Source organism: Euprymna scolopes, chromosome 2, assembly GCF_053919585.1.
Source record: "Euprymna scolopes isolate OS-2025 chromosome 2, ASM5391958v1, whole genome shotgun sequence".
Classification (NCBI taxonomy): Eukaryota; Metazoa; Mollusca; class Cephalopoda; order Sepiida; family Sepiolidae; genus Euprymna; species Euprymna scolopes.
The window spans coordinates 142,876,975-143,003,053 of record NC_136483.1 but is presented as its reverse complement, the minus strand read 5'-3'; the positions used below and the strand labels follow the sequence as shown (position 1 = coordinate 143,003,053).

The window sequence follows — 126,079 nt, the reverse complement described above, 5'->3', positions numbered from 1 at the left end:
AATGAATTTTCAAAATAATGAAGAGTTAATCTTTTATATAAAAAATATATGCTCGCATGAGATGCACTATGCAGTGCAGTGCAGTCAGTGCACTGCACAGTGCAGTCAGTGCACATACAACAATGACCACCACCAATTATAACATAAAGAATTATATTGCTTAATAGCCGGAAAACTACTTATTTACGAAAAATTTAAATGCGATATTCGTCATCAGCATACCCAAAAACCTTCATGAGTTGTCAATTTAAAGGAAAATGTTAAGGTGGAAAGCAAATAAATTTTTTACAAATATGGACAAATATGGCCGCCGCGGCGCCGCGCTATATTACTACACGAAACCTGCGGAAAGTATTTTTTCAGTATCGTGAAAACTAGTTGCCAACCGCAATTTTAAATGCGATATTCACTTTCAACATACTCGAAAACACATAGAAAACAAGTTTTTTTAAATTAGGTTTTGTGTTGGTTTACCAGGCCACAATTACCTAATTTTCTATTCAATAAATTTTCGTAAGTTTTGGATATATTACTATTTTCGACATGACAATTAAGTACGTAATATTGTTTTTTGCTTAAAACTACGTATTTAAAAAAAAAAAAATCGATCTGTTGACTATACCATTAACAAGCATCAATAAAAATAAATGAAAAATATTCGGGTTTATTTTACGATCTCCAGAGGTACAAAAAAATTCAAATATATAACAAATAAATGTTATCAAAGGCAAAGATAAGTTACTCTTCTACCTATGTGGAAATTTTTTTTATTTACTCACTTTAAAACGTTTAATCAGCTTGAAATACATATAGTGTCGAGCGATAGGTATGAACAAAAAAAATTGTCGCGAAACTGATATCTAAATATGTAAACGTTTGATAATGACTTTAAAAATAAAAAAAAAATATACAAAATACTGTTAGAAACCCACACAATAAACAAAAAATTGCTCTTCAGAATAAGGACGAAAATCGAAATATTGAATCTCAATTAAAGCCAATAGTATCTATTTAATTGTCATGTCGAAATTATTAAAACATCCAAAAATTATGAAAAAAAATGAAGTAGAAAATTGATTATTAATGAAAATAGTTTAAAAGAAATTTCACAATTTGCTTACATAAGAAACAAACGAGTTAATATCCTTGCAAGGGAAATAACTGCAGTCTGTCTTGTTATATTTCAATGGCAGATGAATGAATCGTGGAACTGAGAGTAAATGTTTTATGTAATAATGTAGAAATATGTTACTAATTGCGACATGACATTTATTATTAGTTGGCACAAAAATTAAGTAAATAACATTGTTTTTATTTAATAGAAATTCAATCTTGTAGCTGTCGATTTTTATTCTTATACGGAAGAAGTGCTAAATTATCAAGTAAAAGTTTAAAATAATAAAAAAAAAAGCTATTGTAACATCAGCCAATATTCAGGAGGGAGCGTAAAAAATAAGCACTAAATTTTATTTTTATTTTTTCAAATAGTTGAGATTGATTGGTTATGTGAGACAAATAGTTGATTGTTAGTGAACTTGCAAGTTTGACTTATTGTGAAGTTATTTGCCCTTGTTTCTTCAAGATGGTGACGACAGACAGTTCTTTTTGCTTACTCATAAAATTTGATTTTCTTAGTTAAAAAGAAAACTACTTGATTACTTGACATGATTTTTTGAATATGATATCTTTGTTCTGTCACGAGTAGATACATTGTAAAGATTTTACTGTATTTGTATGTGCATTTTAATGGTGGAAATTAATAGAGCCCATGGTTTTTTGAAAGTCGGTTTATCATAATTTTTTTGTAATTTTCCGATTACTTTTGATTGCATTTGAAAGATTAAACCCTAAAGTTAATCTCTAAAAGGAAAAAATATATTGTTATATGTGAAAAAAAAAAAAAAGTTATGATGAAAAATGTTTTCACTGCGGCTTCAAAAACACAAAAATCCAACTAAATTTGAAAGTTAAAATCCCTGGAAAGATAAATATTAATTTTCTGGGACTATTTCAAAGATAATTAGTAAAGTCAAGTCTTAAGATATTGAATTAAAAAAAAACACCTGGTTTTTACAACAAAAATTACTTAATTAGCCCCCAAAAGAGAGAGTTTAATAACAGATCCGACTTTGCACAATCAAAATAGACAAAGCATTGCGTATAAGTTTTATGGAAGCCCAAAATGTCAGAAGGTCAATTTTATTTTCAAATTTAAAGAGGTGTTGCAGGGGGCCAAAAGGTGTGAAGGTGCCAATTGACCGTACGACTAATAAAGTAGACACAAGGCAAAGGAGTAATGGTAATAGCAAAAAAGGATGGCAAACACAGATGATCGGTTAAAGATGATGTATATTGTGTTTTATTGTTTACTAGGAAAAATCCTCCCATTTGATTCTCATAGACAGAAAACAAGGTACATCTTGTTCAGACAAATATGGGTTTTGTTTTACAATCCACAGAGATTTGAAAAAGTGGTAAAAAATCTAAATACATAACAAATAAATGTTATCAAAGGCAAAATAAGTTACTCTTCTACCTATCTGGAAAATCTTTTAGTGGTTTTGCTCACTTTAAAACGTTTATACAGTTTGAAAACCATAGTATTGTGCATTAGCTAAGAACAAAAAAAAAAATTGATATATAAATATTAGGTTGGTTTCTGACAGTATTTTGTATAATTTTTTAGTTATAAGTCGTTTTCAAAGCTTTCAATTTTAAGAGCCAAATTGCAGCCATTTTTTTATTCTCACATAACGCTAGACACTATATGTTTTTCGAACCAAACAAACGGTTTAAAGTGAGCAAAACCACTAAAAAAAAAATTTCCAGATAGGTAGAAGTAACTTTTGCTTTTGATAACATTTATCTGTTATGTATTTGAATTTTTGACCACTTTTTCGAATCTCTATGGATTGTAAAACAAACCCCAAATATGAAACTGGAACTGATTTTGACATCTTTGAGAATTAAATTAGGCATCTACATGCGATGTGTAAAGAAACTTCCACCAAGAAGCTCAACTCCCATCAAACATTGCAATATTCCGGAAGTGCTTCCAATTATGCTAATTTCAACAATATTCTGGCCAAGAATTTAGTACCAATCAAATACGCCTGCACTTCCTCTCATTACCATTATTTTTTTTTATTACATTTTTACCCCAAACAAGGCACATTGCCACTTTGGTGTAGGGGGCTACTATCAGGGGCAGCAACTACTGGAGTACTATGTTGGGATTTGGGCAGTAAGATGTCGGTTCACGTTACACTTGAACTTCTGCATGTCAGTACAGTTGGGGAAGCAGGGACCTGGAATGGAATTCCAAAGTCTAGCGGTTCTGGGGAAGAAACTACTGGAGTAGAAAGATCTTTTGCATCTAGGGATCTCTACTGTGTGGGGGTGGGATTTAGCTGCCTGTCGGGTTTGTCGAGGGTGTCTACGTCGTTGGGGCACAAGTGTCTGCAGTTCGCCAGAGCATTCACCATCAAAATACTTGTAGAACAGGCAGATGGATGCTACATTTCATCGATGGGACAGAGGCTGAAGCTTAGATGCCAGTTCAGGGCCTATCAGATTGGTGACTCTCTTTTGAACCTTGTCTAAGAGCGAGAGACTAGTAACAGATGCACCAGCCCAAATGTGACAGCAATACTCCATACATGGGCGAATGGTGGCCTTATGGAGGTACAGGATACTTTCAGGTGTTTTCTAGCACAGTAAAGAGAGCCTACCTTCTTCGCAACGGTCCTGGCAACGCTTTCAATGTAATTTTTCCAACTCATGTTTCCTGTGAACGTTAGGCCAAGCAGTTTGAAAGATGTACTCTCAGATAAAGAGTTACTGGCCATTGCTATTTGTAGCAGAGAAGGTTTCTTGTAATTATTAAAGGAAACCAGTTTAGTCTTGGCAGCATTGAATGTGACCATCCATTTTTGTCCCCATTCCACTACAGATTGGAGGTCATTCTCTAGTGTTTTTGCCATTTCTTTAGATATATGTTCATTTGTTTTCCTGTCATGCCTGTTATAGAGTGTGGTGTCATCAGCATATATACCCATCTCAGAGGCAATTTTGTCGGGGAGGTCATTAATAAATATTAGGAACAGTAGAGGTCCAAGGATAGACCCCTGAGGCCCAAGGATAGACCCCTGAGACACTCCCGCATTTATATCATATTGTTTAGATGTACGACCGTCGAGGACAACCTGGATTTTTCTTTTATCTAAGAAGGATTTAATTATGTTAAGTATTCTACCAGTGATATCGTATGATCTAATTTTCCTGAGGAGACCCTCATGCCATGCCCTGTGAAAAGCCTTAGATATATCTAGAGCTACCGCTCTGCCCTCCTCCGCTTTGTCCAGTGAATGGTATATACGTTCAGAGATTACAGTGAGGATGTCTGCTGTGGAACGGGCTTGTCTAAATCCATATTGTTTGTCAGTCAGAAGTTTAGCATCTGTAAGACTAGAGCATTGTTAATTATGGTCTCAAATATTTTGGCAAAAAGTGGGAGGAAGCTAATGGGGCGATAATTTGATGGGTCAGTTCTTTCGCCAGAATTCTTGAATACTGGTACCACAGAAGCAGTTTTCCAACAGCCCGGAAAGCAGGATTCATTCAGGCATTTGTTGTAGAGTTTGGAGAGAACTGGAGTTACTTCAGCTGAGCACTTTTTTAATAGCACAGTAGGGATGAGATCGGATCCACATGCTTTTGCAGTGTCAAGGTTTTTTATGATAGCATGCACCTGAGCAGGGGTGATTTGTAGATCGTCTAGCGTGGCGTCTGTCCGCAAAGGAAAGTCAGGCAGGGGGGGGGGTTGGAAGGGTCCAGTGTGGAGTTTGAGGCAAACCGATTGGCAAGCATATTAGCCTTGTCGGTTGCTGAGCAAACAACCTCGTGATTGTTGGTTAGTGGGGGAATTGTTGATTGCCCATTATTTACTACACTGTTGTAGATTTTCCAGAAGTCACGTGTTCCTAATTTTTGTGCTTCGATGTGTTTTTTAGTGGTTTCCGTAAATTCTCTCTTAGCTGTCGCTATTTCTTTCTTAACGTTACTTCTAGCTTCTATATACTTCTGTCTGTTGTTTGAACTGGACTTATGTCGGTTAAATCTGTGGTATGCATGCTGCCTTTGAGCAATGGCAGTTGCGCAAGTTGAAGTAAACCATTGGAGAGAGTGGGGCTTGCTATAAAATTTCCGCATGGGAACATGTGCTTCAATTGCCGTTTTGAACCATTCAGTGGTCTCATTTGTGCACTGTTCAGCAGGAAGAGAAAAAAATATTTCCTCATGGGGCATCTCTGATAAGATCTCTGATGGCTTCCCAGTCAGCCTTTTTATAATATCTCGTTGTTTTGAGCACTGGCTCTTCAGTTTTGGGTCTAGAGTTTAGGGCGATTTCGACCATTATCACTACATGATCAGCATTCCCGAGTGGGCTGTCAGCATTTGTTATACAATCCTCGGGAACTGTGGTCAGAAATAGATCTAGAAGTGATGTGTGTTGTTCTTGCTGGTCAGGGAAACGGGTTGGAAACGTAACCATTTGTGATAGGGAGTGAGATATAGCGAAGCTATGTGTTGTACTACCCGCTGCATCTGTGTAAGTATAGAATCCAAGCCAGTTTTTGTGGTGAACATTAAAGTCACCAAATACATGTACTTGTGTGCTAGTGTCGAGGGAGAGAGCTGTGTCTATGCTATCAGAAACTGTTAATTATGGTGCAGTCCTGGGACGAGGGAGAGCGGTAGAGAAAATAAAAGTAGCTAATGTTATGTTGTATGTTTAGTCTAAGGCACATAAAGGCTTGATCGTCTGATTCTAGGTTTGTTTCATTAGTCAAGGGGAGGGTGTTACGAATGTAGACTCCAAGTCCATGCATATGTCTGTCAGAATCCTTATGGCAGAGTGGGAGATAGCTAGGCATGTTAAAGTAGTTAGAGGGGATGGAGGAGTGTAGGTTAGTCTCACTTAGTGCTAAGATATCCGGGGTGTTTGTTAGGAGAAATGCTTCGACATCATTTAAATTAGTTCTAAGCCCATGGATGTTCGTAAATGCACACCTCCAGGGAGAAGGCAGGTTGGTTTTGTTTGAGTTTGGGCCCGGTTTTAGCGTAATTTTTTATTGTACTGTCATCATTTTTTTTTTTTTTTTTTAGAGTTTCAGTTTAGGTAAGGAATGCTGAACAAGTGGTTATGCCAGACATGTGACACAAGCAGACCATCAGTTGTACTGTCATCTACTAGGATTGTGGCCTCGGGATAGCCCACCAGGGATGAGTGCAGGGTCCCTTTCCATGCGTGACATGGCACTACAAACAACCTGATATTATACAACTGTTGATGGAGCAGCCGCTCTAAGTGCTACCAAAGAGTTAGGGTTCATGTACTACCAGTAGGGAACAGCAGCCAGGAACTGTCTATTCGGTACCCTCAACCCATCAGACGATGGTCAACCCAATCTACTTGTACTGGCATTATGGCATTTAAGCACTCCCAAGTGCCCAGTTTAGGGATGGGATGTGTCAGGAATGGGGAAAACGGCGTTCATTGCCCTAGTCAGGAAACAAGATCGACCACTGAAGGTCTGTCGACTTCCTGTGATTTGACCTACGCCTAGCTAATAGGCAAAGAAGGAGTATAGAAGCCGGGCAATAGACAGTGCCTATCTACTCCTTAAGCAGTTTAGGTTTGCAGACCGGTAATTTGTTTGAGGCACTAGCTCTAGGAAGGTTGTCATCCAAGACTGGACAGGCCTTCCTCCTCTTAGGTTTAGCTTCAGAGTTTCCCTTCTCCTAGATGGATGACTTGGGAAGATCTACTGGGTCCATCAGCACCAAGAGGGTTTTCCCCGCACCTGGGTCCTAATCTAGGTATTTCTGCCCCTCCGCATTGGTGGTTAATGTTAACGGGTTAGTTTAAAAGGGTTATATACTCCTCAAAGTGATTACAGGGCATTGCTCTTTCATTGTTTTTTATTGGAGGAGGGGCTGAGTAAGAGTTCATGCAGTGGAAGCAGCTATATTTGCAAACAGGTCTGTTGGAAGGAGTTAACATGGTTTGTTTTTTCCTTGAAGTTAAAAAAAAAAGTTTCCTTTTATTTTTATGTTGGCTTAGGAATAGGATAATGCGTTGCAGAATGGTATGGTATTACAAATTAACTAGAAAAAATTGTACAAGATTTTAGATAGCAGGAGGGTTAAGTTGTATATTCAATAGATACAAGTAATGACATTTGATATGAAATACATTACAATACAGGTATAATTAGGAATAAATTATATGCTATGCCGTATACAGTATGTATAGTACAATAAATAGATATATGGGCATATTTCCAGTAGATGCGAAAATATTGAGATTGTAGGTATTAAGTAGGTTACCATTTCTAATGAAGATGTAGAATAGTTTTTTTTTTTTTTTTAAGTTGTCTACAACTTAAAAACTGCATTTAAAAAAAGAAAGTAACACAATCCGATTTATACTGAAACTGAATTTTATTCAATATTTATTAAAAAAGAAAATTAATTAAAAATGCATAGTTAGTTGCTGCATATAAATATAATGTTGTTTCATGAATTTAGAAAATAAAATTCATTTATTTCGATTATGGATAATTTTAAAAATTATTTATTGAAGTTATGAATATAAAGTGAAACAATGAAGATTATAATTTTGAAAAGTTAAAATATCAACGTATTTGTTGTATAGTAAGCTAGCAGGGTGACCTGATGTTGTCCTGGATTGAATGATGATCAATGAATGTTTCACACTCCCATAGTTTTATTGTCATTGAAATCGGTGAAATCGCCCATTTTTCAATCAAATCAATTGATTGCCTGCTCTAGTTGGGGATCCATTGTGGTGCACCAGCAAGAAGCTCCCATGCCTCTCTCAGTGACAGTTAAAAATACGTTGTAGTCTACATTGCACTGTAGAGAACCTACTGTTTATTTTATAAAATTATTTTTTTATATATAATGGCTTGAATTAAAGTTTAAAATGCAAAACCCTGGTATGATCCGAGACTAGACAATGTTACATTTGTGCTCTCGCAATTGGAGATCGTATTTAACTTGTAATGCACGATGACTATGGACAACTGTCCATGGGAGCGATAGGGTTATAAAATAGCTTCCAAAATTTTATCAACTAGCTTTGTTCGATTTGCCAAACAGTGATGGGACAAATTAATCCACCGTTTTAATTTTTATTTTTGTAGATTTCTTTTCTTTTTTTTTTTTTTAATTTTTATTTGGCAAATATTAATTAAATAATGGAATCAAACTTTTTATCAAAAATGTTACCAATCTTTAATAACGAAAAGAAAAAATCTGTAAAACTCAGATAGCATATTTATAAAGTGCATCAATTACTGCCACTGCTTGGTAAATCAAAAAATAATAAAAGAAATAACTGATAAAATTTGGCAACTGTTTCAATATAAACTTTTTAAACTAACTTATTGTTTGTTTAACTCTATTTCTGCAATAATTTATTATGTTTTAAATTTGTTTATCAGGAATAATAGTGGTCTGAGGATCGACCCATGAGGCACTCCCACATTAATGTTATGCTGCTTAGATGAACGTCCATCAATGGATGGTCCTATTGTCTAAGAAGGATCTAATTATATTTAGTATTCGTCCAGTTATACCATATAATTTGATTTTCATTAGCATCTCTTTATGCCAGACTTTGTCAAAGGCCTTGAATATATCGAGGGCTACAGTCCTGGCTTCACCTGCCTTATCCAGTGCATGGTATATGAGTTTAGAGATGACTCTTAAAATATCTGTAGTAGAACGACATTTCCTAAATCTATACTGCTTGTCAGAAAGAAGATTAGCTTTTGCAAGTGCTTGATTGATTAACACCTCGAAAATTTTAGTGAAGAGGAGGGAGGAGACTTATAGCGCGATAATTGAGAGAGTCAGTCCTTACGCCAGAATTCTTGTAAACTGGTACTACATCTTCCAGCTATTAGGGAAGCAGGATTCAGCAAGGTATTTGGTGTAGAGTTTGAGCATTTCTTAATCAGTATAGCAAAGATGAGATCAAGCCCACACACCTTAGAGGTGTCTAAGTTTTTTATGACATCATGGACATGTGAAGTGCGATTTTCAGATCATCAATTGTGGCTTCTGTCTGCATAGGGAAATTTGGGAGGGAGTTGTTTGTTGGCACTAGGATAGAGTTGGAAGTGAATCGCTCTGCAAGCAGTTCCACCTTTTCGGTTACCGTGCATGCAACCTTCTGGTTGTTGGATAGTGGGGGAATTACTGATTGACCTTTATTCACTAAACTATTATAAATTTCCCAGGAATTTTGAGCATGTTTTCTTTTGGTTGTGATTATTACGCTCTTAGCATCTATAAATTTTTGCCTATTTACATTTGACTTATGATGTATGAGCCGGTGGAGCGCATATATACTAGTAATGGAATGATTCCAATACAATTACTGATTCTGTTCTAAATTCCTGATTCCAATAAACGTACTGATTCCGATTCTTTAAAAATTTATAAAATTTTAATTAGAGATTAATGCTTTTTAAAATGTTTAATTGATAGTACCCCCCCCCCATGTAATGTCTGCATTTATTTTGCAAAACGTAAAAAATATACTTGGAGGAGGCAGGGCATATATTACAAGAATAGACCTTTTAAAATATTCTTCTTATATGTTTTCCTTATAATTGATTTTCATAAACAAAGTCTACAAATTAAGAAAATGATGTAGGAACAGAGTAATTAACAAAATATGTTCTCATGTCAAGAATTAGTTTCTACATAATAATGTTACTATTTAGAAAACCATTCTTAACACGGGGATGAGGCGGGGATTCTGTTAACTATTCTCTGCCTTTTCTCTATGAAAGAAGGTTTATATTTTTATTCCAATTATAAAGATTTGGTTGGTTATTAGATTGACTTACTTTACTGTAAAAATAAAAACAAAATACAAAATAATAATAATAATAATAATAATAACAAGAACAAAAACAAAAAATTTTGTAGATTAACACTTTTAGGCAAATCACTCCTCCAAAATAAGATTTTACCTATTTTTGAATGATAAAAAGGGGGAGGGACCCCCCCCCAAAAAAAAAACAATAATTCAAGAATTTTGCATTGGAAATCAGTTTTGTATATAAATCTAACATAAAATGATCATCATTTTCATCCCATTCTAAGTTTTTAGGGATATTCATGAAGTTTTTTTTTTTTTTTTTTTTTTTTTTTACCACTAGTCTTATCTAATCCCTCAAAAATCGAAAATTAAACAAATTAATCGTAAAAAATGATATTTTTGCACAATTATTGACATTTCTTTTTATATATGTTTACCAGCATTGTTATCACGGATCATTGTGCAGGACTTACAAGCAGCCATTTTTTGTTCTAACTGAACAGAATGGACACTTCGTTTTGAAAAAAACAAACAAACTTTTAAACACAAATAAACTTATCCAGATAGGTAGAAGAGTAACTTATCTTGGATGTAGTAACATATATTTGCTGCATATTTGTTTTTTCATCTCATTTGTTACATTAACAAATATTTAAATCTCATTCTTTTTTTGGGAAAAGGGTATGTTGAAAAGTGTATAATTTCATTTTTTTAATTCGACAAACTTCTAAAAGAATATTTGGAAAACTCAATTGTAAAAGTGATATTCTTCTGAAGATTGAAGGTTCAATCCTCAGTGTTGGCGACCAAAAAACACAATTGCGAATTACTTAGGACCTCTATCCAGTTATGGCTGACGGAATGAGAGCACACTACCCCCATGAAGTAAATAAAGGATTCCATTAAAAATTCTGTCTAAATTCTTGAGTTTGACAAGATACATCTGAAGAAGGTTGTAGGTTTTATCGACCGAAACGTTGTGAAAATCACACTCAAGATGAGATCAGTAGTTCAATGAATACAAATAATACAAATAACCAATCCTCATCTCAAATAACAAAAACGAAAGCTGATTATCACAAAAACAGGGGATGCCTCTAGTTCATTTCAGTAAATGATATGAGGGCGGGAGTGGAGGTGGAGGAGGATTAAACATAGCCATGTTCCTCAACCAAATGGGAAATACTAAATGTCAAAAACGGGAAATCGTGACAGCGTACAAAAAAAAAATTTTTTTTTCCAATAAACTAGCAAGACATAGAAATTTCACAGTTGCATCTTGTGTCCATTGCATGCTGCTGCCGTGTTTATCTTTTTTTTTTTTTTATGGAAATCACTCAAGACAAGGCATGAATCCACTTTATGTAAGGAGCTAACAAGAACAAAAGATGATTATTGCAAAGACAAAAGATGCCTATTGAGCTTAGTCTTAAAAAGACCAAGGCTGTGGGTAGAAGGAAAACTGTGAGCCAGAAGAGAGTTCCACAACCTTGCAGTGCTTGGAAAAAAGCTATTGGAATAGAAAGCTGGATTACAATGAAGTATAAAAACAGTAAATTGATGGCGACCACTAGATCAAGGAGTACAAGCGAGCTGGAACAAAGGAAGCAAGGAATAAATCAGTCAATTGTAAAGAAGACATGCCTTAATAGTATTTATAGAAAAGACTGAGACTAGCAACATCACGTTTGTGAGAGAGATGATGATGCAGAGAAGAAGAAAGGTGGGGGCTGCAATCAAATTACAGATATATTTCTGCACCTTTTCAAGAACCCTCAAATGGGACGGAGATTCGCCAGCTTAAATATGATAATATGGTCTGATAGTAGATCTGTAGAGAAAGAAAATAGTCTTAAGTCTGAGAAAGTGTTTGAAGCAATAGAGAGAATCGACTTTATGCATATATATTCGGTCTGTGCAAAAGGTTTTACTGATTTTAAATTTCATCTTGAAAATATTTATAGTAATAACGACCTTTGCTTTCTATAACTTGATTCCATCTGTCAAGGAGTTTAGAAATGCCTCGCTTGCAAAATTCTTTAGGTTTCGACGTGAAATATAAATCCAACTCCTGTCCAATCTCCTTGTACTGTTAATGTAAGGCCAACTAAATGGTTTTGTAATCCTCGAAAAATGATAACTCGAGGAAGGCAGGCCAGGAGAATATGCAGAATAAGGCAAGATTTCTCAAGTAAATTTCCCTAAGAGATCGTTGGTCAGTAGTGCTGTGTAAAGACAAGCATTATCATGATGGAAGATGATTCCTTTTGTTGATATATGCATGAAATAAACACATAAATTTATTATTAATGCCATATACATCAGCACTGCTGCTGTTGTAACTGTTTCCTATACACATGCAGAACATCAATGCATGTATATTGAATGTATATATGTAGAATTCAACACTGTATCGAAAGAAGATTATGTCAGGTAATATTTTTGGTGGGTCACCCTTTATTTCATCTCTTATTCTAAAAGCAATATTATTTATCGAATTTGGGTCAAAGTGCATAAGAATAAGATAAGATAACGATATCTAAGATGCGATTTTCTCCTTTAATCCTGTAAGAGTGTCAAAAAAGAGGACACCTGCTTGAAAAATTTTGTTAGTGCTTTTTTCCGATTAAAAAGAAAAATGAAGAAAGCACCTTACTTTAAAAAATTAAATGCTTATTACATTCTTTGATTTAAAATGGGTTATCTCCCTTGTTGATTTTTATTTTCAGGTAATTTAAAAATGCTCCATATTAGTAGTTTCGGTGGAACGAACTGGAGCTGAACTTGGAACACCCAGGTTGTCAGTCTGTGTCATTAACCATTAAACCACTGTCACATTCGGTCACCACAGTAAGAAACCCCATCCAGAAGAACAATACAGGAAATGATGAAACCAGAAACAAAAAAAACAGGAAAGAAAAGTGGTAAGAGAAAGAGCTGCATGGACGATTCATAAAAATGACAAGAGAAGAGAATCATGGAAACACCTAGGTGTGGCTAAGAAAAGGACACATGAACAGAGAAACAACTCTACTGATAGCTGCATAAAACAATGCGATTAGAACTAACCACATTAAAGCTAAAATAGATAAAACACAAGAAAACAGTAAATGTAGACTCTGTGGACAAAGAGACAAAATGATGAACCACATAAGTGAATGCAGTAAACTAGCCCAAAAGAAATATAAGGACAGACACTGTTGCGTGAGGAAAGCAGTATACTGGAAACTCTGCATCTCAAACATGCTGACAAATGGTTACAAACACAAACTGGAGATAGTAGAGGAAAATAAAAACCACAAAATCTTTTTGAACATGAAGGTACAAATAGATAAACCCAAGAAAACCGTAAATAGAAAAAAAGTTTGTTTTTTTTAATCCTTAAAAGTTTTGTAAATATTTAATATTAAAGAAAATGTTTTGTAAATATATATTTTTTCTTTTAAATCTTTAAAAGTTTTGTAAATATATTTTTAAAAAATCTTCCTTGTGAACCTTCGCCCATGTTTACTATTTGACGTGTTTACAAACAACCAACGGCAATGTCAAGGTCGAACAACCAGTGTCACTTGAAATGTTCACCAATCTTTGTCTTCTGCTACAGGGTATCTAATCTTTACTTGATCCATTATATGTATATGAAAAGCATTCGGAAAAAAAGAAGTTAGTTTTTTATATGCATTCATAAAATATTAACTATTTGCACTTGAAGAATATATATGTGTGTTAATTTAGTTTCTTGTAAATTTGCAGGAGAACACTTCACTGAAGAATTTGCCAAAGTAAACCGATTCCAGAAGGTGCCAGCTATTGATGACAATGGATTTGTTCTACGAGAAAGGTAATAAGTTTAAATTTTTGTAATTAACCATGTATATATATATATATATATATATATACATATATATATATATATATATATATATATATATATAGTGTGTATGTGTGTGTGTGTGTTGTTATATAATTTTCTCCATTTATAAAAAGTTATTGGATACATATTTGCATACATGTTTCAGCTGTGACTTTTGAAATCCAGCATCATCATGCCACTAGTCTCAACTCTGATGTTTGTAGAAAAAAAAGAAAATTATATAATAATACAGCTCTACTTGTTATTAGGTACTATTGTATTATACAAAGACTAGCGTTGCATTGGATTAACATCTAGGAAGCTACAACAATACAATCATTATCTATCTATCTATCTATCTATCTATATATATATATACACACACACACACACTGCATGTTAAATTATTAACAAGATAACATTATTTTACCAGTTTCAGAAACTTACTGGTATCCGTAAATGAATGGTAACTTTTAATGCTAATAACACTAAACTTCTTTCCTTTAAAAGCAACAAAAAACTTCTTGACCACCAATTGCCCTGACAAATAAGACCCTGCTTGAGAGCCCATCCTTCAAACTCCTTAATATTCACAGGCAACATGAATTGGAACAAATACATTGAGAGCATTGTCAAGGCTGCTGCAAAGAAGGTGGGCTCCCTCTACTGTGCTAGAAAACTACTTGCATCAGAGAGTATCCTATATCTTTACAAAGTCAGCATTTAGCCATACATGGAGTATTGTTGCAACATCTTGGCTAGTGCATCTATCACTAATCTCTCACTCTTAAACAAGTTCAAAAAAAGAGTCTCAAATATAATAGATAATACTTTAATGGAATGTGCTCTCATGAACTCGTAGCACTTGTGCCTTCTTGACGTACGTACTCCAGACTAACCCGACAAGCATCAAAATCCCACCTCTTTTACTGCTGAGGTCCCTAGATGAAGGAAAGCCTTCTACTCTAATAGTTTTACTGCAGGACATTGTAATTCTCTTCCTTTTTCTTGCTTCCCTGACTGTATTAACCTTAACAACTGTCGTTTACTGGCTGTAACTGTAGCTCAAAGATTGACATGACCAATATGGTGTTTTCTTCCAAAGCTAGAATCAAAACCAAAACATTTAGTGCTTCAGCTGTGTTTCCTACCATTTGAGCTATCAACAGATAGATAAGTCAGATTATCTATCCACAGATAGATAAGTCAGATTATCTATCCACAGATAGATAAGTCAGATTATCTATCCACAGATAGATAAGTCAGATTTAAAATTAAACCACTTCAAGCTATGAATGAATTTGCACATGTGCAAAACTAATAGAAATATGTCAGCAAGTTGAAATGAACATTTTGCATTTCAACTTGTCAACATATTCCTGTACACCTTATTCATTCACCCAAACAAAGATTTTACTCATTATAAATCATCTTTAGTGTATGATTACTAGGGCTGTGACAACTGCATATTCTTTTCATTCTTTTGGCTCAGTTAGACACACTTAATCAACCGAGAACCACATCAGTCTATATAAAAACATATAAGATATTAATGGATATATACTCAAGAGTAAAAACAATGAAAAGAATATGCTGTTGTCACAGCCTTAGCGATTACTATTTCTTAATTTCAGTGTTATGTGACCAGTAGTTTAAGAGTTTATTAGTTAAATATTTTCACACGCATACATACATCTACTGTTTTATTTATGTAGAAGAACAACCATTGAATCGTTATTTATTTTTCATGCTTGAAAGTGACCTTTGCCTCTCAGTGGAAAAATTCTGATGACCCACGTCGGATGATTGCACTCTTGATCTTAAACAATGTGGGGTGAATGGTAATTTGATGGGATGGTATCTTCTGATGTCTGTGGTCGTCATCAGAGCATCCGCCTTTTTGCAAGCACGCATGTACATCTACTGTTTTATTTATGCATCAAGTGACCAACTTGAACTCAGGAGCTTCAAAATTTGAAGATGTCATGAAGAGGAGTTAGACGTATACTTGTAGAACAAACACACAAATGCAACACGGGTTGGAGTTTGACGGACCATGTGGGACCTATTAAGTTAAATTATTTTTTTGCACTATATCTTAGAGGAAGCAGAAAGATGTGTTATATCATGTGATTATTTTTTTTTGAAGGTTTTCCGTAAATCGTCCCTTGTGACACAATTGTATCCAATATGGCAATATTGGCTAGAAAATAGTGGAATTCCTGTTTATTATATTCAGTTTTATTTCTTTCTGTTTTTCAGTGTGGCAATTCTCAAATATTTGACGGTCAAGTATAAACTTGCTGACCACTGGTATCCGAGTGATTTCGAACGACAGATCAGAGTTGATGAATACCTTCACTGGCAGCACTTCAACACCAGACTTAATGCTGCTATGATATTCCGTAGTATTGTAAGTATGTTTCAAAAATGTGAAAAAATTTAAAATATTGTAAGTACGTTTCAAAAATGTAAAACAAATAAAAATATTGTTAGTACGTTTCAAAATTGTAAAAAAAATAAAAAAGATAAATAAATAAATAAAATGCTCTGTTAAATCCGCAAATTTAGTTATCTTTCTTTTAAGAAGGTTTGATTAACTATGAGTTTTTTCTCTTTTTTTTTTTTTTTTTTTTTTCTGATTATTTTGTCGACGTGGAAAACAATTTTCTTGGTCCTGCTTACTAGATTGTATGTTGTGGTTTAAAGTGTTCTTGTTTCGATTATTTTGATCGTAATCAGGAATGTTTTGTTTTTTTTATTAAAAAAATTTTTTTTTACAAAGGAGTCCCCACTTATCAAGGCTCAGAGGCCACTCGAGGATAAGGATTAATTTTATATTCTTTTTTCAAGTTGTCTGACAGGGGAAGAAGAATAAGGAAAGAACGAGGTTCAGTCTATTATTTATTTATATATTAGTTTTATTTAGTTGTTACTAGCCCGGATGCCCGGCATTGCCCGGGTGGTTGTAGGTGTGTTTTGAGGAAAAAAAAAAAGTTGTAGGAGGCGGGCAGGCAGGGTAGAACCCATTACGCAAAGGCGGAAAAGAAAGTGGAGGTGTGTGTAAGGGTGTTGGTTGAGCAAAAAAAAAAAAGAAGGAAAATTGCAAGCGCAAAAAAAAAAGTGGTAGTAGGCACTCATACTGTGGAGGAGGAAAAGAAAGTGAAAAAAAAGGTGATGCGTTAGCTGTTGCGCCCATCACCCAACCAGAAGTGATGTAGGTTAAAATTAAGGCTAGACAATCAAAAAGAGGCGATGACTTTCGAAAATATCGGCGAAAAAAGCGACCCCTCCCTGTAGAAAAGTGCCCAGTTAAGAGTGAAGGAATTAATGTTTTTGGCGAATTTTTTTATATTTGTCATTTGAAGGGTCGAGCTTCAAAATGATACTGATCTTGTAAAAATCCGTCGCCTCTGTGAAAAGTTTTAAGCAGATATACAAACATACATACATACATTTAAACATACAGATGATATTTATATTATAGATTTATTTATATTATTTATTTATGCAAATTTTTTTTGTATATTTAATTTATTGGTTTTGATTGTTAAATACATTTAATATTTAATATATTATTAAATACTATTTTGTTAATATTGGGTCATGTATTTTTAATAAGTTTTGCTTCAAGTAACTTTAGTTTATGTATGCTGTTATTTGTATACATAATTTTAGTATAAGTTGTTAGTATCTGTATCTGACTGCAGTGTTTTGCTGTGTGAGATGATGTGGTGTTGAATGGTACTGGTTTTGGATAGATGATATGTGAAATGTCTGGAGAGAGTTGTTGTGTGGCCAATTTATGTACCATATGAATTCTCAGATTGGTTATGAGGAAGACATTCTTCAAATGGGCAAGTGAATTTATATCTTTCTTTGTGTGTTTTTGAAGCACGTGGTTATGTTTGTTATGCAAATTTAACACAAAATGATTCCACCTCAAAATTTGGATAGCCTGTTTGATTATCATCAGGAATAGTATGTTAGAAAATAGGATTATTTTGGCTAAAACTTGAGGAAGCAGACCATTTTACTGTAAACTTACATAGAAAACCTAAAAGAATTAAATAATTTCCATTATAACATTTTCTTTCTTTTACTGAATTTGTACATTTTTTTTTGTTGGGTAGATGGGGGGGGGGGTGTTTACTTTGCTATATAAGTTTACTATATGTTAATATTCCCCAAGGAGTTTGTTGTGATCTTGAAGGCCAATAGTAATCAAGACAAACACAGTGGTATAGTTAAAAAAAAAAAAAAGTGTATTAGTAAAAGTAGGTTACAGAAGTACACGCTGTCATTCTGGGGCCATAACTGCCAAAAATCGTCCCCCACCAACAGGTTAGATGTAACTATATTTATAGCTTCCGGATAAATCTATTATTCTTGAAATAGGTATATCAGCTTATCCCATAACAAGTATATTTACAAAGGTGTATTCACAGAAGTACAGAAATAGTATGTTACAGAAAGTCTGCATCTGATACTGTGGTTATGGCTGTCATCAATGACGACCACTTAGTCATACTTACTCGTCGTAACTCTATTCTTAGTCATAACTCTATTCATAATTTCTGGAAGAGAAAATTAGGTAGATCACACTGGAACAGATTTCTTCCTTACCCTTATGGCCCTGTCGGTGGGGCATTAGAATATGCCGACTGCCCCCCTGCAGAGGGTAAAAGTCCCTCAATGGGGTCCTGGATATGACCTTAAACTATATCCAGTGGTGAGGCCCCAGCTTGCAGGCTTTGGGAAGTGTGGAGCCACCCTTTAATTACAATTGCTCCCAGGTCCACTCTGGGTTCCAACTATGGGTTAAATAGAAACCGACTTGAAAACAACAAATATATTCTATTAAAAATTTTTTCTTCAAAATTTTTGGATTCGGCATTAAATAACCCGAAAAGGGTTGATATGCCGTAAAACAAAAACAACCAACCAACCAACCAATCCTTACCCTTATGACACTGGATATATCCTCGACAATCAGTCCGTCAGAGGGTAGGATGTTGTGGCAGCTTCTGGCCATGCTCTGTCAGATTGTCTGATTTTGTGCAGTTTTAGGTGGTCTACCCTCCCAGGCTTTACCTGCTCATGCTTTGAGAAGGGGTTAGTTTATTGCTGATCACCTAAGGCACCTTTACTAGGGAATGTCAGTGTGGTTGGCCAGCCATTATTTTTTGTAGACCAGAGTGCTCAACCTTTTGTATACTGGCTTTTCAATCCCCACTTTCCAACTTTGTGTCGCATTTTCTTGCTTGCTATCGGAGGAAGATAAATAAAACTTAATTCTTAAAATCTGAAAAAAACTTATCTGTTCATTTTTTTTTTTTAGAGGAGGAAACAATTTGTTATGCAAGTTAAACGCAATATAATCTCCGTCTTGAAATTTTGAAAGCATGTTTGAAAACAGAATTATTTTTGTTAAAATTCAAGTAAGAATTTTACTTACAGTACTTATGCAGAATAAGAACAATGATATAATCAGAATTTTCCGGGTAGTTTATGCAAACCACCAAAAAGTATTGAAATGCTGAGTCAATGAAATTGCATTAGCCAACATCATTTAAGAAAATATTTATTTGCTAACATTAGTTTATATTATAAAAAAAAAACTAAATATGATCTTGATTTGAACAAAATGAAGTTATAAAAAATGAAGAATACAAAAATTTTATTTGCTATAAGTTGTTTGTTATTAAAAAAAATAAATATTTATCCATGAAACTTATCTTACAATGAATGTTTTTATTTTATTTGAATTTAAATTCTCTTTAAAGTTTTGTAAAAATTGTTCAACAATTATTCATTGTATTTTCTTTGTAACGACAAATAGAATATTAATTTTGATTTTGCCAATTAAATATGCCTGAAATATTTCAACGATAGCATAGTCTATAATCTTGATAAGTACCAAACTTACATAAAAAAATTGAAAAAAAAAAATTTGGTACTTGTACAGTTTAATCAAGACATTAAAAAATGAAAATATCGAAAAAAAAAAAGTTATCTTGTACGTATCCATTATGGAATGAAGTTCTCAAAAAAAAAAAAAAATTCACTTAATTTGATCAAGTAGTTTTTTTTGTTTTTTTTTTTTACAGCGAAAAAACAATTTGTTAAGATACCATGCAAAAGGTAGTCATGCTTTGATTTTTCGGAAGAAAAGCTAGTATTAAAAATGGGAAGGGAGTGTCGGCGCTTTAAACTAAGTTATCTCCCTGTGACATGTTCAAAAAATTCAAAGATGGCTACCTTCATTGCGCTCTCATAAAAATGGGGTTTCCGCTGTAAAAAAAAAAACTACTCGATCAAATTAAGTGAAATTTTTTTGGATGATCTTCAGTCCAAAAATGGATACGTACTATATAACCGATATAACCGTTTTTTTTTTGTTTTTTTTTGATATTTTCATTTTTTAATGACTTGATTAAACTGTAGAAGTACCAAAAATTTTTTCATTAAAAAAAATGTTTTATTTATTTTTGTGTAGGTCCTTGATCCCCAGACGACAGGCAAACCAATCAACTGGAAACGCATAGAATACTTTAAAGGAGAATTGTCCAAAACAGTGGAACATTTGGAAAAGGCTTTCCTCCAAGAAGGTCCATATCTCTGCAACCAGCCAGAAATTTCTATCTGTGATATTCTCGGAGCTTGTGAGCTTATGCAACTCAATGCAGTACATGGTGAGCAACTGTACGAGTCTAATGAAGCCGTTCGTAAGTGGTTGGAACGTGTCAAAAAGGACTTGTCACCGCATTTTGATGAGGGCCACAAAATCGTTTACAGGGCACGAGAAGTTTTTGACCGAATGAAAGGGAAACTTTGAAAAAAAAAAATTAATTCTATTTTTCTGCAAGTTTTTTTTTTTTTTTTTTTCATATGACAGTACTAGGAACTTTCTTCAAATCAAAATAGGGCCCTCATTAAGGAACTCTTTTCTTTTTTTGTATACAACCCTATGTCTTATTTTTTTTAATCACCAAGAATCATAAAATTATTCAATTTGGATGGAATTTTCAATGAATTATAACTTTTTTTGAGATAAGGATTGGCAATTTGTATTATTTGGACTAACATTCTCTTTTTGGTTTTTATTTTCACAACGTTTCCACTGATGTAACCTCCAATCATTTTTCCAGGCAGGAATCTGTATGGAGTTTCAAATCAAACCCTTTTATTTGATTCATGGTGACACATTGTTTATCGTTCCGTCAGTTATGAGGTTGATGGTTCAATCCTTACTATAGGCGGTAATGATTAGAAATAACATCATAATCAATTAACATTTCTAACTGGAATGAAAAAAAATCTACCTCTGTGGATTAAAAAAAACAATGGTTTGGTTTGAAATTCTGTATAGGTTTTGGAGTTTAACATAAAGATTCTTGAGTATCGAAGCTTACAGCTGAAACATTATGAAAATGACTACCAAGATCAGAATAGTAGTTGGAATAATATGTTACATGACCATTACTTTTTAACTGCGTTGTTACACTTCAAACCTCTCGGACCCTCACGCTGTCTGGTACTGTCGCAAAGGAACAAACAACAAACAAATAAAAAAGAAAAGAAATAAAAATCTGACTCAGCATTTATTTTAAGTGCAAATGAAATGCATTTATTTGTGATTCCTCCAAAACAATGCATCTCATTATATTTCCAAAGTCTTTTCACACTCACATGTGCTTCTTAAAAATCTCTGACACTGCCACCTCACCCTGGCGTTAACCAGTGCTTTCTTGCCCTCGTATTTACATGTTTATCTTCCCTGGTACGCAACTTGTTGTTTCTCTCCTCGACCATATTGTGTACTTTGTTCTCCTTTTCTTGTGACGCAAGCTCACGCACACTTGCTAATTTGCATATGTGCCTTAATAGCTGCTGCTACTGCTAATATTTTCACTAGCCAGCTATGTCACAGCTGTTGCTGATTTTTTTATACATGCTTTGTTACAGCACTACAAATTATATGTTTTCAAATGTAATGACAATTTTTTCGTAAAAAAAGAAACAAAAAAAAGCACAGAAGTTTGATAGAATTTAAATTTGGGCCAAATTACAACCTGTGTGCAGCCATGTTTTCTTAAAAATATTCTATCATTGTCAAGTAATTTTGTTTAATAATTTTTTAAGCACAATTTATGTAAATAGAAAACAATAAAATCACGGGGCTACAAAAATCAGTGCTTATTTAGAATTCAACCTAATTAAAAAAAAAAAACAACTAAAATACAGAAAAACCTTTATGATGTATGTACTTGTCACTGAACAAAGATGTTATATTCCAAAAATCACGTAAATTGATCAAGTATTTTTTTTTTTAACAAAGAATATCAAATTCTATGACGAAGCAAGACAGGGTCTGGGAGCCGCAGTTTTGTTTTAAAATTCAAGGGTGACAATTCAATTCAGCTACTGAAATTTGGGTTATATTCTAAATAATTAAAACTAAATTTAAATTTTGATTTTTTTTTTTTAGTTAAAAAAAAAAATACTTGTGTAATTTACATAAATTTTGGAGTATGACATCTTTGTTCTATGACGAGTGCGTACATCATAAATATTTTTTCTGTATTTTTTTTTTTTTTTAAATAATTATAATTCTAAATAGACACCAAAAATCCTGCTGAGACCAAGGGAGGAAAATGGCGTTGACTCTGCAACATGAAACCGCATTCTGGAACAGATTCATCAAATCCTTTACTTTAATAGATTTTAGAAATGTGTTAAAATAGAAAAAAAAAAAATTGTAAAAATGAAACATTTTTTGATATCGTTTCTTCCTCTGTTTTTCAACATGGTATATATGAAGTATTTTTAAATACTTGACAGTCGAGTATAAACTTTTTGTTTATACAATGTAAAATTTTTGGGTTGGGAGCAGGCCATAGTTTTATTTCTTTTTTTCATACACTGGTTGTTATAATTAGTGTAGACAAAAAAACATTATTATTATTTTTTATTTATTTATTTTTTTTTTGTAGAATCTTTTCCATAAGAATGTTTGAATTCAGAATTCCCACTATATTAAAAAAAATACAGAAAAATCTTTATAATGTACATACCTATGATGCAACAAAAAAAATCAAATTGACCAAGTAGCTTTATTTTTAAAAGAGAATCATTTTTAAATGATTCTAAGCGATTGTTAAGAAATAGTAGGCATTACAAGACTAGTCTCCCTAGTTTGAATTATTGTGGAGTTATCTGCCCTTTTGTATTTAAGATGGTGATGCAAGATAACACCTTTCTAATTACTCATAAAATTTGATTTTCTAAGCTAAAAATAAAACTATTTTATCAATTTACTTGATTTTTAGAATACAACATTTTTGTTCCCTTACATGTATGTACATCATACATATTTTTTTTGTTTTAATGTAGGGAGAATTTTGGACAAGAACCAAATGTTACGACTTAAGAATAATCATCAATACGATGAGTGGCTATGAGAGAGAATAGTACAATGTCAGAATCCATTCAACAAAGCAATCTATATAATGCCCGCTAGAAAAGCAAGGAGATTTGTCGAACGGTAATTTATTTTTACAAATTGGGAAATTCAGATTTTTTTTCGGACGTGTTCCTTTTTGGCAAGTAGCAATTTCTTTAGGACCTTCTCATTTCACAGTTGCAATAATATTATCAAACTGATGCTTTGTAATCATTAAAAAAAAAAATTTGGTAACGCAGGTAGATATTTTGTCAGTCCTCTGGTCAGATTTGCACTTTTGAAAAGAATAATCATTTACCTTTGAAAGTCTAAAATTTGTTTTCTGCTGCCTCTGTCAACAATGTAGATATAAAAAATTGAAGATATGAATAAGCCAAATTCAATAAAATTTAAATAATAAAATTTACAACCTCAAATTTCCCACTTTTCTAGTGATCACACTGTATTATTAATGGAGATTTGGTGTCTGAAGTATATTGTTTTGAGACACCCTCTCTCTCTCTCTAATGTTTTTTTTTTATATCTTTTCTCACACTGGAAATTTATTGAAAAAATATTGAAAAATCTACCAAAACAATTATATATATATTTTTACTAATAGAGTAATATATTTTTGAAAAAAAATACTTCATTAATAAAGAATTTCTACTCTGAAATTTTTGGTTCACTATTTTTCTTTAACACGAGTGTACATCTTCCATCAAAAGTGACGAAAAAAATTCCTTCATACTAATATTCATATAAAGTAGCATCTGATGTTAAAAATGAAATAAATAAAGAAAACGTCTCAAACTGGAAAGTTTAAAGGAAAAATAAACAAATAAATTGGTGTCGGGGGTGGGTTGGTTTGTTTGGCTTTCTGGTGCTTGTTCCAACACATTTCATGTGAAACCATTATTACATACTTAGGTGTCATGATGAAATTAGTATAAATTAAAAAAAAAATCACAAAAAAAAAATGATCCAGAAGATGACATGCCAGAAGTGTTTGGAATAAAAAAAATCAATCACAATTATGTTCCAAGGTAATTTGTTTTAAGATAGTGGACCATAATTTAATCAAGGATTATATCACTCTCAAACTGTGTCCCTAAATCTCCTGTTAGCATGCTTTTGTAGCAGCTAATCTGATTTGTCACACAGGTGGTTCTGTGGTCTATCGCCACTCTTCTGTCCATTTATCACCATCAAAATAGGCCAAAATTCCTCATGCTCAATCAGACATAGCCTAGGTTTTGACGGTTGGATGGTATTGTTCCTGGTTGCACTTCTTGTCATTTTTGATGCACTCTGATTGCCAAACTTCGCCTGGCCTTTAGCAATGGTAGCTCCTCCCAATCGGTCAATCACGTCCAGACCAAGTACCACGTCAATTCCTGCAATAAGCCTATTCAGTACAATCACTTTTAGTCACAGCAGCATATTCCTCACCACGATCTCAGCAACGACTTCTCCACAACATTTCAGTTCTCTACCATCTACTGCTCTAATGTTGCTGGTTTCATTCCAAGTGTTGACGACATTAGTAGTAACAAGCATTGTTGAACATCTGGTATCGACAAGAACTCTAGCCCTCTTCCCATTAATAGTGACCACTGTCTGTGGCAACAAACTTTCATACGCCTTTCCAGTAGAAGAGTGATGACTACTGATGCAATACTTTACTCGGTTCCCAGAAGTAAAGAGCAGTTCCTGCTAATGTGTCCCGCTTGGCCACACCAAAAACAGATAATGTCTGGTCACTGTTCTTTACAGTCTCTCAATTATTTGTCATACTGAATTGGTTGCACAACACTTTCACATTAAAATGTACAATAAAACTCAACAATTTGATAAATTCTATTTTTACTTGTAATTATTTTTCTACGGGATCATTTTTTTCAAATTTTGGAATTCATACTAATTTTGCCATGACACCTAAGTATGTAATAATGTTTTCACCTGAAATGCGTTGGTTTAAAAAATCACTGATATAGACAAGCACCGACTTTCTTTTTGCTTTCTCAATTCCCAATTTGAAATAGATTTATCTAACAGTTTTTTTGTTTTTTTTTTATATCTAACCTTTGTGGTGACTAGACATGCATATACACATACGATGATGAGTGGTCTCAGCAATGACAACAAGTGCAGATTCATTCAGAAATAGTTTGAGAAGGTTCTGATGGGAGTCGGCTACTATACAATGTGACACAATGAAGTGTGTGGGTATCTCCACTGGACGAATATCGAATGCAGCCGCAAGTCCTGGGAACATATATCAGAAAGAACAGTTGGAAATAAATTAGGCACTATCACTACATAATTCCTACAGATACATACCTAGAAAACAGAACTATTAAACCTGACATAGTGATGTGGTACAAGAATAAGAAAGAGGTAACCTTAGTAGAAGTTAGTGTCTCCAATGATGCCGCGTTAAACAGAACTGAGAGCAAAAAGATAATGAAACAACAAGGTTTTATGTACAATATGAAACTGGAATCTTAGGAAGATCTCTATCATTCCAGTAATCATAGGAGCAACTGGACTTCTGAAAAAGAAGGTAAAAAAAAAACTACCTGGCAGATATAACTGGTGAACCAAGTGCAAGAAAGATTCGAACAATTGCACTTAAAGGAACAGTTAGAATGTTAAATAGATCTGTTGGTTGGAATGTATGAGATAGCGGGTGAATGTCTGGCATCTGGTAGGATGCCTCACCTCCAGTAAGAACAAAAAAAAAAAAGAAAAAGAGAGAGAGATATAGGCATAAATACACATTGCTCATTATTATAGAGTGAAGGATACCAGACTTTGAAATTGAAAGTAAAATGCCATAAGACCACAAATGGACATTGGAAAACCTCAAGTTTGATATGCCTGTTCTAATACTTGTAATATGTTTCATGTCATGCAAGATGAACCTACGTCCCCATTTATTATATATGAGAGGCATTCAATAAGAGATATCTCTAATGCACTCCCAGTTGTCTGATCCAGCTGAAATTTTAAATGTGCAATGATTTATATCTCTATGATATATGTGGCAAGTTACAGCTCTGAACTAATTGAAGTTTCTGATTTACAGGTTTTTGAACTGAGTCAAGTTTGAAATGGAGCATATTGAGTGTTGTGCAGTTATCCAATTTTTTTATTTATTTCAAAGGACGCACATCACAGGAGACTTTTGATAAAATGAAAGAAACGTATGGTAATGATGCCCCATCATATAACCTTGTAAAATGATGGCATCGTGAATTCAAACATGGTTGGAAATCTGAAACAGTTTTTAGACCCAGTTGTCCCCTTTTGTCATTGATGAGGTATCTGTCAGTCAAGTTAAAGCTGCCATTTTGGAAAGTTGACATGTGACTATTTGCCAAATAGTCCAAGAGATCAAGGTTCTTTGGAAAATATCGTTCATGTCTACCAGATAGATTTCCCGGTTGCTGGCCCCTTTCTGCAAGTGAGAATGTGTCAAGTACTCCAGCATGAATTTGGAGATGTGCCAAGAAGATGAGTCAAAGTTTTTCAAAAGACTGATTACACAGGATGAAACTTGAGTCAATCACTTTGATCCAGGGACCAAAGCATTATCAGTACAGGGGAAGCACTTGAACTCACTTCCTCCAGAAAAGGTAAGGGTGCAACCCTACACTGGCAAGGACATGCTCATAGTTTTCTGGGACCAGGACAGAGTAGTGATGGCAAATTTCCTAGCAAAGGATAACATAATTACAGAAGGCTATTATGCTTCATATTTGAAGAAATTAAAAGAAGTTTTTCAAAATCAAGAGGTTAAGCAAAATCAGCAAATGTATCTCTTGCAAAACAATGCTCCAATTTACAACACACATATCACCAGATCAGAAGCATGGGCGTGTGGCTATGGAATCTTACTCTTCTGACCTTATACCCTCTGACATTCATCTCTTTCAGCTATGAAGTTGTTTTTAAAAAGAAAGCATTTCCCATGTGATGCAACCTTGATTTCTGAAGTCACATTGTGGTTGGAGGAGTAACCTGGGATGTTTTACAAAAACGGTCCCCAGATCTGTGTTGAACAATGGGAGAAATGCATAATTCTGAGGGATTTCTGTGTAGAGAAAGACCAATAACTGTGCCAAGTTTAGTTGCTCTACTGCTATGAGAAGTAGGTCAAGGGTATTACTTATTGAATGCTGATTGTAAGTTAGTCTTCACCTCACTTATTTTCGTTTTGCTAGATCTTGCACGCCATTCGTTCCTGGTGAGACAAATTGTCTTTGAAAGTATTTTGTTATATTTCGGTACAATTCAAATGGACCCACATGTGAACAAGCTCGATCATGACACAGATCAAAGTGTCAAAGTGCTAATTATGTGGTCTTTGTTACCGTGGGGAACAAAAGGATTCTTCTTCCAAACAAACTACACCTGTAGTTTAAAACAATGTTTTATTTTGAAAGACATTACTCTGATATTTGTTTCCTTCTACTGAACAACAGGCCTGCAAAAAAACATAAATAAATAAATAAATAAAAATAATTAAAAAAAAATATCTTCCAACTGAACACAATTCATTGGCTTTGGGCAAAGAACCAAAGAAACATAATTGCCCCTCTGCTGGAATATATTGGGTTGGACAAAAACTTTTTTTTTTTTTTTTTTTAATGTCATATTTTTGACCTAACTAAAGATCATTTAATGTTCCTATCCTTTAAATTCTGTATTTGGTATAATGAGTATATTGACGTCAGTGTGTAATAAGTAGGGCTATGACAACAGCACATTCTTTTTATTGTTTTGACTCGGGTGGCGTTTTGGTCTTGATAAGTGGTAACATGTTCATAAAAAAAACAGACCAGTTTAATAGTTTAGATGCGAGTAATCACAATAAGATTAGATTTGTAAATATCTACATAAAGTTGAAATCAGCTAGAGTAGAATTTTCCAATTAGAAGTTGAGGAAGAGCTACGTGTCTTTTGGCATATGACATGTCGAATAGATGTGAAATATTTTTTTTTATTTGCACTGAATCAGTGAAGAGTGCAGTTGAATAGTTGCTCTAAACTCTCATGGGAGTGTGTAGATGTTTTTATTTGTGTACAGTGTTTACTCTAAAGAAAAAATAAATAAAACAACCAAAATAATTTTAAAACTACCATGGCTACCAGGAAAATAGCTAATTACTAGGGCTATGACAACAGAATATTCTTTTCATTGTTTTGACTCTCGAGTATATATCCGACACAGTTAGACACAGTTAATCTACTGAGAACCACATCACTCTATATAAAAGCATATAAGATATCAACGGATACACACTTGAGAGTCAAAACAATGAAAAGAATATGCTGTTGTCCCAGCCCTGGTAATAAGCCTCTAAACAAAAAAAGTTCTTATATTTTGTTTTCTACCAAAGTTTTTTTACTACAGAAAAGGGGAAAAGCTACAGAAACCTACATAACGGATGATGTTACAGAATGGATGTGTCAGAAATGATTTGCTCGAAAAGGAGCTGGAGATGCTTTCCACTCTGTTCATCAAAGACGATCGATAGTGAAAGATATAGTTAAACAAGATTGTCGTTTGGCAGTCAGACAAATCGCAGACATTTTTAAGATTTCCAAATCAAGCATAGAAAATGAATTGCATAAACTCTGTCATATTTCTAAGCTTGATGTTTGGGTTTCTTCTTTCCCCCCAAAAAATAAAAACAAAGAAACAAAACAAACTTTTGGCCAACCCAATATACAGAAACCACTAAAGATTATCAACTATTAATCTATGGACATAGAAGAATTGACTGGCCATGAGATCCATCATCTGGTGTGAACATTACTTTTGAAAAATCTCAAGTAGGTCATAATCACAGCATGGAACCTTGTATTCATCTAGACTTTCTACTGACAGACCACTCTTCCTTCATCTAGCTGCTGAGGGAAGCACTAACCAACATGTGCGTTTAATACATATGAAAAATTTTCCTCTCAACTTATGTCCATGCCTCCCTCTCCTCTCTAGTCATATTGAATTCCTCTTCCCTTTCCCCACTTCTGGCTTTATTTCTATACTACTGAACTATTTTCCTCAACGACGTTATCCTCCCCTTTTGCTATTTAAAAATTTTATTTTACTTATTTTTCTAATAAATACGAATAACGGTTGTAAGTTTCCGCATTGTATGAGTCAAATGCTAAACTGACTGGCCCATCTCATTTGAAAAGGCCCATTTTTGGGTTCAAATAAATTTATAATGAGATTGGGTTAAGTTTGTGTTGCATTTCTTCTTTTAACCATTATGTATGCTCTGCTTTTTGCATTGTGCTCTCACACTAAGGATTTTCTACAGAAACTGCCTTATCCTTTTGGATTAACACACACACACACACACACACACACGCACACACACTCTCTCTCTCTCTCTCTCTCTCTCTCTCTCTCTCACACTCTCTGCATATATATATGATGCGAGAGTTCTATATGATATAATCTCATGATTTGTTTTTAAGTGGAGATGGTGAGACAAGTTTTCTCATTTTCAATGAAAAGTCTCTCGGAACGTAACCCTGTGTGAGTTGTTGAAGTGAGATTATGTCGATTGTGTCAGAGCAAAAGTCCACCATGTTTTCTTCGTGAATGTCCCCGCTGACCTCAACCAAAATCTGGGGGAACCGATTCTTCAGAATTTCTGCATATTTCTTGGATATCTGAAAAACCAAAAAAATATAAAGAAAAGTGTATGCAAAATATTGGATCATTCCATGCTTTGTAAAAATTATCTGTTTATTAAATAACTAAACGTACCTTTTGATTTCATTTGAATTTTCAAAATCTGCAAATGTGACATGTCTGTTAAGACATTCCTTTTGAGTATTATTATTATTAGTAGTATTATTATTAGCTCACAAGGAGCTTTCACACAGGTCATAAAGTATCTCTCCTTGAAAATAGCTTGTGGTGTTCTCTGGAAGCTGAGTAACAACAAGTCTCCCCAGTTTTCCGGTACTCTCCACCTCTTTTGATAACATTTGCAAATGAATTTGGATTATCGCAACAGCCGTCGATCGATATCTCAGTAGCAGCCATTGGTCTCCACTGGGATTTGAGTGACAATAAGCCTCCCCAAGGTCTCAGTTCTCTTTGCACTTGTCCAGCGGAGGTCTGGTCAGTGCTCTCTCCTCGGTCTTTCCATCATCCTTGACCTTTCTCGGCTATTTGGCATCATTTTTTGGGGGGAGGGCGTTGATTAGGTACAGGGAGTGAATAGGGAGGGATAGAGAACTTATAGATATGTATCTTCTATGTTCTTGGTTTCTTGTGACGCTTCTTCATGTTTTGTCTCGACAGCAGTTCGTCTGGTCCGCATGTGTGGCTCACATGTATTAGTCCCCGCATTCAAGGGTTTTCCTTAATATTTCAGCTGTTTTCATTATTGTTATTTGTTGTATCTTTCCAATCATTTCTCTGATTCCAATTTCTCCCATTCTTTTTTTCAAACTTTTTCGGGTTGTTCCTAGTGCTCCTACTATTATAGGTAATATCTTGATTTTATTATTATTATTATTATTATTATTATTATTAATAATTAATAAGTATATTTCTTCTTTAATCTTGAGTTAGTTTCCTTGTGTGTGGGTGGTGATAGAAGTTATCAGTCCAAATAGAGAAAGCTTGGCTGATATTATCTGTTGAGAGAAAGTGAACCTGCGCATTTGCTTTTTTTTTTTTTTTTTTTTTTTTTTTTTAAAAGCAGATCAGGATGCACCCTGGTGTTACAGTAAAAGATGATAAATTGAGTTTGGCGCCACCTAGTGGTATGCATGTGTAATTATGTTTTGGCATGGGAGTTAATGCTACAAAGTATACAGGAAAAAAAAACTTAGGGAAACAAATGTTGATAACTTACGTTTCTATTTATCATATATATTTATATATTTGTATGCACAGGATTTACCTCTAAACACATTAACCGATCATTATGAATCTGTGTCACGTATCGTCCATAAAGTCTCCTATACTGACCAATCCACTTTCCCCTTCTTTCCATTTCATGTTCTTATTATTTGTACTCATTAGGAGTTCTCACACAGGTCATCATCAGATATTACTCACTAACAACAACCAGTTGTGTTCCCAGGAGCCTGGGTGACGACAAATCTCTCAGTACTCTCCGCATCTTTCAATAACCTTTGTGAATGAATTTGTATTATCGCAACAGCCTCTTGCCATTGACTTCTTGCTGACAATGACCATTGATCTTCACTAGAATTTAGACGGCAATAAGCCTTCCCAAGGTTCCAATCCTCTTGACACTCATCCGGTGGTGGTCTGGTTAGTGCTTTCTCTCCTTGGTCTTTCCATCTTCATTGACTCTTATCAACTATTTGGTGTGGTGCCAGTTGATGTCGACACTGCATTTTTTTTTGGGGGGGGGCGGGGTTAATTTACAATTTTATAGTTTCAGTTTTCTTAGTTCTATGCGGTATTCCTCTGTTTTTATGTTCTTGAATTTTTGAGATGAGGATTAATTATTCATATTATTTGGATTCTTTGAACTACTGTTCTCATCCTGATTGTTATTTTGATAATGGTTTGGTCGATATAACCTCTGACATTCTTCAAGCGTATTTTATTGAACTCAAGAATCTTTCTGCCGAATTTGGGCATCTGCACAGAATTTCAAACGGAACCCACAACTGGATAGAAATGCTAAATAATTTGCAATTGTATTTTGAGTGTCGCTCCTGTACTAAGGGTTGAACCTTAAACCTATGGAAGAGTGTAACTTACATACAAGTATTTTAACCACTACACCATGGGTACTTCCGAGTTCAACAAAATACACCTGGAAAAGGTCGATGGTTGCATCGACCGAAACGTTGTGAAAATAACATTCAAGATGAGAATGCTACCTGTATCTTTTTTGTTTTACTCTTGTTGCAGTTTCTATGTGACCGGTTTGTATTTGTAACACGTGGATTATTATTATTATTATTATTATTATTATTATTATTATTATTATATGTTGTAGTAGTAGTAGTAGTAGTAGTAATACTACTACTATTATTATTATTATTATTATTATTATTGGCTCACAAAGCGCTTTCACACAGTTCATAAAGGATCTCTCCTTGAGAACAACCTGTGGTGCTCCCTGGAAGCTGAGTGATAACAAGTCTCTCCAGATTTCCAGTACTCTCCACCTCTTTCGATAACATTTGCAAATGAATTTGCGTTATTGCAACAGCCGCTTACCATTGATTTCTCGCTAGCGGCGGCCATTGGTCTCCACTGAAATTTGAGTGGCAATAAATCTCACAAAGGTCCTAGTTCTCTTGGCACTTGTCCACCGGAGGTCTGGTCAGCGCTCTTTCCTCGATTTTTCCATCCTCCACTACCCTTCTTGGCTATTATTATTATTATTATTATTATTATTATTATTAGTAGTAGTAGTAGTAGTAATAATAATGGTAGTAGAAAGGAAATTAAAAAAGCGAAAACAAAAGTAATATGATCTAAATTGTCGATCACCTGCTGGTGGGCTTGTTATAAATTGTACTGGAGAATAATAGCCATTTAAAACCGTAATTGTTGCAGGAATTTAGAACCTCGTTGTCTGTTTTGTATGATGAAAAAAAAATCTCAAAGAAAAAAACTCGAGCAATCAAAATAAGCCAAGGAATAATAATAAAAAAGAAAAGGCAATCACTTACTTCTCTTGTGCATGTGTCTGACCTTAGAAATTTTAGAGGACAAATATTTTGCACTAAATATTTCACAGTATGCATACGATTAAATCTTATACAACTTTTTCTTCAGTTTTAACTTCAAACGTCCTTCAAATCCAATGTAAACAAGTTCTTGTTAAGCCCTCCATAAATAATCAAATTCTATCCAATTTACACCATTAGTGATTACTAGGGCTATGATAACAGCATATTCTTTTCATTGTTTTGACTCTCGAGTATATATCCGACACAGACACAATTAATCAACTGAGGATCACATCACTCAACATAAAAACACATAAGATATCAATGAATATATATACCTGAGAATCAAAATGAGGAAAAGAATATGCTGTTGTCATAGCCCTAGTGATTACTATACTACAACCTTACATTCATTAACCTTTATACTTGAGTGGCCTTCAGGCCTTGATAAGTGGTGACTCCCAAGTAAAAAAAGAAGATTTATAAACAATGTAAAGGAACCGTTTATCTAATTATAACTTAATAGAGGGTTGATTAAATGATTAATGACATGAAATGAAAAACTTGGATTTTCCAAATTTGAATCAAATTCGTTCCCTAGAAACACTTTTATCAAATCAACACTTGACCTTGTGTCTAACCTCTTGGAAAGAAGGCAAACAAAGTAAAGGAGAGTGAAAACTAGACTGTGGCTTTACTTTCAGCAGCCTAATAACTCTCGCTGTCTTTATTTTGTCCTTTAGTCCTAACGTTCCATGACCGATGTTTCTGACAAAGGGAGAAGTATTGCTGTTTTTTCTAGGTCAAACCTATTTATAGACATTTGAGTACTAGAAATCTGGAGAAACTTGTTATCACTCAGCTTCCAGGGAGCACCACAGGTTGTTCTCAAGGAGAGATCCTTTATGACCTGTGTGAAAGCTCCTTGTGAGCCAATAATAATAATAGCTTATTGTTAGCTACTTTATGACCTTGAAGTAATATTTTATTATTATTTTTAGCTCCTTACATCGAATAGCTTCATAACTTGTCTGGAGCGGTCATGGATATGACCTAAAACTATATCTGATGGTGAGGCCGCACCTTGCGGGCCTTAGGGAGTGTGGAGCCACCCTTTAATTGCCATTGCTCCCAGGTCCACTCTGACCCGGAGTGGTAGTACCTGTTAGGGTCCCAACTATGGGTTAAATAGAATCTGACTTTAAAAAAAATATATATATATATATACTCCATTAAAAATCGTTCCTCAAAATAACTAGATTCGGCATTAAATAACCTGAAAAAGGTTGATATGCCATAAAACAAAAACAACCAACCACTTGTCTGGAGCGATTTCTATTAAAAAAAAGCAACTTAATGGAAATAACATGATACAATATTCCTTTAAAGTTTTTTTTTTAATTTAAAATTTTGTTAGGCTGTTTGAAAACCGGAAGTAACCGGAAGTAATATGCAGAAAGGGACATGTTTATATTTTCCACTCTGTCCTCATTGTGTAGTCTGAAACAGAAAGTGATCTGATTTGATTAGTTTAGAACACAACTGAAATTTTGGAAAGAAAACCAAAATATCTGAAGAGGGGAATCGGGTGGTTTCGTTTATGCTTACCTCTGCGGTTAGGTTGTCAAAAAGAACAACATCACAACCAGCGTTGGAACTTTCAATAGCTTCTTCCAGGTTTCGACATTCCACTTCGATTTTCATCGAATGGCCACCAACGATTCTAGCATCTTTCACAGCCTACAAAACATAAAAATAAAAACATTTAACCAATAACAACTTTAGCTCTTCAACGTTACTTTGGCTTAGGAAAATGATTTGATTAACTTCCATCAAGCATCCAAACAAGGAGATGCAGTAATACTTACGCCAGAAAAAGGCAAAGGTGTTATATATTAGGGACCCTACGTCAATAGCAATTGAGTTAGCTACTGTGGATCTTGACGAGGGTCATACTGAGTGCATGTCATGATAACACAAATCTGCAAAAACAGAAGCATTCCCAGAATCAAGTACAGCTGACAAGTAAGATCAAAGCTAAACGACGGAGACAAAACATTGGTATGAGGTGAGATAATGAATGACGCCATGTTTTTCAAGCTGAGAGAAAACAAAAGTTTTCAAATCAATCTATCTATGAAAGTGCGTACAATACATGTTACCGGTAATGCTGTAGGACACTTTCATAATCGCAAAATGCAAAATGTTATCTTTTTTTTTTTTTTTTTTTCCCCAAGGGAGTCACTACTTATCAAGGTCTGAAAACAATTCGAGGATAAAAGTTAATGAATGTAAGGTGGTAGTGCAGTAATTGTTAATGGTGTAGATTAGGTAGAATTTGGATTATTTAAGGGGACGGCTCAATAAGAACTTGTTTACACTGGACTTGAAGGCTAACATATTGTAATCGGCCAGGAAGCAGGCCAGTGGATTAGTGTTCTACAGGCGGACAGTTCTAGGAAAAAAAGCTTTGTTCATGAAATCTGCATTTAGATTTAGGCACTGATAGAGAGGGAAAGAAATTGTTGATAGGAGTTGTAGCCAGTCGAATGTTTTTTATGAAAGTTTGGCAAGGGACGGACCATAGATTAGAGCTCAAATGCGCACTTGCCATGAAAATAACGATAGCACAGAGACAGGCTCGCAACATCTATTATATAAAAGCGAAAACGTGTGCATTTTTTTTTTTTGTATGTCTGCCAAAAGGCTTTTTGGGGGGGGGGCGCTCGATAGGGTCACTGTTTCTTAGAACTTTTTATATACTCCTTAGATTATAATATCTCCGATTTACGAAACAAGGTTGCGTCTATCTTTTATTTGAGCTGACTTTTACACGCTAAAATTTGCGCTGTGATTTCATTTCTCTATGTTTGATGTTTGACCTAAAAAAACACACGTTGACGGTCGTTTAAGCACCTGCGTTTTTAAACGTTTAATTTCAACCCTTCTCACTTCTCTGCCTTCGTAGCGTCATGGTAAGTTATCAGGCTTTCTTTTCTGACTTCACCTCAAGGCTCTGGATTCGAGCCTACCTCCCTACCAAATCATTTCTTTTTCTCTTTTACACCTACAAACACCCGAGCAATGCTGGGCACCCCTGCTAGTCTATATATATAAAAACGAAAATGTGTGTATGTATGTTTGTTTGTATGTTTGTTTGTATGTATGTATGTATGTGTGTTTGTATGTCTCGCAAAAACTTTCGACATGGGTCACAGATTTTTGCCAGATCGGTATCATTTTAAAGTTCCAAGCTTTGCTGGACAAATATCGAAAAATTGGCCAAAAACGTTAATTCCTTCACCCTGAAATCAGCAGTTTTCTACAGATGGAGGGGGGGTCAGCAAAAACCATCCTCTCATGACGAGTTCGGTTCTACGCATGCGTCATATGACGTCGGAACATGATTTATTTTAAATATTTGAAAAAGCGACACAATTTCGTCAACGTCGTCTTAGTTCAGTTGCTTAGAGTGTGGCCTCATTATCTAAAGGTTTTGGGTTCGAATCGTGGTGTGAGAAGTCTTCTTTTTTTTTTTCGATTTTTTAAATTTTAATATTGAAACAGAGTTATTTAAGCCATTTTTCACATGTTTTTTTGTGGGGGGGGGCTATTTTTCAGATTTTTTAAAGAAGTTTTAACGTTCGTTTTTCTGTTTTCTTTTTTTGTTTTTCCGATTTTTAAAAAATCCCTTGTTCCCCGTGTTTGTTTGTCTTTTTTGTATAAAAGCAAAACTGATCAAAGCAAATAGCAGTGCCTGGCCTTCCCTGCCGGGACATCTTTCTAGTATAAATAAAGCGAAACTGATTGAAGCAAATCAAACTGCCTGGCCTTCCAGCCAGGACGTCCAGAAAGGCAATCAGCTTTGATCAATGTGGAGGAAACCCTTCATATCAGACAATTGCTATTCATTTGGACACTGCCAGAGTTCCCCCTTTTGGGGGGTAGCTGGTTTTCCTCAACATCGTTGGGAAACAAATAAATAAAACGGGTAGAAAGCGAGAAACTTAACTGGCCTTCAGCCAGCTATAAAACAACGCTCATTTCTGTGCCTGTGTGATTCTTAACTTAAAACTTATTCACTTAACTTTTTGATTGATATCACTAAATTTGAATGCTTTTCACTTCCTGTCGCGTCATGGAGTAACGGTAAGATGTCAGGTTTTCTTTCACTTTGTAACAAAGTAAGGGTGTGGGTAGGTTGATGCCCCCCCCCCGTTAGGAAGAAAGGCAAAACCACTTGGTATCAAGTTGTTTATTTAAGAAACCTGAGAACTCTGTGTGTTAAAGGTTAACAAAAACTGTATTTACTAACTATTTATTTGAGTTCGATCAGATCTTTGAAGCGAGCCATTGTGTTATTTTTGTAAATGATAATTTAGATTATGGACTGAGAATTGAATTTCTAAACAAAAAAGAAATAATATCCGCATGATGTTCAGAGGGCGATATAATTGTTTATATATATATCAACAAGTCAGATGGACAAAAGAGAGAATGCGCAGAGCAGAGCGGGCTCTTGACTGGGAAATGCGCAGACGACAGACTCTTAGATGGAAAGATAGAGAGAACACAGAAAGTCAGAGCAGAGTGGGCTTTTGACTTAAAACACATTTCTGAAAGAGAATGCGCAGGCATTTCTTGGAGAAGAGATGCGCAGAGAGGAACACAGTCAAAGCAGAGTTGGTTCTTGACTTGACACATTTCTTCAGATACCCAGAGACCGACACTCCACAAGGTTACAAGCTGATGCCTTCGACCATATTCTTAGCATAATAACACATCGCTTCCTTCAGGACTCTGAAAGAATTATAAGAACTGTACTGTTTTTTTTTGTTAATATACATTTGGTGCAGAATTGTTTATCCTGTTTTTTTTCTTTTACTACACAAAAAAATCCACGGCTCTCTTTCGACGACGTTCGTCGTTAAGAGGGTACACAACGAATTGGTCCAGGATATATACCAGACGATCAACCGATAATTCGGTCACTTCACCATACCAGTAACTTTAGACGGCCAAGAATTATCACCGGCAGTGGAAGGATTCCGAGGTCGACGATCGTCCTCAATCGACTGGTGAAAGAGTGGGGGGTGACAACTTTCTTTTCTGCCTTCGCATCATGGGTTCGAGCCTGCCTACTTACTACCACTTTTTTTTTGTTTTTGTGCTCAACACATACCTCCAAACATCCGGATAACGCCAGGCATCCAGACTAGTCTCTTCTATGACAAAGAGATTGCAGGGAAGAGAAACTACTAGGTTTCAAAGCCGGTTTTCAACTTTATCAAAGCAAGATGCCCTGATATCTGTTCGTATATCACCATTTCAGTTATGTCAAGAAGTTTATCAAACAACTAAAAAAGAACGTTAGACACTTCTCTCCAAAATAAAACCTTTAAAAAATACCCTTAGCGAACATCTCCTTGTGTCTTTCCTTCGTGAAAAGAAACTTCATTTGTTTAGCAATCCCTAGACGAAACTGTGGCGATGAAAAGAAGTGAAAGTCGCATATAAAAGGGAACGACTATTAAAGAAGTGAGAGAAAAAAAGAGACCAAGTACAAAGAACTTTAATTACTGAAACTATAACAAATGAATCACCACAGTGATTCATTTTCCTTTTCTGATATAAAATGACCTTCGCTGATCACACACAAAGAAAACTTGTATCAGATACTTTTTACTTTTAGATGGTTCCTTCTGACACACAGAGTTTTTTTTTACAGACTTCAAGTATTTGTTGACATTGAACTTGAAGACAGCCATGTTGTAGTCAACAAAAAAACCCAGTTCCATTGTATTGTGTTTCATGCAGTACTATGAGAACTACGTAGTACAACAACGTAGGATAAGCAATTAGATATATTTTAGCGTTCGTCGAAATTGCTTCTTAATCTTACCACGGCTTTTTTCAGTCAAAGTCCGTCCAAAAGATGCATTTTTAATTTTGAGAATGCATCAATTATTGACCCAGATATCATGTTTTTTTTTTTTTTTTTTTTTTTTTTTTTTTTTTTTTTTTTTTTTTAAATATTTTGCTTTCTTTCGGAAATGTTTCAGAATTTTCTCGAACACATTGGGGAAATACGTTTCCAAATTAAAAGGAAAATAAAGACGTTGTATAAACACGTTTAAAAATAGCTTGCAAATAGGTTTTGAAATTTTTGAGACAAGGTTTGATTATTCATATTATTTGGATTCTTCGTTCTTCTTTGCCTTGTGGCGTAGTAGATAAAATACTTGGAAAAATTCGGTTCTGGAGGTTGAAGGTTCAATCCTCAGTACAGGCAACACTCAAAATACAATCGCAAATTCTTTAAGACTTCTACCCAGTCATGACTGATGAAAGGAGAGCATGCTACCCCGTGGATTAAATAATTGGTTCCGTTAGAAATTTCGTGCAAATTCCCGAGTTCAAGAGAAAGATTCCTGAGTTTGATCAAAAAAAAAAAAAAAAAATTTCCCAAGTTTGACAAGATACACTTGAAGAAGGTCGGAGGTTATATCGATCAAAACATTGTGAAAGTAACACTCAAAATGAGAACAGTAGTCTGAAGAATCCAAATGGTACGAATAGCTTGTATCTATTTCCAACTTTCTTTATTTTATTAATTAACGGCGATGACAGATCGTCAGAGAAGGTTTCTTAATTAGTCTGTACGTTGATAAAACATCCTTTATTAATTTGCTGTCACGAAAAAAGTAATCAAGTCGAAACAACAATATTTATGGTTATTGCTCAAACACTGTTGTTGAGCACAAGTGGAAGTCTAATCTTTCATTCAGTGTCATTATGTTATGCATTAATATTTGTGTATATACGTCACGTTAGAGGCCAGCATGTCACATAATTAATGTACGCACGGCGAAGAGGTGTAGTATGGAGGGCGTGGGGTCAACAAGTGCTGTTATAACTGCTAATCTTAGCAGAGAGTGTTAAGACCAACTCCTTCCTATAATATCATTTGTGAGTAATGAAAACATCTGCATGAAAGGAAGAAAAGGTTAACGATGTAAAGTGTCCCATGGAAAGGATACATTCGTTTAAAGTAGCTGAGTGGGCTTTGCTACAGTTTTGAGTAATAATCTGGTTAGTCGCTTTATCGGACAAGTATTCCTGAGTGTGAGGCTTGCGGCGTACCATTCGGCGTCTCTCCGAGGCAGTTCCACCAGTATTTATAGCTTAACCAGCCAATCATATTCTTGTAAGGAAGAAGAACCCGGATGTACTCATATTCATGACATGAAGATGCGGGATGCACCTCTATGTATCAAGAATAAACGAAAACATGACACGAAAGGAAAAACAAAACTTCTTTTAACATAAGAACGAAAAAGTTTATTTCAGTAAACTGTGTCTAAGTGAGAAAAATGAAGATCTGAAAGTTGTTTAGGCTGTCAAAAGTCGGCCAGCAGTTATATTCAGGCGAAGATCGTCGATGTTTGAGCACAAGGTAAAAATACCAGATTGAGAAAGTTGCGCGGTCTATCCTTCTCTCAAGGGTAAATGGGTTTCTCTTAAGTTGTGGTAAGCAACCCATCTAGTGATGACGTCACGATAAAAAAATACCCTTGATAGCCCTGGCAAAGCATCATGTATTCAGTCAGCTACGGACAAGATTTGAATTATCCTATAAACTAGTGAGTTCAATTTCAGCTGTAACCGCATGTTACGTTTAGTTTGGTTGGTTGTTTTTGTTTTACAGCATATCAACCCTTTTTGAGTTATTTAATGCCGAATCCAAAGATTTTGAAGAAAAATATTTTAATAGAATATATTTGTTGTTGTTTTCAAGTCGGTTTCTATTCAACCCATAGTTGGGACCCTAACAGGTACTACCACTCCGGGTCAGAGTGGACCTGGGAGCAATGGTAATTAAATAGTGGCTCCACACTCCCCAAAGCCCGCAAGCTGGGGTCTCACCATCGGATATAGTTTTAGGTCATATCCAGGACCAGTGTTACGTTCGAGTATCCAGGTGACAGATACAGAAAGAAAAGAGAGATAGATAGATAGAGAGAGAGGGGGGAGAAGGGGTGTTTTTCTTCGATATTTTCTGGTTCTCTCTGCTGATCGAACATGATTTCTAAAGAGGCTAGTGAAGTTCCTCAGGAGGACACGTGGAATCCATACGCCCTGCAAACTCAGTGTGTGACCAAATCACGTAGCATAAATATTGATTCGCAAGAGAAAATAAGTCTTCGTTTAATTTATGATTGTTACAAACAAAACTTTTTTTTTTATAAAAACGAAAATGTTTATTCAAGTTATCTACACCGTTAGGTGTAGGCTGGCGATGTTAGGATAGTATCCAAGTGAAAAAAAATAAAGAATTAGAAAATTCATTTTTCTACAAGCATTAGTTCCTCCAAATGGAGAATAGCTGGTGCTCAGAAAGGCAAGAGAGAGAGAAAGAAAGGAGTACGTCTTTCTAGGTTGCTTTTGGGAAGGAAAGATGTAGTGTAGTTTGTGGTCTGTTTTCATGAGACTATCTTCACAGGCATTATTTCCTCTTTTGGGAGGGTAGTGTAGTATCTGTTCTGTTGTTGTAAGACCATTTTCCCAAACATTATCTTCTTCTTTTGGAGCAGATAGTGTAGTATATGTTTGTCACAATACCATTCAACCAAGTATCATCCCAAAGGGGCTGAAATAGTCCTTCATGGGTCTGATGAAATAAATGTGCCCTGCAAGCTGATTGGTCTGTGTGTAATCAAATAACCTAGCAGGGACAGTTCCCCAAGAGAGAAAATAAGTCATTATTTATGACTGCTATACTGTTGCCTCTAGTGCAAAATTTCTTAAAGGCTCCAAATTTGAAGTTGCAAAATTTTTTGAAGTCAAAAGTTTTTTTGTTTTTACTTTTTTTCCTAAACATATTTCTATGCTTTAAAGCTATGTAATTCTTAACATACTAGTGATGTCGAAATCTGTTACTAATTTTCAATCGTATGTAGTATGAAAGTTTCCAAAAAAATCTTGTATCTATAAGAGTCTTGAGGGTCTCAAGAGAGATTAATCTGACATAGAAACCAGTTTCTCCTCAAGCAATAGCATTCAATGTATTTTGTTGCATTGGATTGTTTGGAAAATAATGACCGATTTCAGAACCATACATTTATTCAATAAGTTTATGTAGTATCTATTTATAAGCTTTGCAAAGTTGCTTTAGACCTCAGCGAAAATAACCTTCTCAGTGACATGCAATATGGTTTCCGTTCTGTTAGATCCATAGCAGATGTGCTGACTGTTATATCCCATAGGATTAGCAAATCCCTTAATGGAGGCTTTGTTTCCAGGGTAATTACTCTTGATATATCAAAGGCCTTTGATAGGGTATGGCATAAAGATCTACTCCACAAGATCTCCAGCGATGGTATAGCTGGAAATGTCTTCTCAATTATTAAATCATTTCTCTCTGATAGGCTTAGTGGTTGATGGGCAGAAATCAGAAGCTCACAATATTTATGTTAGAGTCCTTCAGAGGTTCATTCTGGGCCCAACTCTCTATCTGATTTACACCAATGATCTCCCAAATTACATCCTAAGAGCATTCGTAGACATTTTTGCTGACGAAACTACCATCTATGGCAACACTTCAAAGGCTGTAAATGACCAAGATCTCTCTGATTCTCTCTCCTCTGATCCTGAGCACGTGGTACAATGGGAAAGAGGTGGCTGATTAATTTTAATGCATCTAAAATCAATCTTCTATCCTTGCATTATCAACGCTTTGACCCCTGTCTGGCATCAATTGAAATGAATAGCTCTCATCTTGTGGAGGCTCTATGTGAACTTTACTCCTGATTTGAAATGGAACACATACATCAAATCCATTGTCAAGCTCACTGGAAAAATGGTGGGATCATTTACTGCTCCAGTAAATATCTCACTACTGACGCAATTCTCTACCTGTATAAGAGCCAAGTACATCCAAGGATCGAGCACTGTTGCCACATCTGGGCAGGAGCTGCTAGAAATACCATATCCTGCCTTGACGGAGTTCAAAATAGACTTCGTAGCCTAGTAGGGAATACCCTTTATTCTTCCCTGCAACCTCTTTCCCACAGAAGAGGCGTTGTGAGCCTGTCTCTTCTCTATCATTATTTTCATGTTAAGTGTTCGTCTGAACTCCAATCTATGATCCCCCCTTGCCAAACTTTCATGAAAAACACTCGTCTAGCTGAAACCACTATCAATAATTTCTCCCCCTATTTACCTGTGCCTAAACCTAAATGTAAATTCCATGAACAAAGTTCCTTTCTTTGAACAGCCCAGCTGTGGAACTCTCTTCACTTGCCTGCTTTCCTACAATATGGTCGTCTTCAAGCCCAACATAAACAAGTTCTTGATGAGTCGTCCGCTTAAGTAATCCTATCTACCAAATTTCCATGACTAACGATTACTACGATATTTTCCCAATGACTACTGTTCATTCATTAACCTTTATTCTCAAGTGCCCCCCCCCTCTCCTCGCTTTGATAATTGGTGACTCCTTTGTAAAAAAAAATGGTTGAAGATCGTTGAGATACTAACATTACGTGGCTTAAATATTTTAATGTTTTTCAATAATGCATGCCCGTCTTCTGTCTTCTGCATCTTCAAGGCTCTCATTACCATTAAGGACTTTCTGAAAATAAATCTATATTGTGTGAATACTTTTCAACCCTTTTTCTCCATGCTCTCTTGATATTGGTGATGGTGTGGGAAGCATTATGATTGAATCTTTGAGATGAGAATTAATTATTCATACTATTTGGATTCTTAAAACTACTGTTCTCATCTTGAGTGTTATTTTCACAACGTTTTGACTAATGTAACAACGGCTCCTGTGGCATAGTGGATAAAATACTTGGCAAAATTCAATTGTAAGTTACACACTTCTGGAAGTTGAAGGTTCAATCCTCAGTGTGTGTGACATTACAAAAATAAAAGTGTGAATTACTTAGGACTTCTACTCAGTCATGGTTGATGGAATGAGAGTATGCTACCCCTATTGATTAAATAAAGGGTTCCGTTTAAAATTTCATGCAGAAAAAAAAGGGGCAAAAACTAACCAACAATAAGATGGGTAGATTCTGAGCTAGAAAACAGCAATTCTTCTCCTTTTGTCAGAAACATTGCTAATGGAATGTGATGCCTAAGGTAGAAAATAAGGGAAGCGAGAGTTACAAGACTGTTGAAAGTAAATCCCAAGTCCATTTTCTACTCTCCTTATTAAAGCTCTGTATGTTCTCTATGGCAAACAAAGCACTGTGGCATACTTTAACGCCCAGCTCCAATGGCATATAAAGCTTTGATGAATAGACCCTGCTTTTGAGAAAGCCCTAGAAGAAAAGTCAGGAGGGGGTAACTCTGATAAATGAAACGCCATTGACCAGCCGGTCTTATACAGGTGCTGTATAATGGGATAATGCCCCATTTTACTGAAAGCACAGACTCTCTATACTAACAATAAAAACTGCTGTTGTAGTGTAGCCCAATAACTTTGTGCAATCACTATATAGTTACTTATGGCAGACACTGCATATAAATTAAGATGTAACATGAAATAAATAGTTTATTCGATTTTAATATGAATCAATCAAAATTAAATGAGAAAATGCAAGAACTAACAACCATGTTTGCTGGTTGCTTTTTCTAATAGTTGTGCAATCATATAACCTTAATTTATATTTTTATTTATAATAAGTGTGTCTGGTTGTGACCTCAAGTTCTTGGCACCCACTACCTGTGGGAATTTAAGTGGCTAGTTCTTATGCATTCATAACTTGAATGTTTCATCTTTTTGTTACAGATATTGACTCTAAAGAAGCAACCTCTGTGATGGACATGCGTCAGAAGCAGAGATGAGTCATTAAATTCCTGATAAAAGTGTATTGAGAATGGTGGTGACTATGTAGAAAAATAAATTCAGGAGCACAAAATGTCTCTTGTTTTAACGGTACCACTTTAACGGTACCGCTGGTAATCGTGACACTCTGCACTGATGATTCCTTAAAGTATGAAATACTAGTGTCTGTAGGTATTTAATAATTATTATAGTAAATAAGTATATATATATATATATATATATATAATTTTCAGAATGTGAGAGATTATATAATTATTTCCACAATTAATGTCGTAGCTGACAAGAGCCATGGCAGTTAACAAACTGGAAATCCAAGACTATAGTTCGGATGTGTTAAACTGATGAGCTGATAATGGAGATAACTCGAGCCTTGTACTTTCGGTTTATTGGCAGTCATAGCTCTTGTGAGCTGCGACGTTACTTCATTGTGGAAATAATAATAATAATAATAATAATAATAATAATATATATATATATATATATATATATATATATAAATTATGGACAGGGTGAAACGATAAAATTGTCACCCCAGGAAAGACGACATGATTCCATTTCCGTTTGATGAAAACCAGTTTTCTTTTTTTGTTGCAGACTATCTACTAGTTGACCAGTCGTGTACAAATCCTAAGAGTGATAGAAGCTTTCTAACATGTTTGAAAGTGACACAATGTTCAACAAGCTGTACAACTCATGCTTTCTACTACTAAGTTATGACAACAGGACCATTGCCAGCATCCTCAAAATGTATCGCTGGATTGCCATGACAAGGAGGTGCCTAGGGTGATTAATACGAAGTTTTCAGCCACGGTTATGGTCTTTGGTGTGGTTTCAAGTGAGGGCCACATCATGCCACCTCACATCTTGTGCAATCAGGTGGCGCTGGCAGACCCTGGGTGTGGCAGCAAGACTTGACACCTGCTCACAAGTCCAAAGAGACCCAGGATTGGCTTCAAAAGGAATGCTATGACTTTGTACTCTTCTCTCACTGGCTCCTCTCCTCCCCCGATCTGAACCCGCTGGACCACTTTGTTTTATCATACGTCGAGAACATCACCAACATGACCTCCCACAACACCAAAGCCAGTGTAATCATCACCGTCTGCCAAACTTCTACTGGTGCTTGTGGAAAAGGCATGCTCCCAGTTCTGAACCCGTATCGAGATGGTGATTGAGGCTGAAGGCGACTACATTGAATAGATGTCAGTTCTATTACATAATCAAGTTACCTGAAATGATTTTTTCAATAATAGTTTTAAAATAAAGCTTTAGTGTTGTTTTCTTTAGGCCGACACTTTTGTCGTTTTGCCCTGTATATATATATATATATATATATATATAAATATATATATATATATATACACACACATAGGAAGTATTCTCAAATCAGGATGGGTAAAATGAGTCTCCCAACAAAAGAGTTTTGCACTGCTTTAAAAATAATCAAGATATAATGAAATTAAATCTTATGCCTGAAATGTATATTGCAATTTGGATCAAAATCCATTAAATGATTCAAAAAATTGTAAGCTTAAGTTTAAAGGGTCTTAATAAGAAATTGAAATTCAAGGAATCTTGCTTAATTGGTTTAGTGACTACGATCAAATTCAATAAAAATCTAATATATAAAAATTTTCGAATAGAAAGTTGCGCCCATATTATGTTCCCTCAAGCCATTTAAAATTCTCAAAAGAAACTGACATTTGAGGAATATTGATTAATTTATTCTAATATATTTTGTTAAAATTTTCAAATTTTTTTTTTATGGTTTCTTAGTAGATAATTGGTTTCTATTTAACTATTATGCTGAATTCTAGTTATGCATAGTTTCTACATTCTGCATAACTGCGTAGATATCCCTTTGCATAAAACTAAATTGAACTAAATACAACCCACATGTGGACCCCTTTCGCCTAGCTACTGCATTCCAAAATTCTTACTGATCGTTTAATTAGGAGTGAATACTTTACATAAAAATATATAAATATATTTATATTTATATTTATATAAAGTTGATTTTTTTTAATTAAAAGCCTGATTTTTCTATTTAAAAACGGAAACGAACTTTTTAGTATACTCAATCATGGGTATGCGAACGACTGCATGAAAATGAACTAATTTGCATATTCCTTTGAAAAACAAACGTTAATTAATTACTTATTCATTTTTCATGGTTTCTTATTAGATGCTTGGTTTCATTTCACTATTACGCTCAATTCTATTTATGCATTTTTTACTTTCTTCATAATCACATAGAATTTAAGATGAAAACGTTCTTACGCGCACGCGCGCGCACACACACACACACACACACACACACACACATATATATAAAAGTGACCTTATTGGTGTTTGTGTGAAAAGTCTCTACCAAACTCCTCTCTGAATATTTAGTCTACAGAGTTGAAATTTGATATATAGGATATTTAGCCCTATAGCACACTTAGCCGGTAAAATAGCTGCAAAGAGGTCAAATGGCAAAAAAAAAAATACTTTGACCTTGTGTAAGTCGACTCTATGGGTTTTTTTTTTTCCTGTGCATGCGCTAATTAAAAGTTATAAGTTAAACAACGTTATTTTTTTGTCGTTTATATATATATATATATATATATATATATATGAATTTAGGTCATATCTTAATGCATAAAGCTGGAGAGCTATATGTTTTGGTTTCGATTCTAGCTGAGGGCATGCAAGTCATTTTTTTTTTTTTAGTTTTGAAATCATAACTTTATATTACGTACAATATAATAATCGATAGAGACTTGGTTCTATAATAATAAATACAAAATCTGCATGAATGTCATATTTAAGCATATTTTACGACCGGGCAATGCCAGACGGTCAGCTAGTGTTTATATATTTGTATGTACAGGATTCACTCCTAAACTTAACTAAACTAAACTTAACTAAACTAAACTTACCTAACTTTATCTAGATAGAGATACACGTGTGTGTTTGCAATTGTGTGTATATGTGTGCATGTGTGTGTTCAGCTATGGATGTGTGAGCACCAGTCAAGCCAAAAAAAAAAAAACAGTTTCTGAACTTGACTCTCTGAGTGCTTGTTGCTTAGCAACTTTGTTATCCGTTATTAGTTATTGATGGCCCAAATCCGATTGTCTCAAGTGTTTATTTCAAAGGCCAATCAAGGATGATGAATGCGGTTTGGCAAAGACGCACATTGACATTGTCGTTCACTTCTCTGGATAATTATTAATTACTTACTCACTAGGGGTTCTCACACAAGTCATTATCAGTGATTACTCACTAGCAACAACACGTGGTAGGAGAATGTGTGACAACCAGTTTTCCTAGATTCTCAGTAATCCACCAGTTCTTTTTGATAACCGTTGCAAACCATTTTGCATTCTCGTAACAGCCATTTATCATTGATTTTTTTTTCTGTTAATGGCTGTTGGTTTTCTTTAGAATTTGAGTTGTAATAAGGCTCTCCAAGATTTCAATACTCTCTGTGCCCTTCCAGTGGAATTCCGGATAATGATGTTCTCATGTTCTTCCTTTTGGGTTTGTTCATTTTCCTTGACTTTTCAAAACTCTTTTTTATGGCTTCAATAGATATCGGTGTGTGTGTGTGTGTGTGTGTGTGTGTGTGTGTGTGTGTGTGTGTGTGTGTGTGTGTGTATGTTTAGTTTCGGTTCCCTTGATTTCATGTAGTATTCTCTTGAGCGTTGAGCCATTCTTGTTACGGAAAAAAAATTTATCCAAAATCGATGGCAAAAGAAATAACTACCATAGAGAAAAAGAAAATATTCAATTGCGAATATTAAATGTAGTTACTCAAAGCAAAAATTGGCAAAATCAGTGCCACTCAGAGAAGTTTTGAATTTTAAAGAATTCCAGATAAAGAATGGTAGCATTAATTCAGTCAGAATCAGCAGTGACTTTTTTCATGTCAAACCAAAAACCTATGACTGAAAAATTCAAATAGATTCAGTATATTTTATACAGTGATTCTGATACCTATTAGTTAAAGATTTAGTACCTACTAGTCTGGGTGCCTGGCGTTGCCCGGGTGTATGGAGGTGTGTGTGAGGGTGTTAGTTGAGCAACAAAAAAAAAAAATTAGTAATAGTAGGCCGGCTCGAACCTGTAACGCACTGGAGGAAAAGAAGGTGGAAAAAAAGCAAACGATCTTATCGATGTGCCCACCGTGATTGTGACGTTACAAGCATTCGAAATAACCTGTTTTATGCGATGTCGTTGATGCGAGGCTTGAACAACTTGCAAAAATGTCGACAAAAAAGTGACCCTTCCTTGTAAAAAGCAGCCCAGTTGACGGTGAAAGAATTAATGTTTTTGGCCAATGTTTTGATATTTGTTGTCTGAGACATGGATCTTTGAAACAATATCAATTTTGTCACGTTCTGATTCCGATGCATTTGTCGGAAGTTTTTGGCAGACATGCAGACACACACACACGCACACATACACATTTTGCTTTTTATATATTAGACTAGCAAGGGTACCTGGCATTGCCCAGGTGTGGAGAAGTGGCGTGGGGGGGGGGAGGGATCTAGGCAGCCTGGATGGAGAGAGGAGTTAAAAATAAAAAGTGGTAGTAGTGGGAATTCCTCGGGTGAGGAGAAGTGGGGAGGGGGAAACCAAACAACAGTAGGCAGCCCGGGTGGAGAGAGGTGTTAAAAAAAAGTGATAGTGGGCAGACAGGCTTGAACCCGAAATGTGAAGGAGGAAAAGAAGGTGAAAAAAAACACAAGTTGCGAGCATTCGAATTAAGGGTAGTCATTGCAAGGTATATGATGACTTTGCAAAAGTGTCGATGAAAGAAGTGACCCTCCTTGTAAAAAACGGCCCAGTTGAGGGTGAAAGAATTAATGTTTTTGGCCAATTTTTCGATATTTGTCGTCTGACCAAGCTTTAAAACGATAACGATTTTATCATGGTCCGACGTATCTGTCAGCAGTTTTTGAAAGACATACAAACACACACACATTTTGCCTTCTAGATATTAGATTAATTACTAATTAATTCTTTTTTATCACCTTTGGCTATAATTATGAGGGATGCTCCAAAAGTAATGCCTCTTATTGTATATCCCACTCCAACAGATCAGAGGGGATTGCAAATTGGATTATTATGATTACTGAACTCATGCATTCATGACCTAAAAGTTTAATCTCTCTATTGCAGATATTGACGGTGTGAGACTTTAAGAAATCAACCCCTATCATGGATGCATGTCAGAAACAGAGATGCTTCATTGAATGCCTCCATGCAGAAAAATATTTCACTGATCAACATTCACCTGCGCCTGTTGACTGTTTACGAAGTTGAGGCAGTTGAGGATGTGGGTTCGTCAATTTCAAAGTGGCGACAGAGACATGAGCGACAACGTATGTTCCAGACTTTTACGACTAAGACATCAACATAGGTTGGCAAAAGTGCACTGAGAGCGGTGGTAGCTACATAGAAAAATGAATTCAGAAGCACAAAAGGTTGCTGGTTTTAATAGTATCACACCCGTCTTCGTAGCTCTTCAACGTTTTAGTTTTTGAGTTAAAAATAGGAGGCCTTACTTTTCGAACGACCCTCGTATAATCGTCCAAATCTTTGTGAGCATGCCCAATACCATTATGCCAAAAATGCTGCAACAATATCCCTTCTGTGTTTCTAGTTGAGTTAACACAGTGTTATACGATTTAAGTTCATATGTGGTCGATCAGCATTATCTGGTTACGTGAGTTGGTTTCTGCCCACAAGGATTTTTCTTGATATTTCAGCTGTTTTTATCAGTGTTGTCTTTTGTATATTTATTATTCACTCTTTGATCCCAATTTCTTGTAGTCTCTTTGTTTTCAAGTTTTTTTTAGAATTGTTCTTAGTGCTCCTATTATTATAGGTATTACAGCAATATTTTTCATATCCATATTCTCTTCAGTTCACTGGCAAGCTCCATGTATTTGCTTGAATCTTCTGTTTCCTTTATTTTCACTCTGTGAACTGCTGGAATGGCAAAATACACTATTTGCCATGTTTCCTTCTTATTTCTTATCATCACTTCTGGTCTTTTTTTGCGGATGAGTTTGTTAGATTCTATTTCCATGTATTAGATGCCTTTCAGTTTCCAATACTAGTCCTGTTTATGTTTGTGCCATTATTTTAGATTTCCAAAGTGCATTCATTTGCATAGTTCCCAGTGGACTACCTTCTCAACCCAGTCATGTCTGATTTTGTATTCTTTTAAGGCTAATTTGCTGTATTCATTTATAATGTGGTTTACCATTTTATCTCTTTGTCTATAGAGTATACATTTACTATTTCTCTGTTTTCTTTTTTTTTTAATCAAAGACTTTGGCTTTTATATAGTTCATGCTGATTGCACTGTTTTGTGTACCTGTAAGTATAAATTCTGTTTCTCTGTTTAAGTGTCCTTTTCATAGACATGTGCATGTATTTTTGTGCAGTTTTTCTTTGGTCATTCTTACAAACTCTTCCCATTTTTCTTTTTTCACCTATTTATTTCAGTTTTGTGGCTCTTTGTATTATTCACTTTGGCAGCAAAATCAGTCTTTTTGTACTTTGAATTATGCATTTTTTTTTCTAGTTTATTAATTGTATCATTTGCACGGTCTTTTAAACTTATCTCTATCCTCTTTCTATCCTTTTTTTTTTACATAATCACTCTATTATCCTTCAGGTACAGGTCATTGTGCATAGTCATTAATTTCCTAGTTCATCAGCTTCAGACAAACAGTTACCAAATGTCAATTACTATTAAATTATTTCTTACTCACTAGGAGTTCTTACATTAGTATCGATGATTGCTCATTAATAACAACAAATCTACTCATATTTCCAGTACTCCCTCTCTTCTTTCAATCACCATTTTAACTTGCTTTGCGTTCTCGCACCAACTGTTTACCACCTGAAATTAACTGTTATTGTTTACACGGTGGGGTTTCAAGATTATAATATTTTTCTTATACCCCTACTACTAACAGTTTCAGTTCTCTTGGTTTCGTCTCAGTCGTTTACATTTATATCTCGGGTTGTGTTTAAGAAATGCTATTTTATTTCAAACTTACCTGTGGTTAGTCAACATCACCGGGCTACGTGGGTTAGTTTCTGCACTCTAGGATTTTTCTTAATACGTTTTGGCTGTTTTCATTAGTGTCATTGTTTGTATTGCTTCTTTATTTACTCGCTTCGATGCAACAATAGACTTGGACACAAGCTCGTTTTTTAATGTGGGGAAAATCCAGCTCCCAAAAAGGGGCACTCTGGATAGGAACAAAAATAAAAATTGCTCCAATCTAGAAGAACTCCTTCACTGACCGAATAGAGAATAGATAAAATCAACTTTCAGAACAGATACTACACTTTGAAAGATTTATTCATTTACGAAAATTATATAATAGTAAACAATAAATTAGGCACAAGGCCATTCAAAATGTGGAGGGGGGGGTCTATGTTAATCCTTGTCACTTTACCTTATGATTATCTAAGCTATGCCTAGCTAGAGTTTTCAATCGCCATAATACCGCATTCACTCCAGGAGGTCATCCTACTTAAAATTTCTAAATCGATTTAATTGTATTTTATTTATTTATTTTTAAATATATGCATAATTCAAAGTCATTTATTTACAATAATTTCATTGGCATGGCGTGTGGAAAAAAACAAAAAATAAAGACAGGTGTTAGTAATAAGATATAATATAAGATCCTCCCAAGCTTTTCTAAATACTAGACCGTCCACTGTTTTCCGCCTTGTATGGAAACCGAAAACAAATAGGCCAATATCTAATTAGGGGTGAAATCTAGATGGAAGAGTAAAAAAAAAAAAAAAAAAAAATAGGATGGGGTGATGGAGAGTAAGTGATGTCTTTGAAGTTGAATGCCATTTGGGGGAGGTGAGGGCAAAATAGAAAAGATTGGTGAGTGGGCATCTTGGAAGTTTCATATTAGGAAGGGGTGGTATTCACTCGACTAGCAAACTAAAAGGCTTACCTCAGGAGTTGGGGTTCGACAGAACCAGGAACCGCCTGCACCATGCTTAAGCAGGAAACACATACTCAGACTTGACTCCTTTGCATACACACAAGCTCACTACTTTTATCCATCCTTCTTTGAAAGCTGCAGATGTAATTTTTTTCTATCACATCTGATCTTGACCTTCAATTGGCTGTTGAAGAACGCGATCAGATCCTGATCAGCAAAAGACTCAACCCCTCGGTTCCAGTCAAAAGACCATTTGATTCTAATTTCTAGTATTTTTCCAGTACACTAGCAAATTGCATGGATTTACTTACTTTTTCTCTCTCTCTGATCTCCATAGACGGTGAGGGTTTTCCTTTTTATTGACTATTGTTATGTCTGGGCTCCTGGCTTGGGTGAGTTCGTCTGTTTATATTCCAATATGCAAGAGTCTTTATATCTTAGGTTATCCAATACTGGAATGCTTTCTGTTCAAATTATGGAGTTCACACATCAGTCGTTGACCTCTTTGAGGCAGAAAAGTCACCCTTATCGTCTAGAAGAATAGGATGGAGAATGATGAGAGAGAGGAGGGGAAGGAACGAAAATAAAAATAGAATTATATAAGAAAATATTGACGACAATTATTAATTTTAAGTATTTTTCAAACATGTTATTTAACGTAAAACTCGTGTGCCTTGCCATCTTCTCGGTGGTCGTATTGTTAGAAACAGTTAATGTTTCATGCAAAGCGAGTCAATATTATGAGCAATGCAATGATTCGTGTAGACCTTTGAATTCTTCTGTACAAAACAACACTTTTTTTTTGTCTAAACTTTGGAACTTTTTTTTAACTCTGTAACTCTGTAGTTGCTCAACAAGACATATGTTACGTATGAATAGACTTTGCTATTACTTTTGACTTTAACTATTTCTACATTGGTGACCCCGACGTGATCTCAAAACAATCAAAAGAACAACTTTCCCTGCTGTTGCCGCTAACAGATTCATTAAAAAAAATGTGGCTATCCAATTTACATGTTTAGCGACCATAACAGATCCCTCGGCATACAGTCAGAACAGCTTATAGGATGAATTTGCAAAAAAGAAAAGCGTCTTTTAAATCTGTGTATTCAAAAATGGCAGCGTGACCGTCAGAAAAAGCCGATCACAGATACGTGATGACTCAGCTACAAAAATGTTATTTAACGCGTTCTTCCTCCGATCCGATTTCACAATGAATTTGAGTTTTTGCTTTGACAAGAATGTTCAAAATCCCTTTGATACGTGCGTAAATCATAACATGTACCGACACGTCACATGATTATCTTTATCGGCTCAGATGACCAGCAACATTTTTCGACAAGATAATTGCCGTTAGTAGTGATTTGTCTTACACAACACAACAACTTATCGTAGTCATGTAGAGGCGTGAGCTCAAATTTCAGAAAAAAAAAATAATTAAAAATAATGATGCATTTTAATGATTGTGGTCATTACCATAGCCAAAGAAAAAAGTTTTTTCTTTGTAATTTTACATAGACTACAAGATTTATATATATATATAATCTTGTATAAGAGAAAGAAAATTAACACTGTAAGTTGAAATTTACAATCCAAATTTATTGTTTGACTGAATACTTAAAAAAAAACTTACAAATTCCTTATTCCGCGGAGTTTCAAAGAATGCTATTCTTCTCATCAGAGGACAGAAAGAAATCAGCAAATTATATTTGTAGCAATGCTAGAATTTGCTGGTTATGGCATTAAGTGAAACTGCAATCCATTATAGTCATAAATTGCCAAAATGAATAAATAAATAAATGAATAAATAAATAAGTGAAAAAATATTGGATATGTGAAAACATATAAAAACAAACCGGGCATAATATTTCAGCTTGCATGAAGATTCTCTCAAGGTAATCCGAAAGGCAAAAATAATGAAGAGAATGAAATCTAAAATTAAATCCAGTGTTATGTTAATAATCATAGTCCGGTTGAAAAGTTTGCAAAGCAACTGAAATAATAGAAATTGTTTTTTCAGACAGTGCAGTAGTCCAAAGAAAAATTGATCTCCAGTCAAGTGGGAATGAAAAATAAATGATATTTATATTAGATTGATGTTTACTCTTGCGAATTTCAGGGAAACACTACATCCTTTTGATTTCATTTCTTTATAATCTTGTATATATATATATATATATATATATATATATATATATATATATATATATATATATATATATATATATATATATATATATATATATATATATATATATATAATTTCAACTTACAGTTTTAATTTTCTCTCTCTTATACAAGATTATATATGTATATATATATATATATATATATATATATATTTTATATTTTATTATATATATATATATATATATATATATATAGTAATTTATAAAATATAACTAGCTCTACCTACGTATTGAGCACTTTTTAAGTAAATACTTAAAGTTTACGCATAAATCTATACTTTCGTATATTAATTTTATGTGAGTAAATGAAGTATATATATATAAATACAGTGAATAAATGGCAAAAGACTATATTCCAAAGTTCATGATGTTGACCATCTTATAATTTATTCCTTTTATTCAGTTGACATTTCTAATCCTTGACAGTATCTATTTCGTTGCGCAAATTCAATCACTTCATTATTATATCAATTAGTAAATCTCTCTCTCTCTCTCTTTCTCTCTCTCTCTCTCTCTATATATATATATATATATATATGCATATGCATACATATACATGTATAATATTGATTTCTATATATATATATATATATATATAAAGAAATCAATACTATACATGTATTTTTATATATAAGAAATCAATAAAGCGCTCGATCGCAAATGTGAGAGCTAAAATACAAGTTATTTATATAAAAATTAGATGTTGCATGTTTCGAAGACGTGCCATGGTTTCATTGCAGTGAATTTGCCTTTTAAAAGGCTTTTAAAAATCCAAACAGAAGACTACCATCTTGGAACGAGTAAAATTAATTCTTTGACCGGAATAGTTTTGCACAGTTTGTAGTTCACTTATGAAAATAAAAAACGAATATATAATCATACTAAGCTTTATGTCTAGAATACCAAATTTAATCAAAATCTCATACATGGTTTGGATTCTAGAAAATGCTTAATATTTTAAGCCTGTCTTAATAAGAAATTGAAATTCAGGGAATTTTACTTAATTGGTTGAATAAATAGGGATTAAATTGAATGCAAATCTAATATGTTAGAATTTTTAAATAGGGAGGTTGTGTCCATATTTTACCTCCCTAAAATCCTTTAATACATTGCCTGCTTCCCACCGGACTACAACTTGGATGTCTTCAAGTCCAATATTAACAAATTCCTAATGAACCGCCCCCTTAAGTAAACACTTCATCAAATCTCCACACTAACGTAATGTACTTGCAATAACCCTTATCCCTGAGTGGCTTCCGGGCCTTGATAAGTGGTGATCACTGTGTAAAAAAAAAAAAAATTCAAATAAACTGAAATTTGAGGAATATCGATTAAGCTATGTCTAGTAACTATTGATAAAATTTCTCATAAATCTGAGGTATTTGAATTTTCACGAATAACCGTCACTCCATATTTTGAAGCCAAGTTAATTTTGTTGAATATGATACATTTACATTATTTAAATTAAGGATCTTTTTTATCAATTAATTTTGTTTTGTTTTTCTTGCTGATTAGTTTTGTCCTCTGTTTCTCATCGATTAGTTTTGTCTTTATTTCTTATCAATTAGTTTTGTCTACTTTATCTTATCAATCAGTTTTGCCCGTTTTTTTCGATTAGTTTAGTATTCTTTTTCTTATCAATTAGTTTTGTCTTCTTTTTCTTATCGATTAGTTTTGTCTTTTTTCCTATCGATTAGTTTTATCTTTTTTATGATCGAGTAGTTTTGTTTTCTTTCTTATGAATTAGTTTTATTTTTTCTCGTCGATTAATTTTTTCTTCTTATTTTTATCGATTAATTTTGTCGTTCTTTTCTTATCGATTAATTTTATCGTCCTTTTCTTATCGATTAGTTTTGTTTTCTTTTTCTTATTGATTAGTTTTGTTTTTCTTTTATAAATTAGTTTTGTCTTCTTGTTCTTATCGATTATATAGCAGCCGACAATCGCTACAATCACAGGCAGGAGCTACTTCTCACGACTCGAGATTTGAAATCCATTTTCTCCCTGGCTTGCCCAATCACAAGCCAGCTCTCTATCACGTGACAGATTCTGATCCTGCTGGGCAGCAGATATTAGTTTAACATGAGTACTACAAGCTACCATGGCGACCTTTCAAACTCCCATTTATTTATTTCTTCTGTAACCGGCTTTCTACTAGCTATAAACACGTGTGGACTAAGCTGTTTTCTCCTCAACAAGCCGGCAATATATCAATTCTATTTTTATTCAAGCACACGTTTCTCTTTTCTACCAAACCTACTAACGAAAATGACAAATAAAGTTGTTTATTAATATAGAATGAAATTCCATTTCGTTGTCTTATTTCTATATTTGGTGACCCTGGAATATGTAACCTTCAACGACTGCCTTATTTGTTATTTTCGTTATGCTTAAAAACAACAAACTTTCAGTATTGCTACACTTCACATTGCCGAAGAATTTTTTTTTTCCTTTCCAAAATTCGGTTTGACCGCATGCTCGTCAAGAACAAAACAAAGGAGCATAAAAAACTGCCACTTTACACAGACGAGCGAAAACAATTTTCAAATGTCGCTTTCTTATTCCTTAAGAATTCCCTAGAACACTGTTCTAACACTGGACATTGTTTCCACCGAAAAGAAAGACAAAACATCATCGCTGAACTTAAAACTAAAAAGCAGAAACATTTTCAAAAACACGTGTGACAGAAACAAAACTAAAAACATTTTAGTGGAAATACATTTTAATAGAAATACTTCCCACATTTTCACGGTAAATGATAAAACATTTCAACCAGATACGTTTCCTCAAAACGAACAAAACAAAGAAAAACACCCTTTCTTTCACAACGGTTACATAAAAAAAATACCATCCTACAAAAAAGAGTTAATACTTTCTTAGTGTACTAAAAATTCTAAGATCTGGCCTGGACTTTTGCTGTTTTTCATGCTATCTGTGCTATTACCAACTGCCTGCCTTTTACGGGCACCGTGCTTACAACAACAACAACTACATGGGTCAACTCGACTCCATTGACACACATGGTGTAAATATTCTGTGCTACAAGAAACACACCCCTCGCAAAATAACATCACAAAAAATTATTTTCATAGACAAGCAACAATTCTTTTTTACAAAATAACTGTTTACTCAACAGTCAACTCCAACAGAAACGTGTTTCTAGCGACTAGCCATCCAAAACACTCTTCACAGAAGAACACACTCGAAACCTTTATTTTTTCACACGCTCCACCGAAGTAAATCAGTCAACAACAAAACAATTTGTCACTGACGTTTAGCAACGAGCAACTTAACGACTTCAAATTTCGCTAGAATCGTTCAAATTTAAAGAAATTATATTCAAGCCTACGAAACAAATTTGAACACAGTCACAAGCAACAAGCCTCGTGTTGACACACACACACACACACACACACACACACACACACACACACACACACACAAAAACAAAAAAAAACAGCAGATTTTACAAGCAACTGTCACGGACATAATATTGCAAAATCCTCATTACTTTGAATTTTTTAAATTACAACCGACACACATAAAAGAACCTTTCTTTTATTTCAATAAACATTTTTGGTTTCTTTTGAAAACCATTCCAATAAAGAGGGTATCTGTAGAAGCCAACACTCGCTACAATCACAGGCAGGAGCTACTTCTGACGACTCGAGATTTGAAATCCATTTTCTCCCTAGCTTGTCCAATCACAAGCCAGCTCTCTATCACGTGACAGAGTATATAAAAGGCGAAATCTGAAACTCTCAACTCTCTTTGATCTTGACCATGCCGGGCAGCAGACATTAGCCTGGGGGTTCGCCTCAGCCTGAACTTGAATGCTACAAGTTATTATGGCGACCTTTCAAACTCACATGTATTTCCACGTGCGGTACCGAAACGAACATTCTTTATCATGCTAAAGAGCATACCCCCCCGTCCATACACCCACGACAACACGTGAACACACTGAATACCTTGCCCCTTTCTTTCTCCTGTAACCGGCTTCCTTTGTCCTGGTGAGTACTAGCTATAAACACATGTGGACTGAGCTGTTCTCTCCTCAACCAGCCGGCATTATATTAATTCTATCTTTACAATAGAACACTTCAACCTACTAACCCGTTTCTCTCTTCTACTAACGCTACTAACGAAAATGACAAATAAAGTTGTTTATTAATACAGAATGAAACTCCATTTCGTTGTCTCTTATTCTATAATTAGTTTTGCATTCTTTTTATCATCGATTAGTTTTGTCTTCTTTTTCTTGTCGATTAGTTTTGTTTTGTTTTCCTTATCAATTAGTTTTTTCTTGTTTTTTTATCGATTAGTTCTGTCTTATTTTTACTTATTAATTAGTTATTTTTGTTTTTTATCGGTTAGTTTTGTCTTCTTTTTCTTATCGATTAATTTTGTCTCATTTTCTTATCGATTAGTTCTTTTTTGCAACAATTAATTCTGTCTTCTTTTTCTCATCCATTAGTTTTGTCTTCTTTTTCTTATCAATTATCAAGTTGGTGCAAAAATAATGTCGTTTATATATATATATATATATATATATAGTTGAACGTCAAAAAACAACATTATTTTTGCACCAACCTAATAGTTCCGTTTTCTTATTCTTATCGATTAGTTTTGTCTTCTTTTTCTTATCGATTATTTTCGGTTCAATAATTTCAAGTAGTGAGTAGGAAATAAACAGTGAGTTCATAGCGAGTAGGTGAAGCTAGCTAATAGATTGCTATTTGTTGAAAAGAACTTAAGTGTGCCAGACTAACTCACTTTATAGGGCGAATGTAAAAAATAGCCATTTAGCCATTAGGTATGTTAGCTGAAATGACCACAAATAAAGAGACTTTGTTGTTTCTATAAGATTGATCTGTTATTTTGATGCCAAACAAATATTTTAACGAGTCGACCTTCCAACATTTTTTTTGGCTGCAACAAAAGCCACGAGTTACAATATAAATAAAGGCAAGGTCAGCCATAATCAGGCGGAGGCATACACACATACATAGAATAATGTATATGTGCACGAGCAGATGTGTACAAAGGGAAACACATGCACATATGCATAGAGATATATGCAGAAACCTACACACACATGCATGCATACACAAGCACAGCGACATTCACATGAAGGCACGCACAAACATGAACACTTAGATATGCATACACATTCGTACATGCAAACATTTGAATATATATAAGGAGAGTAGAAAATAGACCCTGAGTGTATTTTCGGCAGTCTCGTAACTCTTGCTTCCCTTATTTTGTATTATATCCCTCATATTTTATATGAGCAATGTTTCTGACAAAAGGGGAAGAACTGCTGTTTTCTTGGTTGTAATCTATCCATCTAATACCTACCTTGAAGCAGTATTTTTTTTTTTATCCCTACACGCTTTGTCTGGACCAGTTTACATGTTATATATATATATATATATATATATATATATATATATATATATATATATATATATATATATATATAGAGAGAGAGAGAGAGAGAGAGAGAGAGAGAATGGACTATCCACTTATCTTGTGCTTCCTTTTTAAAATTAAATGTTTTTAACTCTTTTTCAAGATGTCTTTTAACATGTTTTATTAATCATTTGTTCATATATATATATATATATATATATATATATATATATATATATATATATATATATATAATAAAGAATCTATTTAAGTTCAAAACCTTTCAGTGACACCCTGTATATATAATGGTCATATAGTTTGGTTTCCTATATGTAAACCCCTGTGTTTATGAAAGAATGCTCGATGAAGGACAAAGCAAGTATATAATATGTTTATTATACAAACATTATTAGATACATATGTGCATACCTGTTTCAGTGGAATCTCAATTCAGAGAGATCACCTCATGAGACCAAAAAAACGGAGCAATAAAGGGGAGAATATTGCTCCTTCTTTTCCGGTCTGATGAGGTGGTCTCTCTGAATTGAGATTCCACTGAAACAGGTATGCACATATGTATCTAATAATGTTTGTATAATAAACATACTATATATATATATATATATATATATATATATATATATATATATATATATATATATATATATTCCACCCATATATTTTTTCCTCTCTCAGTCTAGACAATTAAATTTTCCTCTCCCCTACTTCCTGTTCCAATTAGATGTTAACATCTTAAGTTTCGCAACTGATTTGGATTTGTACTAAAAATAGAACGTCTGGCCCATTCTTATAACATTAATTTTCTGCTTTAAAAGTTCAGCATTTTTCATTTCATTTTATTTTCGTTGGCCAATATGGCATATTTGCATATGGGGATTTTCTCTCTCGTCGGGAGGCCAATAACAACTCTTTCACTTCGTGGGAAAATCTTCTATCATAATTTTAGGATGCCACCTTCTATTTTGCAATTTTTTCATTTTTAGCGTTAAACCATTTGAATTATCCTTATTTCTACTGGACTCTTTTTACTGGACTATTATAGTGTTTCATGCTTCTGCAATGTAGGAAATGATGATTACTGCTGGTCAGGTGATTAAAACTCAGCCACAAAGTTACCCTTAACTTCGTAGGCTAGCATCTTACCATTAGACCAATGGCAATTAACACAAAAATTGAAGGAAATTAGGTGGCCACAAATGTCAAATCAGTAGACACACATACTAAACAGTCATGAAAGTATTCAACGACCAGAAATCGAAATGTGCTAAAAGTGACTGCTTATATATACATATATATATATATATATATATATATATATGTATATACACTCACACACACACACACACACACACACACACACACACACACACACACACACTTTTCTTATTTTCTTATTAGACTGATGCGTTCAACCATTGCAAACAATAAAATGAATGGTTCAAAACATGCACGCATTAATGTAATTTTTTATAAACTTGCATCGAACGGTTCTTGTTTTAACATGCTTTTATTTTTGAACACGGATAAAAGTAATGATATTTATAAATGGGATTATTTCGTTGTTTATTGTTATTAATATATTTAGAGTCACAAACTTGGGCTAAGAGCATGCAGCGATTCTAGTCCTCATTATATTATTGCTAGTTTGTAAAAATATCTACTCGCAAAAAGACAAAAGAGTTGATGGTAGCTAAATAGTTAACAGCACAGGCTGAAAACCTGGGCATCCAGTTCTTTCCACACAAAAACACTTTCATTTTACTCTCACTTGATCTTGTGTCTAACTTTATGGAAAGGAGGTAAATAAATGCTCACAAAGAAACAAAGACAAAAACAAAGCATATTTGATTAGAACAGTGAAGGTGTGTGATTTTGCTGTTAGATTGGTTGGCAGTATATATGATGAGGGGGAGACAAGCACAGTAAGTTTGAAGCACAGTAAGTTTGTTGGAGGACATACTATGCAAGCACTTGTAAAACAGGCTCAGGAATGCAACATTGCGATGATGGGACAGGGATTAGAGTTTGGTAGACAGCGCAGGATCTATTAAGCTGGAGACTTTATTTTGCACTCTGTGCAAGAGGAGTAATCTAGTGGTTGGCGCACCAGCCAAATATGGCAACAATACTCCATACATGAGCGATCAGGGCTTTATAGAGATATAGCATACTGGCAGGTATGAGAAGTTTTCTAGCCTGGTAAAGAGAACCCACCTTTTTTGCAGCAGATCTCCCAGTGTCTTCTATGTATTTATTTTCAATTCATCTGTGAATGTTTGGCTGAGGAGTTTTAATCTTGAACTCTCGAGAAGCTTGCTATCAGCCATGATTGGAAAAGGGTTCTTACAAGTGTTAAAGGAAAGGGGCTTTGTCTTAGTAGCATTTAATGAACTTTGTATTTTGAATTAATTATTAAAAATAAGTTTATTAACACTTGAGAGTTTATGTAAAAAAATAATCTTGCTTAATTTCATGTTTGTAATTTAGTTTTGCTTATCGAAAATTTATCCTCTTTCTGATAAATTTGATGCAAAACTATTAGGCTGCAGAAAAAATAAAAAGATGAAATAAAAATAGAGGCGGTAAAGAATAAAATAGAAGAAGAGATTTTATTTACAAAACGTTGCAAATTTTTCCCTTTGCAGGCATTAAATACAAAAACAAATAACGCCAGGTAACAAAATACAATACAAAAAACAAAAAAAAACAAAACAAAAAATACAAAAAAAAAAAACGCTGGTTCTAATATTGAAAATGTATCAACGAACGAATAGTGTTAAAAAAATTCAAATAGGAGTACTTTCTAATCACTCTCTCAAATACAACCAATTTTAAGGGACGTACTCACAAACTTGATGGCATTTTTTCTCAATTTTAAGTGTTGAAATTACTTTCCTTCAAAATATGCGCACACCGTTGCCGCATAAATAAAGTTTGCAGGTTTGCCTCATTGCGACCAGGTATTTTTTTGCCGGATTATACTTCTTTGAAGGAAAGGCTCAGGGAAATCCTCATCCACGACAGGCAATGAAACGCGTCCAATCTCCTTGCTGCTAGAATCCAAGAGAGGCCAATTTTCGCGCTTAAACCAGTGACATCATTATCAGGGAGCTAGCATTGCGCTTTTATTCAAATTAAAGGGAGTTTTGTATAAAACCAAAATATACAAAACTAACTTCAATGAAGGGTACAAAATGCAGAAAATCAAACATAAGAACCAGAATAAAAATATGATAAATGTATACAGGAGGATGTATAATTGTTGGTACAAAAAAATTCCAACATGCTTTCAATTCTTATTCCATTCCATGTATTAGCCAAAAAGAAGCCCTTCCCAACCCAACGCCTCTTTTCCAAGAAAATAGCTGGACATAGTTGATACTTTTAAAATAACTATTTCAAAACTTAAAACAATGTGGTTCTCAACTTTTTCCAACCCGTGAACCCCTTTCATCATACATCGGATTGATAGCCCTCCCCCCTCCATTTAAAAAAAATATGATTCAAAATGTGCATTCATACTAACAATCTCTCCAAAGGCACTTTGTGTGTGTGTGTGTGTGTGTGTGTGTGTGTGTGTGTTCGTTCCCTATGGACTCTGAAACGACAGGGCCGATTTTTCCAAAAGTTCACACGAATTACTTGATGTGTCTGGGAGTGTTCTTAGGTTTTGAATTAGAATGCCTCCAATAAGTATTGAAAATCAATAATCGAAAAAATCTTATTAAAAAAAGAAGTCTGATTTTTACTAAAGTTAACACCTTATACAGCCTAACATCACAAATGCATTCGAGAAGTTCTATCACTGCACAAGCAGAAAGGCTCAGCATATAAAATCAACAGTAGGTTATTTGATAAGACAAGGACACGTTTGAAATGAATGCTTCTGTTTAGAGCACAATTGAACCATTGAACTTGACTTTTGCATTTTAAACTTTAATTCAAGCCATTATATCAAAATAATTTTATAAAATCAACAGTAGGTTCTCTACAGTGCAATATAGATTACAATGTATTGTGGACTAATTCAGTGTAGATTAGAAAGTTGGATTAGTAATCACAAATCAAAATGTTCATAGAATGAATACGATGCGTAAGTAATAGACATATGTGTGGCTTCTTCCTGGTACACTACGCTGGGTTCCTGACTAGAGCAGGCGATTAATCGATTTGATTGTGAAATGATTTCACTGATTTCAATGACAATAAAAGTATGGGAGGGTGGAGCATTTGTTGATTCTCATTCACTTCTGCACAACGTCGGGTCTCCCTAGTTCATAAATAACTAATATTAACATAATAGCTTTTAATGCAAATGCTAGCAGAGAGAGAATCTAACATGGCCTTTCAGTAGCAATGGCAATGCACATTATATTTTTTCTAGTCATAATAATTCCCCTTAGAAACCCTGAAATTCTCCTGATAGGAGGAAATTATAAAAATGTGATACATTGAAAATTCTTTCTGCGTCTCTATATTTTGGCTGTTTGTTTTGTAGAAGTTTCTAAAACTGTTGCATGAAAAGCAAAAAAAGCAAAATCTCTTTTAACATAACAAAAGGATTTATTTAAGTGGAAAAAAGTTGGACAGTGTATAAATGAAAAAAAAAAAAAAAAAAGAAGACAGAAACGTTGGGCTGTTAAAGATCTATCAGCAGTTATTTTCGGGCAAAGATAACTGATGCTTGAGTGTCCAGTGGACAGCTACAGGAAAGAAAGAGAAGGACGGCGTCTTTCCTCATTGCTTCCAGGGTTTTCTCTGCTGATCGTCTATGATTCTCAAAAGGACTGAATTAATTCTTTAGAATATAAATAAAATCAATGCACCTTGGAAGCTGTGCAGCCAAATCACTTAGCATAAACATTTTTCCGCAAGAGAAAATAAGTCTTTAAATTCCTTCTTAGTTGAGAACCACTGCTTTCGATGCAACAGTGCATCTATTCTTGCATCCAAAATGTATGCAAGAATTAAATAGAACGTTTTATTTCATATCAGCTGAGGAAGTCTTTGGCATATTCTGATTCTAGGGTCTAGTTTGTTAAAGGTGTATGGTGTGGACCTTTTGTCTGGATAAGACATGGTTCAGTTTAGCTGTTCAGAGGTCACACGTCTCGGGATGGAGAATTGGTTTATCTGTAGGCATCTTAGGTGGCATACCGTGGAATGTTGATCTAGCTGATCCCAGCAGATTTTGCACAAGTCCAAAGTGCCTCTGTTTGGGAGAGTAAGAAGCCATGCTGCAATAGAGAGCAGGCAATAAACTTACTTAACAGAATTTATGTGGGGAGGGACAAAAGTTTGTAAAAGAGTAAAGATCTGTGGCATCGTCCCTGGCTTTGGTAGATGCCATTTTGGAATGACAATATCGTCTTTGTGTCTTTCTAAGAACCAAAGTAACATTTGATATGAATTAGGTGTAAAAGTTATGTTTTGGCAAAGGAAGAAAATGAAAGAATATATGCAAACACGCAAGCATATAAGAATTGAATAAATGAAACCCTAAGAAAATAGAAGGGTCACCAAGTAGCAAGTGCAACCTAAAAATATGAACAGAGGTTTGTAAATAAAAATTTTAGACAAACGAAATTTTATAACAAAACATTTTTATACAAGAAATAAGAATATAAAGGTGTTGTGGGTATACTCTACATGAATTCAAATATCTCGTCGTTGTTGTGGCATGGAAGGGTCACTAAGGAAAAACACGGACATGGATGTGAGTTAGAAAGATAAAATATATTGAAATAAAAACAGAATATACAAGGAGAAACAATCGCAGCACATGCCGCCAAGATGGCATACTATGAAGTACACAGAGTAGTATTTCCCACTCTTTGTGAGAGGATGTGACAAAAGGTCAGAAAGTGGGAAAATAGGTCCATGCTCCAAGAGAAGGAATGCTTCATATGCCTCAGTAGCCCCGTCGGCATTTCCCAGTAACTTGCTCCTCCTGAAAGCCGAGAGGCAAGGCCTGAAAGGTGGAACTCCTAGGGCTATACAGAACATTTTTGCATCAATCCGACAGCAAAATGCCATCAAAGTTTCAATTAGTAAAAATGTTCAGAGAGCAAACACACGTTTAGTAAAGAAAGTTGGATTAGTAATCAGAAACCAAAATCTTCATAGCGTGAACGACATGCGTATGTAAGTAACAGACATATGTGAGCGTTTGGTAGCATGGCATTGTGCATGTGAATACAAGGGACCTAAAATAAGTTTTCAAACATTTTTGTACAGACATTTAAAACTGCTGTAGACTCTTGAAAATTCAGTATCTTATGTCAATACGTCTTATAAGATGACTGACTAATTTTTATAATTCCAAATTAACAGCTACAGCAAGAATTGGAATACACCCTACTAAAGCCTAATCATCACAGCTGGTGAATTTTAAGACTACAATCTGGACGTGAGGACACTTCAGAAGAACGATATGCAATAAAATTCTGTTTTAAACTTGGAAAAAATGCCACAGAAAGAATGGAATGCTTCAGACTACTTTTGGACCATCTTGCATGAATCGAGCATCCGTTTTTGAGTGGCATAAGAGATTCAGGGAAGGCAGGGACTCTGTGAGGAATGATGAGGGGTATAGGAGGAGTAAGGAAGTCAGAAGACCAGAACTAATTAGCCAAATAAAGAATGAATGAAGACCGTCGTGTGTCTATAGAGACAATAAGTGCACAGTTTGATATCAGTGTGGGAACTGTAAACACAATTATTCGTGAGGAACTGAAGATGCGAAAGATTAGTGTGAAGTTTGTTTCAAGATGTTCAGAGAAGATCAGGAAGAAAGATCTTATGAGAGCAGAAAGATGGTCGAGCTGATCAATTCAAATCCCACAGTTTTTGATGCTCTGGTAACTTGTGATGAAAGCTGGATCTACTGCTATGACCCAGAGATCAAGAGACAGAGTTCTCAGTGGAAGTATGCTGGCTCTCCCAGACCTAAGAAGGCTGGGCAGAGCAAATCCACCCAGAAACTTATGATGATTCCCAAGGAATACTATGCTGAGGTTTGAAGGGAGATTTGGAGAGGCCAGCACTCATCAAATTGGGTCAGTGGTATTTTCACCAGGACAATGCACCAGTTCACAACTCCATCCTTGTCACAGACTATTTGACCAAGACGGACATCAAGTTCAACACCCTTTCTATAGTCCTTGCTTTGCTCCCTGTGACGTTTGGTTATTCCCTAAGCTCAAGGAAAACCTTAGAGACTGTCATTATGACACAATTGAGCAGATGAAAGAGGTCGTGATGAGAGTAATTGACATGCTCACACAAGAGGACTTCCATGGGGACTTCCAGAAGCTGTTGGAATGGTACAACAAGTGCATTGCACTGAAAACTTATTGAAGGCACCTTGTACATTGGTTTACCTTGCTCTTGTTAATGCGTGTATAGATGTGAGTAGCTGTTCGTTTCTGTTCAACTGACTCTTGTTAGTGTGTAAGAATGTATAGGTGAGGTGAAAAATGCTGGCATGTGAGTCATTAAGTTCTTTTCTTTTGCAACTCGCCTCCCCAGCTTAGGGGAGGCAAGTTGCAAATTCTTGTTTGATAGAATTCTCTGTGGACAGCTGCTCTATACAGGTTCGGACTTTATAATTTTGCAGCGAAAGAGCAAAAGATCCTTCTCGTGTTGACATGAAAAAATATATGTGCAAGGTTTAATTTTTATGGCGCAATTCTGGGTTCTGATTGGTTGATAGCAGAACGTAAATCAATTTGATTTGTCAGTTCCTAGCAGCAGTGTTTATAAATAGAATCTCTCAACTCTAAGGGAGCATACCCCCCCCCCTCATTACAGGTAAAAAATATCGCAACAACTATAGAATCACATAATAGATTCCCAACAATGCTGTGACTGAAGGAGCGACTCCAGACAACCTATAGAAGAAATGCTTTTTATCTCCTTGTAAAATTTCGTTGGTTTACCTCGTATTTAAAAATACTGGTGATCAGTCTTTCACATCTTAGTACAGACCGATCATAATCCCGTGCATCATAAGTAAATTGTTTGAATTTCTGATAAATCAAGAAGTAATCAATCACCTCAGCAAGCACAATCAACTTAGTGACAAACAATATGGATTTCATCCAATAAAATCAACTGCTGAGGTGCTGACTGTAATGTTGTATAGGATTGATGAATTCCTTTATAGCTATAGCTCTTGACATATTAAAGGTCTTTGCTAGAGTCTGGCACAAAGGACTATTTCATAAACTTGCTAACTATGGAATATCTTTTAATGTCGTCTCAACCATCAAACCCTTGCTTTCTGATAGGCCTATAAAATTTGTTGTTCATGGGTGGAAATCTAAGGCAGATAATATCAGTATCAGCACACTTCAATGACATATCCTAAGCCCAACTCTCTTTCTGATTTTCATTAATGATCTTCTAAATTGTATTCTGATATTATTTTTCGGCATTTATGTTGATGACACAACCGCCTGTGGCAACACTTTGAAGAGCATTGGTGATCAAGATCTAGCTGATTTTGTCTCTTCTAATCTGGAGCATGTGGTGCAATAAGGAAAAGGTAGCTTGTTATTTTTAATGCTGTTTGCCCTTTCCATATTGTTTGTCACTAAGTAGATTGCGTTTGCTGAGGTGATTGATTGTATTTCCTTTCACCACTAATGCTAAGTTTCTTGTTTTGCTGCAATTGAAATGAACGATTCTCTACTCAAAGAAACCTCTTGATTACAGCATAATCATGTTGACACACTATTCCCTGTTAGATCACCGAAGTTAAGCAAATTTGAGCCCGGTTAGTATTAAAATGGGTGACCATTTGGGAATTCCAGGTGCTGTATGTGCTCTCTGCTTATCTCAGCATTGTTTCCAGTCGTCTAGCACTTCTCTTTGCCACTGGACTCAAGCAGTGCCGATTCAGAAGAGGTGTGGTTGGAAATTGTGCAACCCTTGCCTCATGATTACACATGCAGTTACCCTTACAGGGGTTATCCATTGTCTTTTGAGATTGGACGGAGGTATCAATTGACATAAGCTCCTGAGACTGATTTTCATTCCAGATCTGAAATAGAAAACCTACATCTAGTCTGCTGCTAAGATTTCTGGCAAAATGGTTGGATCATTCTATCGCTCCAGAAGTAATCGAGTTCTGATGCATCCCTTTACTTGTATAAGTGTCAGATGCATCCTAAGATGGAGTACTGCTGCCATACCTAGGAAAGTACAGTTCAGAGCACTCTCTCCTGCTTTGACAAAGTACAAAATCAACTTCACAATCTAGTGAAGGATAATGATCTCTTCTCTTTCCAACAATCCTTTTCTCATAGAAAAAAAATATTGCTAGTCTTTTTCTACTCATGTAAGGTGCTGCCACATCTGTGCAGGTGCTGCTCAGAAACATTCTTACCTTGGCAAAGTACAAAACCAACTTCACAGTCTAGTGGGAGAAGTGATATCCTCTCTTCCCTACTGCCCCTTTTTCACAGAATATACATTGCTAGTCTTTCTCTACTCATCGAAGGTACTTGGCTGAGCTTCAATCTCTGGTTTCTCCTTAAGACATTCACAGCAAGAACCTGTACTGCTACCACAACTTCTGATAGGCCTATAAAATTTGTTGTTCATGGGTGGAAATCTAAAGCAGATAATTTGCTTCCTTCGTGTGCCTAACAATAAACGAAATTTCTATGAAAACAGTTTATATCCAAGAACTTTCCCTCCGTGGAACCCACTGCAACAGGACTGCTACTCTACATGCTACAATCTAGTCATCTTCAAATTTAATGTCAACAAATACTTGTAATAAACTGTCCTCATAAATAATCAAATTTTGTTTATTCCATTTATCATTTTAAATCCTCTCATAATATTCCTCATCATTCAACTGACAATCCAGTCATCTCATTAACCCTTATCTTTTTAGCTTTAATAAATGATAACTCATTAATAAAAGAAAAAAATCTTCAAATATTTATTGATAGTGTCTGCTTGAAAATTTTATGCATTATATAGATCAGAGGTCGGCAAGTCATTCAACCCCATGGGCCAGATCACATTATAATGATAGGTCACAGGTCGGACAAATGCCATTAATAAAAAATCAACATTAACATTAAACAGAATTTCTATAAACAGAATTTCTTTCCTAGAACTTTCCCTGTGTGAAACACATTATGGGATTGCTTTCCTTAGGGCTACAACATGGTCGTCCTCAAATCCAGTATCAACAAATACTTGCCATTTTTCATTCCATTCATCATTTTCAATCCTCTCATAATATTCTTCATCATTCAACTGACAGTCTGTCCATTTCATTAATTTTTTATCCTTTACTGCTTTTAGCCTTGATAAATGATGACTATGAATGGTAAAAAGGTGTAGGTAACTGGTTGTGCCCTAATTACTTAATCTGGCACGCAAAATAACTGCCAAGAGATTAAAAACAAACCGTGGCTAAAGCAGTCTTAACAAACCTAACGAACCGAAATGGTTTTATTTCGTAATTTTTTAGATCTTCTTCGCATATCTTTGAAGTGTGTGGTCATGAAACAGTTTTACAATTTCTTACACATTCCTTTGCATTATTGTGGCATTCTGCAAGATCTTTCAAGCTGCACTAGTTGTGCAGTAGAAGGCAGAAAAGTTAGTGTTACAGCGTATGGTCCTCCTTTCCACTTTTGCAGATGGTTGGGTTTAGTTTTTAATTAGCCCCCATCTGGTCATAGTAACAACTTTTGATCGCCCCATTTCCTGTTATGATACGGTTGAGTATTTCCCACTGGAACCAAGAGGGAGGGCCTCATAAGGGGAGACTCTCATGTTAACAGAAAGGGGGGAAATTCTTTAGCCGTTTGGTTCACAGCTGTAGTTTGATTTCTTCCTGAGATGTTGTTAGAGATTTGACATGACTGTGGAAGCTTCTTAACTTCAATCGTTTGATCGTTGGTTCACATTCAGGAAAACGGTAATATCCATCACTGATAGATTTTGTGATCTCTGCACGGCTGGCAACTTCCCTTCTCACATCTGAAGGAGCAATGTCATTGAGCGTGCGCAGATTGCTCCTGTGAATTCTATCAAACATTTGGAAGCAAGCAATAAAATGAGTTATATCCATTTTTGAGATAAGGATTGGTAATTTGTATTATTTAGATTATTCAGACTACTGTTCTCATCTTAGAGTTTTTTCTCACAACGTTTCAGCCAATGTAACCTCCTGACCTCATCAAACTCGGAAATCATTATGTCAACCTCAGAAATTTATACACAATTTTAAACTAAACCTTTTATTTAATCCACAATGATAGATTGTTCTCATTCCATCAGCCATGACTGAATAGAAGCCATAAGTAATTTATAATTTATATATAATTTCAAACTAAACCTTTTATTTAATCCACGGTGGTAGATTGTTCTCATTCCGTCACCCATGACTGAATAGAAGGCATAAGTAATTTTTAAATTATTTTCTTAGTATGGACTGAATGAGGATCGGGCCATTAATCTCCAGAAGATTGTCATCCAGAACTGATTATTGACACTTTTATCTATTGCGTCACAGATCCATGTGAACAATTCCATACAGATTCACGAGTTCGACATAAAGATTCCTTTGTTCAACAAGATGCACCTGAAGAATATTAGAGATTACATGGATTGAAAGTTGTGAGAATAACATCCAAGATGAGAATAGTAGTCGGAATAATCTGAATGATACAAAGTAGAATTGTTTTTTTTTTATTATTTTACTTTGGTTAGTTTTAAGAGATCAAATCCTAATACTTGATTTCATTGCAGTTTAAATTTTATATCCGAGTGCTATTTTAAGAATAGACGTTCTGTTGATGGCTGCTATCTGTGTTTTGGTCTTTCAAGGATTGTTTCCAAGTATTTCTTAAGATTTTTTTTTCATTGGGCCAAGTGCTTCTATCACAACTGGCCTAATGTCGATTTCTTTAAGGGACCATGTCGTTTTAAAATCATTCGTTAGGACCTGATATTTTGTTATTTTTTTTCGTTCAGCTCTATTAAAGCCATTGTGTGATTAATAATGTAACACCAAGCTATTTTGGGTGACCGCATAAGCTGCCACAACTTAATTCATCAATGAAAACCTCATGAATCATTCTAGCATAATAAAACATGCAATAATAACTGCCCACCCGTGGAACATTGTTCCATTGGCCTGCTTCCCGGCTGACTGCAATATGGTGGCCTTCAAGTCCAATGTAAACAAGTTGTTGTTGAGCCGTCCCCTTAAATAATCCAAATTCCACCCAATCTACGCCGTTAACGATTACTACACTATCACCTTACATTTATTAACCCTTATCCTCGAGTGGCTTTTGGTCCTCGGTAAGTGGTGATTACCATGTAAAAAAGAAAAAGAAAATGATACAAGGTGCCTTCAATAAGTTTCCAGACTTTTTTCATATGAGCACTTTTATTGATATTATACACATGAAACTCCAGTCTCCTTCAAAGTGATCTTCTCTGGCTGCAATGCACTTGTTGTACCGTTCTAACAACTTCTGGAAGACCCCCATGGAAGTCCTCTTGTGGAAGCATGTCAATGAGTCACAGCCTCTTCTTATCTCCTCAATTGTCTCATAACGACAGTTTCTAAGATTTTCCTTGAGCTTAGGGAATAACCAAAGTCACAGGGAGAGTCTTTTCTAATCTGGAGTATTTGTCAAATAGTCAGTGACAAAGATGGAGTTGCAGGCTGGTGCATTGTCCTGGTGGAAATGCCACTGACCCGATTTGAAGAGTGCTGGCATCTTCCAATGGAATCTCTTCCTGAATTCCCTTCAAGCCTCAACATAGTATTCCTTGTTGACTTTCTGAGCAGTGGGGACCCAGTGCATGTAGATCATGCCCGTGCTGTCAAAAAAAAGAATCATCATATGTTTCTGAGTGAATTTGCCCTGTCTGACCTTCTTGGGTCCGGGAGAGCCAGCATGCTTCCGCTGGGAACTCTGTTTCTTGGTCTCTGGGTCATAGCAGTAGATTCGGCTTTCAACGCAGGTCAGCAGAGCATCAAAAGCTGCGGGAACTTAATTGATTAGTTCCACCATCTCCCTGCTGTCATGACGTCTTTCTTTCTGATCTTCTCTGAGCACCCTTGGAACAAACTTTGCACAAATCTTCTGCATCTTCAGTTCCTCACAAACAATTGTGTCTCACAGTTCCCACACTGACATCAAAGTGTGCACTTATTGTCTTTATAGACACATGACGGTCCTCATCCAGGAAATACTTTTTTAGGCCAATCAACTCTGGTGTTCTGACTTCCTTACTACTCCTATACTCCTCATCATCCCTCACAGAGTCCCGACCTTCCTTGAATCTCTTATGCCACTCCAAAACTGATGCTTTAAGTCTTGATAAATGGTGATTTCTTCGTATAAAAAAAGAAGAAAAAAAAAGCTGTTGACCATACAAATCCCAAAATACCCTTGAATGGTGAGGATAGAAAATAATGCAAGGCATGACAGGCTCCCCAAATCAGACCATCTACTTTAATTTCTAAGGTGGCGTAGGCCTCATTTGATGCTGTAATAAAGACGACGTCACCCCTCCCCCAACCAACACAACTGACCCAATCAGTTAATTCGTTCCTTTTTCTTTATCACACTGTTTCAGGATTTTTTTTTATATTTAGCAAAATACGTAAAATATTAGTTAAAACTTATGCATTTCTACAACTTTTACCAATAACGTCTTGCTCCTATATGTTAGAAATTCCAAAAGGGTCACTCAACTGTGTATGTGCACACACTCATACGCACGCACGCAAGACTTACATATACAAAAAAAAAAAAAAAAAATGCTAAAAATAATATTTTTAATTTGATAGAATCACTCAAATCTGGTGGATTTTTTAAAAATGTTTTTTCGAAAATCCTTTTTTTTTTAACATTATTACAAACCATAAGTCCAGCTGAACTCCCCACCCAACCTCCCTTAATCTTACCATTAACTTTAAGTCGGAGTGATTAAGCTGAAGATTTTCATTTAGAATAATACGGTTTTCTGGAGGGTGGTGGTGGAGAAAACAGGGGTGGTAAGGGAGGCAGAGGGAAAGGGCTATGGCCAGGCCTCCAAGAAGATAAATGTTCTTCATATATATTCTTTTGTATCGGAGAAGAAGTTGCCACCCGAATTTAATGTTAGTGGTAGGGTTAATGACGGTTTGACTTTTGGAGAAGGAGTCGTTGCCATCCAGACTTGGGGTTAGTGATAGGGTTTTTCATAAAACCAGAATCCATACATATGGAGTGGGAGTGATTCTATAAAATTGATAATAATAAAGATTAAAAAAAAAAAAAAAATTAAAATACCCCCCCAACAAACAAACAAACAAACAAATAATAAAATATTGTTTGATTCCTACCTTTTCTATGCTACCGGCTGTCCAGATATGATTATCCTTCAGGCTGATCATCGATGACAGATCGAATTTGTGTGTGGTCAACCCCCCAACAAGGAGAGCATACTTTTCAACGAGTCGAAATCCGGGTGTCGTTTTATTACGGGTATCCACTAGATCTCCATTCCATCCAACTCCTTCGGCTTTCAAGGCGAGTTTCCTGGCCAGTGTGGCGACACCACTCGCTCGACACATGCAACTGAGAGCCACCCGCTCACCCATGAGTAAGCGACGTACACGTCCCTTGATGATAGCCACTGTTTGCACGGGGTTCAGGTATGAGCCCTCCGGACGCAACCACTCTACCTGGCAGTCTAATTCTTTGTATATGGCGTCAATGAAGGGACCGCCAGCTAAGACCCCAGCGTCTTTCATTAGTAAAACTCCAGAGGCTTCTCTTTCCCCGGCCACAAAGCCCCCAAAGTCGAAATTAGGAGTGTCTTCTTTTATCCATTCACGTACCAGGTGTTGAACGGTGAGGGGAGGTAGAGCATGGCTTGCTACAGGACTTGAAACCCCGTTACATTGAGGATAGTGGGGTTTTTCATCACTGCTACTGACAGACATGAGTAAAAAAAGGGGTCGGTATTTCTTTTTTTTTTTTTTTTTTTTCGATTTTGTTTTGTTTACTTTTTGTTGTTTCTGAAGTTGAGACAACAAAGCTAAAAAGGTTATTGTTAAACGGTTACCGTGGGTGAAAGAACAACTCTTACGGACTATATCGATTGTTACGACGAGATAGAAAGACAAATGAAAAAAACGTGTCGATTAGTTTTTGCACGACAATCTTTACTCTGTGTTCGTGTGTTCGCTGCACTCTGCAGTGCAACACCGAATAGTTGGCGAGAGGGAATACAACTTATATAATCGATCCTCTGCAACATAAGCAACAGCTAGTCCGCTTATACACCGCTCGTAAAAAAATGTTGAAAAAAAAAAAAAATGCTTTGCTTGTGTTTGCACTAATATTCATACAAAATCAAAGAATTACGAAAGTAATTTAATCTTCAGATATTTATTATTATTACCCTTTCTGATGACATAAAGAAAAATATATAAAAGTTCCTTTCAATCATTTATGCAAACGGGTGTTTGGTAAAAAAAAAAAAAAGGTAAGCTGCAAAATGGTGGAAAGTAGTTCGTGGGTTCAGGGGTTAATACCATGCAAACGGTAAATTTGACCCAAGTTTGGCTATCAGATTCGTTGTCAGCGACCTCAATTACCTATAAAAAAAACAAATTAGAGTGGTCGGTGTTCTGTTGTAGCGGATCTGGATATTTACAAAAAAAATAAAAACCCAAAAAACAAAACAAAACCAAAAAACTTGGGTTAGTAATCACAAGTTAAAACTTTCCTATTGTATATAATATACGTATGTGAGTATTTGGCAACATGGCACTGTGTATGTGTGTGCGTTGGTTTACCTTATTTTTGTTAGTGTGTGTGAATTCACTGAATTGGTAGCAATTCGTTTCTATTTGCTAGTGTGTAGGAATGTGCGCGCGAGATAAATAAGGCTGGTATGTGAGTCATTGTATCCTTTTTCTCTGCAACTTACCACCCACCACGACCCCAAAGCACTAGAGGGTGGTTAATGACATTCTTGGGTTCTTTCGTGCGGGCGCGGCTAGTGAATTCTCTGTTTCTAGAATTTGGCTGTTTGTTTTATAAGAGTTCCTATTTTTTCTGAATTCATTTTAGACAGAGGGGATTGTCTAACTTGCTATTTGTTTTTCGATGTATTTCTACTGCTTTTTGGTCTCCCGACAAAAAGAGGGTGGACCTGTTGTACGAGCCTTTTTCAAGTCTCACACAAAACACACATTCATATTTCAAGCTGTCATATACATACGCGCACACAAACATACGCGCCCACGTCCACACATGTACACATATTCACGTTCGCGTACATACACTCATATTCACGTATATATACACACACGCTTACGTATACACATGTACTCACACACGCGAACACGAACACACACATGGACGACGTCACTTCCGCTTTCTAAGGAAATACACATGCGCAAAAGACACTCCAGAAGCGAGTATAAAACATGAGACAAGCTGTTTCTAATCCTCTTTTTAGGACTAATTCTCAACTAGAGAGGTTGGGCGAACCTTTATTAGCCCTAAAATAGCCCCTGTCACTCCATTTTTGGGACTATTTTACCATATTTGTCCAAAATTTTCTGTGTATGTCTATTAAGCAGTTTTGCATGGCGCTGAACCCAAATAAGGCCTTGGGGACTTTTGGGGCTGAATGGAGGGAGGTGGGGGGGATGGACTTAGTCATTTTTTTTTTGTATGGCGCAGAATTCAAATTTACATATATTAAGGCTTAAAACTGCACTGTTTGTTCATTTTCACCCCTGGGGACTTTTGGAGCTAAATGAGGGAGGGGGCAAATTGCTGAACTTAGTCATTTTTTATGCCTCGTTTACTGTGCATTCACGGGGGACCATGCATGCTTCACTTGTTATTCTTATTTGTCAATAGGATAATTAAGGACTGAACTATTGCAAGTTGAACAAAAAATGAAAACAAAACAAAAACAAAAAAACACGAGTCATATCTGATGACCTAAAGAAAAAAACAGCAACCGATGATTCTACTTTTTTCTTTTTTAAATTTCATTTCTTCCATTGATTATTAGGAAGTAGATAGTGGCAGCTAGGTATTAAAAAAAAAAAAAAAAAAAAAAAAACAGACGCCCGACTTTTTAACAAGAAGTGAGATGTAAACTAGAAAGAAATTCAAGGTCAAAAACTAGCCAACGAAATGGATAGATTCCGGGCTTCCGGGCAAAAAAAAAATAAAATAAAATAAAAATAAATAAATAAATAAATAAAAAAGAAAAAAAGAAAAAACAAAACAAAACAAAAAAAAACAGCAATTCTTTTCCCTTTGTCAGAAACATCGCTCATGGAATGCGGGGACTAAAGGACAAAATAAGAGAAACAGGACTTATGAGGTTGTCGAAAGTAAACCCAAGTGCCACTTTCTACTTTAGTTATGTTCTCCCAATTTCTTTAGCGGCTCACACAGGCTTGCAAAAATAAGTTTTTTTTAAATCGAGCCCTGATTGGTCAAAAATTCCTATTTTTGACAAAAAAAAAAAAAAAAAAAAAAAAAAGAAATAAGAAAAAAAACAGTGTGCTTTCAGCTACGTCGGCCACTTCTCAAGCGTCCTGCTTTTAGACCCAAAAGGTTTGGTGTGGATGAATGCTGTAATTCCCGTGCAAATGGATTTATAAATTTTAATGTGTGTGTGTGTCTTCGAAAAATAAAATAAGAAACAGCACAAGGTCAATTTTTTTTTTATCTTGGCCCGCGTACCTCTAAAAAATCAGCAATATGGCCTCTCTCTCCGTTCGTAAACTTTAGAGACCCCTGGTCTAGATGATGAATGACATCACGTTGCTTAAACTAAGAGAAAACAAAGGTTTTCAAATCAGTTGTCTATGGAAGCAGGTATTAGACATACCGCCGATAATAATGTAAAAATTTTTCGATAATCAGCAAATGCAAAAAGTTACCTTGAAGATATGTTCGCATGTTACTCAAAGTGTAACGTTGTCCGGGAACCAACACACGCTATGTCATAAATGAGATCAAGACAAAACCCAGGAAATAACTCCAACTCGCAATTTTCTTTGTAGCAACAACATTTGTTTTCTCATTATTACAGCCGTGGCGTCACCCACGTGTTCTATAACATCCCCCCGCCTCTCACGAGATCTTGAACGTTATCTATTTCATGCTCCACGTCTCTCACGTGATCGTTATCTTTCTCTTTTTTATACTATTTTTTTCCTATTTGCCAGTGACGTCATTTCGCATGCATTTACATCTGCACATCAGCGCTATGTTACAAAAGATTTAAGAAGATAAATAAGCCTAGAGAGCGTTAGTCTTTCTATCTCTTGTTCTTTTCCCCCCTCTCTCCTGTGTGAGTCAATTTTCTCCAAAAATAAAACTTTTAAGAAAATCTCAGAAAACGTCTCTTTGTGTTGTTTCTGCATGAAGAAGTCTTATTCATTTAGCTAAACAGATAAAACGACTGATATCCACCTATGGAACGCAGCAAAGAGGAACAGCGACATCAGTTAGAATAGAAGAAAAACATAGGAAGGACAGTAAATTAAAGTACGTCACATGCACGCATGAACATTTTGGGTCCCATAGAAAAAGAAGTGATAAAAGATCCACGTGCAAATATCAAAACACAAAGCAGCACTGCGCAGCCCTATCGGCATTCCCCGGTAAAAACCACCTTATGTGATTCGCAATAAACTAACCCCTTTTCAGGGAGAAGGTAAAGCCTGTAGGGAAGAACTCCTAGAACTGAAGAGAACTATACATCATCCTGATAGTACAAAGCCACCGTTGAACTGATTGTCAAAGACGTATCCCTGAATGATCAATATAAATGTTGATTTTTTTTTTTAAGTATTATTATCGGATGTTTTTAGATGAGGATTGATAACTTGAATTATTCAAACTACTGTTCTCATCTTCAATGTTATGATGGGGATTAGGACCCTAGTAATGGAAAGACTCAGTTACATTAGCTAGTTTACATAACTGGACGCAGATCGATATAAAGGAAAATAAATTTTTTAATACTAACATAATGGAAATATTTCGATAAGCAAAAAGAAAAGTGTTTACAATAAATAAAGGTAGTTAAAAAGAAACTGGTTCGGAATTTAGTTAAAAAATATGTTGTAATATGTAAAACAAAAATTAAATAATGGAAAATGTTTGCAATGTAGAAATTGTTTAACGATAATAAAGGATTTATCTTTTTTTTTTTTTTACAATAAGTGATTGTGTAAGCAGAAACAATGTTTTTTTGTGATATCTAAAGAGTTTTCGGACCGAGGGTTGAGTTTTCAGTTACCGGAAAAATTAGCTCGGGAGAAGTTGTCTCATGTGTCCTGGAAACTTAACGGACGCATATAGCAAAGATGTAAAAACTCTAGTAAAGAGGTTGCAAACTCCGGGGAAGCCATAGAACTATGAAGATGGAAACAAAAGTTATATATTAAAGTAAGTGCATGATGCAACTTGATTATGTGAAAGGTCTTTTGTTTACGATAGGAAGGAACTACAACGAGAAGCCACTCCGGAAGAAATTTAGATGTACGTGAATTGGGGCTAGTAGCCCGTTAAAGAACTGTCTTTCATGTGTTTATATGTCCCATTTGTGAACAGTTAAAATGTGTTAAACACGCACACGCCCCCCCCCCACACACACAGAGGAGACGGCACAAATCATAAGATTATTAATAGCGTATATAAGATTATACATACACAGTTAAAGACTACATATATTCAAGACACGCACTTGTGCCTGTATACACACCACTAGACGATGCGGCCGGTGTAACAATACACAAAACGATATATTGTACATGCATTTTAAAAGACACTATGGGGTTGTATATATGTTACGTAGTACACTCGTCTACACACGAGTTAACATCTAGACACTCGGAACTCAACGCGTTGTAGACTCAATCGCAAAAAAAAAAAAGACTAAGACAAAGAATAACCCAACTTACTTTTTCCATTGTAATGATAACATTTATTTCTGGGTACTTTCCCGAATAAAACATGGCCGTGCTCCTTCTCTCTGACCCCTGTCCTCTCGAATGTGATCGTTGATCTCTACACTCATTCTTTTTATATTTTGTTTCTTTTTCCTTACAGTGACGTCACTTCGCACATGACTTGGCATTTGCGCACAGCCGCCATATGCGTGTCTGCACTCTGTTACATATACATCCACGATGCAACCGTATACATTTTATATACACGTTTATATAGCCCCGCTATACAACAGTTATTCTAACAACGTTTTCAGGTAGATCTTGTTGAACTCGGAATTTTTTTTTTATGTCAGACATATATAAATCTATACAGACTTTTGAAGTGAACCACGTATTTAATCCACGAGAAAAATTGTTCCCGTTCATAGACACAGGCGTGAGTTTAATCCCTCCATGAATAGTTTAGGAATTTTGTCTTCGTAATTCAGCTGCTAGTGATGCATTTTGTAGTGTCGTTACCAAAATACGATTTTTGGTATAACGAAAACAAAAATGTGGAAAAAAAGCAGAGTATCGTGAATAAAAGCCTTATGTAGTGCATAAATACATAAGACTAAATAAATACAAGCGAAGGCAGCAATAAATAAAAGGGAAGCAAAATAAAAAAGTATATCAATTTAGTCAAGTTTTATTAAAAAGAAATAAAATGCTGGTTGCTTTTATTTCTCAAAGCACGGATCAAAAATTAACTTTAGGTAACAATTACAAAAATAAATAAATAAATAAAATTAAAAAAATTAAAAAATGCGAGTATATACTTATGACTGTTCTTTTCGTTTCTTTTATTAACTTGCAACTTCTTTTATTTGGAAAATAAATAAATAAATAAATAAATAAAACAGTGCCATAGATACAAATAAAAAGAGAGGAGGAGAGAGAGAGGGAGAAAGAAAGAGAAAAAAGGTGGGGGTGGGGTTCTAGAAACGTACAGTTACATACACATTGGTGAGTCAACTGACGATTTCTTCTTGGCCTATCGATATTGTATTAAAAAAGCTTCAAGTCCCCCATAAAAAATTTGGCGAGTCAACAACTGACAGTTGTTTTACCTATTACCTATCGTAATCAATAACTTTCACTTATAAAATCACTTTTGAAAGACAAACCATCACGCTGTTTTCCTTTAAACTTTTATTATTCAAAAACATTTTAGATTATAAATATAATAAAATCCCACGACTGACCTTCAGTGAGAGAAAGAGAGAGAGAGAGAGAGAGAGAGAGAGAGAGAGAGAGAGAGAGAGAGAGAGAGTAGGGGTTGGTGCACCAGCTCAGATATAGCAACAATACTCCATGTATGGGCGAATGGGGGTTTTGTATAGATATAGACTACTGGCAGATGTAAGGAGTTTCTAGCCCGTTAGAGAGTAAAGTTAGAATATCGTCTATTCAGACTCAGTGTGAGTGTTGGGGATGTATAAAGAAATTTTTTTTTAAAATCATTTTTAAAGAAATGTATTAAAATTGCTCGAAAACAATATACTCTCTATTCTGAATTTTACCTTTTAGCAATGAATAATACCCAATCTTAATAGCACACTTTTAAAAAAAATCCTAAAATAGATGGTCACACTGAAAAAGAGTCACTCTTTCTCTAAATGCTCAGAGCAATTAAGAAATGTTCGTGAGTGATTGAAGCGATAGAGAGTGAGATAAGTGAGAGAAATACTTAGATGAGAGAGAGAGAGAGAGAGAGAGAGAGAGAGAGAGAGATGGGCTGCTTTTTCGGTTAATTATAACTTATTAGGTTGAGAAGAAAGTTCTTGGAATTTTTTTATTTTAATTTCAAATGATGTATTTTCACATAAGTTTTCGTTATAATACCTTTAATTTATATATCATTTTAAAGCGCGTTTTTCGCTCTATCTAATAATTTAAATTACAATCGTTTTAAAAGAATTATGTCTTCTTTTCAGAATGTTCAATACTAGACGAAAAAAAGCAACTTCGCACAATTTTCTTATTTCAATTCAAACTAGGCCGAAAAGCTGCCGAAACAGCTCGCGATAATAAGGAAGCGTTTGACCCAGGAATCACTACTGAACACACAGCACAATGGTGGTTTAAGAAATTTCGTGGTGGTGACAAGAGTCTTGAAGATGATAGGCATGACCTTCTTTTGGTGCAACTCTGGCTTCGTCGGCATCTAACCATTGCCGGTTATCGTAAAGAACCCACTTTTCATCGCAATTCACAACCCAGTCGAGAAACGGGTCGTTCTTGTTTAGTAAAAGAAGGGAAGATGACACTTCATAACGGCGTTTCGTTTGGTTGTCGTTCAATTCGTGAGATACCCACTTATTATCTTTTTTCTTTCCAATCTCTCTCAAGTGGTTGAAAATCGTCGTATACGTTATGTCTAATTCAGAAGCCAGTTCTCGAATAGTTGTGCATGGATTGGCTTCAACTAAGGCTCTTAATTGATTGTTGTCAATATCCGATGGCCGACCACTACGCTCATCATCTTCAAGACTCTCATCGCCACCACGAAATTTCTTAAACCAACATTCTGCTGTGCATTCAGTCATGGTTCCTGGATCAAACGCTTCGTTATTATCACGAGCTGTTTCACCAGCTTTTCGGCCTAGATTGAATTGAAATAAGAAAATTGTACGAATATGCTTTTTGTTCCATCTTGTATTCAACATTCTGAAAAAGAAGCCATAATAGGTAGAAAACGATTGTAATTTAAACGATTAGATAGCGCGAAAAACCCCTTTAAAATGATATCTAAAGTAAATGTATTATAATGAAAAAGTATTTGAAAATATTTCATTTTAAATCAAAATTAAAAATTCCGCAAGAACTTTCTTCTCAACCTAATCAGAAATTATTTTTAACTAATCACTTCAATTAAAGTTAAACACAAAAAAGTCAAGTAACAAGATGTTGGATCGAATGCAACTCATAATGGGTCCTCTAATTTGAACGTAATTATAGTTCTCTTTAATCGTCTAATCGACATAGACATATATATATATATATATATATATATATATATATATATATATATATATATATATATATATATATATATATATATATAGCCAGTAGAGTTTAATTTCCTAGAAGTACATCCAATGAAACAACATGTGTCGTCTACCAAAATAGTGCTCAATGAGTGAACAGAGCAGGTATATTAATTTTATTTATACAAACATTAATGGCTACATATGTGCATACATGTTTCTGTAATCCCCCAACGTGGGTGATTACAGAAACATGTATGCACATATGTAGCCATTAATATTTTGTATAAATAAAATTAATATATATATATATATATATATATATATATATATATATATATATATATATATATATATATATATCAGTGTGTTCCCTGACCTTTCTTATTTATATTTATGTCTCGGAAGTAGAGTGAAAAGCATATCTTATTTTTCTTTTATTAATATTATTGGAATCTTTTCTTTTTTCCTTGTACACATTTTTGCGAATTATTCCATGGATTTCTGCCTTTGGATTATTATGGACCATCTTCTTCCAATTACGTGATTTCCTTGGATTTTACTTGTACAAATGAAAATTCTTTTAACTTTCTTGAAGTTTTACATTTGGGTTTTACCGTCACTGGATGTTTTATCTTCCACCAGACTATCCATTCATGTGTAATCATCTTTTTCTTCACCGTATTCCCTCTGCTTCACTTTGTTTGTTTTCAAGTAAGTTCTTTGACGTACTTGTTGTTTCATCAAATACTTCTGCATGCAAAATCCGATCCCGCATTTTGCTAATTCCTACCCTCTGTTAAGAAGGAAAGTATTTCTTCGAAACTCCGCGGATTAAGTACTATCCATTTATCTTGTGTTTCCTTTCCAGATTAAATATGTTTTTAACTCATTTCAAAGTGTTTTTTTAACATATTTTATTAACTGTTTACTCATATATATATATATATATATATATATATATATATATATATATATATATATATATATATATATATAGTTTATGTTTGGTACAGAATTTACAAATAACAGAGAAAAGAATTCTTTTAGACCCTAACCGTCTTTCGCCATCCTCAATGGTGTTCTTTTACGCCTAAAACCACTAAGTTGACGTTAATTTATACGTTGGTACATAGGGCTTTGGTTATTGGTCCCCCCTGTCGACTAGATACTGAAATTACTAAAATTAAGGAAATTCTAGTCGATAATGGCTACCCAGAATTCTTCATTGATAAATGTATCAAATTCAAAATCAAGCAATTTAATAAAGATGTAACCTCTGGCACTTCAATGTGTACTGTTTACCTTAAGTTGCCGTGGGTTGGACAAAAATGTGTTCATCCCATTAATCAACTTAAACAAACTATCAGCAATTGTTTTCTGTCTGTTTTACATAGAGTTGTTTTCAATACGAAACCTGCATTTTCTTCTTTGAAAAAGGACGGTTTGTTTTGCACTAAACTTAGCAATATTATATACAAATTCCAATGCCAGTGTGATACTGTCTATGTCGGGCGAACCAGCGTTCATTTTGAGACAAGAATTGGACAACTCGTTCCTTCAGGTTTTCGAAATAAAAATAAAAATAAAAACAAAATTATCCTCAACCCCACCCACAATAATTTAGATTCCGCAATTGGAAATCATCTATTGGATAACCCAAAATGTGGGCAGGCTTATAAGGAGGACTTTTTTCAATCTTATTTCGAGGCCGATCGAGTAGTCATTTGAAAACTCTTGAAAGCGTCTCTATTGCACGCCTTAAACCCCCTCTCTGTAAACAGAAACGATTTGCGAACATCCTGGACCTTTTTGGCGAATTGTAGAGAAATATTTATCGTTCCCCCCTTTTTTTGTTGCTCCACGTATATTTATATGCGGATTATCATTCCCCATTCGTGATAGTTTATTTTTTATTTTTAGTGCTCATTATATATAGCCAGCAGAATTTAGTTTCCTAGAAGTACATCCAATGAAACAATATGTGTCTACCAAAGATGGAGGATAACGCTAATCCTATTTATATACACCCACAGTCTAACCATCCACCATCCATTATTAAACATATACCGTTATCTATTGAAAGTAGAATAAGTAACAATTCATCTGATGAAGTAACTTTCAATGATTGCAAAGCTATTTATAATACAGCACTTAAAAATAGTGGGTATAAAGACATAGAGATAAAATATAAAGTAACTAACGCTAGCACAAATGGGTTTAGAAATCGTAGCAGGAAAATTATTTGGTTCACACCCCCCTTTAATATTATGTTGAAAACAAAACTTGGTACAAAATTTTTACAACTTATCAACAAGCATTTCCCAACAAATAATATATTACATGAAATATTTAATAAAACTACATTAAAATTAATTTATAGCTGTAGTGATAACTTAGAAAGGATTATAAAAAAGCATAATGGAAGAATCTTAAGGATGACTAATAGAGGTGTAAATACTAGTGCTAACACGGCTGTGAATAAATGTAACTGCCAAAAGCCTGAGGAATGCCCAATAAAAAAATGAATATCTGACCTCATCAGTGGTATACCAGGCTAGGATATTCCCAGTAGAGAACCCTAGGGACAAAAGATTCTACATAGGTAGTACCCAAATGACTTTCAAAAATAGATTCTATGGACATACACGCTCAATGAATAATCAAACATATGAAAAGGACACTTCCTTATCGTTATATTACTGGAAATTAGTTAGAGAAAATAAAACACCTAGTATAGAATGGAAGATTATTAGAAGGGCCAATACTTGCCACTCATTGAACTCACCATGTCCATTATGCTTATCAGAAAAACTTCAGATAACTAGGTTTAAAGATAGGGATAAATTATTAAATATTAAACAAGAAACTGCTATATCCTGCAAACATTCCAGAATACACGCACTTAAAGAACTCTAAATTAGTAGACCAGAACAACTATGAGTACAACTATCCCCCATCAAATAACCCCCTAAAGAGGATAAGTGAGGTCGCAACTATGATGCTACCCGTATGGATTACATAAGTCGCTTAATATTCTACTTCATCAAGCAGTTATAATATTACTAACCTAAATAAATACCTGTATGAAACTATATTTGAACCAAACGAGTAATAGATTGTTTGGGTGAACCTCGAAATAATATACGCATGTGGATATTTTTGTGTGTGTGAATGTATGGATATATGATCTTTATATACCTGGGTAGGAAAATTAATGAAAAAAAAAAAAGAAAAAAAAAGATGAATGAATAAATAGATAAAAGAAAGTAAGGAATGAAGGGTGAATGAAGGAAAAGGGAATAAAGAAATAAGGGGAAATGAATAAAGATGAAGGTAAGTACTACAATATATAAGCTTTTATACTCAGTTTGTATAACGTAAATACTCTGATTTCTATCATATGTTATTATATATTATTATTGTATCGTTATACATCTTATGTATATCTGCGTAACCATCGAAACAGTGCTTGCTTAATATGAGGATAGGCCTATGAACTTCAAGCTGAATTCACTATAAATTTTTACGTAGTAAAAAAACGTACAACTTAGGAAAAGGTAACAAGCGGGTGGGGGCGGGTAATATAACTATGCGTGTGGAGTTTGATAGAAAAAGAGAATTATGTAGTAAATGAGTTCATGTCTATTTCTATTTTAGATGTATCATTTGGTGGCAGTGTACATATATATATGTCTGTATTTTGAGTAAATATGTATGTATAAGTATGCGTGTATGTTTGTGTATGTATATATGTGTGTGTATGTGTATGTATGTGTATGTATATGGATGTAGATGTATATATGTATGTATGTATATATGTATATATATATATGCATATATATTTCTGAACTATTAAATTAGGCTGTATCGTATATGATAGTTGTAGCAAAGTATATTACAAGAATGTATGGGTGTCTGAGTGTATACGTATGTATGTTATATATGGATATGTACACCCGTGTGGACTGTAGTGGCAAGCTGTTTCATATATAAAGGGGTTACCACACTACTGAAGTAAAAAGGCACCTTATTATTATCGAAAAAGTTTTTTGCATTTGTGCATGTATTGCTGTGCTTTTCCTGCGTTGTGAGTGAGCGAGTTTCTATGTGTCCCTGCGTGTGTGTGTATGTGGGTGTATGCGTGGGTCTGTGTGTGTGTATCTATTTGTGTATGTGTCTCATATACGTCTGTGGAGATTTGGAGACACGAAGGGATGGGGATGTTGTCTGCGCCTGCGGATGGTCTGAATGTGTGTATGTATTTTGTGTATGCTGGTGCGCGTATGCGCGCGTGTGTGTATATATGTGTGTATGTATATGTGTATATGCGTGTATATATGTATGTGTGATTATATATATAGATGTGTGTACGTATGTATATGTATGTATGTATATATATGTATATGTTGTGTGTATGTGTATGTGTGTATGTGTAAATGTATGTGTATGTATATGTGTATATCTATATATACATGTGTGTGTGCATGTGTATATATATATATATGTATATATGTATATGTGTATGTATATATATGGGTTGATTTGAATATCGTATGTGTGTGTGTATGTGTCCCTGTCTGTGTGTGTGTATGTGTGTGGGTGCGTGTGTGCGTGTGTGTGTGTGTGTGTGTGTAAACATGTATGTGGTTGGATGGGTGTAGATTAAAAGACACCGGTCAGTACTCAGTGAACATAAGAAGTGTTTTTAATTTACGGACTGCAAGACAAAAATACTAAATTCTCAAGTACCTTATGCCATAAAAACCAAAAGATGGGATAAATAAAAAGAAAGGGAAATAAAAAAGATGTTTATTATCTTCAAAGACCTCACTTGTCCCCCCCCGCTTATAATTCCCACTCAGGTTACATTCTAACTTTGTTAACGAAATATGAAAATGTTTTTGTTTGAAATATCAGTTCTCGACGGTAATTCTTGGCCTGCAGACGTAATTACAGAAACATGTATGCACATATGTAGCCATTAATGTCTGTATAAATAAATTTAATATATATATATATATATATATATATATATATATATATATATATATATATATACAGACACACCCATTAATTAATTTTATTTTATCCTTTCCCCCATCTTTTTTCCTGTACATATATTTTATTATAATTGTAAATTAATCCTTCCCATGTTCATTATTAAGTTTAATTTCAACCCCATATTTTCTTTAAAAAAAAAAGTTTGAAAATGCCATCGTTTACCCTTGATGAGGATGGCGAAAGACGTCTACGGTCTAAAAGAATTCTTTTCTCTTTGATAATCACGTGGGTTTCATTGGTTTTACCTCTACGAAACCAATCTATACAACCATGATATATATATATATATATATATATATATATATATATATATATATATATATATTTTTTATTTTTTTATTGCAATTTCACCCCAAAACAAGGCACATTGCCACTTTGCTGTAGGGGGCTACTATCAGGGACGTAAACTACAGGGGTACTATGTGGGGAGTTGGGCAGCAAGATGTCGGTTCACATTACACTTGAACTTCTGCATGTCAGTACAGTTGGGGAAGCAGGAACTCGGAAGGGAATTCCAAAGTCCAGCGGTTCTGGGGAAGAAACTACTGGAGTAGAAGGCTTTCTTACATCTAGGGTATCTCTACTGTGAAGGGGTGGGATTTTGCTGCTTGCCAGGTTTGTCGGGATACTTACGTCGAGGGGTCACAAGTGCTTGCAGTTCGTCAGAGCATTCACCATTGAAATACTTGTAGAACAGGCAGAGGGATGCTACATTACGTTGATGGGGCAGAGGCTGAAGTTTAGATGACAGTTCAGGACCTATTAGGTTGGCGACTCTCTTTTGAACCCTGTCTAGGAGTGAGAGACTAGTAGCAGATACACCAGCCCAAATATGACAACAATACTCCATACATGAGCGAATGGTGGCCTTGTAGAGGTACAGGATACTTTCGGGCGTTAGTAGCTTTCTAGCTCTAGAGAGAACCTACCTTTTTTGCAGCGTTTCTGGCAATGCTCTCAATGTAATATATATATATATATATATATATGAACAAATGATTAATAAAACAAGATAAGTGGATAGTCCTTATCCACTTATCTTGTGCTTCCTTTTTTAAAATTAAATATGTTTTTAACTCTTTTTCAAGATGTCTTTTAACATGTTTTATTAATCATTTGTTCATATTATAAGCTCTATTTCCTTTTCGGTTTTATTGAGCTTTTACATCTGGTTGAGATTACTTTACTTGTAAATATTAACTCTTTAATATTTATAATATATTTTAAGTTTACCATTTTGATTACCTTGGTAAACATATTGTAATTTATATATATATATATATATATATATATATATATATATATATATATATATATATATATATATAATGGTTTTATAGATTGGTTAAAAATTCTAGATTTGAAACGTAACCATTTTACGTCATAAAATTTAAACTACTAAATTATAACACACACACACATGCACACACACACACACATGCACACACACACACACACACACACGCACACACACACACACACACACACACACACACACACACACACACACACACATATATATAATTTTGCTGACTAATGTGTCTTTTTTATTACTTAACGTTCATAAAGCTTTCTTGTACTCATAATTTATCGTTTTTAAATGGTTTTACAAGTTTGGTCCTGCTTACAACGTAAATACAATGTCATAACGAGTGATGACTTTTCGTCATTCACGCTGTTATAAACAATAAATGATTTTAACAAAGAGAAAAATAAATGTTTTACAATAAAGCGAAAGAAACAGGATTTTTTTTTTTTTTTTTTTTTTTAAAGAACCCACTTCCATTGGACCGAGGTGATTAGTGATGCAGCATAGTTTTGCAGGTTGCTAAAAAAAAATTTTTTTTATAATTTTACATCAATTCTAACCCGAGTAACTGTAGGAAACTCGTATTATTTGGATTCTTCGGACTACTGTTATCATCTTGAGTGTCATTTGCACAACTCCTAACAACAATTCTCATTTTGTTGGTAGTTGAGTGTTCATTTTGTCTTACTCTGACTAAAGACCAGTTGCATTTTCATTCAGATGACCTTTTGATAATTATTTGCTTGTTTTTGCAGATGCAAGTTTTTGTCAAAATGGTTTCTCAGTACATACGGTTAAGGTATTAAACAAGATGTCAGGTCCATAAATTTTATTCAAATAACCTTTTGGCACATTTGATAATTAGTTTATTGTTCCTTATATTTGTCACCAAGAGTACGTTTTTGTCAAAACGATTTCTTGGTACACAAAGACTAGATATCCACCGCTACTATTCTAAATCAGAATGGATCAACAATTAATAGTGATTAAAGGGGAAATAACTCCACACTCCCCAGTTCTCCCAAGTTGGGAATTTACCACTGAATATAGTCGACAGTCAAACAGGATGATCCAATTTAAATGTCATCCACACATCAAATTGTTAATAAAATCCGTAATTCTTCTGGCAATCTAACCATATTTGGTACAAATAACATTTAGCTTGTAGCTGACTTGTCCATCAAGTTTCAGTTCTGAATACCCTACAGTCTGTTTTATTGCTGTTCAATAACTCTGACACACTCCTCCCTTGGATGTGACCTGATTTGGGCTGTGATGGCCCTCTTCAGTCTGGTGATTGCTTTGATAGACATTATCTTTGAGATAAGAACACTTGCAGAAATATGATGGGTTCGGTGAGTGTGAAGCCCATACAGGACCGTACCTTTTATCGATAAGCTAATCATCAAAGTGTCTCATCAATGTCAGTGAACAGCGATAAAACAAAGACTGCTGGAGATATATGATTAAAACTTGGTGGACAAGTCAAGTATAGACTGAAGTTTATTTATACCAAATATGGTCGCATTGCAGAGAGGATTTTGAATTTTATTAACAACTAGTAGGAAGACCTGACGTTGCCCGAGATTGAACGAGAGTCACTACTATGTATTTTTTCACTATGCTCATAGTTTTACTCTACCCTCTACCCTTTCGTCCGCTAATATAATCAGAAAAAGCTGAAATGTTGGAAAATCTTCCGATTTAGTGTATCATACATATAGATTAAATTTCATTAAAGTCAGATATACGTACTTGAAATTTTAGGGGGTTGTGCCCCCCCTCCCACTTAGAGGTGGGAGCATATAGATATCCGGCACATAGAGAGCAATGTAGAGATTCAGGACAACTTCTATTGTCTTTCCCATAAAATTTTATACATATAATTTAAATTTCATCAAAATAGGATATATTTGAAGTTTTAAAGGGGTTATATCTACATTGCATCTTTAAAGGTGCAATCGGAGGTTTGGAAACACTGCTATATATTTCTGATAAATTTTACATAAGAATACACTTTTAGATTTTACATAGATTTTATAAGTATCCTTTCAATAAGTAACAAAAAACATATATATATATATATATATATATATATATATATATATATATATATATATATATATATACGTGGGGCGTGCAATAAGTAATGCTCCTGACCCACTTCCCATAGCAGTAGAGCAACGAAACTTGGTACATTTATTAGTCTTTCTCTACATAGGAACCACCCAGAGTTATGCATTTCTCCCATCGTTTGATGCAGCTCTGGAAACCATTTTTGTAGAACACCCCAGGCTGGTCCTCCAACCACGACGTGACTTCAGAAATCAAGGCTACATCATCTTGGAAATGCTTTCCTTTCAAAAGCAACTTCATGGCTGGGAAGAGGTGAAAGTCAGAGGGTGCAGGGTCAGGAGAGTAGGGAGGATGGGAGAGGATTTCATAACCACAAGCCCGTGCTTCTGATCTGGTGACATGCGAGTTGTGGACCGGAGCGTTGTCCTGCAGGAGGAGGGTACCATTGCTGATCTTGCCCTGCCTCTTGATTTTGATAGCTTCCCTTAATTTCCTCAAAAGTGAAGCATAATAGGCTCCTGTAATTGTGGTACCCTTTGCCAGGAAATCTCTCATCACTACTCCGTCCTGGTCCCAGAAGACTGTGAGCATGACCTTGCCTTCTTTGGAGGTGGTGAGTCCAAGTGCTTCCCCTGCATTGACTGGACTTTGGTCTCTGGATCATAGTGATGGGCCCAGGTTTCATCCTGTGTAATCAGTGTTTTGAAAAACTTTGACTCATCTTCTTGGCACATCTCCAAATTCATTCTCAAGCACTTGACGCATTTCGCTTCTGGAATGGTGTGAGCTACCTGGGAATCCATCTGGCAGACACTTTATGCATATGCAAATGGTCATGAATGATATTTTCTACAGACCCTGTACTAATCTTGACATCTTGAGTTATATGGCGAATAGTAATGCACCGATCTTCCAAAATGGCTGCCTCAACTTAACGGACAGGTGCCTCACCAATGGTAGAAGGAGGACGACCAGGTTTGGGAGCTGTTTCCACAGTTTGAATTCACGATGCCAGCGTTTTACAAGGTCATATGATGGGGCATTATCACCATAAGTTTCTTTCATTTCATCAAAAGTCTCCTGTGGTGTGCGTCCTTTCAAATACAAAAACCGGATCACTGTTCGACATTCAACAGGCTCTATTTCACACCTGAATCAGTTCAAACACCTGTAAAACAGAAACCAGAATTAGTTCAGAGCTGTAATTTGCCACATAACCCGTAGAGATATAATTTCATAATTGCAAAATTTCAGCTAGATCAGACAACTGGAAGTGGGTCAGGGGCATTATTTATTGCACGCCCCTCGTGTGTATATATATTTCTGACTTGTGATTTATTGATTCAACCAATTAATTGGTCACGTATTTTGTCATTTGATCCTATTTGAATTCATCTACATCATTATTAAACTTCCTTGTGCTATTTTAAATCATTTTTTAAACATTGTTTTTCTATCAAATGTTGAAACTTTCCTTAAAAAACAAAAACAAAACAAAACAAAAAAAAAACAACCAAAAGGAAACTCCCAAAACCAAACTTTTCTTTTACTTAAATTTTTCAGTTTTCAGATTTATGCAAACTAGTAATTCTTTACTTTTATTTTGCTACTTATTTTATCTGAAAAAAAATCTTAATTTTTTAAACTCCATGGAATAAGGAAATAAATTTTTTTATTACTTTTGATCAACTAATGAATAATGAAATATTATTTTTTATCAGTTCAATTTATCTAATACATACATACATACATACATACATATATATTCAAAATGTTGAAGAACTACGAAGACGAGAATAACACCATTATAACGAGCAACCTCTTGTCCTCCAGAATTTATTATACTATATAGCCACCATCATTTTCATTATACATTTGCCAGGAATTCAACGACACATCTCTGTTTCAGACATGCGTCCATGTCTGGGGCTGCTTTCTTAGAGGCTCAGACCGTTAATATCTGCAATAGAGAGATGAAACTTTTAAGTCATGAATGCATAAGTTCAGTCATCATAACAATGCAATTTGCAATCCTCTCTGATCCATTCGTCAGAATAAAAATATGAGGAATTACTTTTAGAACGCGACTTGTATCTATCTACTAGTGTTTTCTTTCAATTCTTGCAATGACTTTTTGGACACCCTATACCCTCCAAACATCGGATACGAAATAAGGGAGTTAAATCGCAACTCAGAGATTCTGCAATCTCTCATGAATAATGTTTTAGAAAGAGCACAAATATGCGAAGCTGAAAATGAGCAACATTTAAAATACCTTATCTTTCATAAAAAGGATTGTGTGAATTTTGCATTTAAAAAAAATCCCAATGTCTTAGTCAAATTGAGTTCAAATTACAGAAAGATATCATCAAAAATAAAGAAGCTATTCAAGTTGAAAACCCTTCAGTGACCTTTTGGACATATATATATATATATATATATATATATATATATATATATATATATATATATATATATATATATATATATACAGGGTGACCCCCAAAAAACAAAAGCTAAATGGAGGCCATCTAGAACATATGCTGTAGAACGGAGAAAAAAAGGCCAAAGACCCTTGTGTTTTGATGTGATGTTTTGAATATGATAAACTAGTTATGACCAAAGTTTCATTTCATTCGGACAAAACACTAAGAAACGGGGCCTAATTAGAGTTGGGGCCCGTTTTTTTTTGGTCACCCTGTATCTCTCTCTCTCTCTCTCTCTCTCTCTCTCTCTCTCTATATATATATATATATATATATATATATATATATATGTAAACGTATGTCAGGTCATGCCATATGCTACTGGTACCATGTAACCCAGTACTACCTGCTTCATGGTCGGGTCACCGGCGACTAAACTAGTTCCCCCACCAGACTTGTTTGGTGAGGAGGGCGGCTAGTCTCCCTGAAGGATTAAAAACAAGACCTTCCAAAGGACGAATGAACCGTTTTTCGGGGTCAACGACCAACTAGCACTATATATATATATATATATATATATATATATATATATATATATATATATATATATATATATATACACATATATATATATATATATATGTGTGTGTGTGTGTGTGTGTGTGTGTGTGTGTGTGTGTGTGTGTGTGTGTTGGGGTGGGGAGGGCTCCCGTAAGCCATGGTGAAGACAACCTTTCTAGGAGAAGCAAATCTCTGATTTAAAAAAAACATAAAGCGGGAGACCAATACCCGTATTAAGCTGGTCTGCAGTTTAACTTGTTGCTGGCTATCTTGCTCTTGCTTGTTGCTGGTTCTCAACATTTTGAACCGAGAGAGAGAGACTTAGCTGTCGTACAAAGCTAAAACTCTGTAACATCATCTTTGTATAGATATTCCCTCTGGTATTTGGGCTCATGGACTTTAAGTCTGAGGGTGTGGCACTCGTCTGACCAGACGTTGCAATCATCATATATTTAAACGGCTATATGTTTGTCAGCCTGCATATTTTCAAACTCTATCTCCTCCGAAACTAAAAGGCGCACAGTGGCGCTCAGGGCCTCAAATGATTGAATTTTTATGGGCCTTTCTTTTATTGGTTTTTAGCCGGTTGAAATTGTTTTTAAGGGCTCAAAAATGGGTCAAAATTGAAAAAAGTCGTTAAACATTTTGTGCATTCATCTTAGTTTATTTTAAATTTTTAATCGGTTTATACGCATGTCACGTTGGCACAGTGATAACGTTACCAGCTTCGAATGCTTTGGTTTCGATTCTAGCTGATGGCACCTAAATACTTTTTATTTACTTTTTAAATCACGACTCTATAATAATATATACAAACTCTGGACAAATTTAAATATATAGTAGTAAAATATCACATCGCTAGTATATATATATATATATATATATATATATATATATATATATATATATATATATATATATATATATATATATATATATTGTTACAACGTATCCCAGTCCTACTGGGGACAGTAGAGATGGGTGACGTAACAAAATATATATACTGGACAACGAAATCATATAAGAAATAACGAGGACAAGTATGGTCGAAAAATTAACAAACTTTTATTTATATAAAAATAAAATAAAATTCAATTCAATTCAAGAAAATTAAATATTTCTAACTAAATGAAATGATTTAATGATTCAAATTCTACCGAGAGAAAAATATATCAACAGTCAGTGTTCACATAAAACAAGAAATCGTCTGCTCAATTAGATACAGGTTCTAGGGTAAGAGAGAGATGTTTGGAAAAACGAAAGTTTTGATTGAAAAACTCACTTAAGGTCCTTTGAAATGTGACCTTTCTTTTGTCTCTTTTTTTTTTTTATATATATATTTCCGTCCTGTAAATTGTTTATATTTGATTACGTGCGTGCAGGTTAATTTTCATATTTTTGTCCTTCGGATTATTTATGTTTCATTACGCGCGTGCGTGTTAATTGCTCCAAGTAATTGTTTTCCGAAGCTCATCGAAGCCCTTGATTTATAGTAAAAGTTTCACTGCTCCATGGATCTTTCCTTCGCTGGGTTCATTCTTTTGTTCAGTCAATATTCCAACTTTGACCGCTGATCATTGGCTGGTGTCGCTGATATTTATCTCCGCAACGCCGTTACCATGCTGTCGCCGCCTTTCGCCGGCTTCGCCACCCCGACCTTCGCTGACTTACGTCTTGTCGCTTTGAAGCGCGAAGATCCACTGAATGTTGACAACTTTTTTCAGGCCCCTCTCTCTTTCTCTATACGATCTCTCTCTCTCTCTTTCTTTATCCAGTTTCTCTCCCTCTATACCGCCTATCTCTCTCTCTCTATACGGTTTATTTCTCTCTATCTTTTCTCTCTCCTATCTTTCTCGTCTATGAGCTTTCTTTTCTCTTTCCTCTCCCACCCTTCACTCACAGTATCTCTGTCTCTCCCTTCTATTCTTGCTCGCAGGCCTCTTCCTCCCCTTTTTTCTTGTTTTGTTTACAAAATGTGAACGAGCAAACGAGAATGCATCTTTTGGCGCCAAAAAATGATAAAGTAAAAAAATAAAATATACTGAAAATATATCTCCTCTCGGCTAAAAATCAATAAAATAATAAATTATACATTTTAATAAATGTATCACAATATATATATATATATATATATATATATATATATATATATATATATATATATATATATATATATATATATATATATATATATATATGAGATTTCATAAGTGATAGAGTTTGTGGGTCACCCTGTACTTAGGACAGAAATATTAGCTTGGTGCAAAAATAATGTAATTTTTTGTTGTTCAACTTCATGTCAAAAAACGATATTATTTTTGGACCAATCTAATATGATACAAAAATTGCCTCAAAATGTAAAGTAATTGCTCTCAGCCAACACTAGATTTGTTTTTATCTATCTGTAGTCAGTTTTTTTTTTTTTTTTAGGTTTGTTAGCTATCCAGTATATCCACTCTTTTGAGGTTATTTATGTTGGAAATAAAATAAAGAGAAACTGCTACTTCATGTAACAATATGTGACCCAATGATCATCTTTGTGGTTGCACTATGATAAAACAACACAAGACGAATTGTTAATATGACTCAGTTGAGCCGTGTGTGTTTAATACGGTCACATAGCATAAAAAGGCAACCCCAAATTTTATCTGTTGCTAGCTGTCTGGTCGCGTCAATCTCCAGTTATTTTCTTCTCAGCCTGATCTGGAGATTGACCCCAATCTCTCCGATGCAAAAGATAGAAAGTCATATACTCTCAAGGAATGGGGTAAGGTCATTAGCAATTTCAGTCTGTAATTGATGTTTCTTCCATCGATTGTTGTAGATTCTGTCTCGGACAAGTTCATGTCCTACTCGTTTTGTGATCCTTTGTGATTGGTAGTTTTAATGTTAAGCCTGGTGGTACTAGCTTAAGATCACGGCATCGGCATCGGAATGTGAGGTGGTTAGTCATTCTTGCCAGTTTTTAGTAGAGTTTTTCGATATGTTTCCATTTTTGTATTATTTCGGGTCCGACTGAATTTTTGAGATGAGGATCGTATTATTTTGTGTCATCGGACTACTGTTCTCACCTTGAGTGTGATTTTCACTTTTAACGTTTCGGTCGATGTAACCTCCGACCTTCTTCAGGTGTATCTTATTGCACTCATGAACATTTCTGTCAAATTGGGAATTTGGACGGAATTTTGAGTGGAACCCTTTATTTACTTCACGGGAGTAGCATGCTCTTGTTCCATCAGCCATGACTGGATTGAGGTCCTAAGTAATTCGCAATTGTATCTTTCGATCGCCCACACTGAGGATTGAACCTTCAACCTTCAGGAGAATATCACTTTTTACAATTGATTTTTTCCAAATAATCTAATCACTGCGCCACGGGTCCTTGCAGACAATTCTGATACGAATTTTAGGAGCCTTAATCACACTCAAGATGAGAACAGTAGTCCGATGAATCAAAATAATATGCATATATATATATATATATATATATATATATATATATATATATATATATATATATATATATATATACTAGCAAAAGTACCCGTCGTTGACTGGGTTCAAAAACAGCCTACAGAAAATGGACTCTGATTTATGAAATTATGATAGGTTATGAAAAGGAAGGGTTGTAAAGAGATAGCTTCGAATTCAGGGGTATCAAAACCAAAGCAAAATATGATGAAAGTAAAAATGAAATAGATAAACCCCATAATTTATTATACCATACCTGTTTACACTGAAACACTTATTACAATATTCTGTGGATCTATATTAAAAAACCTTGTTAAACTTTGTGACATATTTCCATTCTATGGAGGTCAGGCGCAAACGAACACCCCATAATTTTATTATACCATATTTACTGAAATATAATTATCAAAGTATACTTACGCAGATAGATATGAAAAGTCTTCATTAAAGTTTGTGCCCATTTCCATTCTATTGAGGCCAGGCGCAAACACAGACCTCACAATTTTATTATATCATCCCTATTTAAGTTAAAACATACTTATCAAAGTACATCTATATCAAAAACACTTGTAAACGCTTTTTTTTAATTTTTAAATTTTTTATTTCTATACTTTGCGGACCAGGCGCGAACGAAGACCCCACAATTTTAATGAACCACCATTCTACAGGATCAAATATACCTATTCCTGTGTCTCGATACATCTATCATTATATGTAATCAATTTTTTAAAATAGTCAACCATATAGGAGCCTATTCGTGACCACACACACACATTCAGCTTTATATTATAGATATATATTTCTTATTTTTACTTTTTACGAAAAACACTACTTTTAAATCTTTGAAAAATAAATTAATAATTTTCTTTTAGTGAGTCCCAATATTGCTAATACACCAGTAAATAGGAAATGCTTTGAGAAATTGATATATCCTGCGGTGGGTGGCCGTAATAAAAGGATATTCAAGAAAGGTATTCCACCAGGGAAATAAATGGATAAAGAGGTTCTGAAGTAATAAAGAAGTAGAGAAGTTTATTGAGAATATTTACAGAGACAGCATGTTACGTTTTTAAGTGTTCCCGCCCAGGGAAGGCTCTCACAACCGGTGACCGGTGATAACGTTCTTTCGATAAAAAGTTCCAGCGGTGAATTGCTCATCTCGCCATAACACCTCCTCCTAAGACAATTTCTCCCAAGAGAATTTGGCTTAATAGCGTTTGCTTTTTGGCTTGGGGCTCAGCCGGTTAACTTTTCTTTTCACCCTTGTACTTTTTCTCCTCAATATCGTTTGAGTGGGTGGAGTTGGTGGAGAAGCTGGAACTCTCAAATCTGGAGTAAGTTCTGTTAAGGGTTGGGGAATATTAAAAGAATCATACAAAACCTCTAGGGGCAGGTCATTTTCTTCTGCCTGTTTGTAGTCATCAGTGTGTCGACGTCTTAGCTGATTTATATGCCTGCGACAGTCGAATTTATTACTTCTTACAGAATATAGCATGTGTCCGATTCTTTTCATGATAATCCCTTCCTCCCAAAAATTCTTTCCACTCCTGTAATTCAGGAAGAATATTCTGTCACCAGGTTTGTAAAACCTTGTTGGAAAATTTTCTTTTGTTGTTGTTACTCTGGTGCACTTGGTAAAATTCTGTCAAATACAGATCTGATTTTCCGTGCAAACATCAGTTCGGCTGGTGACGAACTGGTATCAGTGTTTGGGTTCGGAGTTATCCTGTACACCGATAAAAATTGTTCATGACTCTTCTCGTCAGTGTCCATGCCTTGGTTTTTCTTCAAGGCTCTTTTGAATGTATCGACGAACCTCTCTGCTAGGCCATTTGACCTTGGGTGGTAGATTGCCGTTGTTAAATGTTCAATGGCTAGAGCCTTGCAGAATTCTTCAAATTCTTTGCTGGCAAATTGGGTGCCGTTGTCACTGACAATAGTTTTAGGCACTCCAAAACGACTGAAGAGAACTCTTAGTGCATCTATTGTACTCATCGAAGTAGGGTGTTTGTATTTAAACACTTCTGGCCATTTTGTGAAACTGTCGACGACCACTAAGAAATAATGTCCATTTAAAGGACCTGCATAATCGATATGTAACAGAGTCCACGGTGTATCAGTCTTTGGCCACGGTTGTATCTGCACAGGTGGTGCCTTTGCTGCTAGCTGACACCCTTGACACTCTCTTACGAGTTTTTCAATTTCCTGGTCCATCCTAGGCCAATACGTATATCCACGCATTAAAGTTTTCATTCTCGACATGCCTGGATGACCACTATGAAATTCTTTTAAAATTCTTCTCTGAAGCGTAGTCGGTACGACGACTCTGTCTGCGTACATCAAGGTTTGAGCACAAATAGAAAATGGTAAAATTTTAGGGTCTTTCTTTGATTTTCCATTTAGTTGCACCAACTTTTTCATTTTCACAATATAATCATCCTTTTCTGCTGCCTTATTTATTTCGTCTAGAGTCACTGGTAACTCTCTGATTGTGTTGCACAGTAATCCGGAGAGTTCTTTTTCCTCTGTCAATGCAGCTATTACTGTGTCTTCCAAAGGTTCAGCACACTTTTGGATGAGCCTGGACAGTCCATCTGCATGTCCGATATTTTTGGATGAAATGTACTCCATTTTAAAGTTATAATTTAGTAGAATTATGCTCCATCGTTGGAGTCTGTTTGCAGTGTGCGTAAGTATGCCTTTTTTAGAGCCAAAAATAGTCAATAAGAGTTTGTGGTCGGTTTGCAAAGTAAACATCCTTCCATGAATAAATCTATGGAATTTTTTAATGGCATAAATAATCGCCAAGCTTTCTTTTTCAATTTGAGAATAGTTTCTTTCAGCCGGCAAAAGTGATCTGGATGCATGGGCTATTGGCTTTGTTGATCCATCTTCAAGTTTATGGAGAAGAACTGCTCCTACTCCGTAGTCACTTGCATCTGATGCAACAATCAATTCTTTCTGTGGATCAAAATGTGCTAGAGCTAAATCTGATAGCAGGCATTTCTTAATATCTTCAAACGCATTTTGGCATTCTTTTGACCAAATCCACTTTTGTCCTTTTTTTTTAACAAATCATTCAATGGTGCTCTCAACTTATGCATGTTTGGAATATAAATAGCATAATATTGAGCCAAACCCAAAAAAGATTGTAACTGGGCAACATTATTGGGTGCTGGCATCCTCTCGATTGCTTCTGTTCTCTGAGGATCCGGTCTTCTGCCTTGGCTGTCGATAATTTGACCAAGATATTTTATCTGTTTTAAAAAGAATTCACATTTTTCGGCACTTAACTTGAAACCAAATTCCTCAATTCTTTGGAAAACTGCTCTGATGTGTTCCTTATGTTCCTGTACATTTTTACTTTTGACAAGGATGTCATCCAAATATGCGATTGCAACATCTAAATCAGCAAGCATCGTATCCATTATTTGCTGAAATAGTGCTGGGGCCACTTTTAATCCAAAAGGAAGTCTTTTTAGTCGGAAAAGTCCTAGATGGGTATTGATACACAAATACTTAGAACATTCTTCACTGACTTTTACCTGAAGGTAAGCTTCCGATAAGTCGATTTTGGAGAAAATTCTACCTCCATTCAACTTTGTAAAAATGTCTTCAGGAGATGGAAGTGAATAACTATGATCCATCAGACAGTCATTAAGGCCTGTAGAAAAATCGGCACATACCCGAATCTTCTTATTTTTCTTTTTAACATACACAGTGGGGCTCGCCCACTCAGAATAGTCAACTTTTTCGACTACACCATTCTTCTGTAGTCTTTTTAGTTCAATTTCAATATCTTCTTTTGAAGAAAAAGGCACATTTCTTTTTGGTCTAAAAACAGGTTTCACGTTCTGTTTTAATTCAAAATTTACTTCAGTTTTGGTGCACACTCCTAATCCCTCTGAAAAAACTTTGGGGAATTCACTTTTTAACACTGCCAGAAAATGGTCATTTTGTTAGGAATTTTTCTTTTCCAACGCTCTTACATTATCAGAAAATGAATTTATGGGTAGCTCCCATAAATCAAACAAAACAACCCAATCAATTCCAAAAAGGCAAGAATTTATTCCTGGAACAACTGAAAGGTTTGAGGAAAAAGTTTTCGATCCACGAGAAACACTGCAATTAAATTCTCCCATGAATTTTAATCACTCTCCGGAAACACCTTTTGCAATTTTTTGTGTTTTTCTCAGTTTTGGACCACCAATTCTCTTCCAGGTCACTTCGTCGATAATTGATATGTCGCTACCTGTGTCTAAAAGTAGCTTCACTGAGTGACCATTTATTTGTGTGTAAACGAATTTCCGTTTCCCTCCTTGTTTTATTTCTTCTTTGGACAAGACCACATTTACTTTTGACTTCCATTTCCGTCTTTTGTCTTGCTTAGTTCGGCAGTGAGATGCCTGGTGGCCCACTAGACCACATTTGGTACAACGTTGGTCTTTATAAGGGCAGTTTTTTCTTAAGTGCGGACCGGCACAACTCCAACATTCAAAACTTTTCCCTTTGTCTTTTGGAAATGTCTTCTGTTTTACTACCTGGACTTGGGATGTGATTTTTCCCTCTATCCTCGTAGTGTCCCTTTTTACATTTATCAATTTTTGACATTCTTCTGTCACTTTTTGCAAGTTCATTTCCGGGTCTTGTTCTATGATTGATAATATCCTTGACCTTAAATCCTTGTCCTTCGGTGCTGTAAGTCCCTGGACAAATATGTAGCACTTAAACATGTCCACAGATAAATCCTTTAATTTAAACAGTTCACACTGGTCGTTGACTTTGCCCGCATATGTGACAATGTCATCAGTTTCGTCTTTTGACATATTTAAACACCTATACCGTGTATGAAAAAGACTATCTCTTTTACCGAATATAACACACAAAATGTTCACCGTTTCAGAAAAAGAGATCTCTTCCGGTTTTTTAGGCAATATCAAATTCGTGAATTTAGTATTTTCTTCTGTGCCCATTTTTTGGAGTAATAGTGTTATTTTTTCCTCATCCGACCACTTCTCGCATCGTTTTATAAATATCGTTTCAAACCTACGATAATAGGCTGGAAAAGTGTCACCTTTTTCTGGGTCATATTTAAACTCTGAAAGCGAGTTCGCTATACCCTCAGCTGAAAAAAATCTGGATGCACCCTCCTTAGATTTTTCTGACAAAATCGTTTCACAAAATAAGCGATTATCCGTCGTTTGTTGTATTACAAGAGTTTCGAAACGTTCTTGTTGAATCAGCATTTGTTTTTGAAAATCCATTTGGGCTTTTTGTTGAGCGATTAAACTCTCAGTTAACGTTTCCGTCAACGTCGCTATTTGTATCAATAGCAAGTTAACGTATACCACAGAGAAGAAAAAAAAATATTGTTCAAAAACAAGATGCTTATTTTCACAGAAAATTATCAACACATAGGAAAGTTCCGAAAAAAGAAAATCACCGTTAAAATAACACTTGACAAAATTTCAAGAGACTCTTTTTTCGTCTACTTCAGCAGACACACGTAAACTTCTTTTAAAAAATTTTCTTTATTAAATAAACACAGATTCCTCAGTATTGTTCATTTGTTGGTTTTTTTATCGTATTAACCAAATACCAAAAACACGTCCGTTAATCATGAAGAAAGTCACAATTTACACACACACACACACACACACACACACACACACACACACACACACACACACACACACACGCGTTATATAACGTCAACTCTTTGGGAGTTTAAAAAGAGAAAAACGGAGTTTAACTCGTCAATAATATAAAAAATTATTTTTTACTTGCGTAAATTTGTGGTAGACACCAGTCTTTCGCTTTCTAAGAAGCCTTTTCTTCAATTAAAATGAACTTTGTGAACAACAACTTTCAGAATGTTCTCGGTTACCACGTGTTTTTTTTTTTTTTTTTTTTAGATGAATTTACAGTTCGTATCTCATCTTCGTCGCCAGTTGATATATCCTGAGGTGGGTGGCCGTAATAAAAGGATATTCAAGAAAGGTATTCCACCAGGGAAATAAATGGATAAAGAGGTTCTGAAGTAATAAAGAAGTAGAGAAGTTTATTGAGAATATTTACAGAGACAGCATGTTACGTTTTTAAGTGTTCCCGCCCAGGGAAGGCTCTCACAACCGGTGACCGGTGATAACGTTCTTTCGATAAAAAGTTCCGGCGGTGAATTGCTCATCTCGCCATAACAGGAATCGGTACCAAAAAAAGAAAGCAAAAATCGATAAATAACTGCGCATTTTGCTAAAAACACAAATAATTTGTTTTGATAATTTGTTGCTATGTGATATTTCTTCACCTATGGTAGACCATAAGACCTACATACAGTTGTTCATATTTACAAACAGTTGCTATTTCCTCCTTTTTGCTATAACTTGAACTTGATGTTTAAAGTGTGGCATACTTGCATCTACCACACTCTTTTGTCCAGAAATACTTGGTCCTGATGGCAAGATAGGGTCAAGACGACCAAGCGTGATACTAAATGCAGGAGTTGTCTCGAACACATACAGTGACCAGCATTTTCAAAATAGTCACCTACCTGGTAATGGCCAGCCTCATCGTTGCTTAATTTCGGGGGTTATGTAGGCAACACACACACACACACACACACACACACACACACACACACACACACACACACACACACACACACACACACACACACACACAGAAATTTACATGTAAAGCCTACCATAGTTTCTTCCAAACTATCATTAAATTTTGGATTTTTCAATTTCCCTACACTAAATCTATAGAGTGAAATAAAAGATGGAATTATTTAAAATTCAAGTACTTATAATATTTTTGCATTATAGCAAATCATCCCAAATCTTATTTAGACACACAAAAAAATTAATTGGTTCCAAAAACTTTTTAAAAAAATATTAAAAAAAAATCATCAAGAAAAAATTGCGGTGAATAATGGTGTTTTTTTGTTTTTTTTTTGAAAATTTACATTTAAAATTCTATTGAAAATAGTAGAAAAAGTTTTATATTATTCTGCTTTTCATATTATAAAATTCACTTTTATCTTTCTGGAAAAAAAAGTTGCTCAAGAATAATGGATTTTAATAGATTTTAATTCGTTTAAAAAAAAACAAAAAAAAAAAAAAAAACGACAACAACAACAAGAACAATTTGGTTTTTCTTCGATGTTTTTGCCATATAATTAAGTATTACTTAAGACCTAATCCGGTCATGGCTGATGGAACAATAACAATCTACTCCCATAAACAATTCGGTCATAAATTTTATACGGATTCCCGAGTTAGAAGTAAAGATTCCCGAATTCGAAGAAGATGCACTTGTATTTTTAAAGGCTAAAGACTATTAAAACAACAACAACAACAACAACAACAACAACAACAACGACGACGACGACAACAACAACGACAACAACAACGACGACGACGACGACGACGACGACGACGACGACGACGACGACGACAACAACAACAACAACAACAACAACAACAACCACCTTACCATAACATTTACTTTTAATTAAAAAAAAGGTTGCCGCAGCTTTATGTTTAAATCTAATGCAAATATTGTTTGTTCGTTAGTTTTAGCATCGTAAATTATGATATGAAAACAAGAACGATTCTCTTAATAGTCGCGTAATAGTTGCATTATTAATGTTAACAACTTAGTTACATTTAAAAAAAAAATCGTCGCAACTTTCGTTTTTTTTTTTGTAATGTTTTGATTTAATAAAAAATATCGCGTCCTAAATTATGAGATGAAAAAATAAACGAATCTTTCAGTAAACGAGAGCTGTCTTGCTCTGCCCAGTGACAAACTCTGTAAAACAGCGCCAAGAAGCGAAGAAGCGCCCTTTTAGAACTCCCCATTGGTCTGAGATAATTCAATTTTACTATGAGATTCATTCACTTTTTCGTACAAGAATTTAGGACGTATAGAATAGAAAGACAAAATCTCATTCTAACATTTTCAAACCAACTTTAGTTATCGCTAGCAAAAGTGGAATGGGAAGAAGAAGGTTAGTACTAGAAATGAGTCCATGAGTATGGACAGAGACCAAAAGTTAGGAAGTCCTGTTCGAGTGGAAAAGTTCATGTATCTGTACCATATTGAAATTAGTGTCTGGCGGTAGCCATGCTGAATTATTTATCTCCTCGTTTCAGTCAAAGTAAGGGTTCTTATGCGCCCCAAGAGAGAAGTTTAGATATTGATTCGAACCAGGTGAAGTGTGCTGTCAGTACCAAGAGTTGAAAAGGAAAAGATGAAGTTGTGATACGTTTAACATTTTTATCAACCCTGTCACATGCTCAGTTTAATTGAAAAATGGTCTCTGATTGAACAAGCCAGAGAGAAAGTTGAGTGCTTGCACCAACCAGCACCGAGCTTATAAACCAGGCAGATTCAGACGAGCAAATCGTGAGTTGTCGCTGCTACTACAAGTCTGAAACATTACAAAACTTAAGAAAAATGCAACAAGAGGAATTTTAATATTTATTAAATAAAATTTCTTGTTAAAACAAATATTAAAAAATATTAAAGAAAAACTGCGACCTTTTTTGTTTGTTTATATAAAAAAAAGTTTGGTGCTTTTTCAAATTGGGCACTTATAGCGGCATTTAAAATTAAAGAAAATACAGAAATGTCCGTATGATGTACGTACAAATCACGAGACAAAGATGAACAATTCCAAAAATGGCGTAATTTGATCAAGTAGTTTATTTAAGAAAATCAAATTTTACCCTGTTTGAATGAGGGTGAAAAAAAAAATGCAATATAATCATAAAAAGTAGTCGAAGGAAAAAATTGGTAGTCGCGTCGCAGTTTTCTTTAATAAAAATTTCTCTTGTAATGTTATTTATTTATTTTATTACTTAGGCGCATATCTCTTTTCTTATAATTCCTCGAAGCATCTTGAATTCTCTAATTAAAAAAATGGACAACTCTATTAGTAGAATAGAGTTATCTCCCCCAGACTAATGAGTTCTAGACAAGCGCTCAAGATAATAGTGTATTGAATATCCAAATGATACAAGTTATCAATCCTCGTCTAAAAAAATATTGAAATTTAAAGCATATTTTGGTATTTCATGTAATATGTTTGAAATTTAGATAAGAGTTGATCGGTATTCGTGCATAGTACAATAATCATATTAAATAAAATATAATGCAAGCCATTTTCTAAAAAATAAAAAATAAAAAAGAGGGGGGGATGCTCATGATTAAGGGAGATAATTAACATTTAATTTGATAGAGTTACCCCCCATGCATTCAAAATCCGAAAATCTGTTTTAGTAAGCTATCGCAAGATATCACGCGCGTACGCGCGCGTGTGTTTCGCGCCTCTATTCAACTGTGAATTATTAAATAATTATTTTTTATATAATTAATCGACTATTCATTGTAATAAAAAAAATAAAACAAGGAAAAACTAAAAACGGATGTTAAAAGTCATATTCAAAAAGAAATGGTAAATATGGCATTTCACTTCACGCTAATGAAATAATTTTTTTAAAATTCAATTTTCACCCCAAACAAGGCACAGTGCCACTTTGAAGTAGGGGACTATTAGGGACATAAGTTGCAGCGATATTATGAAGGGAGATGAGTAGCAAGATATCTGTTCACTTGAAATTCTGCATGTCAGTACAGTTGGGAAAGCATAATCCTGGAAGTTTAGCACTGTTCTGAGGAAGAAACTATTGGAATAGAAGGCTAGAGATCGCTACTGTAGGGGTGGGATTTAGCTGTTTGTCCGGTTTGTCGGGGGGGGGGGGTATTTACATCGAGGGGTACAAGTGCTTGTAGTTCGTCAGAGCATTCACCATTAAAATACTTGTAGAACAGACAAAGGGATGCAGCATTTCGTCAATTGGGCAGAGGCTGAAGCCTAGATGACAGTTCAGGACCTATCAGGTTGACTCTCTTTTGAACCCTGTTCAGGAGTGAGAGACAAGTAGCAGATGCACCAGCTCAAATGTTACAACAGTACTTCATACATGGGCGAATGGTGGCCTTATAGAGGTACAGGATCTTTCAGGCATAAGTAACTCTCTAGCACAGTAGAGAGATCCTACCTTCTTTGCAGCAGCCTTGGCAATGCTCTCAATGTATCTGTTCCAATTCATGTTCCCTGTGAACGTTTGTCCGACGAGTTTAAAAGAAGTATTTTCAGGTAATGTGTTTTGGGCCATTGCTGTTGGTGGCAGAGAAGGTTTCTTGTAATTATTTGAGGAAAGCTTAGTCTTGGCAGCATTGAATGTGGCCATTCTTTTATGTCCCCATTCCACTACAGATTGGAGGTGTTCATCTAGTGTTTCTGCCATTTCCTTAGATATGTGTTCATTTGTTTTCCTGTCGTGTCTGCTATAGAGCGTGGTGTCTTCATCAAATATACCCATCTCAGAGACAATTTTATCTGGGAGGTCGTTCATGAATATTAGAAATAACGAGCGATGTTCCAAAAGTAATGGCTCCTATTTTTTATTTTGCCTGAATGGATCAGAGAGGATGACAAATTGCATTGCTATGATGATTGAACTTATGCATTCATGACCTGAAAGTTTCGTCTTTTGTTTGCAGATATTGACGGCGTGAGACTTTAAGAAAGCAACTCCTGTCATGCACGTACGTCAGAAGCAGAGATGCATCAGTGAATTCCGGGCAAATGTTCATTGAGAATAGTGGGCACTACGTAGAAAAATAAGTTCTGAAGCACAAAAGGTTTAATGGGACCATAGAGCTTCAATTTTTGGAGTTAAGAAAATAGAATACTTTACTTTTGGTGCGACCCTTGTATAAGGAAGCACAATTCCGAGGCCTATGCACAGCCATAGTTCATCGCTGGCAAAAGGGCATTGAGAATAGTGGTGAGTATGAAGAAAAATAAATTCTGAAGCACAGAAGGCAGCTTGTTTTAATGACACCACCCCTGTTTTCATAACTCTTCAATTTTTTTTAGTTAAAAAATAGATTTTTACTTTTAAAACGACCCTCGTATATTTATCTATTTATATCTGTATCAGTGTAGTTATTAATGCAATATATTAAAAAGTAATTCCATTTTTGGAATTAATTTCTTTTAATACTTATCTAATATATATTTTTCATGATGCTCTCATTTGCTAAATAAAATCGCTTATTCTTTTACAGGGCTCAAGGAGAGCAATGAAAGCATGTTAAACGTATGCATGCATTAAAAAAAAACTTCTTCTTTTGAAGAAAGTGGATAGATATCTTATAAGTATACTGCTTTGAACTGATACAGTGATGTGGCATGTCATTATCATGCAAAAGTTAAAAGCATGCACAGAAAGAGTAAAAAAAAAGAAGTCTTATTTTGTGTGAGGTAAGTGATTCCTCGAAAGGAGATATAATTTAAACACACATATGAATGTACACTGTTTTATTTACTCAAGACTTGATAAGTGAAGACGATCTTTAAATGAGCACTTGAATATATGTGTTACTTATATTGAAATCAAGTGTCAGGCTTGAAATATTATTTGTTATTTAGGAAGGAAGAACACTGAACGCCCGATACAGTGAAAGTCGCCATATTATTTCAATATTGCGCCAAAGGCAAAGGGTTCTTTTTGGAACTCCCTTTTTTGGAGAGTTATCCCAGGGGAGGTTATGGTAACATACTATCATACACTCCGGCTTTCAAATGACTAAATGACAGTTTTATAAAACAACAACACAAAACAAACAAAAAGAAAAGTCGATTTATAATTGTTCCAGCTCTAAACCTTTTTTTAGGTAGTGTAATTAATGCGTCCACATCTGGTTATTTATTTATTTTTTATTTTTTACATGGAAGTCATCACTCAAGGATAAGGGTTATTGCGTGTACAGTAATCAATGGGGTAATATCGTAGTAATCGTTAGTAATGGAGAATTGATAAAGTGTCTTACTTAAGGGGGCAGTTTATCAGGAACTTGTTAATGTTGGACTTGAAAACATCCAAGTTGTAGTCAGGCGGGAAACAAGCAAACGGAAGAGTGTTCCACAGTCGTGCACTTCTAAGAAAGGAGCTTTGTTCATGGAATCTACGTTTTGATTTAGGCACAGATAAAGAGTGGGGAAAATTACTGACAGTGGTTTCAGCTAGACGGGTGTTTATCGTGAAGGATTGGCAAGGGGGGACCAGAGATTGGAGCTCAGACGAGCACTCCCCATGGAAATAACGATAAAACAAAGACAGGCTCACAACGTCTCTTCTGTGGGAGAGAGGTTACAGGGAAGAGAAAAGGGCATCCCCCACTAGGCTACGAAGTCTATTTTGTACTCTATCAAGGCAGGATAGGCTGTTTTTAGCAGTTTCTGTCCAGATATGGCAGCAGTACTCCATCCTTGGACGTACTTGGATTTTATACAGATGTGAGATATCTACTGGAGCGGTAGAAGGATCCCACCATTTTTCCAGCGACCTTGGCAGCAGATTTGATGTATGTGTTCCATTTCAGATCAGGAGTAAAGATGAATCCCAGAAGCTTGTCAAAACACGGAGCCTCCCCAAGACGAGAGCTATCCATTTCAATTGATGCCAGATGGGTAGTGTTTAATCTGTTGTATTGTTGTATGTATTTGTGTCTGGTGCTCTCAGGGCTGCTTGTTTAAGATGTGATTATTAAAACTATTTTATGCTGTTAAAATGGTTTGTCTTTTCTTGCATCAGGGAGTGGCTGTCCTGCTAGACTTACAAGTGTGGGAACATTTTCTGGAAGGTATGTAACGGAAGTGTATTGCCTTCTGCTCTTGTTTCAACTTTAACTTTCAGAAAGTGGGTGCCTGAGAGGTTGGGAAGTTTGATTAGTTTCAAGATAGTGTCGAAAGGCATTTGTTTGAATTTTCCAAATATCTCTTCATTGTCTGACAAGCATTTACAGAGTGCACACGTTTGTTGTTTTTGGTGCTTGTGTTGTTGTTTTTTTTTGTACGAATCAGCGTCCTGATTTACTATTGGTTTCCTTCCATGTTGTGGATGTTTGATTTTTCTTTCACAAGCTGAACATATGGTACCACATGTTGGACATTTTCCATTCTGATGGGAGCTTCCACATTGCTTACAATGCTTGTAGTTTACTGTATCTATTTCTTGTCTTTTCCCTTGTTGTCTCATGTGGTCTATGGAAGCTTCATGTATCCTGCCACAGTTCATAGCTTCATGTAGTCCCAAATCTTCCCCTTTTGTTAGAATCTGCTTTTTTATGTCCTGGATGTTTTTTGTTTATTTATTTATTTTTTTTTAGTTTTCTTTTTTCTGCTCGACTGTCAACTTTCTAGTGCGATCTTTCTGTTTTCATCAATCCTATTTCCATGTGAGTTGTTTTAATCCGATCGTCGCCAATGTTATATCGTGTATTTTGATATAAATAAAATAATAATCTGATATGAAATAATTATACGAACAAAGATTGGGGAGCATGTTGAAAATAACACACTCCCTGAAAGAGATAAGCAATATAACGGTTATGGTGGATGTAACTGATTTAATGAAAGATATAAAAAAAAGTACTTAAATGCAATCCCTGGAAGACCAAACTGTAACTAAATACAAATAGCAAATTTTAGCAGTGTTTTCTTGTTCGGACCCCTAATAAAATAATTTATTGTTGAACACAAAAGCACACAATAAATAACAGAAACCTTTTTAAAACAAAACAACAAAAGGATTTATTTCACCAACAGAAAGTTGTCCGTTGTACTGTTTCCAGGTTGAGAAAGAAGGAATGGAAGGTTCTTTTGTGTCTATCAGTAAGGAAACCGTTTGTGTAGTCCCAGGTTGGCAGCAGTTATTCCTGATGAAAATCGTCGATGCTGACATGTTAAATGAACAGAGACGAGAGAGAAAGAAAGATATCTGATTTCTCTGCAAATTGGGTTTACTCTGTTGGTTTACCGTGTTTTCAAAAAGGGGCTATAGAAGTTCCTTAGGGGGACAGATTAATCAATGTGCCCCACCAGCTGGTTCGTCAGTGTGTGGCCGAATCTCTCAGCGATGAGGGGGGGTGACTTTGATCCACAAGAGAAAATAGATTGTGTGTGACTGCTACGAACCGTTAAAGGGACAGAATATCTTCTCAAAAGCCGTTGATTTCTTCAAACTAACAGAATTATGATGAAAAGAAGAAAAAAAAAATACATTTTAGTGAAGTCTGTGGTAAAATGAGTAAAGGGAGTACTTCAATTCTCACTTACCAAAATTGAAAAATGCCGAAAGAAAGACGTCCAGAAGACACAAGACTGAGATAAGGATGATATATGTACCGAATTATTATATTAAACAATAATAAAGAAAAGTCCTTGCAAAACTATGTTTGCGGCTTTAGAAGTCCCACTATAAAGTTCTTTTATGTACATAAAACAGACTGGTCAAAGTAAAATAGTTGTATTCAAATAAAGGAGGAAAGGTTTCCTTCTTTGTTGACTGGACGTCTTCACATCCAGAAAGAGGAAGAATAAAGGTTTTTTTTGCATTCAGTCCGAAAATACTGTGTCTGCTGATTGGTTAAAAAGAATCGTCTTGACCAATCAGACAGGTCTGTTTTTTTTTGTTTTTTTTTTAGAATAGTAGAGGTGGGCAAAAAGATAATTATTTTAAGGGGTAAAGAGAAATAAAGAGAAGTAAACCCGTTTTTCTTTTTTTATAGTAGCGAATTATTTTTTTAATTTTAATTTTTTTTTACATAGGCGTCACTACTTATCAAGGCCGATAGGCCACTCAAGGATAAGGGTTAAAGAGTGTACATCAGTCAAAAGGACAATATAGTAATCGATAGTAATGGAAGTTCGGTAAATTTGTTAACTTAAGTGGAACGGCTCATCAGAAACTTGTTCACGTTGGACTTGAAGACAACCATATTATAGACAGCTGGAAAGCAAGAAAACGGAAGACAATTCCACAGGCGTGCAGTTCTAAGAAATAAGCTTTGATCATGGAATCTACGTTTAGGTTTAGGCACAGATAAAGAGTGGGGGGGATTATTGATAGTGTTTTCAGTTAGACGAGTGTTTCTTGCGAAAGTTTGGCGAGGGGGGATCATAGATTGAAGCTCAGGCGAACACTTTCCATGAAAATAACGATAAAGCAGAGACAAACTCGCAACATTTCTTCTGTGAGATAGAGGTTGCAGCGAAGAGAAAAGGATATCTCCCACCAGGCCACGAAGTCTATTTTGAACTCTATCAAGGCAGGACAAGTCTTTTCTAACAGCTCCTGCCCATATGTGGCAACAGTATTCCATACTTGGACGTATCTAGCTCTTATATAGATAGAGAATTGCATCAGCAGTGAGATATCTACTGGATCGATAGAAAGATCCGACCATTTTTCCAGCGGCCTTGGCAACAGATTTGATGTACGTATTCCATTTAAGATCAGGAGCAAAGGTCAAGCCCAGAAGCCTGTCAAAACTTGAGGCCTCCCCAAGACAAGAGATATTCATTTTAATTGATGTCAGATGGAGATCAGAACGTTGATGATGTAAAGATAGAAGCTTGGTTTTAGATGCATTAAAAGTAGCCAGCCACTCCTTTCCCCATTGTACAACGTGGTCAAGATCAGAGGAGAGAGAATCGGAGAGAACTTGGTCATTTACTGTCTTAGATGTGCTACCATAGATGGTAGTGTCGTCAGCAAAAATGTCTACAAATGATGTAAGGATGTGATTTGGAAGATCATTAATGTAGATCAGGAAAAGAGTTGGGCTCAGGATGGACCCCTGAGGGACTCCAGCATTAATACTGTGAGCTTCTTATTTTTGCCCATCAACTACTACTCTTATGAACCTATCAGAGAGAAATGATTTAATAATTGAGAAGACATTTCCAGCTATATCATAGCTGGAGATCTTGTGAAGTAAACCTTTATGCCATAAAAACAAAAGTTTAATTAAACATATAAAAACGCACTTATTGTGAGGTGTATACTTAATTTTATTCATAAACAAATCAATAATACACATTCAAACATGCATGAGAAATACTTTATTCATGCAAAAAGAATGTATGCAAGACACACTAATAATTATTATTCTTCACAGCTTTACAAACTTACAAAGTTTCATAAGGAGATCAAGTGTTAACCCCAAGAAGGTGTCCTCGGCCTTAAAGCTAACCAAGAATATTTAAATACCTACTAGACACCATTCTCGGGTCTCTTTAACTTGTCTGTACAGGAATTTATCAGACAATTCTTTGTGTAAGGATATTTTGTCCCACAATTAAACTTTGACAAAATATACAGCATTCGAAGTCTAAAGAAGATACCTCTCTGTCTGAGTACACACTGGTCCATACGAGTAATAGCACATCTTTTTCTACTAATACTACTCCAGTTAACAAAACTAAGCTGAATACTCTACGAGACCAAATTAATTTCAGATTCCAAAAGCGATTGTTAAATTAAAAAAAAAAATTTTTTAAGACTTCATTTTCTATTGATGGCATATATTATATTTTATTTATTGTTTCAAATAAATTAATAAAACTTGCTGTAATACAGCAACATTAAATAAACCCTCAATAATGGTTTCCCAAATCTTATGGTTGACCAACAGATTAAAGATTGTTTAACAAAATCTATAATACACAGTGTAACACATACAGACCACGAGCTCCATTGACTAGAGTGTTTTAAGTCTTACGACGGAAAGTATAAACACTTCTCCAAAATTAAAACTCTGAAGACATTTTATCGTTGAATCAACAGGTTTATTAAAAATGAAGAAGGTAAAAACTGAAAACAGAAAGAAAGAATAAAACAGAATTAGCGTGAAGCTTGATGTGGAAAGGGGAAGCAGAAAATGCTTAAAAATACGTCGAAAATGAATAAGTCCAAAATAGTAACGAAATAGAAGGTAAGAAATTAATCAAATTCCATGTACTGTAAAAATAAAGGAAAAAAACTTACATCGAGGAGGGGAAGGTGGAGGCAGTAGTGACTAAACCCTCGTGGTCGTTAACCCGTGGGAAAGCGAAAAAGGCCAGCCCCGGTGTTAGCAGTGAAGGGTCACAAGTTGTCCCCTCAAAGGGAAGGATGAGGGACAATAAAGAAAGATTGAGCCACGACACATGGTAAGTCTAATAATTTATATTTCCGCAATACAAACATGCAATATACCATGGACATGAGTCACCGGTCTTTAAACAGAAAACACTAAGGTGAAATTATAGTGAAACTAACAAGGTGACCCGACGTTGCCCAGGATTGAATGACGATAACAAATGCTTCACACTCCCATATTTTTAATGCCATCGAAATCGATGAAATATCCCATTTTTTAATCAACTCAATTGATTCCTGCTCTAATTGGGGACCCATCATGAAGCACCTGAAGGAAGCTTCACATGCCTCTCTCAGTGACTAATTTCACAATATATTGTAGCCTACATTGTACTGTAGAGAATCTACTGTTAGTTTTATAAAATTATTTTTATATATAATGGCTTGCATTAAAGTTTAAAGTGCAAAAAGTTAAGTCATGCTTTAATTATGCTCTAAACAAAAGCATTCATTTCGAATGTGCCCTTGTCATATCAAAGAACCTACTGTTGATTTTATATGCTTGGTATTACTGGTTGTGCAGTGATAATGGTTTCAATTTAAGTTTAAAATGGAAAAGTCAAGTATCATTGTGAAATTGTGCTTCAAAAAGAAATATTCATTTCGAACGCGCCCCTGTTATATAAAAGAACATACTGTTGATCCTTTCGGCTTGTGTGATAATAAAACTTCTCAGATGCACTTGTGATGTTAAGCTGTGTAAAATGTTAACTTTGGTCAAAATCGCCTGTTCTTTCTTTCATTGGATTATTTCAATTATCAATTATTGATACTTATTGAAGACATCCTGACACAAAACCAATTTAAGAACCCTGCCAGGCACATAAAGTACTTTGTGTGAAATTTCATAAAAATCGACCCAGCTAAAATTTATTGAAATCCAAATGGGAATAACGCAGAATAAAATGACATGTAAAAACAATAATTTAAGAAATAATTTAATTATGTAATTAAATTTGTATAGGTATGCCAATGCCCAGATCAACTACTTATACTAAACGCGTGTTCCGTGGTGTTCTTCTTTGTCTTCTTGGCCAGTGTAGTTGGTGACAGGGAGTGCAATGCAACAGTTCACAGTTTACATACATAGTTAGAAACAATCATCACACGAATAGACATTGTATACAAATGTTAAACAGGTGTGCGTACATGAATGTGTTGTTGGAGAACCGTCATTAGTGCCACTATTTCTGAGCTCATCAAGTTCAGGATATCAGCTAAGACTCTTTCTGAGGTCTCTTGTAAATTTACCTCAAAACAAGTTTTGTCATTGTTCTCTCTGTCAATCTGCTCGAACCCTTCTTTCACCGTTCTCTGGAACTCATCTGATCAATGTCTCCCAAATAGAACTACTTTCAACCAAAAATTGGACACATCTGATTGTCTCTCAGTGTTCTACTGGGACTGGATACACCTGTCTGTTCACCAGTTCAATTTCACAGGAAACTAAACCCTCCAGTGTGTGGTGGAAATGTTTAATTGCAAAGATCTCGTGCAAAAGTATTGTCTAGGTAGGTGTCAATAGATGACAATGGTTGAACTCACTGTAGTTAATGCTGTTCTTACACGGGTTAAATCCTGTGTCAACTATTATAACATGATGGGAACCCTGATCAGGGTCAAATCCTAGTCACAGTGCAATTATAACAGAATGGGTATATGGGACCAACCTCTTATAAAATACACAGAATCCTTGGTCACAAGCACCAATTTATAACATGCTGAGTTAAATCCTGAGTCAACGATACTTGGTGGTCACTTGCCAATTACAAGTCCTGGTCCCAATCTAGTATGTGAAAACCTAGTTCCCAGGATCAGACATAACCTATCCAAGCCGTGACCTCTCTCTCGTAAGATTGAGTCAAATGTTGAGCTCGGATGGCTACAAAGTTTTTGCAATGCCACATTCACTAAGTTGAATGAACCCAATATACACAACTGGGCAACTCCAGGTGAACCGCTTATGTGTGCTGGCTGGTGGTACCATTAACAAAAGGTGATCTTCATTCAATCGGTTGATGTGATGTCTGCTGTCAAAAAAAGTTGTTGCCAATCGTTCCCAAACGGGAGTTGACAGAGATAACATAAGCAAAAAAAAAAAAAAAAAAAAAGAAAAAAAAGAAAGAAAAGAAAAGAAAAATTGACACAAGTCTTTGCTTTTTCTTTTGGAGGGGGAGAGTTATATATTCATAACAATATCAACACAATACTAAGGTCTCTGTTCGTCGAAATTATAACAGAAAAAAGAGAAAAAATAACAAGAGGAAAAAATAACGTAACAAGAGAAAAATAATCAACAAACTAGATTGTGTGTGCTCTCTTTTGTAAGCATAACCATGCGAGGTACAGCAGTCGTTGTTCTTTCTAAAAGAGAGGAGCAGGAGTATTCAATGTTCATTTGTATTAACTTTAGATTGACTTTACGTTAACTAGTTTTTTTTCTTTTTTCCCCAACTTTCTATGATCGCATCGAATGGAATAAGTTTTCCTGATTTATTTGGTAGCATCCACCTGGATTACAAGTTTTTGAATAGAGGCTGATCATTATCCCTTTTCTTGTCTTTTTGGGGCATCTGAGTCACTAATTTCCAGGATGCTTCTCAAATTTACGAAAGTTTTGAAGATTTCTTCAACGAACCATCCCTGAACTGGTCTGCTATGTCTCTGCCACTCAGCAAATCCAAACTGACTTGAAAAACTCTCTCCTCCAAAATTAAACTAACTGAAAACCTTCAAGCATGCAGCCTTGTTTTATCTCCAAGGGAGGGGAGGGTCGGTGAGACGCGATCCTTTTTGTCAATCAATTAAAGCTCGCCACACAATTCTCCAATACGTAACATTTGGTCAAATCTCTAATTTGTGTTTAAAAAATCTGTATTTTGTGTTATAATTTTCTTAAATCTATTAAAACACACACACACACACACACACACACACACACACACACACACACACACACACACAACACGCATTTATTGTTGTAAGATTTTCGATTCTGAAATTGCCTTTGTCTTCCCCTGCTATGCACTATCCAAATGCCTCAACTGAAAACCAAAGAAGTTGTACGTTCACACTTGTGCACTAGGTGTATTAGAAAGCGACCATTAAAATGATGATAAGAACTTTAATAATTCAACTTACTATCTTTCGAAGCTTATAACTACTTGAAAAATGTAATTCAAACCCTAATGTTTTTTTCAATTAAATGAGCAAAGACCAAATTTTTAAAAAATAACAGGTTTAATAATTATGCAATATTTGTTTTTTTAAATCGGTTTTCTTTAAAAAAGATTTAAAGAAAATGAACATATTTTGACTTGCTTTGATAAATATATGTACATATAAATGCCAAAAAATCACTTATCTATAAAAAGATACTATTAAATAGGTAGTTCCATTCTTCATTGTTAAGAATTTATCCATATTTACATTTTAAATTCCATGTATTTTTTAAATTTTATAACAAATGCCGACAGTCCACTTGGGAATGCTGATCATGCAGTGATAATGGTTGAAATCACTCTAAACTCTAGAGCCAAAACTGAAGAACCACTGCTCAAAACAACGAGATATTATAAAAAGGCTGACTGGGAAGCCATCAGAGATCTTATCAGAGATGCCCCATGGGGAAATATTTTTCTCTTCCTGCTGAACGAGACCACTGACTGGTTCAAAACTGCAATCGAAGCGCATATTCCCATGCGGAAATTTTATAGCAAGCCCCACTCTCCCCAATGGTTTACTTCGACTTGCGCAACTGCCATTGCTCAAAGGCAGCATGCATACTGCAGATTTAACTGACATAAGTCCAGTTCAAACAGACAGAAGTATATAGAAGCTAGAAGTAACGTTAAGAAAGAAATAGCGACAGCTAAGAGAGAATTTATGGAAACCACTAAAAAACGCATTGAATCTACAACAGTGTAGTAAATAATGGGCAATCAACAATTCCTCCACTAATCAACAATCACGAGGTTGTTTGCTCAGCAACCGAAAAGGCTAACATGCTTGCCAATCGGTTTGCCTCAAACTCCACACTGGACCCTTCCAACCACATCCTACCTGAATTTCCTATGCGGACAGACGCCACGCTAGATGATCTGAAAATCACCCCTGCTCAGGTGCATGCTATCATAAAAACCTTGACACTTCAAAAACATGTGCTATTAAAAAAGTGCTCAGCCGAAGTAGCTCCAGTTTTCTCCAAACTCTACAACAAATGCCTTAATGAATCTTGCTGTTGGAAAACTGCTTCTGTGGTACCAGTATTCAAGAATTCTGGCGAAAGAACTGACCCATTAAATTATCACCCCATTAGCCTCCTCCCACTTTTTGCCAAAATATTTAAGACCTTGATTAACCATGCTCTAGTCCATCACCTTACAGATGCTAAACTTCTGACTGACCAGCAATATGGATTTAGACAAGCCCGTTCCACAGCAGACATCCTAACTGTAATCTCTGAACGTATATACCATTCACTGGACAAAGCGGGGAAGGGCAGAGCGGTAGCTCTAGATATATCTAAGGCTTTTGATAGGGTATGGCATGAGGGTCTCCTCAGGAAAATTAGATCATACGGTATCACTGGTAGAATACTTAACATAATTAAATCCTTCTTAGATAAGAGAAAAATCCAGGTTTTCTCGATGGTCGTACATCTAAACAATATGATATAAATGCAGGAGTGCCTCAGGGGTCTATCCTTGGACCTCTACTGTTCCTGATATTCATAAATGACTTCCCCGACAAAATTTCCTCTGAGATGGGTATATATGCTGATAACACCACACTCTATAACAGGCACGACAGGAAAACAAATAAACACATATCTAAAGAAATGGCAGAAACACTAGAGGTTGACCTCCAATCTGTAGTGGAATGGGGACAAAAATGGATGGTCACGTTCAATGCCACCAAGACTAAACTAGTTTCATTCAATAATTACAAGAAACCTTCTCTACCACCTATAGCAATGGCCAACGCTCCTTGGCCTAACGTTCACAGGACACATGAGTTGGAACAATTACATCGAGGGCATTGCCAGGGCCGCTGCAAGGAAAGTGGGCTCTCTCTACCGTGCTAGAAAACTACTAACACCCGAAGGTATCCTGTACCTCTATAAGGCAACCATTCGCCCATGTATGGAGTATTGCTGTCATATTTGGGCTGGTGCATCTGCTACTAGTCTCTTGCTCCTTGACAAGGTTCGAAAGAGAGTCGCAAATCTGATAGACCCTGAACTGGCATCTAAGCTTCAGCCTCTGTCCCATTGATGAAACGTTGCATTCCTCTGCCTGTTCTACAAGTATTTTAATGGTGAATGCTCTAACGAACTGCAAGCACTTGTGCCCCCACGATGTGAACACCCTCGACAGACCTGACAGGCTGCAAAATCCCACCCCCACACTGTAGAGATCCATAGATGTAAAAGATCTTTCTACTTCAGTAGTTTCTTCCCCAGAGCGCTAGACTTTGGAATTCCATTCCAGGTCCCTGCTTCTCCAACTGTACTGACGTGCAGAAGTTCAAGTGCAACGTGAACCGACATCTTGCTGCCCAAATCCCTACATAGTACCCCAGTAGTTGTTGCCCCTGATAGTAGCCCCCCTACACCAAAGTGGCAATATGCCTTGTTTGGGGTGAAAATGTAATAAAAAAAATAAAAAAAATAAATAAAAGGATTTTTTAAAGTGAGGGTCGTAGAAAATCGCATTTTCGTAACGTGTTTTGCGCCATAAGCGTAAAGGCTGCTGCTGCTACTTTGGAATTTATCAAATATGGATTCGTCAAAGGGACATAATTAATGTCCCTTTTTTATTGCGTGCTGTTAACCAAAATTAGTATTTTTGGTCCTCCGTAGTTAAAAAAAAAACACACACACACCTTCACTTATAAGTTTTTCCCCTAAAACAAAAATTCCAGTTGACGATTTTTTTTTTTAAGTCTCTTAATGAAATACACGAGTTTTTGATGGATATATTTTAATACTTCTTTATCGACTGAATTTTTTTTCTAAATATCTAAAAAGGAAAACTTTGAATGAAATAGAAAAAAATTGCCGTCTGCGTCCGGTATTTACTTGACGATATAAGCATAACATGAGCTTTCATAAAAAAAAAAAAAATCAACGTGGTTTTAAAAAAAAAGAAAGGTTTTACACTTTCGATTTTACAGGTAAATTAAAAAAAAATACTTCTTTTTTTTTGTTTTAAATTAGAATATTTTATTTATTGATCTTTTATCTTCAATTTGTGATATATAAAACTTTGGTACATAAATTAATTATTTAATTTTTAATAGACATTTCAAAATGGGGGGGGGGTGAATTAAAAAAATAACGTTTGTCTAAAATATTATATTCAGTTTATTAGAAAGAGCATAAAATTTCACATTGGCCCTAAAAATATCGAAAAAATTGAACCAATAGAAATTTTTTTATAGATTTTTAAAGTTTAAAAATTAAAAAATATTTAACTCGTAAAATTCAATTGATTTCATTACGTAAAAAAATGGCTGCATGAAGGCGCGCCAGCATTTTGGAAACATTTTGGAAACACTGTTTATTTTTAAAATAAAAAATAATATTTCTATTATTTTTTAAACAACTTTAATAGTTTATTTTGGAAGTATATTCCACACAGAAAATAAATAACCCACTTTAAAAAGAGAAATTACGAGTTTTTTTTAATATTTTATTCGCAGTTTTCTGTTAGGAGTGTCAAAAATTCCCCCCAAATTCTGATACCTACTTGTGCACAAATGCCGAATTTTTTTTCGGGCATAAATATCACATAAATCGGTAAATTCTTATTTAGAGTGAAATTGGTTTCGATATTATTCTCAAACACCTTAAAACAAAATGGAAATATGAAGGAGTGGGGGGGGGGGTCGAAAAGGCAGATAAGTGAATGATATAGCTAATTTTTAAAACTACAAAATTTAGACGTGAACGCTATGTTTCTACAAGTATCCAATAATTTAGCGTGTCTCGTTGCTCTTTAAACCGATTTTGTGATTTTTTATTTTTTTTTGCACAGGCATCACCACATTATCAAGGCCAATAGGTCACTCGGGGATAAGGGTTAAAGAGTGTACAGTAGAAATTGGACAATATATCATTAGTAATGGAAATTCGGTAAATTTGTTAAGTTATATGGAACAACGGCTCACCAAGAACTTGTTTACGTTAGACTTGAAGACTTAGACTTATTGTTGTTAAAATACCTTTCTGGAACACTAGGATACTTGAGAATAGTCCCGAAACCTAAGGAATCTATTATATTCTAATTAATTTATGTGACTAAAATAAAAATTTACTACTAAATGTGAACAATACGTATAACGTTGTATTTTTATTTTTTTTCATAAATTAAAGGTTTTTACCCTTAATAAATGCTGGATTATCTCCCTTGTTAACTCTTATACATTTTCTGTTGATACTATTTTCCCCGTCGGATCTATTAAAACTGTCAATTCTTTAGTTGAATTGCTGTTTTATTGTTTACCGTTTTACAAAGCAAAAAGATAAAATAAATACTAAAAGAAGGTAAGTTCAATCACCATCAATTTTGTTTTCATTACTGGAATTTTCTAAAAAAAAAAAAGTTAGTTCCAATTCGAGTCTTAGAAAAAATAAATTTAATGAACATACATTAAAAAATAAAAATATTTATGTTTGAATTAAAAAAATTAAATTAAATAAATTCCAAAATTGTTAAAAAAAAATTTACTTTCATTTTTACTTAAAATTGTACATAAACGAAGTGCTGGCTTTACGATTGTTTTTACACGTGACTTCATTAAATGCAAAACGGTTTCAGTTTTGTAAAATTTATATTTAGCTATATTTATATTGTAAAATTTGATTTTATCTTCTTTGGTAAATAATATTCACAAATATTGAATTTTTTAAAATTCATTATCACTTTAAAATTAAAAAAAAAAAAAAAGGCGCTTCCACATTATTAGGACGAAATTTTGGGGTTTGTTTTACTGTACACAGATTCGAAATCTGGGTTTGTATTACTGTAGTTCGAAAAAGTTGTCAAAAAACAAATATATAACAAATGTTATCAAAAGCAAGATAAGTTACTTTTCTACCAAACTGGATATATTTTTCGTGTTTTTATTCAATGTAACATGTTTATTCAGCTCGAAAAACATACATTGTTTACCGTTTGGAAAATTCAAAATGGCGCCTGACTCTCTCGTTAACACGGTAAGTTCGGGAAAAGGTGTTATAAATAATAAACGAGATAAAATACTATTAAAAAACCACCGAATATATGTCAATCTATGTCACGGTAATATATATTGAGCGAGTTTCTAAAAGTATTTTGTCTAGTTTTATATTTATAGCACCTTTTCCCAAACTTACCGTGTTAAAGAGAGAATCGGGCGGCATTTTGAATTTTCCAATACATACATCGGTAAACACAGTATGTTTTTCGAGCTGAATAAACATGTTACATTAAATAAAAACACTGAAAACATATCCAGTTAGGCAGAAAAGTAACTTGTCTTGCCTTTGATAACATTTATTTGTTTTTTGACAACTTTTTCGAATCTGTGTGTACAGTAATACAAACCCCGAAATCTTTTTCCAATCTATGTGTACAGTAAAACAAACCCTGGAATTGTTTACTCTTTTGTCTCCCGATGGCTTTTTAAATAATAACGTTATTATTTCAGCACGGATCAGTAAGTGCACACTACAACTGCACTGCACTGCACTAGTGCCTGCATAAGTAGTACCAATAAAGTGATTTTTAATATCATATTCAGCTAAATCCATAACAAACAACAAAAGTTACCTTTTTACCTACATCACTTATAATTTTGTAGTACTTATTTTTTTTTAGAAATAATTACACAACATTCAGCTAAATCCATAACAAACGGCACTTGTACGAATGGTTTATTTTATTGACGCTACACCGTAATCACGTGATTAAAATTTTAGCAGACGAAAAATTAGGAGACAAAAGAGTAAAGAAAACCCAAACCTTAAATTACAATGGTAGCTTCCAAAGTATGCAGTCGAAATCACCTGAATATTACTGAATTATTAAAAAAAAACTTTTATCGTATTAGCAGATGAAAATTGCGGCCATCTTGTTTAAATCGAAATGAAAAATGACCTCCTCCTTTGAACTCTCCTGTGTTTTACGATCGTTTTCATCAAATTCTATTTTATTTCCTTTAATAAATAATTTTCTACCTTATCGATTTTCGTAATTTTTGGATATAATCATCTTAAAAATATGAGAAATACGTAGATATGATTGTTTTCATGTGAAATTCAGTTTTACGATTTCCGAAATTTCGTTCCAATAGTGTAGAAGTGCCAAAAACAGAAATTTACGGACCGTGGCATTTTTTTTTTTTTAGATAGGATTTTCAACTGAAATTCGATTTTTACGGCATGTTTTGTTTTGTGAGAATTAATTTCCTCACACGCTTTAGAACTCGGCAGCTGAAAAAGGACAATGGAATAAAGCAAGCCTTACCTGAGGAGAAGAAATTCAGTCTTCTAAGGGGGTTGCGAAAAATATATCCATTTTTCGCGTCTCTGAGAGTCTGGTAGTTTTCTTGAGGTGTAGAATTACTTCCCTTCGGGGAAGCTGGTAAAAGTGAACAAACACCATTTATTTATGGTATCTGGATGAATAAAACTCCAATAAATGGAGTTGAATTGTCAGTTCTAGGAAAGACGATGTTCGTCTAAAAATTCCTATCATAATAGGAATAAATACTTGGTAAATGGATAAAAAAAGGTAATGGCGCTCCGAGCATGGTTAACCTCGAGGGCTACCCCTGGGGAAGGTACTTTTTGACGTCCACACTATGACCTTCACCTTCACCGAGGTGCACGAATTGACACACAAAAAAAAACAGCCTCTTAATCACCTGCTAACGCACGCGTCACTGTAACGTCCAATGACAACAACAACAACAACCTTCTCACTCGACCTGCCTTTTATACCACTATCTCAATCCCTTCTCTTGCGCATGTGCACGTAGATTCCTGACAACCTCGAGACTTCCGCTTATAAAAACCCAAGTTTTGTTGTCGCGCATGCCTATACAAGGCACAAACACGTGGGCGTTTGTTTTGTTGGTAAATACTACACACACCCTAGCAGGAATTTTGCCAAAGAGGACGAAAATGTCTGTGAGTTTTAAAACTGCGCACCCAGGAAGTTTGCTAGCGGTCCAATCAAAGGCCTGAAAAAGAAACCATGGCATTCAGCACCTCAACCGATCAGGCTCGCCTTTCCATGTACAATTTCCAACACACTGCCAAGGGAAGAAAGGAATAGGTATCTATTACTTTTTTCTAATACTAATTACAATTTATCTATGTCACTTAATGGACATTTGAAATAATCAGTTGCAAGGACCTAACAAACCGTTATTGTTTAGCATCTTTAGTTAAGGGAATTATGAGTTAGTTTTATAAACAATTTACCTTTTCTAGGTTGCCAATATTAGTAATTTTAAGAATTATATTTTAACGTAAGTCTAATGGCAACAACTGAGGTTAAGGAAAGAGAAGGTTAAATTTTTAGTTTTCCGAACAATTCGGAAAACTCCATTCCTCCAAGGTATCCTGTTGACTCACTCCAACACAGTCGAAATGATACCAATTGTCACAGGCATCATAGCACACCATGGGAGCTGATCCGTCATTTGCGATGGAACAGGTCG

The 126,079-nt window shown here is 35.0% G+C and overlaps 2 protein-coding genes across 2 annotated transcripts; one reads left to right on the top strand and one right to left on the bottom strand.

Moving 5' to 3' along the window:
• The first annotated feature begins 13,626 nt into the window (after positions 1 to 13,626).
• LOC145296896 (glutathione S-transferase theta-1-like) lies at positions 13,627 to 21,366 on the top strand. Its single transcript, XM_080143060.1, has 3 exons — positions 13,627 to 13,763; positions 16,038 to 16,188; positions 20,275 to 21,366. The coding sequence occupies exons 1-3, from the start codon at positions 13,642 to 13,644 to the stop codon at positions 20,611 to 20,613; spliced, it is 612 nt and encodes a 203-aa protein (XP_079999186.1). The 5' UTR covers positions 13,627 to 13,641; the 3' UTR covers positions 20,614 to 21,366.
• A 6,489-nt stretch (positions 21,367 to 27,855) lies between these two features.
• On the bottom strand, positions 27,856 to 75,566 carry LOC145296904 (nicotinate-nucleotide pyrophosphorylase [carboxylating]-like). Its single transcript, XM_080143071.1, has 3 exons — positions 74,770 to 75,566; positions 34,531 to 34,662; positions 27,856 to 29,916 (listed from the first exon to the last, which is right to left on the bottom strand). The coding sequence occupies exons 1-3, from the start codon at positions 75,370 to 75,372 to the stop codon at positions 29,701 to 29,703; spliced, it is 951 nt and encodes a 316-aa protein (XP_079999197.1). The 5' UTR covers positions 75,373 to 75,566; the 3' UTR covers positions 27,856 to 29,700.
• Between the last annotated feature and the right edge of the window lie 50,513 nt (positions 75,567 to 126,079).

Excerpts from the sequence above, each read along its gene's own strand:
- LOC145296896 (XM_080143060.1), top strand. The coding sequence starts at position 13,642 with ATGTGTGTTAATTTAGTTTCTTGTAAATTTGCAGGAGAACACTTCACT. Across the intron at positions 13,764-16,037 it reads GGATTTGTTCTACGAGAAAG|TGTGGCAATTCTCAAATATT; the intron begins GTAATAAGTTTA and ends TCTGTTTTTCAG. Across the intron at positions 16,189-20,274 it reads CTATGATATTCCGTAGTATT|GTCCTTGATCCCCAGACGAC; the intron begins GTAAGTATGTTT and ends ATTTTTGTGTAG.
- LOC145296904 (XM_080143071.1), bottom strand. The coding sequence starts at position 75,372 with ATGTCTGTCAGTAGCAGTGATGAAAAACCCCACTATCCTCAATGTAAC. Across the intron at positions 34,663-74,769 it reads CAGCCGGTAGCATAGAAAAG|GCTGTGAAAGATGCTAGAAT; the intron begins GTAGGAATCAAA and ends TATGTTTTGTAG. Across the intron at positions 29,917-34,530 it reads TTGACAACCTAACCGCAGAG|ATATCCAAGAAATATGCAGA; the intron begins GTAAGCATAAAC and ends TTGGTTTTTCAG.